The sequence below is a fragment of the Pseudophryne corroboree genome, chromosome 3, assembly GCF_028390025.1.
Source record: "Pseudophryne corroboree isolate aPseCor3 chromosome 3, aPseCor3.hap2, whole genome shotgun sequence".
NCBI lineage: Eukaryota > Metazoa > Chordata > Amphibia > Anura > Myobatrachidae > Pseudophryne > Pseudophryne corroboree.
Window position 1 is genome coordinate 663,931,676 of NC_086446.1, and position 133,317 is coordinate 664,064,992.

General features: G+C 44.3%; 2 long non-coding RNA genes across 2 annotated transcripts; one reads left to right on the forward strand and one right to left on the reverse strand.

The window, feature by feature from the left end:
* Positions 1–41,426: 41,426 nt before the first annotated feature.
* Positions 41,427–83,213, reverse strand: LOC135056548 (uncharacterized). Its single transcript, XR_010244007.1, has 6 exons — positions 82,973–83,213; positions 82,589–82,681; positions 82,440–82,498; positions 45,241–45,435; positions 42,195–42,342; positions 41,427–41,879 (listed from the first exon to the last, which is right to left on the reverse strand). It is a non-coding gene; the product is annotated as an uncharacterized LOC135056548 (long non-coding RNA).
* Positions 70,788–104,113, forward strand: LOC135056549 (uncharacterized). The gene is made up of 4 exons (XR_010244008.1): positions 70,788–70,830; positions 70,962–71,003; positions 75,045–75,071; positions 103,968–104,113. It is a non-coding gene; the product is annotated as an uncharacterized LOC135056549 (long non-coding RNA).
* The last annotated feature ends 29,204 nt before the right edge of the window (positions 104,114–133,317 follow it).

The following is a 133,317-nucleotide window of genomic DNA, read 5'->3' on the forward strand; positions in this document are numbered from 1 at the left end:
TTCCCTTAAAGGGCCGGTGTCCTTTCTACACTTTACCACTCTCCACCGGTATTATTATTTCTCCGCTCTCAAGTTCTACATTTCAGTACATATTTCATCGCTCCCAAGTTCATTTATTATTTAACTGGTTCCAGCCAGTATCCACTCCGTGCTAACAACAGTCTGGTTCCAGCCAGTATCCACAGCAGCTGTTTTATCTTCAGCAACCCAGCTTTTCCTGGAACACCAGCTGGCACAATCCTGGGTTATCTCCATTGCTACAGTCGGGCCTGGTAAGGACTTTCCATCTAGAAGATCATAAGAACTATCTCACACTACCAGTGCCCTGTGGCTCCTGCCATCCTGTAGTACCCAGGAACTGTATTTATTCTTTGCTGACTTTTACGTTTTCTTTTACTGCTGCTGTGTTGCGGAGTTGTCATAATAAACATCATTGACTTTTATCCAAGTTGTCGTGGTCACGCCTTCGGGCAGTTATTATTCATGTTACTTACATGTCCAGGGGTCTGATACAACCTCCCAGGTTCCGGTACATCTCAGCCCCTACAACTGAGGCTGCCTCCCGTCAGCTCAGGCCCTCAGTTGTGACAGTAAGCACTGACCTAATGAATCCAGCCGGAGACCAGGATCAAGCGGCCAGGCCGATGCAAGAACTGGCAGCCCGACTAGAACATCAGGAGGCTGCACAGGACCACATCATCCGCTGTCTCCAGGATCTCTCTACTCGGCTGGATGGGATTCAGACAACTCTCCGTGGATCAGGCGCGTCTGGTGCGTCAACCACAGTGACTCCAGCTATAACCCCACCCACCTTACCCATTTCTGCTCCACGTCTTCATCTTCCAACGCCAGCAAAATTTGACGGATCTCCAAGATTCTGCAGGGGATTTCTCAACCAGTGTGAGATTCAGTTTGAGCTACAACCTGGCAATTTTCCCAGTGACCGTACAAAAATTGCCTACATTATTTCTCTTCTCAGTGGCTCAGCCCTTGATTGGGCATCACCGTTATGGGAGAGGTCCGACACCCTGCTATCTTCCTACACTGCCTTCGTGTCAACATTCAGGCGCATCTTCGACGAGCCAGGCTGGGTAACCTCAGCTTCATCCGAGATTCTCCGTTTACGCCAGGGGTCACGTACTGTAGGAAAATATCTGATACAGTTCCAGATCCTGGCATCCGAACTGGCATGGAACGACGAGGCCCTGTATGCTGCATTCTGGCATGGCTTATCTGAGCGTATTAAAGATGAGTTAGCTACCAGAGACTTACCTTCTAAGTTAGATGAGCTAATCTCACTCTGCACGAAAGTTGATTTACGTTTCAGAGAGAGAGCAACTGAGCGTGGAAGATCATCTGCTCCAAAATCTTCTGCTCCTCCTCCTCGTCAACTGTCACCATCTAAAGATGAGCCCATGCAACTTGGCCGTTCCCGTTTAACTCCTGCTGAGCGCCGAAGACGTCTCTCCGAGTTTCTCTGTCTCTATTGTGCAGCTCCGTCTCACACCATTAATGCCTGTCCCAAACGTCCGGGAAACTCCAAATCCTAGCTCGCCAAGGAGAGGGCCGGCTAGGAGTAATGATCTCCTCTCCATCTCCTCAAGATTGTAATCTCCCAGTCTCGCTTCAAGTTGCTCAACGTTATCGGAACGTCATTGCCCTCCTTGATTCCGGAGCAGCTATGAACTTTATTACCGAAGCCTATGTTAAACGGTGGTCACTACCCACCGAGAGACTTCCTTCGTCCATTTCTTTAACTGCCGTGGATGGCAGCAACATTTTTGATGCAGTTATTTCTTTAAGGACTCTACCAGTTCGTCTGAGAGTGGGAGTTCTTCATTCCGAACTTATTTCTTTTTTAGTGATTCCAAGAGCCACACATCCTGTGGTCCTGGGCCTTCCATGGCTCCGTCTTCACAATCCTACAATTGATTGGACGACTACGCAAATCCTGGCATGGGGTTCCTCCTGTGCTGAGACATGTTTGTTTAAAGTATTGCCTGTCTGTTCTTCCTCCCCCAGGTCGTCTGATGTTCCACCTCCTCCATATTAAGATTTCACGGATGTGTTCAGTAAAGCTTCTGCTGATATCCTTCCTCCTCATAGAGAATGGGACTGTCCGATTGATCTCGTTCCAGGGAAGGATCCACCTCGAGGCCGAACTTATCCGTTGTCTCTGCCTGAGACGCATTCTATGGAGGAATATATTAAAGAGAACCTAGCAAAGGGGTTCATTCGACCTTCTTCTTCTCCAGCCGGCGCAGGCTTCTTTTTTGTAAAAAAGAAAGATGGTGGTCTGCGGCCGTGCATCGACTACAGAGGTTTGAACGACATTACCATCAAGAACCGTTATCCTTTACCCCTGATTACTGAGCTCTTTGACAGAGTTAGCGGAGCTACCATCTTTACAAAGCTGGACTTGCGAGGTGCATACAATCTCATCCGGATCCGTGAGGGTGACGAGTGGAAGACCGCCTTTAACACCCGTGACGGACATTATGAGTACCTCGTCATGCCCTTCGGATTGAGCAATGCTCCAGCTGTCTTCCAGCATTTTGTCAATGAGATCTTCAGAGACATTCTATACCGTCATGTCGTGGTCTATCTAGACGATATCCTCATTTTTGCCAACGATTTAGAGGAACATCGTTTTTGGGTTAAAGAGGTTCTGTCCCGTCTCCGTGTCAATCATCTCTATTGCAAATTAGAAAAATGCGTCTTTGAAGTCAAGTCCATTCCGTTTCTAGGGTACATTGTGTCCGGTTCCGGACTAGAGATGGATCCTGAGAAACTACAAGCAATCCAAAATTGGCCGGTACCCTTAACCCTCAAAGGGGTCCAGAGGTTCTTAGGGTTCGCCAACTATTACCGAAAGTTTATACGAGACTTTTCCACCATTGTGGCGCCTATTACTGCTTTCACTAAGAAGGGTGCTAACCCGTCCAAGTGGTCTGAAGAAGCCATGCAAGCATTTCATCTTTTAAAACAAAGGTTCATCTCTGCGCCTGTTCTGAAACAGCCTGACATCGACTCTCCTTTCATCTTAGAGGTGGATGCCTCCTCCGTTGGAGTAGGAGCGGTGTTATCTCAGAGGGCTAAAGATGGCCATTTACACCCTTGCAGTTTCTTCTCCCGGAAGTTCTCCCCAGCTGAGCGCAACTATGCCATTGGCGACCAGGAGTTGCTAGCCATCAAGCTCGCTCTAGAAGAGTGGAGGTATCTGTTGGAGGGAGCTTCTCATTCAATCACCATACTTACAGACTACAAGAACCTTTTATACCTGAAGGGCGCACAATGTCTCAACCCTCGTCAGGCCAGATGGGCACTTTTCTTTTCCAGGTTCGACTTTAAACTCCAGTTCTGTCCGGGCTCTCAGAATCGCAAGGCCGATGCCCTTTCCCGCTCATGGGAGCAAGAAAATGAGTCAGAGTCTTCAGACAAGCATCCTATTATAAATCCGTTGGCATTCTCCACGGTAGGGATGGACTCTACGCCCCCATCAGGGAAAAGTTTTGTGAAGCCGATGCTAAGGAAGAAGCTCATGCATTGGGCCCATGCTTCCCGTTTTGCCGGACATACAGGTATCCAAAAAACCCTGGAGTTTATCTCTAGGTCCTATTGGTGGCCAACTCTGAAAAAGGACGTCTTGGAGTTTATTGCATCTTGCCCAAAGTGTGCCCAACATAAAGTATCCCGCCAGTCGCCTGCGGGGCAACTGGTTCCACTATCCGTTCCCCGTCGACCATGGACCCACTTGTCGATGGATTTCATTACAGACTTACCCATGTGCAACAAGTTCAATACCATCTGGGTGGTAGTTGACCGGTTCACCAAGATGGCACACTTCATTCCTCTCACCGGTCTTCCGTCAGCTTCCAAGTTGGCTCAAGTATTCATACAAGAGATCTTCCGACTCCACGGTCTTCCTGAAGAAATTATCTCAGATCGAGGAGTTCAATTCACAGCCAAATTCTGGCGAAGTTTATGTCAAGTCCTCCAAGTCAAGCTAAAGTTTTCCACGGCTTACCATCCTCAGACCAATGGTCAAACCGAGAGGGTGAATTAGGACTTGGAGGCCTTCCTCCGCATCTATGTGTCCTCCTCTCAAGATGACTGGGTTCAATTACTTCCCTGGGCCGAGTTCTGTCATAACAACCAGTATCATTCTTCATCTGCTTCAACACCATTCTTCACTAACTTTGGATTCCACCCTAAAGTCCCTGAGTTCCAACCGCTTCCAGCAACTTCTGTTCCCGCAGTGGATATCACCTTGCATCAGTTTGCCAATATCTGGAAGAGCGTACGATCAGCTCTGCTCAAGGCATCGTTCAGGTACAAGAAGTTTGCGGATAAGAAGCGTCGAGCAGTTCCTGCTCTCAAGGTGGGTGATCGGGTATGGTTATCCACGAAGAATTTGAGGTTAAGAGTTCCCAGTATGAAGTTTGCACCTCGCTATATCGGTCCTTTCAAGATTGAACAAGTCATCAATCCTGTTGCTTACAGACTCCAGTTGCCTCCCTTCTTAAAAATACCCAGGACATTCCATGTTTCCCTGTTGAAACCGCTGATCTTGAATCGGTTTCATTCCTCACTTCCTCCAACTCCGAAAGTCCAAACTCAACGAGGCGTTGAGTATGAAGTGGCCAAGATCCTGGACTCACGTCACCGTTACGGTCAACTACAGTATCTTATTGACTGGAAGGGTTATGGCCCTGAGGAACGTTCATGGACCAATGCTTCTGATGTCCATGCTCCTGCCTTGGTCCGGAGATTCCATTCCAAGTTTCCTCAAAAGCCAAAGAAGTGTCCTGGGGCCACTCCTAAAGGGGGGGGGGGGTGCTGTCACGATCCGGGTATCTGGACGCCACTTCTTACCCATCAGATGCCTCCTAAGGCTGGCTCAGCGCTCCAGGACCGGATCCCATCTGTTATCCTAATGTTCACATCCCTGCATCCTCTCCTGTCTCTCTGAGACGCTGTCACAGTAACGCCATAATACATCTGGCATGGCGTCTCCCGCGGCCTCCGCCGCCGTCCCTGAGCTTCTGCATGCAGAGTGTCAGAGTGGCGATTACGTCAGCCGCGGCCTCCGCTGTGTCCGCGTGGTTGGATGTGCACTTGTCAGCCTGGCGTCTCCTGTCTCCGGTGGCTGGCGCCGCCATTACTGTCTTCATTACCACATGGATTACAAACCAAACTTCCCTCCAAGTGTCTGCATGGGCGCAGCCATCTTGGATGTTGTCAGCTGATCATTTCCACCAATCCATTGTCTGTATTGTTAATCTGCATAATTGCCTAGCCAATCCCTTCCTTGCTGCAGGTATAAATACACTGTGCCTGAGCAAGGAAGGCGTCAGTGCTTTGGTTGTCAAACCTAGTTCCTGTTTGTCTCTCTCCTGTGATTGTCTTCCAGGTTCCAGCTCCTGTCTCAAGACTTCCACCATAGAGACCCGCACCAGCATTCCACCTGCGGTGTAGCCTGACTCTCCAATCCATTGTGGATTCATCTGTTTCCAGCTACAACATTACCTGCTTCCAGCTCAGCTTCCAGCAGAGTACAGCTTCCCTTAAAGGGCCGGTGTCCTTTCTACACTTTACCACTCCCCACCGGTATTATTATTTCTCCGCTCTCAAGTTCTACATTTCAGTTCATATTTCATCGCTCACAAGTTCATTTATTATTTAACTGGTTCCAGCCAGTATCCACTCCGTGCTAACAACAGTCTGGTTCCAGCCAGTATCCACAGCAGCTGTTTTATCTTCAGCAACCCAGCTTTTCCTGGAACACCAGCTGGCACAATCCTGGGTTATCTCCATTGCTACAGTCGGGCCTGGTAAGGACTTTCCATCTAGAAGATCATAAGAACTATCTCACACTACCAGTGCCCTGTGGCTCCTGCCATCCTGTAGTACCCAGGAACTGTATTTATTCTTTGCTGACTTTTACGTTTTCTTTTACTGCTGCTGTGTTGCGGAGTTGTCATAATAAACATCATTGACTTTTATCCAAGTTGTCGTGGTCACGCCTTCGGGCAGTTATTATTCATGTTACTTACATGTCCAGGGGTCTGATACAACCTCCCAGGTTCCGGTACATCTCAGCCCCTACAACTGAGGCTGCCTCCCGTCAGCTCAGGCCCTCAGTTGTGACAAACCCCCAATATGTCTAAGCCACTGAGAATTCTGTAGTGTGTTAAATCTTCTATCCACATTGAAATCTTAATATAGAAGTAACAAGTTGTATGTAGTCACCGTCTAACCGTAATCGATACTGTTCTCATTTGTAACCATTAGGAGAATGTAACAACTTATTCATATGTTGTTGTAACCTGGAAGCAACATTTGTTGCAATTGTGTCCTCAGACTAGTTGGACATACTATGATGTAATTCCAATGCAAGAGTGTCTCTCCTGCAATTGTCTCTTATTTAATATAAATTGATTGTATTTATTATTGTCACTGGGCTAAATCCATGTAGTTCCCACACAAAATACTTAATCAATTAATTGATAAGAGAAACCATATATATAGAATATGTGTCAATTAAACACTGGGAGGGTAAATATCAGATTGAAATTATCAAATTGGAATTAAATATGTTCTAGTTAGAGGATCAGGGGGATGATATCCCTACCTAACACAATTCTTTCTATTATTATATCCACACTGTGACATACATGTGAATAAATCCACTTGTTTATGTGTGGAATTGTGTGTGTGACTGCCATTGGCCGGCTAGCCACAGTGATGATATAGTGTGTTGTAACACTATTAAAGTGCCAAACAGACTGTAATTGTAGCAATCAATGCACTTATTAAATATGTCCCATGTGTGGGCACCAATACTGATACGGTCTTGAAATTATAATGGCCGCAAAATGCGGTTATTCAGGACAATGCCACACACTATAGATGTTCACATTAACCATTAGTGGAATTCCACCTTAAAATAACACACTTATTCCCCTTATTACTCTCAGGTCTGATTGATAGAGACCGCTAATAACTCTTATTCTTTGCTATGCATAGCGTCAATATTAACAGGTGTTAGTGCAGGTCTAAGAAACTTTCATTGTTATCTATTTATACAACATTGTATTGAACAATAGAGGAGCGTGGCAGGCCGCTGAAACGCCCACATGCACGTTTTGCTGTATGATAGCTTTAATGAGGCCATTAAAGTTTGTTTTGGAGCCAATTAACCTACCAGTATATTTTGGGATTTTAGGAAGAAACTGGAGTACCCAGAGGAAACCCACGCAAGTATGGGTAGAACATACAAATGCCACATAGTTGTGGCCATAGTGGTAATTGAACCCATGACCTCAGTGCTGTGAGGCAGTAATGCTAGCCATTACTGCCTCACATCTGCGCCTTGGATATCTGCACTTGCTGCCAATTTGCAGCCAAATCAGGCCCTGTATTGGTAACTCAGGATATATAATGAATATCTCCTGCTTTCCTTGGAGTATCAAATTGCACCAGACTAGTATGGGGAAGTAAATTTACCAAGCACAGAAATGTACATTTTCTTTGGAGCTTGACTGTGGGAACTAACACCATTTTCATATGGCATTGGCTTGCTGAATCAAGGCACTTCATATTGGAAGGAGATCTGGTCTGCAACATGGATCTATATGGATCGTTCCACCTCTCTTGGACATTACCATGTGCATGCAAGTGCAGTGACACTGTTGGAACGTGTATACTTCTGTTACACCTACTTAGCAGAATAGTAGGGCTCGCAGGGATAGCTACTATTGATAGCAACTCAAGGCGAGTCAAATCCTTCTACTGTGTGGGCCAATCGAAACTAATAATGAATAGGACACTAAAGGAGAAACAGAATACAAGTGATTTCACAAGCAGGGATTACTATTCATGTTGTGAACTGTAATAGTGTAAATCATAAAATGGCACATACTGTAAGAAATAGCATTTCAAACCTATATTGTTTTGTGTTATTTTTCATTTAACATGGAGTATTATGTGGTAAAATAGTACTTTGATAGTGATAAAAAGTATAAACCATCTTTAAAACTCCTAGCTGGAAGTAGTACTCATTTCAATTTCATGTTCTGAACAAACACTACTACACTGAGTCCCACAGTCATATCAGTAGTAGCTATGTGCCAGTTTCCTGGTTCTTCCCAGGGGTTACCAGTAGCTGCCAGGAATCAGTTTCTTATATATGAGTAGCCAGCTACGGGGATGCTCACATACTCTCTAGCCAGCATGGAGTCTGAGGCTCTAGTATTCTGTCTGGTACTTCTTTCACTGCCACTGCCCTCTACAAGCGGTAAGTGTAAAACCATCTCTGTACAGCCATTTATTTCTTTCTTTCTTTCTTTCTTTCTTTCTTTCTTTCTTTCTTTCTTTCTTTCTTTCTTTCTTTCTTTCTTTCTTTCTTTCTTTCTTTCCCTCCCATCTCTGTACAGCCATTTTCTTTCTTTCTTTCGTTCTTTCCCTCCCATCTCTGTACAGTCATTTTCTTTCTTTCTTTCTTTCTTTCTTTCTTTCTTTCTTTCTTTCTTTCTTTCTTTCTTTCTTTCTTTCTTTCTTTCTTTCTTTCTTTCTTTCTCTCCCATCTCTGTACAGCCATTTTCTTTCTTTCTTTCGTTCTTTCCCTTCCATCTCTGTACAGTCATTTTCTTTCTTTCTTTCTTTCTTTCTTTCTTTCTTTCTTTCTTTCTTTCTTTCTTTCTTTCTTTCTTTCTTTCTTTCTTTCTTTCTCTTTCTTTTTCATCCTTTCAAAATCATCTCTGTACAGCCGTTTCCTTTTCTTTCTTTCTTTCTTTCTTTCTTTCTTTCTTTCTTTCTTTCTTTCTTTCTTTCTTTCTTTCTTTCTTTCTATGCAACTTTGTCTTGTCTCCGGTGGCTGGCGCCGCCATTACTGTCTTCATTACCACATGGATTACAAACCAAACTTCCCTCCAAGTGTCTGCATAGGCGCAGCCATCTTGGATGTTGTCAGCTGATCATTTCCACCAATCCATTGTCTGTATTGTTAATCTGCATAATTGCCTAGCCAATCCCTTCCTTGCTGCAGGTATAAATACACTGTGCCTGAGCAAGGAAGGCGTCAGTGCTTTGGTTGTCAAACCTAGTTCCTGTTTGTCTCTCTCCTGTGATTGTCTTCCAGGTTCCAGCTCCTGTCTCAAGACTTCCACCATAGAGACCCGCACCAGCATTCCACCTGCGGTGTAGCCTGACTCTCCAATCCATTGTGGATTCCTCTGTTTCCAGCTACAACATTACCTGCTTCCAGCTCAGCTTCCAGCAGAGTACAGCTTCCCTTAAAGGGCCGGTGTCCTTTCTACACTTTACCACTCTCCACCGGTATTATTATTTCTCCGCTCTCAAGTTCTACATTTCAGTTCATATTTCATCGCTCCCAAGTTCATTTATTATTTAACTGGTTCCAGCCAGTATCCACTCCGTGCTAACAACAGTCTGGTTCCAGCCAGTATCCACAGCAGCTGTTTTATCTTCAGCAACCCAGCTTTTCCTGGAACACCAGCTGGCACAATCCTGGGTTATCTCCATTGCTACAGTCGGGCCTGGTAAGGACTCTCCATCTAGAAGATCATAAGAACTATCTCACACTACCAGTGCCCTGTGGCTCCTGCCATCCTGTAGTACCCAGGAACTGTATTTATTCTTTGCTGACTTTTACGTTTTCTTTTACTGCTGCTGTGTTGCGGAGTTGTCATAATAAACATCATTGACTTTTATCCAAGTTGTCGTGGTCACGCCTTCGGGCAGTTATTATTCATGTTACTTACATGTCCAGGGGTCTGATACAACCTCCCAGGTTCCGGTACCCCTACAACTGAGGCTGCCTCCCGTCAGCTCAGGCCCTCAGTTGTGACAGTAAGCACTGACCTAATGAATCCAGCCGGAGACCAGGATCAAGCGGCCAGGCCGATGCAAGAACTGGCAGCCCGACTAGAACATCAGGAGGCTGCACAGGGCCACATCATCCGCTGTCTCCAGGATCTCTCTACTCGGCTGGATGGGATTCAGACAACTCTCCGTGGATCAGGCGCGTCTGGTGCGTCAACCACAGTGACTCCAGCTATAACCCCACCCACCTTACCCATTTCTGCTCCACGTCTTCATCTTCCAACGCCAGCAAAATTTGACGGATCTCCAAGATTCTGCAGGGGATTTCTCAACCAGTGTGAGATTCAGTTTGAGCTACAACCTGGCAATTTTCCCAGTGACCGTACAAAAATTGCCTACATTATTTCTCTTCTCAGTGGCTCAGCCCTTGATTGGGCATCACCGTTATGGGAGAGGTCCGACACCCTGCTATCTTCCTACACTGCCTTCGTGTCAACATTCAGGCGCATCTTCGACGAGCCAGGCTGGGTAACCTCAGCTTCATCCGAGATTCTCCGTTTACGCCAGGGGTCACGTACTGTAGGAAAATATCTGATACAGTTCCAGATCCTGGCATCCGAACTGGCATGGAACGACGAGGCCCTGTATGCTGCATTCTGGCATGGCTTATCTGAGCGTATTAAAGATGAGTTAGCTACCAGAGACTTACCTTCTAAGTTAGATGAGCTAATCTCACTCTGCACGAAAGTTGATTTACGTTTCAGAGAGAGAGCAACTGAGCGTGGAAGATCATCTGCTCCAAAATCTTCTGCTCCTCCTCCTCGTCAACTGTCACCATCTAAAGATGAGCCCATGCAACTTGGCCGTTCCCGTTTAACTCCTGCTGAGCGCCGAAGACGTCTCTCCGAGTTTCTCTGTCTCTATTGTGCAGCTCCGTCTCACACCATTAATGCCTGTCCCAAACGTCCGGGAAACTCCAAATCCTAGCTCGCCAAGGAGAGGGCCGGCTAGGAGTAATGATCTCCTCTCCATCTCCTCAGGATTGTAATCTCCCAGTCTCGCTTCAAGTTGCTCAACGTTATCGGAACGTCATTGCCCTCCTTGATTCCGGAGCAGCTATGAACTTTATTACCGAAGCCTATGTTAAACGGTGGTCCCTACCCACCGAGAGACTTCCTTCGTCCATTTCTTTAACTGCCGTGGATGGCAGCAAAATTTTTGATGCAGTTATTTCTTTAAGGACTCTACCAGTTCGTCTGAGAGTGGGAGTTCTTCATTCCGAACTTATTTCTTTTTTAGTGATTCCAAGAGCCACACATCCTGTGGTCCTGGGCCTTCCATGGCTCCGTCTTCACAATCCTACAATTGATTGGACGACTACGCAAATCCTGGCATGGGGTTCCTCCTGTGCTGAGACATGTTTGTTTAAAGTATTGCCTGTCTGTTCTTCCTCCCCCAGGTCGTCTGATGTTCCACCTCCTCCATATCAAGATTTCACGGATGTGTTCAGTAAAGCTTCTGCTGATATCCTTCCTCCTCATAGAGAATGGGACTGTCCGATTGATCTCGTTCCAGGGAAGGTTCCACCTCGAGGCCGAACTTATCCGTTGTCTCTGCCTGAGACGCATTCTATGGAGGAATATATTAAAGAGAACCTAGCAAAGGGGTTCATTCGACCTTCTTCTTCTCCAGCCGGCGCAGGCTTCTTTTTTGTAAAAAAGAAAGATGGTGGTCTGCGGCCGTGCATCGACTACAGAGGTTTGAACGACATTACCATCAAGAACCGTTATCCTTTACCCCTGATTACTGAGCTCTTTGACAGAGTTAGCGGAGCTACCATCTTTACAAAGCTGGACTTGCGAGGTGCATACAATCTCATCCGGATCCGTGAGGGTGACGAGTGGAAGACCGCCTTTAACACCCGTGACGGACATTATGAGTACCTCGTCATGCCCTTCGGATTGAGCAATGCTCCAGCTGTCTTCCAGCATTTTGTCAATGAGATCTTCAGAGACATTCTATACCGTCATGTCGTGGTCTATCTAGACGATATCCTCATTTTTGCCAACGATTTAGAGGAACATCGTTTTTGGGTTAAAGAGGTTCTGTCCCGTCTCCGTGTCAATCATCTCTATTGCAAATTAGAAAAATGCGTCTTTGAAGTCAAGTCCATTCCGTTTCTAGGGTACATTGTGTCCGGTTCCGGACTAGAGATGGATCCTGAGAAACTACAAGCAATCCAAAATTGGCCGGTACCCTTAACCCTCAAAGGGGTCCAGAGGTTCTTAGGGTTCGCCAACTATTACCGAAAGTTTATACGAGACTTTTCCACCATTGTGGCGCCTATTACTGCTTTCACTAAGAAGGGTGCTAACCCGTCCAAGTGGTCTGAAGAAGCCATGCAAGCATTTCATCTTTTAAAACAAAGGTTCATCTCTGCGCCTGTTCTGAAACAGCCTGACATCGACTCTCCTTTCATCTTAGAGGTGGATGCCTCCTCCGTTGGAGTAGGAGCGGTGTTATCTCAGAGGGCTAAAGATGGCCATTTACACCCTTGCAGTTTCTTCTCCCGGAAGTTCTCCCCAGCTGAGCGCAACTATGCCATTGGCGACCAGGAGTTGCTAGCCATCAAGCTCGCTCTAGAAGAGTGGAGGTATCTGTTGGAGGGAGCTTCTCATTCAATCACCATACTTACAGACCACGAGAACCTTTTATACCTGAAGGGCGCACAATGTCTCAACCCTCGTCAGGCCAGATGGGCACTTTTCTTTTCCAGGTTCGACTTTAAACTCCAGTTCTGTCCGGGCTCTCAGAATCGCAAGGCCGATGCCCTTTCCCGCTCATGGGAGCAAGAAAATGAGTCAGAGTCTTCAGACAAGCATCCTATTATAAATCCGTTGGCATTCTCCACGGTAGGGATGGACTCTACGCCCCCATCAGGGAAAAGTTTTGTGAAGCCGATGCTAAGGAAGAAGCTCATGCATTGGGCCCATGCTTCCCGTTTTGCCGGACATACAGGTATCCAAAAAACCCTGGAGTTTATCTCTAGGTCCTATTGGTGGCCAACTCTGAAAAAGGACGTCTTGGAGTTTATTGCATCTTGCCCAAAGTGTGCCCAACATAAAGTATCCCGCCAGTCGCCTGCGGGGCAACTGGTTCCACTATCCGTTCCCCGTCGACCATGGACCCACTTGTCGATGGATTTCATTACAGACTTACCCATGTGCAACAAGTTCAATACCATCTGGGTGGTAGTTGACCGGTTCACCAAGATGGCACACTTCATTCCTCTCACCGGTCTTCCGTCAGCTTCCAAGTTGGCTCAAGTATTCATACAAGAGATCTTCCGACTCCACGGTCTTCCTGAAGAAATTATCTCAGATCGAGGAGTTCAATTCACAGCCAAATTCTGGCGAAGTTTATGTCAAGTCCTCCAAGTCAAGCTAAAGTTTTCCACGGCTTACCATCCTCAGACCAATGGTCAAACCGAGAGGGTGAATCAGGACTTGGAGGCCTTCCTCTGCATCTATGTGTCCTCCTCTCAAGATGACTGGGTTCAATTACTTCCCTGGGCCGAGTTCTGTCATAACAACCAGTATCATTCTTCATCTGCTTCAACACCATTCTTCACTAACTTTGGATTCCACCCTAAAGTCCCTGAGTTCCAACCGCTTCCAGCAACTTCTGTTCCCGCAGTGGATATCACCTTGCATCAGTTTGCCAATATCTGGAAGAGCGTACGATCAGCTCTGCTCAAGGCATCGTTCAGGTACAAGAAGTTTGCGGATAAGAAGCGTCGAGCAGTTCCTGCTCTCAAGGTGGGTGATCGGGTATGGTTATCCACGAAGAATTTGAGGTTAAGAGTTCCCAGTATGAAGTTTGCACCTCGCTATATCGGTCCTTTCAAGATTGAACAAGTCATCAATCCTGTTGCTTACAGACTCCAGTTGCCTCCCTTCTTAAAAATACCCAGGACATTCCATGTTTCCCTGTTAAAACCGCTGATCTTGAATCGGTTTCATTCCTCACTTCCTCCAACTCCGAAAGTCCAAACTCAACGAGGCGTTGAGTATGAAGTGGCCAAGATCCTGGACTCACGTCACCGTTACGGTCAACTACAGTATCTTATTGACTGGAAGGGTTATGGCCCTGAGGAACGTTCATGGACCAATGCTTCTGATGTCCATGCTCCTGCCTTGGTCCGGAGATTCCATTCCAAGTTTCCTCAAAAGCCAAAGAAGTGTCCTGGGGCCACTCCTAAAGGGGGGGGGGGGTGCTGTCACGATCCGGGTATCTGGACGCCACTTCTTACCCATCAGATGCCTCCTAAGGCAGGCTCAGCGCTCCAGGACCGGATCCCATCTGTTATCCTAATGTTCACATCCCTGCATCCTCTCCTGTCTCTCTGAGACGCTGTCACAGTAACGCCATAATACATCTGGCATGGCGTCTCCCGCGGCCTCCGCCGCCGTCCCTGAGCTTCTGCATGCAGAGTGTCAGAGTGGCGATTACGTCAGCCGCGGCCTCCGCTGTGTCCGCGTGGTTGGATGTGCACTTGTCAGCCTGGCGTCTCCTGTCTCCGGTGGCTGGCGCCGCCATTACTGTCTTCATTACCACATGGATTACAAACCAAACTTCCCTCCAAGTGTCTGCATGGGCGCAGCCATCTTGGATGTTGTCAGCTGATCATTTCCACCAATCCATTGTCTGTATTGTTAATCTGCATAATTGCCTAGCCAATCCCTTCCTTGCTGCAGGTATAAATACACTGTGCCTGAGCAAGGAAGGCGTCAGTGCTTTGGTTGTCAAACCTAGTTCCTGTTTGTCTCTCTCCTGTGATTGTCTTCCAGGTTCCAGCTCCTGTCTCAAGACTTCCACCATAGAGACCCGCACCAGCATTCCACCTGCGGTGTAGCCTGACTCTCCAATCCATTGTGGATTCATCTGTTTCCAGCTACAACATTACCTGCTTCCAGCTCAGCTTCCAGCAGAGTACAGCTTCCCTTAAAGGGCCGGTGTCCTTTCTACACTTTACCACTCTCCACCGGTATTATTATTTCTCCGCTCTCAAGTTCTACATTTCAGTTCATATTTCATCGCTCCCAAGTTCATTTATTATTTAACTGGTTCCAGCCAGTATCCACTCCGTGCTAACAACAGTCTGGTTCCAGCCAGTATCCACAGCAGCTGTTTTATCTTCAGCAACCCAGCTTTTCCTGGAACACCAGCTGGCACAATCCTGGGTTATCTCCATTGCTACAGTCGGGCCTGGTAAGGACTTTCCATCTAGAAGATCATAAGAACTATCTCACACTACCAGTGCCCTGTGGCTCCTGCCATCCTGTAGTACCCAGGAACTGTATTTATTCTTTGCTGACTTTTACGTTTTCTTTTACTGCTGCTGTGTTGCGGAGTTGTCATAATAAACATCATTGACTTTTATCCAAGTTGTCGTGGTCACGCCTTCGGGCAGTTATTATTCATGTTACTTACATGTCCAGGGGTCTGATACAACCTCCCAGGTTCCGGTACATCTCAGCCCCTACAACTGAGGCTGCCTCCCGTCAGCTCAGGCCCTCAGTTGTGACAAACCCCCAATATGTCTAAGCCACTGAGAATTCTGTAGTGTGTTAAATCTTCTATCCACATTGAAATCTTAATATAGAAGTAACAAGTTGTATGTAGTCACCGTCTAACCGTAATCGATACTGTTCTCATTTGTAACCATTAGGAGAATGTAACAACTTATTCATATGTTGTTGTAACCTGGAAGCAACATTTGTTGCAATTGTGTCCTCAGACTAGTTGGACATACTATGATGTAATTCCAATGCAAGAGTGTCTCTCCTGCAATTGTCTCTTATTTAATATAAATTGATTGTATTTATTATTGTCACTGGGCTAAATCCATGTAGTTCCCACACAAAATACTTAATCAATTAATTGATAAGAGAAACCATATATATAGAATATGTGTAAATTAAACACTGGGAGGGTAAATATCAGATTGAAATTATCAAATTGGAATTAAATATGTTCTAGTTAGAGGATCAGGGGGATGATATCCCTACCTAACACAATTCTTTCTATTATTATATCCACACTGTGACATACATGTGAATAAATCCACTTGTTTATGTGTGGAATTGTGTGTGTGACTGCCATTGGCCGGCTAGCCACAGTGATGATATAGTGTGTTCTAACTAGAGATGAGCGCCTGAAATTTTTCGGGTTTTGTGTTTTGGTTTTGGGTTCGGTTCCGCGGCCGTGTTTTGGGTTCGAACGCGTTTTGGCAAAACCTCACCGAATTTTTTTTGTCGGATTCGGGTGTGTTTTGGATTCGGGTGTTTTTTTCCAAAAACACTAAAAAACAGCTTAAATCATAGAATTTGGGGGTCATTTTGATCCCAAAGTATTATTAACCTCAAAAACCATAATTTACACTCATTTTCAGTCTATTCTGAATACCTCACACCTCACAATATTATTTTTAGTCCTAAAATTTGCACCGAGGTCGCTGTGTGAGTAAGATAAGCGACCCTAGTGGCCGACACAAACACCGGGCCCATCTAGGAGTGGCACTGCAGTGTCACGCAGGATGTCCCTTCCAAAAAACCCTCCCCAAACAGCACATGACGCAAAGAAAAAAAGAGGCGCAATGAGGTAGCTGTGTGAGTAAGATTAGCGACCCTAGTGGCCGACACAAACACCGGGCCCATCTAGGAGTGGCACTGCAGTGTCACGCAGGATGGCCCTTCCAAAAAACCCTCCCCAAACAGCACATGACGCAAAGAAAAAAAGAGGCGCAATGAGGTAGCTGTGTGAGTAAGATTAGCGACCCTAGTGGCCGACACAAACACCGGGCCCATCTAGGAGTGGCACTGCAGTGTCACGCAGGATGGCCCTTCCAAAAAACCCTCCCCAAACAGCACATGACGCAAAGAAAAAAAGAGGCGCAATGAGGTAGCTGACTGTGTGAGTAAGATTAGCGACCCTAGTGGCCGACACAAACACCGGGCCCATCTAGGAGTGGCACTGCAGTGTCACGCAGGATGTCCCTTCCAAAAAACCCTCCCCAAACAGCACATGACGCAAAGAAAAAAAGAGGCGCAATGAGGTAGCTGTGTGAGTAAGATTAGCGACCCTAGTGGCCGACACAAACACCGGGCCCATCTAGGAGTGGCACTGCAGTGTCACGCAGGATGGCCCTTCCAAAAAACCCTCCCCAAACAGCACATGACGCAAAGAAAAAAAGAGGCGCAATGAGGTAGCTGACTGTGTGAGTAAGATTAGCGACCCTAGTGGCCGACACAAACACCGGGCCCATCTAGGAGTGGCACTGCAGTGTCACGCAGGATGTCCCTTCCAAAAAACCCTCCCCAAACAGCACATGACGCAAAGAAAAAAAGAGGCGCAATGAGGTAGCTGACTGTGTGAGTAAGATTAGCGACCCTAGTGGCCGACACAAACACCGGGCCCATCTAGGAGTGGCACTGCAGTGTCACGCAGGATGTCCCTTCCAAAAAACCCTCCCCAATCAGCACATGATGCAAAGAAAAAGAAAAGAAAAAAGAGGTGCAAGATGGAATTGTCCTTGGGCCCTCCCACCCACCCTTATGTTGTATAAACAAAACAGGACATGCACACTTTAACCAACCCATCATTTCAGTGACAGGGTCTGCCACACGACTGTGACTGATATGACTGGTTGGTTTGGACCCCCCCCAAAAAAGAAGCAATTAATCTCTCCTTGCACAAACTGGCTCTACAGAGGCAAGATGTCCACCTCATCTTCACCCTCCGATATATCACCGTGTACATCCCCCTCCTCACAGATTATCAATTCGTCCCCACTGGAATCCACCATCTCAGCTCCCTGTGTACTTTGTGGAGGCAATTGCTGCTGGTCAATGTCTCCGCGGAGGAATTGATTATAATTCATTTTAATGAACATCATCTTCTCCACATTTTCTGGATGTAACCTCGTACGCCGATTGCTGACAAGGTGAGCGGCGGCACTAAACACTCTTTCGGAGTACACACTTGTGGGAGGGCAACTTAGGTAGAATAAAGCCAGTTTGTGCAAGGGCCTCCAAATTGCCTCTTTTTCCTGCCAGTATAAGTACGGACTGTGTGACGTGCCTACTTGGATGCGGTCACTCATATAATCCTCCACCATTCTATCAATGTTGAGAGAATCATATGCAGTGACAGTAGACGACATGTCCGTAATCGTTGTCAGGTCCTTCAGTCCGGACCAGATGTCAGCATCAGCAGTCGCTCCAGACTGCCCTGCATCACCGCCAGCGGGTGGGCTCGGAATTCTGAGCCTTTTCCTCGCACCCCCAGTTGCGGGAGAATGTGAAGGAGGAGATGTTGACAGGTCGCGTTCCGCTTGACTTGACAATTTTGTCACCAGCAGGTCTTTCAACCCCAGCAGACCTGTGTCTGCCGGAAAGAGAGATCCAAGGTAGGCTTTAAATCTAGGATCGAGCACGGTGGCCAAAATGTAGTGCTCTGATTTCAACAGATTGACCACCCGTGAATCCTTGTTAAGCGAACTAAGGGCTGCATCCACAAGTCCCACATGCCTAGCGGAATCGCTCCCTTTTAGCTCCTTCTTCAATGCCTCCAGCTTCTTCTGCAAAAGCCTGATGAGGGGAATGACCTGACTCAGGCTGGCAGTGTCTGAACTGACTTCACGTGTGGCAAGTTCAAAGGGCATCAGAACCTTGCACAACGTTGAAATCATTCTCCACTGCACTTGAGACAGGTGCATTCCATCTCCTATATCGTGCTCAATTGTATAGGCTTGAATGGCCTTTTGCTGCTCCTCCAACCTCTGAAGCATATAGAGGGTTGAATTCCACCTCGTTACCACTTCTTGCTTCAGATGATGGCAGGGCAGGTTCAGTAGTTTTTGGTGGTGCTCCAGTCTTCTGTACGTGGTGCCTGTACGCCGAAAGTGTCCCGCAATTTTTCTGGCCACCGACAGCATCTCTTGCACGCCCCTGTCGTTTTTTAAAAAATTCTGCACCACCAAATTCAAGGTATGTGCAAAACATGGGACGTGCTGGAATTTGCCCATATTTAATGCACACACAATATTGCTGGCGTTGTCCGATGCCACAAATCCACAGGAGAGTCCAATTGGGGTAAGCCATTCCGCGATGATCTTCCTCAGTTGCCGTAAGAGGTTTTCAGCTGTGTGCGTATTCTGGAAAGCGGTGATACAAAGCGTAGCCTGCCTAGGAAAGAGTTGGCGTTTGCGAGATGCTGCTACTGGTGCCGCCGCTGCTGTTCTTGCGGCGGGAGTCCATACATCTACCCAGTGGGCTGTCACAGTCATATAGTCCTGACCCTGCCCTGCTCCACTTGTCCACATGTCCGTGGTTAAGTGGACATTGGGTACAACTGCATTTTTTAGGACACTGGTGAGTCTTTTTCTGACGTCCGTGTACATTCTCGGTATCGCCTGCCTAGAGAAGTGGAACCTAGATGGTATTTGGTAACGGGGGCACACTGCCTCAATAAATTGTCTAGTTCCCTGTGAACTAACGGCGGATACCGGACGCACGTCTAACACCAACATAGTTGTCAAGGACTCAGTTATCCGCTTTGCAGTAGGATGACTGCTGTGATATTTCATCTTCCTCGCAAAGGACTGTTGAACAGTCAATTGCTTACTGGAAGTAGTACAAGTGGGCTTACGACTTCCCCTCTGGGATGACCATCGACTCCCAGCGGCAACAACAGCAGCGCCAGCAGCAGTAGGCGTTACACGCAAGGATGCATCGGAGGAATCCCAGGCAGGAGAGGACTCGTCAGAATTGCCAGTGACATGGCCTGCAGGACTATTGGCATTCCTGGGGAAGGAGGAAATTGACACTGAGGGAGTTGGTGGGGTGGTTTGCGTGAGCTTGGTTACAAGAGGAAGGGATTTACTGGTCAGTGGACTGCTTCCGCTGTCGCCCAAAGTTTTTGAACTTGTCACTGACTTATTATGAATGCGCTGCAGGTGACGTATAAGGGAGGATGTTCCGAGGTGGTTAACGTCCTTACCCCTACTTATTACAGCTTGACAAAGGGAACACACGGCTTGACACCTGTTGTCCGCATTTCTGGTGAAATACCTCCACACCGAAGAGCTGATTTTTTTGGTATTTTCACCTGGCATGTCAACGGCCATATTCCTCCCACGGACAACAGGTGTCTCCCCGGGTGCCTGACTTAAACAAACCACCTCACCATCAGAATCCTCCTGGTCAATTTCCTCCCCAGCGCCAGCAACACCCATATCCTCCTCATCCTGGTGTACTTCAACACTGACATCTTCAATCTGACTATCAGGAACTGGACTGCGGGTGCTCCTTCCAGCACTTGCAGGGGGCGTGCAAATGGTGGAAGGCGCATGCTCTTCACGTCCAGTGTTGGAAGGTCAGGCATCGCAACCGACACAATTGGACTCTCCTTGTGGATTTGGGATTTCAAAGAACGCACAGTTCTTTGCGGTGCTTTTGCCAGCTTGAGTCTTTTCAGTTTTCTAGCGAGAGGCTGAGTGCTTCCATCCTCATGTGAAGCTGAACCACTAGCCATGAACATAGGCCAGGGCCTCAGCCGTTCCTTGCCACTCCGTGTGGTAAATGGCATATTGGCAAGTTTACGCTTCTCCTCCGACAATTTTATTTTAGGTTTTGGAGTCCTTTTTTTACTGATATTTGGTGTTTTGGTTTTGACATGCTCTGTACTATGCCATTGGGCATCGGCCTTGGCAGACGACGTTGCTGGCATTTCATCGTCTCGGCCATGACTAGTGGCAGCAGCTTCAGCACGAGGTGGAAGTGGATCTTGATCTTTCCCTAATTTTGGAACCTCAACATTTTTGTTCTCCATATTTTAATAGGCACAACTAAAAGGCACCTCAGGTAAACAATGGAGATGGATGGATTGGATACTAGTATACAATTATGGACGGGCTGCCGAGTGCCGACACAGAGGTAGCCACAGCCGTGAACTACCGCACTGTACTGTGTCTGCTGCTAATATATAGACTGGTTGATAAAGAGATAGTATACTCGTAACTAGTATGTATGTATAAAGAAAGAAAAAAAACCACGGTTAGGTGGTATATACAATTATGGACGGGCTGCCGAGTGCCGACACAGAGGTAGCCACAGCCGTGAACTACCGCACTGTACTGTGTCTGCTGCTAATATATAGACTGGTTGATAAAGAGATAGTATACTCGTAACTAGTATGTATGTATAAAGAAAGAAAAAAAAACCACGGTTAGGTGGTATATACAATTATGGACGGGCTGCCGAGTGCCGACACAGAGGTAGCCACAGCCGTGAACTACCGCACTGTACTGTGTCTGCTGCTAATATATAGACTGGTTGATAAAGAGATAGTATACTCGTAACTAGTATGTATGTATAAAGAAAGAAAAAAAAACCACGGTTAGGTGGTATATACAATTATGGACGGGCTGCCGAGTGCCGACACAGAGGTAGCCACAGCCGTGAACTACCGCACTGTACTGTGTCTGCTGCTAATATATAGACTGGTTGATAAAGAGATAGTATACTCGTAACTAGTATGTATGTATAAAGAAAGAAAAAAAAACCACGGTTAGGTGGTATATACAATTATGGACGGGCTGCCGAGTGCCGACACAGAGGTAGCCACAGCCGTGAACTACCGCACTGTACTGTGTCTGCTGCTAATATATAGACTGGTTGATAAAGAGATAGTATACTCGTAACTAGTATGTATGTATAAAGAAAGAAAAAAAAACCACGGTTAGGTCACTGGTATATACAATTATGGACGGGCTGCCGAGTGCCGACACAGAGGTAGCCACAGCCGTGAACTACCGCACTGTACTGTGTCTGCTGCTAATATATAGACTGGTTGATAAAGAGATAGTATACTCGTAACTAGTATGTATGTATAAAGAAAGAAAAAAAAACCACGGTTAGGTGGTATATACAATTATGGACGGGCTGCCGAGTGCCGACACAGAGGTAGCCACAGCCGTGAACTACCGCACTGTACTGTGTCTGCTGCTAATATATAGACTGGTTGATAAAGAGATAGTATACTCGTAACTAGTATGTATGTATAAAGAAAGAAAAAAAACCCACGGTTAGGTCACTGGTATATACAATTATGGACGGGCTGCCGAGTGCCGACACAGAGGTAGCCACAGCCGTGAACTACCGCACTGTACTGTGTCTGCTGCTAATATAGACTGGTTGATAAAGAGATAGTATACTACTAATATTATATACTGGTGGTCAGGTCACTGGTCACTAGTCACACTGGCAGTGGCACTCCTGCAGCAAAAGTGTGCACTGTTTAATTTTAATATAATATTATGTACTCCTGGCTCCTGCTATAACCTATAACTGGCACTGCAGTAGTGCTCCCCAGTCTCCCCCACAATTATAAGCTGTGTGAGCTGAGCAGTCAGACAGATATATAATATATATAGATGATGCAGCACACTGGCCTGAGCCTGAGCAGTGCACACAGATATGGTATGTGACTGAGTCACTGTGTGCTGTGTATCGCTTTTTTCAGGCAGAGAACGGATTATAAATAAAAGTGGTGGTCACTGGTCACTATCAGCAAAACTCTGCACTGTACACTACTGAGTACTCCTAATGCTCCCCAAAATTAGTAAATCAAGTGTCTCTCTAATCTATTCTAATTCTAAACAGAGAGGACGCCAGCCACGTCCTCTCCCTATCAATCTCAATGCACGTGTGAAAATGGCGGCGACGCGCGGCTCCTTATATAGAATCCGAGTCTCGCGATAGAATCCGAGCCTCGCGAGAATCCGACAGCGTCATGATGACGTTCGGGCGCGCTCGGGTTAACCGAGCAAGGCGGGAAGATCCGAGTCGCTCGGACCCGTGAAAAAAAACATGAAGTTCTGGCGGGTTCGGATTCAGAGAAACCGAACCCGCTCATCTCTAGAACTTGTAACACTATTAAAGTGCCAAACAGACTGTAATTGTAGCAATCAATGCACTTATTAAATATGTCCCATGTGTGGGCACCAATACTGATACGGTCTTGAAATTATAATGGCCGCAAAATGCGGTTATTCAGGACAATGCCACACACTATAGATGTTCACATTAACCATTAGTGGAATTCCACCTTAAAATAACACACTTATTCCCCTTATTACTCTCAGGTCTGATTGATAGAGACCGCTAATAACTCTTATTCTTTGCTATGCATAGCGTCAATATTAACAGGTGTTAGTGCAGGTCTAAGAAACTTTCATTGTTATCTATTTATACAACATTGTATTGAACAATAGAGGAGCGTGGCAGGCCGCTGAAATGCCCACATGCACGTTTTGCTGTATGATAGCTTTAATGAGGCCATTAAAGTTTGTTTTGGAGCCAATTAACCTACCAGTATATTTTGGGATTTTAGGAAGAAACTGGAGTACCCAGAGGAAACCCACGCAAGTATGGGTAGAACATACAAATGCCACATAGTTGTGGCCATAGTGGTAATTGAACCCATGACCTCAGTGCTGTGAGGCAGTAATGCTAGCCATTACTGCCTCACATCTGCGCCTTGGATATCTGCACTTGCTGCCAATTTGCAGCCAAATCAGGCCCTGTATTGGTAACTCAGGATATATAATGAATATCTCCTGCTTTCCTTGGAGTATCAAATTGCACCAGACTAGTATGGGGAAGTAAATTTACCAAGCACAGAAATGTACATTTTCTTTGGAGCTTGACTGTGGGAACTAACACCATTTTCATATGGCATTGGCTTGCTGAATCAAGGCACTTCATATTGGAAGGAGATCTGGTCTGCAACATGGATCTATATGGATCGTTCCACCTCTCTTGGACATTACCATGTGCATGCAAGTGCAGTGACACTGTTGGAACGTGTATACTTCTGTTACACCTACTTAGCAGAATAGTAGGGCTCGCAGGGATAGCTACTATTGATAGCAACTCAAGGCGAGTCAAATCCTTCTACTGTGTGGGCCAATCGAAACTAATAATGAATAGGACACTAAAGGAGAAACAGAATACAAGTGATTTCACAAGCAGGGATTACTATTCATGTTGTGAACTGTAATAGTGTAAATCATAAAATGGCACATACTGTAAGAAATAGCATTTCAAACCTATATTGTTTTGTGTTATTTTTCATTTAACATGGAGTATTATGTGGTAAAATAGTACTTTGATAGTGATAAAAAGTATAAACCATCTTTAAAACTCCTAGCTGGAAGTAGTACTCATTTCAATTTCATGTTCTGAACAAACACTACTACACTGAGTCCCACAGTCATATCAGTAGTAGCTATGTGCCAGTTTCCTGGTTCTTCCCAGGGGTTACCAGTAGCTGCCAGGAATCAGTTTCTTATATATGAGTAGCCAGCTACGGGGATGCTCACATACTCTCTAGCCAGCATGGAGTCTGAGGCTCTAGTATTCTGTCTGGTACTTCTTTCACTGCCACTGCCCTCTACAAGCGGTAAGTGTAAAACCATCTCTGTACAGCCATTTATTTTCTTTCTTTCTTTCTTTCTTTCTTTCTTTCTTTCTTTCTTTCTTTCTTTCTTTCTTTCTTTCTTTCTTTCTTTCTTTCTTTCTTTCCCTCCCATCTCTGTACAGCCATTTTCTTTCTTTCTTTCGTTCTTTCCCTCCCATCTCTGTACAGTCATTTTCTTTCTTTCTTTCTTTCTTTCTTTCTTTCTTTCTTTCTTTCTTTCTTTCTTTCTTTCTTTCTTTCTTTCTCATCCTTTCAAAATCATCTCTGTACAGCCGTTTCCTTTTCTTTCCTTCTTTCTTTTTCTTTCTTTCTTTCTTTCTTTCTTTCTTTCTTTCTTTCTTTCTTTCTTTCTTTCTTTCTTTCTTTCTATGCAACTTTGTCTTGTCTCCGGTGGCTGGCGCCGCCATTACTGTCTTCATTACCACATGGATTACAAACCAAACTTCCCTCCAAGTGTCTGCATGGGCGCAGCCATCTTGGATGTTGTCAGCTGATCATTTCCACCAATCCATTGTCTGTATTGTTAATCTGCATAATTGCCTAGCCAATCCCTTCCTTGCTGCAGGTATAAATACACTGTGCCTGAGCAAGGAAGGCGTCAGTGCTTTGGTTGTCAAACCTAGTTCCTGTTTGTCTCTCTCCTGTGATTGTCTTCCAGGTTCCAGCTCCTGTCTCAAGACTTCCACCATAGAGACCCGCACCAGCATTCCACCTGCGGTGTAGCCTGACTCTCCAATCCGTTGTGGATTCATCTGTTTCCAGCTACAACATTACCTGCTTCCAGCTCAGCTTCCAGCAGAGTACAGCTTCCCTTAAAGGGCCGGTGTCCTTTCTACACTTTACCACTCTCCACCGGTATTATTATTTCTCCGCTCTCAAGTTCTACATTTCAGTTCATATTTCATCGCTCCCAAGTTCATTTATTATTTAACTGGTTCCAGCCAGTATCCACTCCGTGCTAACAACAGTCTGGTTCCAGCCAGTATCCACAGCAGCTGTTTTATCTTCAGCAACCCAGCTTTTCCTGGAACACCAGCTGGCACAATCCTGGGTTATCTCCATTGCTACAGTCGGGCCTGGTAAGGACTTTCCATCTAGAAGATCATAAGAACTATCTCACACTACCAGTGCCCTGTGGCTCCTGCCATCCTGTAGTACCCAGGAACTGTATTTATTCTTTGCTGACTTTTACGTTTTCTTTTACTGCTGCTGTGTTGCGGAGTTGTCATAATAAACATCATTGACTTTTATCCAAGTTGTCGTGGTCACGCCTTCGGGCAGTTATTATTCATGTTACTTACATGTCCAGGGGTCTGATACAACCTCCCAGGTTCCGGTACATCTCAGCCCCTACAACTGAGGCTGCCTCCCGTCAGCTCAGGCCCTCAGTTGTGACAGTAAGCACTGACCTAATGAATCCAGCCGGAGACCAGGATCAAGCGGCCAGGCCGATGCAAGAACTGGCAGCCCGACTAGAACATCAGGAGGCTGCACAGGGCCACATCATCCGCTGTCTCCATGATCTCTCTACTCGGCTGGATGGGATTCAGACAACTCTCCGTGGATCAGGCGCGTCTGGTGCGTCAACCACAGTGACTCCAGCTATAACCCCACCCACCTTACCCATTTCTGCTCCACGTCTTCATCTTCCAACGCCAGCAAAATTTGATGGATCTCCAAGATTCTGCAGGGGATTTCTCAACCAGTGTGAGATTCAGTTTGAGCTACAACCTGGCAATTTTCCCAGTGACCGTACAAAAATTGCCTACATTATTTCTCTTCTCAGTGGCTCAGCCCTTGATTGGGCATCACCGTTATGGGAGAGGTCCGACACCCTGCTATCTTCCTACACTGCCTTCGTGTCAACATTCAGGCGCATCTTCGACGAGCCAGGCTGGGTAACCTCAGCTTCATCCGAGATTCTCCGTTTACGCCAGGGGTCACGTACTGTAGGAAAATATCTGATACAGTTCCAGATCCTGGCATCCGAACTGGCATGGAACGACGAGGCCCTGTATGCTGCATTCTGGCATGGCTTATCTGAGCGTATTAAAGATGAGTTAGCTACCAGAGACTTACCTTCTAAGTTAGATGAGCTAATCTCACTCTGCACGAAAGTTGATTTACGTTTCAGAGAGAGAGCAACTGAGCGTGGAAGATCATCTGCTCCAAAATCTTCTGCTCCTCCTCCTCGTCAACTGTCACCATCTAAAGATGAGCCCATGCAACTTGGCCGTTCCCGTTTAACTCCTGCTGAGCGCCGAAGACGTCTCTCCGAGTTTCTCTGTCTCTATTGTGCAGCTCCGTCTCACACCATTAATGCCTGTCCCAAACGTCCGGGAAACTCCAAATCCTAGCTCGCCAAGGAGAGGGCCGGCTAGGAGTAATGATCTCCTCTCCATCTCCTCAAGATTGTAATCTCCCAGTCTCGCTTCAAGTTGCTCAACGTTATCGGAACGTCATTGCCCTCCTTGATTCCGGAGCAGCTATGAACTTTATTACCGAAGCCTATGTTAAACGGTGGTCCCTACCCACCGAGAGACTTCCTTCGTCCATTTCTTTAACTGCCGTGGATGGCAGCAAAATTTTTGATGCAGTTATTTCTTTAAGGACTCTACCAGTTCGTCTGAGAGTGGGAGTTCTTCATTCCGAACTTATTTCTTTTTTAGTGATTCCAAGAGCCACACATCCTGTGGTCCTGGGCCTTCCATGGCTCCGTCTTCACAATCCTACAATTGATTGGACGACTACGCAAATCCTGGCATGGGGTTCCTCCTGTGCTGAGACATGTTTGTTTAAAGTATTGCCTGTCTGTTCTTCCTCCCCCAGGTCGTCTGATGTTCCACCTCCTCCATATCAAGATTTCACGGATGTGTTCAGTAAAGCTTCTGCTGATATCCTTCCTCCTCATAGAGAATGGGACTGTCCGATTGATCTCGTTCCAGGGAAGGTTCCACCTCGAGGCCGAACTTATCCGTTGTCTCTGCCTGAGACGCATTCTATGGAGGAATATATTAAAGAGAACCTAGCAAAGGGGTTCATTCGACCTTCTTCTTCTCCAGCCGGCGCAGGCTTCTTTTTTGTAAAAAAGAAAGATGGTGGTCTGCGGCCGTGCATCGACTACAGAGGTTTGAACGACATTACCATCAAGAACCGTTATCCTTTACCCCTGATTACTGAGCTCTTTGACAGAGTTAGCGGAGCTACCATCTTTACAAAGCTGGACTTGCGAGGTGCATACAATCTCATCCGGATCCGTGAGGGTGACGAGTGGAAGACCGCCTTTAACACCCGTGACGGACATTATGAGTACCTCGTCATGCCCTTCGGATTGAGCAATGCTCCAGCTGTCTTCCAGCATTTTGTCAATGAGATCTTCAGAGACATTCTATACCGTCATGTCGTGGTCTATCTAGACGATATCCTCATTTTTGCCAACGATTTAGAGGAACATCGTTTTTGGGTTAAAGAGGTTCTGTCCCGTCTCCGTGTCAATCATCTCTATTGCAAATTAGAAAAATGCGTCTTTGAAGTCAAGTCCATTCCGTTTCTAGGGTACATTGTGTCCGGTTCCGGACTAGAGATGGATCCTGAGAAACTACAAGCAATCCAAAATTGGCCGGTACCCTTAACCCTCAAAGGGGTCCAGAGGTTCTTAGGGTTCGCCAACTATTACCGAAAGTTTATACGAGACTTTTCCACCATTGTGGCGCCTATTACTGCTTTCACTAAGAAGGGTGCTAACCCGTCCAAGTGGTCTGAAGAAGCCATGCAAGCATTTCATCTTTTAAAACAAAGGTTCATCTCTGCGCCTGTTCTGAAACAGCCTGACATCGACTCTCCTTTCATCTTAGAGGTGGATGCCTCCTCCGTTGGAGTAGGAGCGGTGTTATCTCAGAGGGCTAAAGATGGCCATTTACACCCTTGCAGTTTCTTCTCCCGGAAGTTCTCCCCAGCTGAGCGCAACTATGCCATTGGCGACCAGGAGTTGCTAGCCATCAAGCTCGCTCTAGAAGAGTGGAGGTATCTGTTGGAGGGAGCTTCTCATTCAATCACCATACTTACAGACCACAAGAACCTTTTATACCTGAAGGGCGCACAATGTCTCAACCCTCGTCAGGCCAGATGGGCACTTTTCTTTTCCAGGTTCGACTTTAAACTCCAGTTCTGTCCGGGCTCTCAGAATCGCAAGGCCGATGCCCTTTCCCGCTCATGGGAGCAAGAAAATGAGTCAGAGTCTTCAGACAAGCATCCTATTATAAATCCGTTGGCATTCTCCACGGTAGGGATGGACTCTACGCCCCCATCAGGGAAAAGTTTTGTGAAGCCGATGCTAAGGAAGAAGCTCATGCATTGGGCCCATGCTTCCCGTTTTGCCGGACATACAGGTATCCAAAAAACCCTGGAGTTTATCTCTAGGTCCTATTGGTGGCCAACTCTGAAAAAGGACGTCTTGGAGTTTATTGCATCTTGCCCAAAGTGTGCCCAACATAAAGTATCCCGCCAGTCGCCTGCGGGGCAACTGGTTCCACTATCCGTTCCCCGTTGACCATGGACCCACTTGTCGATGGATTTCATTACAGACTTACCCATGTGCAACAAGTTCAATACCATCTGGGTGGTAGTTGACCGGTTCACCAAGATGGCACACTTCATTCCTCTCACCGGTCTTCCGTCAGCTTCCAAGTTGGCTCAAGTATTCATACAAGAGATCTTCCGACTCCACGGTCTTCCTGAAGAAATTATCTCAGATCGAGGAGTTCAATTCACAGCCAAATTCTGGCGAAGTTTATGTCAAGTCCTCCAAGTCAAGCTAAAGTTTTCCACGGCTTACCATCCTCAGACCAATGGTCAAACCGAGAGGGTGAATCAGGACTTGGAGGCCTTCCTCTGCATCTATGTGTCCTCCTCTCAAGATGACTGGGTTCAATTACTTCCCTGGGCCGAGTTCTGTCATAACAACCAGTATCATTCTTCATCTGCTTCAACACCATTCTTCACTAACTTTGGATTCCACCCTAAAGTCCCTGAGTTCCAACCGCTTCCAGCAACTTCTGTTCCCGCAGTGGATATCACCTTGCATCAGTTTGCCAATATCTGGAAGAGCGTACGATCAGCTCTGCTCAAGGCATCGTTCAGGTACAAGAAGTTTGCGGATAAGAAGCGTCGAGCAGTTCCTGCTCTCAAGGTGGGTGATCGGGTATGGTTATCCACGAAGAATTTGAGGTTAAGAGTTCCCAGTATGAAGTTTGCACCTCGCTATATCGGTCCTTTCAAGATTGAACAAGTCATCAATCCTGTTGCTTACAGACTCCAGTTGCCTCCCTTCTTAAAAATACCCAGGACATTCCATGTTTCCCTGTTGAAACCGCTGATCTTGAATCGGTTTCATTCCTCACTTCCTCCAACTCCGAAAGTCCAAACTCAACGAGGCGTTGAGTATGAAGTGGCCAAGATCCTGGACTCACGTCACCGTTACGGTCAACTACAGTATCTTATTGACTGGAAGGGTTATGGCCCTGAGGAACGTTCATGGACCAATGCTTCTGATGTCCATGCTCCTGCCTTGGTCCGGAGATTCCATTCCAAGTTTCCTCAAAAGCCAAAGAAGTGTCCTGGGGCCACTCCTAAAGGGGGGGGGGGTGCTGTCACGATCCGGGTATCTGGACGCCACTTCTTACCCATCAGATGCCTCCTAAGGCTGGCTCAGCGCTCCAGGACCGGATCCCATCTGTTATCCTAATGTTCACATCCCTGCATCCTCTCCTGTCTCTCTGAGACGCTGTCACAGTAACGCCATAATACATCTGGCATGGCGTCTCCCGCGGCCTCCGCCGCCGTCCCTGAGCTTCTGCATGCAGAGTGTCAGAGTGGCGATTACGTCAGCCGCGGCCTCCGCTGTGTCCGCGTGGTTGGATGTGCACTTGTCAGCCTGGCGTCTCCTGTCTCCGGTGGCTGGCGCCGCCATTACTGTCTTCATTACCACATGGATTACAAACCAAACTTCCCTCCAAGTGTCTGCATGGGCGCAGCCATCTTGGATGTTGTCAGCTGATCATTTCCACCAATCCATTGTCTGTATTGTTAATCTGCATAATTGCCTAGCCAATCCCTTCCTTGCTGCAGGTATAAATACACTGTGCCTGAGCAAGGAAGGCGTCAGTGCTTTGGTTGTCAAACCTAGTTCCTGTTTGTCTCTCTCCTGTGATTGTCTTCCAGGTTCCAGCTCCTGTCTCAAGACTTCCACCATAGAGACCCGCACCAGCATTCCACCTGCGGTGTAGCCTGACTCTCCAATCCATTGTGGATTCATCTGTTTCCAGCTACAACATTACCTGCTTCCAGCTCAGCTTCCAGCAGAGTACAGCTTCCCTTAAAGGGCCGGTGTCCTTTCTACACTTTACCACTCTCCACCGGTATTATTATTTATCCGCTCTCAAGTTCTACATTTCAGTTCATATTTCATCGCTCCCAAGTTCATTTATTATTTAACTGGTTCCAGCCAGTATCCACTCCGTGCTAACAACAGTCTGGTTCCAGCCAGTATCCACAGCAGCTGTTTTATCTTCAGCAACCCAGCTTTTCCTGGAACACCAGCTGGCACAATCCTGGGTTATCTCCATTGCTACAGTCGGGCCTGGTAAGGACTTTCCATCTAGAAGATCATAAGAACTATCTCACACTACCAGTGCCCTGTGGCTCCTGCCATCCTGTAGTACCCAGGAACTGTATTTATTCTTTGCTGACTTTTACGTTTTCTTTTACTGCTGCTGTGTTGCGGAGTTGTCATAATAAACATCATTGACTTTTATCCAAGTTGTCGTGGTCACGCCTTCGGGCAGTTATTATTCATGTTACTTACATGTCCAGGGGTCTGATACAACCTCCCAGGTTCTGGTACATCTCAGCCCCTACAACTGAGGCTGCCTCCCGTCAGCTCAGGCCCTCAGTTGTGACAAACCCCCAATATGTCTAAGCCACTGAGAATTCTGTAGTGTGTTAAATCTTCTATCCACATTGAAATCTTAATATAGAAGTAACAAGTTGTATGTAGTCACCGTCTAACCGTAATCGATACTGTTCTCATTTGTAACCATTAGGAGAATGTAACAACTTATTCATATGTTGTTGTAACCTGGAAGCAACATTTGTTGCAATTGTGTCCTCAGACTAGTTGGACATACTATGATGTAATTCCAATGCAAGAGTGTCTCTCCTGCAATTGTCTCTTATTTAATATAAATTGATTGTATTTATTATTGTCACTGGGCTAAATCCATGTAGTTCCCACACAAAATACTTAATCAATTAATTGATAAGAGAAACCATATATATAGAATATGTGTAAATTAAACACTGGGAGGGTAAATATCAGATTGAAATTATCAAATTGGAATTAAATATGTTCTAGTTAGAGGATCAGGGGGATGATATCCCTACCTAACACAATTCTTTCTATTATTATATCCACACTGTGACATACATGTGAATAAATCCACTTGTTTATGTGTGGAATTGTGTGTGTGACTGCCATTGGCCGGCTAGCCACAGTGATGATATAGTGTGTTGTAACACTATTAAAGTGCCAAACAGACTGTAATTGTAGCAATCAATGCACTTATTAAATATGTCCCATGTGTGGGCACCAATACTGATACGGTCTTGAAATTATAATGGCCGCAAAATGCGGTTATTCAGGACAATGCCACACACTATAGATGTTCACATTAACCATTAGTGGAATTCCACCTTAAAATAACACACTTATTCCCCTTATTACTCTCAGGTCTGATTGATAGAGACCGCTAATAACTCTTATTCTTTGCTATGCATAGCGTCAATATTAACAGGTGTTAGTGCAGGTCTAAGAAACTTTCATTGTTATCTATTTATACAACATTGTATTGAACAATAGAGGAGCGTGGCAGGCCGCTGAAACGCCCACATGCACGTTTTGCTGTATGATAGCTTTAATGAGGCCATTAAAGTTTGTTTTGGAGCCAATTAACCTACCAGTATATTTTGGGATTTTAGGAAGAAACTGGAGTACCCAGAGGAAACCCACGCAAGTATGGGTAGAACATACAAATGCCACATAGTTGTGGCCATAGTGGTAATTGAACCCATGACCTCAGTGCTGTGAGGCAGTAATGCTAGCCATTACTGCCTCACATCTGCGCCTTGGATATCTGCACTTGCTGCCAATTTGCAGCCAAATCAGGCCCTGTATTGGTAACTCAGGATATATAATGAATATCTCCTGCTTTCCTTGGAGTATCAAATTGCACCAGACTAGTATGGGGAAGTAAATTTACCAAGCACAGAAATGTACATTTTCTTTGGAGCTTGACTGTGGGAACTAACACCATTTTCATATGGCATTGGCTTGCTGAATCAAGGCACTTCATATTGGAAGGAGATCTGGTCTGCAACATGGATCTATATGGATCGTTCCACCTCTCTTGGACATTACCATGTGCATGCAAGTGCAGTGACACTGTTGGAACGTGTATACTTCTGTTACACCTACTTAGCAGAATAGTAGGGCTCGCAGGGATAGCTACTATTGATAGCAACTCAAGGCGAGTCAAATCCTTCTACTGTGTGGGCCAATCGAAACTAATAATGAATAGGACACTAAAGGAGAAACAGAATACAAGTGATTTCACAAGCAGGGATTACTATTCATGTTGTGAACTGTAATAGTGTAAATCATAAAATGGCACATACTGTAAGAAATAGCATTTCAAACCTATATTGTTTTGTGTTATTTTTCATTTAACATGGAGTATTATGTGGTAAAATAGTACTTTGATAGTGATAAAAAGTATAAACCATCTTTAAAACTCCTAGCTGGAAGTAGTACTCATTTCAATTTCATGTTCTGAACAAACACTACTACACTGAGTCCCACAGTCATATCAGTAGTAGCTATGTGCCAGTTTCCTGGTTCTTCCCAGGGGTTACCAGTAGCTGCCAGGAATCAGTTTCTTATATATGAGTAGCCAGCTACGGGGATGCTCACATACTCTCTAGCCAGCATGGAGTCTGAGGCTCTAGTATTCTGTCTGGTACTTCTTTCACTGCCACTGCCCTCTACAAGCGGTAAGTGTAAAACCATCTCTGTACAGCCATTTATTTTCTTTCTTTCTTTCTTTCTTTCTTTTTCTTTCTTTCTTTCTTTCTTTTTCATCCTTTCAAAATCATCTCTGTACAGCCGTTTCCCTTTCTTTCTTTCTTTCTTTCTTTCTTTTTCATCCTTTCAAAATCATCTCTGTACAGCCGTTTCCCTTTCTTTCTTTCTTTCTTTCTTTCTTTTTCATCCTTTCAAAATCATCTCTGTACAGCCGTTTCCCTTTCTTTCTTTCTTTCTTTCTTTCTTTCTTTCTTTCTTTCTTTCTTTCTTTCTTTCTTTCTTTCTTTCTTTCTATGCAACTTTGTCTTGAGGTTAAAATGTTTTTTTTGTAACATTTTATTAACTATGTATTATTTTAACATATAATGCTTGATGCGATCGTAGCTCACCACCTGACCTGAGGGGGCTTGCTGCCTTGCTGCTGGTATACTGGCAGACGGGATGCCACTGTCGGTATACTGACAACCGGCATCCCGTCAGCCGGTATATTATCCCCATTCCCACAGTGCCTTTAACCAGTGAACTGGAGGGCCCCTTTAAATAAACCTATGTGCAGAACTGACAGGTAGCAGGATCACACTTAAAACATTCACATTAGAAGTGTTTGAATAGTTCATATTTGCATTGGTCCCACAAAGATAGAACTATATGAGGCCTGCAGTGACACTGTATTCTCCTATACCATCAGTATGAACATATTGCAAACACTGAGTGACAAGACACAACTGCCTGACCTGTTCCAGGCACCCCAATGTCTGTCCTTATCTCATAAGTGTGCTGAGGTATGTTACTATGGTAACTGAAAGCAGAGAGGTCTTTATACACCAGTGGGCATTCAGTGTAACCCTCATTACCCACAGGGAAGTGTGTACCTGTGGACACTAATGGACAGAGGAGACACCATTTCACTAGTGATGTACAGCATAAGCTACACTGATATGTCACTGGGGATGTAGATGATTGGTTGCTATAGGCAACTTCTTCATTGGTCCACATCTCCACTCTTTACACTGTATGATACATTCCCCCAAGGTATACTATTAAGGAAATACCCTCATATAATGAATTGTAAGCGCATGAGCTCATATGTACCAGCAATGAAGGAGGGGGCGCCTCTGAGTTGCTTACAAACAAAGTGGCTGTAGTTGCAGGCAGCAGTGGAAGCCAGATTTGCTAATATGAGTATCTGTGCAATTAATCTGGGGGTTTGTGTGTGTGCCACCCACTGGTTTTACACTGGCCTCATTATCTGTAACCATACCTCCCAACGTGACCCCCTCCAGGAGGGACAGAATGCTCGGCTCCTGGACTTCCCACTTAATTTATGATTGCCATCACCTGTGCTGAAACATCTTTCTTTATTCATTTACCTGTTCAACACAGGTGCCGACAATCACAAATTAAGAAAAAAGTCCAGAAGCAGAGCATTGTGTCCCTCCTGGAGAGGGTCATGTTGGGAGGTATGCTGTAACTACACCAGGCCCATGCTAGGTGTAAGAGATCTATCAGAGACGAGCTTCCCTTCCCCATATGCATGACCCAGAATCAGATGGAGCTTTTGATACACAACACAACCTAGGCATGCACACAAGTCAAAGTGGTTAAGTGCAATTACATTGTCGCTGCCCCGAAATGTTCTATTCCACGGAAAGACAAACCTAGCCAAGTTCCATTTGACTCGGAGTAGAACAAACATATGCAAAAGTGTATATTTGCTTCTGCATATGCGCTATTTGCATAAACCCGCCTCTTGCGCCTGTGCCGATGTGATGTGTTTGATGTAGAGTCAGACCCACAGTGTCTAGCCTTAAAGAAAAGGTGGATTGTAATTTTTTCCCCTTCTTATCTTAATCCCTAGCCCTGTATAGTGGAGGAACATGTTCTGCAATAATGGGTATGTGGGAGGAGATGTATCAAACCTTTTAAAGAGGACAAGTGAAGTTGCCTATAGCTTCTAGTTAACATTCATCTAGGGCAGCGGTGACCAACCTGTGGCTCTTGAGCCGCATGTGGCTCTTTCTTTTTTCAAATGTGGCTCCCAACACTCTAAATCAATTGACCACAACAGATACAGAAACCGCTGTACTCCAGCCAGACACGCAGCAGCACTACAGGGACTGAAAACTGAAGGAGCCAGATACTAGAGGTGAGACACCCACAAGCAAACAGAGGGACATTAGGGACTGCTGCAATGGGATGAGTTGATGGGGGGGCTGTAGTGATACATGAGGGTGGGCTAGAGTGACACACGGCAGAGCTGGCTGGAGAGACACAGGAGGGTCCTAGCAGGAGTGACGCCGGAGGGTGCTGGAAGTAGTGATACATGGGAGAGCTGGCTGGAGTTACATAGGAGGGTGGTAGCAGGAGTTACACATGGGAGAGCTGCCTGTAGTTACATAGGAGGGTGGTAGTAGGAGTGACACATGGGAGAGCTGGCTGGAGAGACACAGGAGGGTCCTAGCAGGAGTGACGCAGGAAGGGTGCTGGAAGTAGTGATACATGGGAGAGCTGGCTGGAGTTACATAGGAGGGTGGTAGCAGGAGTGACACATGGAAGAGCTGGCTGGAGTGACATAGGAGGGTGGGAGCAGGAGTGACACATGGGTGAGCTGGCTGGAGAGACACAGGTGGGTCCTGGCAGGAGTGACGCTGGAGGGTGCTGGAAGTAGTGATACATGGGAGAGCTGGCTGGAGTTACATAGGAGGGTGGTAGCAGGAGTGACACATGGAAGAGCTGGCTGGAGTGACAGAAGGGTGTTGGCAAGAATGACACATGGGAGAGCTGGTTGGAGTGACATAGGTGGGTGGTAGCAGGAGTGACACATGGGAGAGCTGGCTAGAGTGACACGGGGGAGCTGGCTGGAGTGACATAGGAGGGTGCTAGCAGGAGTGACACATGGAAAAGCTGGCTGGAGTGACAGGAGGGTGTTGGCAGGAGTGACACATGGGAGAGCTAGCTGGAGTGACATAGGAGGGTGGTAGCAGTAGTGACACATGGGAGAGCTGGCTGGAGTGACATAGGAGGGTGGTAGCAGGAGTGACACATGGGAGAGCTGGCTGGAGTGACACGGGGGAGCTGGCTGGAGTGACATAGGAGGGTGCTAGCAGGAGTGACACATGGAAAAGCTGGCTGGAGTGACAGGAGGGTGTTGGCAGGAGTGACACATGGGGGAGCTGGCTGGAGTGACACAGCAGGGTCTTGGCAGTAGTGACACATGAGAGAGCTGGCTGGAGTGACACAGCAGGGTCTTGGCAGTAGTGACACATGGGAGACCTGGCTGAAGTGACACAGCACGGTCTTGGCTGGAGTGACACATGGGAGAGCTGGCTGGAGTGACAGGAGGGTGTTGGCTGGAGTGACACATGGGAGACCTGGCTGGAGCGACACAGCAGGGTCTTGGCAGTAGTGACACATAGGAGAGCTGGCTGGAGTGACACAGGGGAGCTGGCTGGAGTGACATAGGAGGGTGCTAGCAGGAGTGACACATGGGGGAGCTGGCTGGAGTGACAGAAGGGTGTTGGCAAGAGTGACACATGGGAGAGCTGGCTGGAGTGACATAGGTAGGTGGTAGCAGGAGTGACACATGGAAGAGCTGGTTGGAGTGACAGGAGGGTGTTGGCAGGAGTGACACATGGGAGAGCTAGCTGGAGTGACATAGGAGGGTGGTAGCAGGAGTGACACATGGGAGAGCTGGCTGGAGTGACATAGGAGGGTGGTAGCAGGAGTGACACATGGGAGAGCTGGCAGGAGTGACGCTGGAGGGTGCTGGAAGTAGTGATACATGGGAGAGCTGGCTGGAGTTACATAGGAGGGTGGTAGCAGGAGTGACACATGGAAGAGCTGGCTGGAGTGACAGAAGGGTGTTGGCAAGAATGACACATGGGAGAGCTGGTTGGAGTGACATAGGTGGGTGGTAGCAGGAGTGACACATGGGAGAGCTGGCTAGAGTGACACGGGGGAGCTGGCTGGAGTGACATAGGAGGGTGCTAGCAGGAGTGACACATGGAAAAGCTGGCTGGAGTGACAGGAGGGTGTTGGCAGGAGTGACACATGGGAGAGCTAGCTGGAGTGACATAGGAGGGTGGTAGCAGTAGTGACACATGGGAGAGCTGGCTGGAGTGACATAGGAGGGTGGTAGCAGGAGTGACACATGGGAGAGCTGGCTGGAGTGACATAGGAGGGTGCTAGCAGGAGTGACACATGGAAAAGCTGGCTGGAGCGACAGGAGGGTGTTGGCAGGAGTGACACATGGGGGAGCTGGCTGGAGTGACACAGCAGGGTCTTGGCAGTAGTGACACATGAGAGAGCTGGCTGGAGTGACACAGCAGGGTCTTGGCAGTAGTGACACATGGGAGACCTGGCTGAAGTGACACAGCAGGGTCTTGGCTGGAGTGACACATGGGAGAGCTGGCTGGAGTGACAGGAGGGTGTTGGCTGGAGTGACACATGGGAGACCTGGCTGGAGGGACACAGCAGGGTCTTGGCAGTAGTGACACATAGGAGAGTTGGCTGGAGTGACACAGGGGAGCTGGCTGGAGTGACAGAAGGGTGTTGGCAAGAGTGACACATGGGAGAGCTGGCTGGAGTGACATAGGTAGGTGGTAGCAGGAGTGACACATGGAAGAGCTGGTTGGAGTGACAGGAGGGTGTTGGCAAGAGTGACACATGGCAGAGCTAGCTGGAGTGACATAGGAGGGTGGTAGCAGGAGTGACACATGGGAGAGCTGGCTGGAGTGACATAGGAGGGTGGTAGCAGGAGTGACACATGGGAGAGCTGGCTGGAGTGACACGGGGGAGCTGGCTGGAGTGACATAGGAGGGTGCTAGCAGGAGTGACACATGGAAAAGCTGGCTGGAGTGACAGGAGGGTGTTGGCAGGAGTGACACATGGGGGAGCTGGCTGGAGTGACACAGCAGGGTCTTGGCAGTAGTGACACATGAGAGAGCTGGCTGGAGTGACACAGCAGGGTCTTGGCAGTAGTGACACATGGGAGACCTGGCTGAAGTGACACAGCAGGGTCTTGGCTGGAGTGACACATGGGAGAGCTCGCTGGAGTGACAGGAGGGTGTTGGCTGGAGTGACACATGGGAGACCTGGCTGGAGCGACACAGCAGGGTCTTGGCAGTAGTGACACATAGGAGAGCTGGCTGGAGTGACACAGGGGAGCTGGCTGGAGTGACATAGGAGGGTGCTAGCAGGAGTGACACATGAAAGAGCTGGCTGGAGTGACAGGAGGGTGTTGGCTGGAGTGACACATGGGGGAGCTGGCTGGAGTGAAACAGCAGGGTCTTGGCAGTAGTGACACATGGGAGACCTGGCTGGAGTGACATAGGAGGGTGCTAGCAGTAGTGACACATGGGAGAGCTGGCTGGAGTGACATAGGAGGGTGCTAGCAGGAGTGACACATGGGGGAGCTGAAGTTTATTATGTGAAAGTGGCTTTTTCAATGGATTTGGCTTAAAAAAATTATTTTATGTCGTTCTGGCTTTTTCAATGAATTTTATACCAGGGGTGTGGTCTAGCAGGCACAAGGCCACATTCCATTTTTGTATGCGTGCCATCGGCTCAATGTCGGCTCTTTGATGTACCTAACAAGGTTTTTTGTCTCTTTGTCACTGACTGGTTGGCCACCCCTGATCTAGGGCATAGGTCTGCAAACTCGGTCCTCATTACCCCACACAGTACATGTTGTGCAGGTAACCCAGCAGGTGCACAGGTGTATTAATTACTTACAGACACATTTTAAAAGGTCTGTGAGATCTGCAAAACATGCACTGTGTGGGTTAATGAGGACCGAGTTTGCAGACCTATGATGATGATCTAGGACATTCTATATAATGACAGTTTAAAGCTGATTGGTTGTTATAGGTAACTTTACTTCTATAATTTACAAGGTTTGAAACATCTCCCTCATCATCTCCAGGAGCAAATGTAGAGTTTTTAGATGGGGGAGTCGCAAAGTGATCATGTGACTTCTCCCCTGGGAGCTGGGGCAGCTCTGGGCATGCTTGGTCTGCTGACCACACATTATCCGTTTAATTTTTTAGGTGCTCTTATTTTCTCCTTTAATGTGCTGTTGTTTGTGACATTTTAGTATATAGATTTCACACTTATTTTCCCCTTAATTCTAGTTTTATTTTGTTCCTTTTAGAATATTCGACATTTTCAAATGGTAGCAGTGATGGTAAGTGATATTATTATGCGCTTATAACAGATTGTGAGATGTAACTAAGATCAAAGAGAAGATTCTGCCTCAGAAGTGAAACGTTATGCCATATTTTGAAAATGATAAGTATTGATGCCAACTAACACTGATCTCGCAATCTCTGTAAATGTCAAATAAACATTCAGAGTATACAGTGGTGTCAGCTGGATCCATAGACCCAAAATAGGAAGGGTGTGTGGCTTCAGGACATGCACCAATTTTCATCACTCTGGGAGCATGCCCAGAATTCCCAGAGATACTGGGCTGACCCCAGTCATTCTATCAGCTCATCCTCCGTGACAGGAGCCAGACTCATTTGCAGTTGCTTACACATTCAACGCCTATATGCAAAAATGAGGAACATCAGAGCTAATGGTTGATCTATGGCATGGGTCTTCAACCTGTGGCCCTCCAGCTGCTGTGGAACTACACATCCCAGCATGCCCTGCCACAGTTTTGCTATTAATGCATGCTAAAAACTGAGGCAGGGCATGCTGGGATGTGTAGTTCCACAGCAGCTGGAGGGCCACAGGTTGAAGACCCATGATCTATGGCATAGGTTTGCAAACTCGGTCCTCAGGACCCCACACAGTGCATGTTTTGCAGGTAACCCAGCAGGTGCACAGGTGTATTAATTACTCACTGACACATTTTAAAAGATCAACAGGTGGAACCAATTATTTCACTTGTGATTCTATGAGGAGACCTGCAAAACATGCACCATGTGGGGTCCTGAGGACCGAGTTTGAGAACTTGTGGTCTATGGCTACGCAGGCTGGACACAGCAGTAAAGACTCAGATGCCATGTTTTTGCACATACAGTATGAGCTAGCAGCCGTTGGCAGATACGCACCCTGAAAGCGACCATGATGAGCCTGTGTTTTTCCAACCACTCTCCATAAACTCCACATTAACAACTCCAAATAGGCACTTCCTGTCAATCACTTCTCCATGAAATCCTCATTGCGAGTAAGATTGTAGCCCCTTTGCACATGCGCATTATGATCACAGCACGGGCCTGATTCAGGTTGGTAAGCACAGCATGTGCAGAGAGATCTAGATATGGGCTGGTTATATTGTTTCTCTTCAGGGTAAATCTGACTGCTTTTGCATGTAGCCCACAAGTGTTAGCTTTATTTTTACACTGCAATTTAGATTCCAGTTTGAACCAGACTTGCCTACTCTCCCGGAATGGCCGGGAGGCTCCCGAAAATCTGTGACCCTCTCAGCCCCCCGGAAGAACAGGCAAGTCTCCCGATTCCAGGGGTTCCCCACTGCCCGACCGACCCACTTAACGAGTAAAGGGGGTGGTCCGGGCAGGCGATGACGCGATTCTTGTTGAATCGCGTCATCATAGCCACGCCCCCTGCTGTATAATGCCGGTAATAGCGGCATTACACAACGGGGGGTGTGGCTTACGTGACACGATCCCGCAACCACCCCCCTGTCCCGCCTCCGCCACACCTCTGGCCCACCCCCCTCTACACGCCCCATCACTGCCCACCCCCCCTTGAGCCGACCTGGCTGCTCTCTCCCGGAGAGAGCAGCCAGAAAGTCGGCAAGTATGGTTTGAACACACCCCAGCCAAATCCAATAAAAGCAGATGTTCTGTATGATGGGCGCTATCAGTCTGTGTGTGCGCTGTCATTGCTCAGTGGCCTTTTTATGGATATAAAAAATAGAAAGAAGAGCTGGTTGTCAGAAATTATTCATTTATTAATATACAAAATTATGATAACAATAATCAACACATGTCGGTGTATTAAAAACAATAAACCTGTAACTGGATTCTATACATCTTAAAATAGTTCCTAATCACTGCAACTGAGTCTGTAATGAAAACAGTTATCCATGCACAGAGTGTTGTTCAGCTTAGTAGTAACCCATATGGTTAATCAGCATGCTGTTAGTCTGTAAACTGGAACTTGGTAACACTGTTTCTAATAAATTTCAATCCAGTTCTGGCCACAACAACTTTAGAATTGCAGGGTGGTTTAGGGATTAGTTACGCCGTTACTTGTGACAGTTATCCTTAGGACCCACTTACTGTCAGGTAGAGTTGTAGAAGAGATGTGTTTCTCCTCCCTGGTACAATTATTTAGAGCAGCTTGAAAGAAGGAAGCTGTATTACTGGTACTGTGCCCGGACCTGTACAGGAAGGAAAACATATGAAATCCCGGTGGACGGGGTGCCGGCAGTCATAAAACCAACACCGGCATCCTGATGGAGAGAATCCCGAAAGGGATTAGGAAAGTATGTCTAATCTCCCCCCTTCCCGCAGCCTAACCCTTTCCGGTGTGCATAACCCCCCCCCCACCCCCCATCCCCGTAGCATGTCCTTAACCCTCCCTTCTGCACAGTCTGACCCCAACCCTCCCCTACAGCCGAAACCTACCCCCCCCCCACCACCACCACCACCACCACCACCGGTGACTAACATGTAGGAGACCTCTGCATACTTACGCTTGGGATGCTGACGGTCGGGATTCCGGTGTCGCTATTCCAATTGATGACGGAGTTCTTGCGCCCAGGATTTTGCTGTGTGTCAGGATTCTGTCACCAGTATTTCGGACACTGGCATCCTGACCGCTGCCACTCTGACCAGATTTCCCTAAACAGACAGAACACCTGGCTTGTTGTTTGAAGTATGATACTCCATGTGTTTCCCCATCTCTCTGATTCATCATATTTCAAACTGTCTTCACTGATAGTAAGTGAATCCTAAGGACCATTGTCAAAAGTATCGACTTAACACATCTTACTGGGACAAGTCCCTACCCCCCCCCCCCCCCCCCCTTCCTCCCCACCAGCTATTTTAAAGTTGTTGTGGCCAGAACTGGATTAAACTTTTAATACACAATGTTACCAAGTTCCAATTTACAAACTATAGTATAAATCCCACCTTAGTAAATTTAACCCACTGTGTGTGGAGCAATGCACACAGTGTGTTTCCAATTCTTGTGTATGCGCAATCAGCCCGAAAACGGGAGATGCAGCTATATGCACAGGTGCGTCCAAATCAGAATGTAAGTAGGACACTTTTTTTTTTTTCCTCCCAAAATTCTTTTTTTAGATTTGGTTGCTGTTATTCCTCTTGTTATTCCTCTTGTTAAATAGTGGATTTTATAGTCTGATCATAAAGAAGTTACGAGTACTGTCAGGCAGGCTTATCAATCATTATGAGAATTATTACCATTGTTTTCTTTTAAATATGTGAAAAGCTAAAATAATGAACACATAACATTTATACTATGATACAACATCACTTTGATTACAGGGACGCCGCTCTCCAGCGTAAACAGCACTGGTAAGCCATGCCGTGCACGTATTTCCATTTTTAGTATCCGGAATTTCTAGTTTGCAAAACATTTACAGGATACGTTTTTCACAAATATCATCTATAACTGTTGTTGATAAATGGGTTTAGTTTTAGGCGACAGGTTTTATTTTTATCTGCAAAACTTCTTTGTACTTTGTAGCATAGCAGTTCCCAGAGGGATGATACAAATGTAATAATAATGTTATACCAGCTGTTTGCTACGGGTGTGGTATCATAGATCTACAGTAATTAGATAGACAGTCAATAGGTGGCCCCCCTATGGTCAACGTGCGTTAGGGTGACGGGGTCAAAAGGCAGACATGGAAATGATCGACGGTAGAAAAGGTCAACATACAGAAGGAGCCCTCCTCATCTATCCCTTTAATAAGATTAACTGAGCCAGAGCAGTCGGACTTAATCCCCTGGTGTAATGACTTAATCCCCTGCTATTGTTCTCTCTGTATTGTATTGCAGCTGAGATCAATAGATGAAAGGCTTATGCTAATAAGACTTGGTGCACCTAGGTGCAGCAGAGAAGCCTAGATGAGGGAGGCTTCATCTGTACATTTTTTTTAAGTCTTTTTGAGTATCATTTTGTATGTTTCATCATGTGTGACCACAATTAGTGCAAACATATACCCTGGCAGGCTTGCTTCACTCGCCACACTTCAGGAAAGGTTCCTTGCTCCGCTGCCGCTACACTTGGCACAGGTTACTATTCTCAATTGTAGTCCACATGGATGGTAAATCAAGCAAAAATTTCAATTTGTGTGAAAACTCCCTAAAAACGTCAACCATATGTGTGTCGACCATTGTCACATTGACTTTTGTACCTGTCGACCTCAAGCACTGTCTACCTTTTACCTGTCGACTCTATGACCCTGTCGACCGTTTGACTCTATCAATCCAATGCATGTTGACCATATGGTGTTGACCGACTGACTATCTAGACACTGTTTATCTATCATCTAGATACCATTTGCTACTGGTGAACAGACTGTTTTCACAAAGCAGTGAAAAGAGTGGAGAAGTGGGTGAGTGGAGAAGTTGCCTATAGCAACCAATCAGCACTGAGGAAGCATTTAGTACATTCTATAAAATAATAGGTAGATGCTGATTAGTTGCTATCGGCAACTTCTCCACTGCTCCACTTCTCCACTCTTTTTCACTACTTGATACATCAACACCATCATTTTGTAAATATTTTCTGCAGACAACAAAACTTTGTTCAAAAGGAAAACTTGTTGGCTTCATTATATATCTCAAAAGGGAAGCTTTGGTGAGAGTAAATAAGTAGAGAAGAAGATGAATGATGGCGGTGGATGGCTCAGTCAGACATTTCAGAAATGAAGGCTTTATGAATGTTTCATTAAGTAAGCACAAGAAACATTGAGTTTAGGGTCAATTTAAAAGACCAGCCTTTAGTCTTTGATAATAATATTAATGAAAAATTAGGTGAAAAGGTATTAATAGAATACGGACTGGCAATATTTCTTACAATTCAAATAATGTGAAACCTGAACATTTAATGAACATATTGTTCTTTCTGCGTTGTACCAGATATGGCCCTGAGACTGGTTAATGGAAGAAACCGCTGTGTTGGACGGGTGGAGATCTTCTATAATGGAGAATGGGGAACAGTGTGTGATGATCTGTGGGATATGAGTGAAGCAGAAGTGGTATGCCGGCAATTGGGTTGTGGAAAGCCAATTTCATTTCATATCGGTGCATTTTTTGGCCAAGGAAAAGGGTCGATTATTTTAGACGATATGAACTGTCGAGGTAATGAAACACTTTTGTGGGACTGTGCCCACCGTGGTAAGGGCACACACAACTGCGGTCATTCTGAAGATGCCGGAGTCACCTGCTCAGGTACTGTATGCTGTGAGGATGAGATTCATGTCCCAATAGTGTATCGCATGGAGTTGTAGGCTGGAAAGATGTTCATGGTTCTAAACATATAATAAATTATAATAAATACATTACAAACACTAACAACATTTTAGGAAATGTTGTCATCTGTATATTGTTTTTTAATGTATAAAATCTGATCTATTATACTTCTTTATTTTCACCTAACATACAAGTAGTCTGGTTCTTCTTATCATCAGTAACCAGCCATTACTGACCAATACTACTGGTGCTATTAAGCCACCATTTACTTACTAACCATAAGTGTCAGCAACTTACCATTGTGGTTTTCCCAGTTGTAATAGTTTAGTTCTTGCCATCGTCAGGTTCTATAATTGTGAGGAGTCCGTTCTAGTTTCTCCTGAAGGCTTATTCTGGATCAGGACTATAGGGAAGCAGGCAGATATGGTAGTTGACTAAGAACTCTCAAATAACCCAGGCAACAGGGGGACGAATTAGAGTGTTAGCGCTTATCTGTAAGTAAGACATAGGATGTCAGCGGACACACAGTAAGGGACTGTCAGAAATAGAGTAAGAACTTTAGGATTAATATCAATATGGACCACTTACACACCTTTAATGTAGCACTCATTAACTATGGAGAATGATCTGCTACTATCCATGCACACACTAATAGGGGTAAGGGAGCTTGGTACTCTCTCCACCCTGTCACCACTAAACCTGGGCTGGTATAGTACCTCGAGGACTTAGGAACCTGAATTATGATGCACCATTCCACCTGAATATGGTGAAGAAGCTGAATGTGGCACCTCAGCCAGGGCTTGACTTTTCTGATTCACTCCCATGTCCATCCAGTGATGGACTTAGGCATGAAGGGCCCACCAGGGGAATTTATTGGTAGAGGACTGTGTGACCAGCCATCATAGAGGCTTGGCTAACCATTAGAAAGTACAGAAGGCTGGGTCCTGTGATAAATATATACAGTAAATGCTGCTAGTCCATGCATGATAATGTACCAGATTAATAACAGCAAAGCACTGTTGAAAATACACTGTAGTCCTGTGCAGTATAATGTAACATATGTATAATGTATAATTAAAGTGCACCTGATACCTAGAGAAGGGGATGAGTCTTCAGGTAGTGGGACTCACTGGGCGTATCTCCTGTACCCCATGGGCCAGTCTGACCCTGTATGCATCTAGTGAACCCTGTCAGATTTAATAGAAGTAGGTCCAGCACCTCTGTTCATAACTCTTGGGAGTAAGGAAGGCAGCCTGACACTGCCGGGACCAGTCCGGTTCACACTGGCTCTCCAGGGATAGGTGGGCACTGCAGCAACACCAGCAGTCAAGTTGTGGAAAGTGGGACATCTGTGACATAACGTTGCTGAATACACCCATATCCCCACTGGACTAATATGGTAAGTTGTTTTTTTTTTTTTAAAATAAAAAAAAACAATTTGCATTGCATTTTATCTAAATGCTAAATGTTCTGCATCATATTTTACATATCACCCCAAGGTGTAAAGGCTTTAAATTACACAATAGGCCTAATTCAAGGTTGATTGCAAAACAAAATTTTCCTCTAATGGGAAAAACCATGTGCACTGCAGGTGGGGCAGATATAACATGTGCAGAGAGTTAGATTTGGGTTGGTTATATTGTTTCTGTGCAGGGTAAATACTGGCTGCTTTATTTTTACACTACAATTAAGATTTCAGTTTGAAAACACCCACCCAAATCTAACTCTCTCTGCACATATTATATCTGCCCCACCTGCAGTGCACATGGTTTTGCCCATTAGAGGAAAATTTTGTTTTACAATCAACCTTGAATTAGGCCCTATGTGTCTAATTCAGAGATTTATGCAAACCAAATGGTTAAATATATCTCCAATGGTGTGAGCTCTGCACGAGTGGATGACACACTGACATATTGTATGCAGATCTCGTTCTGCGAGATCGCATGCAGTGCCACCTAAGCTGCAGCATGATTGACATGCGGCCATTTGGGGGCAGCGAGAGGCAGCATTCTTGAAAATGGGGGGTTCTCTGTCCCGTTTTCGAGGTGTGCAGAGAGGCCATTGTCTGCATCTTCCGACACAGCTTCACTGGCCCAGGCACCATGTGTATCCAGATAATAGATCTACATTGTCTAATCAGGCAATCAATAGGTTGACACCACATGGATGCAGGTACAAAACGTTGACAGGTACAAAGGGTCAACAGGTACTAAGGGTCGACAGGTTTGAAAGGATGACATGACAATGGTTGACACACAAATGGTCATGTCAACCTTGTAGACCTCTTGTACCTGTCGACCTTTCACCTGTTGACCTAATGCATGTTGGCCAGTTGGTGTTGACCTATTGCCTGTCTGTCTAGATAGTGTAGATCCTCTATTCCACACCCGCAGTGTGAACACCGGCCATCCTGAGAAATCTGAGGGTGACGCAGATGACCGATGTTCATGCACGGGGATCTGATGATGCGTCACTGGATGCAGCAGCATATGAAAAGAGCATATACAGTAGTGGGCTCCTATCTGCTCAAGATGACTGCTGCTGCTTTTACATATTTTAGCACAGCTGCTGCATACACAGGCTCTGCTACTGCATCCATCTCTGAATCAGCTCCCATGTCCCTCAGCATGTGAGAGGGGAGACCTGGCTACAAGTACTAAATGTAATCTTGAAATACATTTAAAATTGTTTATGTTTCCTTACTAGGGCTACCCACATCTATCCCAGGAACTACCACCAGTACGTATATATACACAGTATATTCATAGCTTTTGTTACCTAATACCCATATTTCCTTTCTTAAATATTTTACTAATAATTCCTTCCTTTATTTGCAGAACAACTCCCAGTTACTTCTAAGGCACCAGGTAAAACCATTAGCATTCCTACAAACATGATTCATCTATTATCATTTAAACTTTGACACTTTACTAAGGTGGTGGTTTTTTTTAGAACTGGCAAAGGTCATAGCAACCAGTCAGATTCTTCTTAACATTTAGCTGCTTCTAGAAGATAATAGATAGAATCTGATTGGTTGCTATGGGCAACATCACTAGCTCAAAAAAACCTCCCATCTTAAATTTACCCCTATGGGGCTGATTCTGACATGGGAGCAAAACAAGAAAGAGCAAGTTACTGTGAACACCTGGGCAAAACCATGCTGCATTGTAGGTACACGATTTGCAGACGATTGTGTAAATAAATCTGCACTGTATCAGGTTTACAGGTTTTAGATTCCAACCAAAAATTTATTGGGATTGTTAAATCAGGTTGTCCAACATTTTTGATTTCTCAGATCAACTGGGGCTGTAGATTGCTAGTGATTTGCAGACTGTTTCTACTAAATTGAAGATTATCAGATCTGTAATTGCTGAAAATTATCTACAAATCACTGTAGAATGTCTGTAATGTATGGGAGGGACAGATTGGTGGACTGGGGAATCTTTAAATCTGCAAATTGTTTTTTTTTTGTGTGTGTGGGGGGGGGTTGGTTAGGGTTAGGCACTAGGCGGAGGATTAGTCTGGGGAAAGGGGGGCGGAAGGGGGTTGGGGGGGGGGGGGTTCAGGGTTAGGCTCCCGAGAGGGAGTGTTAGGGTTAGGAACTAAAAAGTTAGGGTTAGGATTAGACACACAGGGAGGAGGGTTAGGGTTAATTGCGGGCAGGGAGGCTTAGGGTTAAGCACAAAAGGGGGAGGGAGTGTTAGGGTTAGTCTCTAAGCAGGGATGCTTAGGGTTAGGCTGCAGGTTGGGGAGGATTAGGCTGCAGGCAGGGAAGGTTAAGGTTAGAGAGGGGAGAGGGTTACCTAGCAGGTGTCAGGAATCTGCGCATTGGTATGCCACTGTCTGTCTTCTGTCCGCCAGCATCCTGTTATGCACACCAGTGCCTGCAGGAATGTACTGGTGTCTGAACTGTTATGCACACCAGTGCCTGCAGGAATGCACTGGTGTCTGAACAGAGAGGGATGCAAAACAAATGAACTCACAGACAGACTGGGGAATATGACATTACATACACAGAAGGTGATAGGGTAACAAAATAAACACAAAGTGAACAGAGAAGCCCAGAGGCTAAGAAACTGGGTGTCTCCCTAGTATTAGGAATGCTCAGATGGAAAAAGCAAGATGTTGTGCACAGAGCCTGTAACCACTGCACAGCAAAAGACCCGAACCGGAGTATCAGCTGCGCTCAGGTTACTCCGCTAGCACTTGTCTCCCGGTTGCCATGACGACGTGGCAGCACAGGGCAGAAGACCCTAACAGTACCCCCCCTCTGTCGAGGGGTCAAAGAACCCCTACCACCGGGTTTATTGGGGAACTGCGAGAAGAAAGAGCGTATCAGTCTGGGGGCATGAAGATCACAACTGCGCACCCATGACCGCTCCGCCGGGCCATACCCCTTCCAGTGCACCAAAAATGACAGCCGACCCCGAACCATCTTGGAGTCAAGAATCCTTTCAACAACAAACTCCCTCTGGCCACATTTCAGAAGAGGGGAAGGTCTTCCACTGGAAGAAGGATTACTAATCGCCCCTTTTAAAAGGGAACAATGAAATGTTTTATTGATACCCAAAGAACGGGGCAGATCTAACTGAAATGCCACCGGATTGATAACCCTGGTGATCTTATAAGGGCCAATGAACCGGGGGCCTAACTTATGAGATTGCTGTCTCAACTTCAAATTCTTGGTAGACAACCAGACGAAGTCTCCTAATTTGAAGCTGCAGGGTCTTTTCCGCTTATCAAAAACCCTTTTGGTCACTAATGTCACTTTCCTCCAAATACCTCTAAGGACCGAAACCACAGAGGAACCACCAGGCGTGGAGTCCAGGGGGTCAAAAGAATTGGCCTTAGGATGATGCCCATACACACAAAGGAAGGGAGAGATCCCTGTAGCAGAGTGAGCCGCGTTGTTATAGGCAAACTCCGCCATGGACAGATGAGCAACCCAGTCAGTCTGACACTTGGAGACATAACACCTGAGGAACTGCTCCAAGGACTGGTTCACCCTTTCAGTCTGCCCAATAGACTGCGGATGGTAGCCTGACGACAAGCTGACAGAAATCTGGAAATCGGAACAAAATGCCCTCCAGAATTTGGCCACAAACTGGGATCCGCGGTCAGAGACCACATCAAGTGGCAACCCGTGGAGACGCACAACATGCAGCATAAATAATTCAGACAGGCGTCTGGCCGATGGCAGCCCAACCAGTGGAACGAAGTGCGCCATCTTCGAAACCTGTCAACGACAACCCAGATGGCTGTCATCCCCGAGGATTTGGGCAAGTCCACCACAAAATCCATTGAAATGTGGGTCCATGGCTTAGATGGGATAGAGAGTGGATGTAATGGGCCAACAGGAACCCCTCTAGGAGTCTTATTTCGGGCACAGATGTCACATGCCCGAACCCACTGATCCACATCCTTAGCCACCGAGGGCCACCACACCGCCCTAGATAGCAACTCCCGAGTTCTGGCAATACCCGGGTGACCTGCCGACTTCTTGGCGTGGAATTCCAGGAACACTCGCTGTCTTAACCTAGGAGGCACAAACAAAAGACCTACCGGAAGGTCTGGAGGAGCCTGCTCCTGTGCTCTAAGGACTAATGACAAGAGGTCCTGAGTAATGCCCTCTTTAATACATGATGGGGACACAATGGGCAACGGCTCCTCGGTGGTCTCCTGGATTGGAGCAAAACTCAGCGAGAGCGCATCAGCCTTGATGTTTTTTGACCCAGGGCGATATGTTATCAAAAAATTAAAGCGAGCAAAAAACATAGCCCATCGTGCCTGCCTGGCATTGAGACGCTTCGCTGACTCTAAATATGCCAGATTCTTATGGTCGGTGAGAATTGAGACCACAAACTTAGCCCCCTCAAGCCAGTGTCTCCACTCCTCGAGTGCATCCTTAATAGCCAACAATTCCCGGTTACCCACGTCATAATTCATCTCGGCAGGCGAAAACTTACGGGAAAAGTAAGCACAGGGATGAAGGCGATTATCAGACACTCCCATCTAAGAGAGCACTGCCCCAATACCCATCTCAGAGGCATCCACCTCCACCACAAAAGGACGCTCTGGATCTGGGTGTCGCAGCACCTTGGCCGAGACAAATGCCCTTTTGAGACGGGCAAAAGCCGCTTTGGCTTCACAAGACAAGTGAGCAACATCCGCCCCTTTCTTAGTGAGTGCCACCAAGGGCGCCACTATAGATGAAAATCCAGCGATAAATCGTCTATAAAAATACGCAAAGCCCAGGAAACGCTGAAGTGTCTTCAAACTAGTGGGCTGCACCCAATCCAGGACTGCCTGTACCTTGGAACCCTCCATTTGGAAACCTTCTGGGGAGATAATATATCCTAGAAATGCGATTTGCTGAACTTCAAATTCGCACTTTTCCAGCTTCGCCCCAAGCCGGTGGTCTCTGAGTTTCTGGAGGACTAAGCGTACATGCTTCCGATGTTCCTCCAGGGAATGGGAGAAGATTAGGATGTCATATAAGTATACAACTAAGAATCTATCCAAATATTCCCTGAGCTCATCGTTCATGAAATCCTGGAAGACTGCCGGGGCATTACAGAGCCCAAAAGGCATCACCAAATATTCATAATGCCCTGAGTGGGTATTAAAGGCAGTCTTCCATTCATCCCCCTCTCTTATTCGGATTAGATTGTACGCACCGCGTAGGTCAATCTTAGAAAAAATGGTGGCAGTACGAAGCTGGTCAAACAAGACCGAAATGAGAGGCAGTGGATATGAGTTTTTAATCGTGATACGGTTCAATTCCCTGAAGTCGATGCAGGGTCGCAACGAGCCGTCCTTTTGACCCACGAAGAAGAACCCCGACCCAACTGGAGACTGTGAAGGTCTGATAAATCCCTTAGCCAGGTTCTCCTGAATGTACTCTGTCATAGCCTGAGTCTCAGGACGTGACAGGGAGTACAACCTGCGCTTGGGAAGCTTAGCATTCGGCAACAAATCAATGGCACAGTCATAGGGGCGATGGGGAGGTAGTACCTCTGCAACTTTTTTGGAGAACACGTCCGCAAAATCTGCATAACACCCTGGCAACCCTGGCAAACTTAGCTGCGAGAGCCTGACTGGAAGGCTCAAGCAACTCCTGAAACAATCAGTACTCCAACTAAGAATCTCCCCAGAGACACAGTCAAATTGAGGATTGTGGGCCCTTAACCAGGGTAACCCCAACACCAATGGGGCAAAAGTACAGACAGTCACATAAAAGGACAATGCTTCAGAGTGTGTGGCTCCAATAAACAAAGAAATCTGGCTAGTGCAAGAGGTAATTTTACCCTGGGATAATGGTTCCCCGTTTAACCCACAAATCTCAATTTCCGATGCCAAGGGTACTAAGGGAACAGAGTGTTTCAGGGCGAATTGGCGGTCCATAAAAACCCCGTCGGCCCCACTGTCCACAAAGGCCTCAATCTTGACAGTTTGACCAAGGATCTTCAAGGTCACCGGAATGATAAAAGTCTTCTTGGGAAATTCTGACTTCTGGCCTGACGGGATATTTCCCATCACCCTCAGGCCCTGAAGTTTTCCGGCTTTTCTGGGCATGATACTACCACATGACCCTTATTCCCACAGTACAAACACAACCCCTGCTGTCTCCTCCGCGTCTTCTCACGCGAGGAGAGGCGGGTAGCCCCAATCTGCATAGGCTCCTCGGAAAATTCCTCAGAGTCCGAGGTTCCCTTGGGAAAGAAGGAAACCTTGGTTTCCCTTTCAAGCCTACGCTCTCTCAGCCGTCTATCCACCCGGATGGATAACTGCATGAGCTGATCCAAGCTCTCAGGCAAGGGTTATTGTACCAGTTGGTCTTTTATCTGGTTAGAAAGACCTCTTCGGTACTGGTGTCTCAGGGCTGGGTCATTCCACTGGGTGTCATGGGCCAACCTCCGAAACTCCGTACGGTAAACCTCAACTGGCCTTCGCCCTTGCTTAAGGATCGAAATCTGAGCCTCGGCTGAGGCCGTCTTGTCAGGGTCATCATACAACATGCCCAGTGCCGTAAAAAAAGCATCAACACTTTTAAGCGACGGACAGTCAGGCTGCAACCCATATGCCCAGACCTGTGGGTCTCCTTGTAGCAAGGAAATCACTATGCCCACCCGCTGAATCTCCGACCCAGAAGACTGAGGCCTAAGCTGGAAATATAGCTTGCAGCTCTCCTTGAAACAAAACAACTGCGAGCGATCTCCAGAAAAATGATCCGGAAGATTTACTTTCGGCTCCTTAACCCCTGAAGGTGCTGCTACTGCGGGAGCTCCGCCAGCGGCCTGGGAGGTGTGCATTTTAATGGACAAATCATTAAATTGTCGAGTCAGGACCTGCACCTGGTCGACCACCTGTTGCAACGTATTTTGAGGGGTATGCTCCATATTCCCACAAAATTTCAACAGGAGTATTAGGCTGCTGAATATGTTATGCACACCAGTGCCTGCAGGAATGTACTGGTGTCTGAACTGTTATGCACACCAGTGCCTGCAGGAATGCACTGGTGTCTAAACTGTTATGCACACCAGTGCCTGCAGGAATGCACTGGTGTCTGAACGGAGAGGGATGCAAAACAAATGAACTCACAGACAGACTGGGGAATATGACATTACATACACAGAAGGTGATAGGGTAACAAAATAAACACAAAGTGAACAGAGAAGCCCAGAGGCTAAGAAACTGGGTGTCTCCCTAGTATTAGGAATGCTCAGATGGAAAAAGCAAGATGTTGTGTTTTAATACGCAGAGAACCCGAAATGCTGTTGCTAAGGGCAACAGCAAAACCCTAAAGGGTTACCAACGGGTGTGGCAGTAAACTCCTTGGTCAGAGATGGAATAATAGACACAAGGAGAGTCTCCACAATCCTAATCCTCACTTGCAGTGCACAGGTTCAGTTTACTGCCACTAAACTGACACCTGAACACCTTGCACAGTGAGAAAGGATTTAGGCAGGCAAGTCTGAGAATACAGCCGCAAACTTGCTGAGTTCACAGAGTAGCAAAAGAACCCCAGCAAGTTAAACGACTGACTCCAGTCTTACTGCTAGGTCTGGATTGGCAGAGTGTAGTACCAAATCCCCAGGCCTATTTGCAGTAAGCAACAACAAATACAAAGCTACACAGTACTGGCTAACTTTCAGGAACTGACTAACCAACAAAGATTCAGCAGCATCTGCTTAACCTGAGAAGAGGGTTTATAAAGTAGGTGCTGTCCACGCCCCACTCAGACCTCACAGACTGTGAGCACAAAAACCAGCACCGGATCCCCTGCCGTGCACAGAGCCTGTAACCACTGCACAGCAAAAGACCCGAACCGGAGTATCAGCTGCGCTCAGGTTACTCCGCTAGCACTTGTCTCCCGGTTGCCATGACGACGTGGCAGCACAGGGCAGGAGACCCTAACACATCCCAAGTGCCGGGATCCCGATACAATCCCGTCACCTGCTATGTTTGAAAATGACAGTTAAGCTGGATACACGCGATAAGATTATCTGTCCAATCTTTCTGGTTGTAACAAAAATCTGGTAATGTACGGTATGGGAGCATATGACAATTGACCATTGCTCCCAAACACTGGAAAATAAACAAACAAAAATGGACGTTTAGACAAATTGAGTAAATCCATTTAATTTAACCAATTTATCAAAACAACCATTTTTGCCCATTTTCCTGCTTTCAGGAACAAATGGTTGTCATGTGCTCCCATACATTACCAGATTTTCATTCCAACCAGAAAGATTGCACAGATAATCTTAAAGTGTGTATCCAGCTTAATTTTCTTATAGGTTCTGATTCATAGTTGGTTTGCATATACCTACAATGGGTGAACTGCATTGCTCATGCGCCAGATGCGCTCTGCACATGTACAGGGGGTCATGTATCTTCGCATGCTGTGCCGTAAGCCACATCAGGCCCATAGTGTACTAGGTGCTTACAATTAGTACCCAATTTTTTTGGGACAAAAATAAAGTAGCAGATTAAGCATAATCATCTTGGCACAAGGCATGGTCTGGGACAGTTATATTGGACATCTGTCTTTTTACCCAAATTAGCTACTAAGTCGCACTCAGAAGCTACTGTACATGAAATGTCCTCTTCAGTATTCAGGGTACTGTATTTTTGTCACATTAATGCGGAAAAGATGCATATTTTTAAATCGTGAGGTAATGCAGGGAAAAAAAGACGTAAACTCTATTATGAAACCCCATTGGCTCAACCAGTCTTCCATAGGTGTTTTGAGTCCCCCTGGTATTTTTGTGTCTCAGAAATGTTTGTAAGACCAAGATAGTTCCTAAACTAGGCGATATTTCGGCCATTGGGCTGATATACAGTGTCATGAGTATGCTGGCTTGTGTGTACAACTGATTTGTCGGAACATTTGGCTGTGTGCACGGAAGGCCCACCAACTACCCTTACACTGCGGGGACCGATGTCACAGATGGGTGGGCACATTCAAATGCTTACCCAGCTGGTTGAGAGGACCGACACAACGAGCACTGAGTGGTATGTGTGTATACTTGGTGATACAAGTAAGACTAATGATTGTAGGGTAAATCTCTTAATGGTTCTAGAACTTTTAGTTGGTGTGGCACCCAGGAGTCATGTATCCCAAAACACCCACACGTAAACTCTGACTGTTCCTAGCAACACATGAGTGGGCAGTAGAAGTGGAGAGGGGACTCACTGAGTCTATCATAAATTGAATAATCTAAGGACTTCTCCCGTTTAGCAGGGCACCTTACATACATCATATTTCAGACAGTTTTTACTAAACATTTATTGTAATTTAATAACAATATTATAACAGAGTTTACGTGTGCATATTTTGGGATTCTTTATTGCTGAACCTATTTACTGCTGTTTAGTACATATGACAAGATTTCCAAATTAACCTAGTACCATATTGTTTGTCTTATATGTTCACTGCATATTTTTTCTTCATGACCAATAAACACAGCCATTAGCCATATACTGTACGAAATGATTAACATCCACCATTGAAAATCACCCATTATACTGGCTGTTACAAAACTTGTACAGTATTATCTGCATTTTCTGTATTTTCCTTAAAAATATATTTTGCACATTTTGTATTGCTCACTGAAATGTACTTACACCCTGTTGCTTAACTTTATAATATTAATCTGCATACTACTGTGAATACTGTGATACCCTTTTATAAGTATTGTTGTTTTGTTTTGGTGGATGAAAAAAATAATCCAGTTTTAATGTATATCAAAAAAATAATAATGTCTTAATTAATTTACTATTTAAAAAGAGTGCCCCTGGGAAAAGAGTCTGGATCAGCCATTCGGTCGACTCGTTGGCAGGCAGTGGTGCTGAGAGGGGGCATGGGGGGTGGGGGGCGTAGGTACCCGGGCCCAGGCTGCTAGAGGGTCTGCTTCTTCCCCTCTCCAGATATACTTACTCCTGGCTGGTGCTGGGCGGAGCCATCTTCCCAGTGACAACTTCAGGAAGATGGCCACCACACATTCACAGCAAAGACTCTGGCATGTGCTAGTGTCTTTGCTCTCTAGTACACATGTGCCATCTTCCTAGATGTCACTGGGAAGATGGCGCCACCGGCCAAGGAGGAGAGACCTGCTTTTGATCAAGCAAGGTAGGAAGCGGGTGCCCTCTCCCCCACCCTACCTGCCCTCCCTTTGAATAAATGGCATTCCCTGTGGAGCATGCGGGGCAGCTTCAACCAGCAATTAATAATTTCATATATTCATTATTTCACGGGTGTAGACATGCCCCCTATTTAGGCCACGCTCCTCGTTATATTCATGGGGCCCCACGTGGCTTTCTATGTCCCTGATGGCAGGTCCACCAATATATTTGTTGGGTGTATATTCCAAGACTCAGAAAGCTGAAGACTACACAAGTATATCCAGTTCAAGAGGCAGTATAGGAAGTGAAGTATATTTAATGTTGCTTGCAGATTACTAGTAGTGAGACAATGTCAAGAAAATAATGATGCTGCTTTAGCACACACTTATTGCAGAGACTTTGGGGGTCAACACGAGTTGATCGATCGCTAGCTACTTTTAGCAGCCATGCAAATGCATTGTTGCCGCCCACGGGGGAGTGTATTTTCACTTTGCAAGTGTGCGAACGCATATGCAGCCGAGTGGGACGAATTTTTTTTTTGCAGTTTCTGAGTAGCTCTGGACTTACTCAGCCCTTGCGATAACTTCAGTTTTTTTGGTCCCGGAATTGATGTCAGACACCCGCCCTGCAAACGCCTGGACACGCCTGCGCTTTTCCAAACAATCCCAGAAAACGGTCAGTTGACACCCATAAACGCCCTCTTCCTGTCAGTCTCCTTGCGATTGGCTGTGCGAATGGATTCTTCGTAAAACCCATCACCGAGCAATGATCCGCTTTGTAACCATATGACGCGTCTGCATATTGCGGTGCATGCGCAGTAATAACCTGTTCGCTGTGCCGCGAAAAACTGCAGCAAGCAATCAACTCGGAATGACCCCCTTTAGTTCAATAGACTTGCCAGTAACAAGGATTCTATAGGTTACGGAGCTAGTTCCTGCAAATAGCTGTTAACACAGGTAAATAGGTTCCGGTCAGCATTCGAGCTGCCAGCAGTTGGAATACCGACACTGGATTCTCAACACTAGTCAGACGACAGTCACTGGGATCTCGACATCAATCACAATGCCGGTGCCAGAATCCCAACTGTAGCCATCTAGCATGTTAGTATGCAGGGGATGGTTAGAGTTAGGCTGGGCGTGGGTGGGGGTGTGTGAGGGGGGTAGCGAGCTGAAATTATGTTATCGCGCCTTTTGGCAGAAACAATTACTGTAAATAGCTGCTGGCGGTCGCGAACTGGGGGGTGGGGGACAATTGAATTACGCCCTTTGCATTTCTTTGGAGATTCTTTGCACCAAGGGCAATAGTGTATATTGTTTGTCTCTGTACTATGGGCCTAATTCTGATCAGGTCTGAACTGTGTATGCGCCGGCGGCTGTCTCAGCCCTGCGATCGCCTCTGCCCGATTGACAGGCATGGGCGGTTGCTGGGCAAGAAGGGGCGGGCCGGCAGTGTTTGGCTGCCGCTTAGGGGGCGCGGTCCAAGTAACATAGGCGTGCCCGGACTGTTGGGGAAGGGGGGGCGGGCTGCGGCAAATGCGTGATGTCACACGCAGCTGCTGTGACCCTCACAGCGATGAGTAGCTCCTGCCAGTGTGCAGCAATTACGCTGGTGGGGAGCTACTCCTACAGTACAAAAGCATACGCTGTGTGTTGCTTTTGTACTTATGCAAGGGAGGGTCGGGCATGACATGCAGGGAAGACAAGCCTTGTGCTGGGCGTCCCCCCGTACGTCTGTGTGACTGATCGTAGATGTGCAAAATTTAGCACATCTATGATAAGGTCTGAATTAGGCCCTATAAGCCTCGCTGATATTACAGTCTAATTCAATAATAATAATAATTAAATTTATATAATATATCATCTGTGTCTATTTTTTTTTTTTTTTTGTTACACATCAATATATTACATATCTTCCTATTTAAACTACAGAAATAAAAATGATGTCTATTTAACACATGATTTTCCTTATTAGGGTCCACAGCTTCCAAAACTTCCACTGCAAGAACCACTGGTAAATTTATGATACTTTGTTGTCTAACCTATGGGTTCTATTACACACAATAAAAGCCAGGGGTGTAACCAGAAATGTCCGGGTTCCAGTGCAGCACCTTAAATCCACACCCACTACAATGTTTGCTCCATGGATAGATGCATCAATAGGGATGTATTCAATTATTGTTGGTAACTGCTGTCTTGTCTGAAAGACTGCAGTTTCCAACAGGTTTAGGTCAGGAGGGGTTCCGACCTATTCAATAGTGGATATTTTTTTGCAACAAGTCGGGAATTCCCGACTTGTCTGAAACCACGTGGATTGTCGGAATCCACGTTTGCTGTCGGAAGCGCGACCAAACCTAACAGGATTTAGCCCCCTTTCCGACAATGTCAATCCAACTTTAAAGAAAGTCGGTTTGGCATTGTCGGGAATGGGCCTAACCTGCCAGGTTTGGCCGCGGCATTGAATACTGACCTACGGAAAGGATGTGACAGGAATTGATCATACCCCATAGCAGGCATTCCCAACTGTGGTCAAGGCACACCAACAGTGCTGGTTTTAGCGATATCCAGGCTTCAGCACAGATGGTTAAATCAAAATAACTGAGGTTCTAATTAAGTCACCTGTGTTCAATCCTGGAGATCACTAAAACCAGGACTGTTAGTGTGCCTTGAGGACAGAGGTTGGAAATGACTGCCCTTTCTTGTGATTTGGCTTAGTACAAGCTCCAAACAGTCAGTTTCCAAATAATATAACTACAGGGATACATTTTGTAATTAAGCCAATCGTAAGGTACATTTTCTGATCCAGTACTGGACCCTCTGTGCTGGAGTGCCCGTTAGTAAATCATTGTAGTTATGGCCTGGACTGAAGTCTGTAGATTTGTAGATTTTTGGCCATTTATGGTAAAATGATAATTTCACCCAAATCTGAAAATTTATTTTTGGTGAAGTACAAAAAGCTTAAAACATAAACGAATGACCTGTCGGATACACTTTTTACGGGCTCTGGCCACAGTTCCACGCTGTACTGCAGCCTCCACTTCCCAATTAGTTACTTTTTACTGGGATCAGTTCTCCGTTCCCGAGAATTCAGTAGATGGAGCATAGCCTGTGGTTTTTCGTTTTCCTTTTTTATTGTACTGTAAGTCCTTGCACATTTTTTCTTTTCTGTTTGGGTGGAGTTTTCCTTTAAGCTATGCTATGTATTTGTAGGAAATTATTACAGAACCCCCCCCCAAGATATAATATGTTTGGGTTCTGCATAAATAATTTACTGATATTGATGTTGGAAAGTAGCCAACTAAAAGTGTCAAAAAAAGACTCTGCAGTGTAAGAGTTAATTTACTGTATAATCCAGGCATGTCCAAACTGCGGCCCTCCAGCTGTTGTGAAACTACATATCCCAGCATGCCCTGACACAGTTTTGATGTCAGAGAATGCTAAAGCTGTGTCAGGGCATGCTGGGATGTGTAGTTTCTCAACAGCTGGAGGGCCGCAGTTTGGACATGCCTGGTATAATCACTTAATGCAATAAATAGTTTTGTATTAACTCTGTTGGATTATGGATTGTATCAATGATATACAGAGTCCCTCTGACATTTCAGTCTCGGTTGTTACTCTGAATCATTTTATGTATCCTCTATATTCCTTTAGTTGCATATCAATATGTTACATGTTTCCTATTTAAACTAAAGAAATAAGTGAATGTAATGTCTATTTAACACATTATGTGGCTGATGATTTTCCTCAGTAAGGACAACACCTGTTATAGAGGAATCCACTACAGTAACTACTAGTAAGTCCCGTTATATTTTTGTCTGATCTTTGAGACGTATTACACATCCATATGTTGCATATTTTCCTATTTAAACAACAGAAATAAAAGTTAGTATTTTTGACAAATTCTGTGGCTGATTATTTTCCTCATTAGGATCCATGTCTATTGCTGAACCTACTACTACAGGAACTACTGGTAAGTTTATGATTTTGTTATTTATTTGATGCTTTGGTTATATTACACAAAATAATAGCCAAGGACTTAAGCAGAAATGACCAGGTCTCTGTGCAGCACCATAAATCCATGCTAAGAGTCACCGCCATTCCCAATCAGCATCAAATAAGGCAGAGAACAATAACCTGAATTATATAAACACTCAGTTTACAAATCATATAATTACTGTACCTGGATAAACTTGTTATGAAGTTGAAATAAGTTGATACCCTTAGGTACATTGTCTGTTCTGGTACGGGGCCCTCTGTGTTGGAGTGCCCTATATAAGCTAATTGTAGTTATGCCCTTGATTAAAATATTATTGTGTGAATATTTATAAAGTTTTTGCCTATTTATACTAAAATTATAATTCCACTCAAATCTAAAAATTTATTTTGGGTGGAGTACAAAAAGTTTCATACTTAAACTGAATGCTGACTTACCAGATCCACTCTGCTTACAGTACCAAGCGTTTTTATTTTAAACGGGATTCAGTGTTCCTTTACCAAGAACTTTTATTTAGGTGAATTGTGCTGGGAACTATTGGTCGACAGTGATCATGTCGACGTTCATCATAACTTCACAGATGATATTTTGACACGATGAACTGTCGACAGTTGGTCACTAGTGTCTTACCTTGTCCCGGTAGTTGCAATGGCTCCAGCATCTTCTTCCGGGTCCTTGTGGTTAAGTGCAGAGCAGGTTCTGGTGGTGATGTATCAGAAACAGTGCAAAGGTCTGGTAAGTATTTTCCCCACGATCCCTAACATTAATCCATAACCCTTCCCCTAGTACCTAAACCTAACTTCCTCTCCTGCAGCCTAAGCCTAACCCTAACCCTCCCGGTGGTACCTAACCCTGATCGGAGTAGTTTCCGCGGGCAATGTATCATCAATTGCATATTGGTGAGTATTTTACCCATGATCCCTAACCCTTACCCTAGTGCCTAACCCTAACTTCCTCCCCAGAAGCCTAACCCTAACCCTCCTGGCGGTGTCTAACCCAAACTGTCAGCATCCTCAAACTTTTGACATTTCACATGGCAAAAGTTCAGATGTTGACTTTGTGAATGTGTTGACATGCTGAGAATGTCAACATGGTGCCTGTCAACAGCTTGAACCATCTTGACATTCTAATGTAAACATATAGGTGTCGCCATTATGAATGCTGACATGGTTACTGTCGACCTTCGGACCGGATACCAAGTGAATCCAGTAAATAGAGCATAGCTTGGTTCTTAGTTTTTCATTTCAGATTAACGGAATTATACAATCTTTCTTTTCTGTTTTGGGTGGAGTTTTCCTTTAAGACACGCATGATGCTGCTAGGTATTTGTAGGACATTTGAAGCACTGCATAAATAATTTACTGATATTGATGTTGGAAATTGACTGGCTCAGTGGTTCTCAAACTTAATCCTCAGGTTTCCCTCCACACACACAGTTCATGTTTTCCAGATCACCCAGCAGGTGCACAGGTGTATTCATTACTCACTGACACATTTTAAAAGATCCACAGGTGGAGCTAAGTATTTTACTTGCAATTCTGTGAGGAGGCCTGGAAAATCTGAACTGTTTGGGGTCCTGAGGACCGAGCTTGAGAACCTGTAGACAAGCCTAAACAATGGCAATAAGTGCTCAGCAGTGAAGTATTATCACTTAATGCAAGAAGTATTTACTGGACCTGATTGAGATGTGGTTATAGTAGCTATCGCTGCTGCTTACATGTGTCCTTTTCTGTTGTTGCCACAATGAATATGTATGGGTACATGCATCGCAGCAACGTTGTTCCCCACTAAGCTGCATACACTTGCACCTGCAGTTTTCCCATATACTGTGTATGGATTGTGGGTGTGAGCATATGCATGCCCCCAGAATCCTGTGACAGGCATGCCAGAATGCAACAACTTTAATGGATACATCTGTAGCTCTAATATGGTAATGCAACAGGAGATGTCACACCTCCTGATGTATTACTGATCTGAGCTGTGTCCTAAGATGCAAAATGGAATCAACTGTGACACCATAGGCCAGCTGCATGACCTACTGTATGGGGTTGAACAAGCTGGCTGCTGCAGGTCCGAGCAAGAGGCCAGGAAATCTCCACCCTGGCCTTGTTTCTCCCTAACAGCTGTGGCACGCCTCCATTTAAAGAAATGGAGGCCTTTGCCATCCCCTTTCTTCTCCAAAATGGCACTGACAATCTGATGCTGCACAGCGTACGACATCACAGATTCACACTGCACATGTGCAGGATGAGCCGAAGATCGGTACTTTACACAATGCGCTGCAAGAACATCGGTATCTGATTGAGGCCCTTTGTCTCTTCCTGGATTGTATCTGGCTAGAGATATGCAATAAGTCCCTCCATATTTCAGTCTCAGTCACTACTTCAAATCGTTAGATGTGCCCAAATATTCCCTCAGTTACACATCACTATTATACATGTTTTCCTATTTTAACTATAGAATTAAAGAAATGTCTATTTAACACATTCTGTGGCTACTGATTTTTTATCTTTAGGGTCCACACCTGTTACAGAGGAATCCACCACAGTAACTACAGGTAAGTTCTGCTATATTGTTGTCTGATCTTTGAGTTCTTTTACACATAAATATATTTATGTTTTCCTATTTAAACTATAGAAATAAAAGTAATGTCTATTTAGTACATTCTGTGACTAATTTTCCTCACTAGGGTCCACACCTGTTACAGAGGAATCCACTACAGTAACTACAGGTAAGTCCTGTTATATTTTTACAGTGGTAAAATACAGCAATATTAAAGTGGGTTTATAGAAGCTTTCTACACATCGACCCTTGAAGACTTTAGAAAATTATGTGAATCCAATAAACACCAATCTGGTAAAGGTAAAAGAGATTATAAGAATACACACCAACAGAGTAGCAGAAAAACATACAATATAGATAATTTATATCTGAATGAAAGAAGAGTAGTATCCAAGAGTGAATATGCTTTTTTGTTCACTATGCACTCGGTGGTCCCCACATATTATTATTTGCCCAAGATTCACAAGTCCTTGCACTCAGCTCAGAGGCATCCTATTATTTCTGGTGTTGGGTCTATCACTACCAATTTATCTGCCTTTGTGGATTTCTTCTTACAACCATACATTATCACATTAAAGTCATACATCAGACACTCAACCCATTTTCTTAATCTTATTAAAGATGTAAAATGGAAGGAAATTGTTTTTCTGTTAACTTGTGATCTAGAGTTGCTATACACAAACATTCCTCATGAGAAGGGTATAGGTGCCTTGAGACAATATCTAGTCTCTGATGTTGACCTTAGCCAAGAAAAAGGCATATTTATTTATGCGGTAAGAGTTATACTTTCACATAATTACTTCATGTTTAATGATAAATTTTATTTGCACGGCACAGCCATGGGTACCAGCTTCACACCAAGCTTAGCCAATCTTTGTATGGGACAATATAAGGAACAGAAAATCTGGGATGGCCCATATGGGGCAAACCTGGTGCTGTATAGGCATTATATTCATGATATTTTTTATAATTTGGGACAGGGATTTTGATTCAGTCACAGGTTTCATTAGTTATATGAACACCAACATATTTGGTTTGAATTCTACACATTCACTACATGCATCTGAAATCATCTTCTTGGATATCTCCCTGCAGATTAGCAATCAAAACATTATCACCTCTACCTTCAAAAAAAGAGATGGATTGTAATAAGTTCCTCAATTATGCAAGCCTTCATTACTGCCCATGGCTGAACACCATCCCCAAAAGAAAATATTATAGACTCAGGAGAAATTATACAGAAAGAGAAACTTTTGTTAAACAAGCAAATGATCTAACTATCTCCCTGAGGGACAAGGTTATCCGGATAATATTTTATAACAAGCATTTGAAGAAACATGTAAATTTAATAGGGACTAATTACTGATAGGCTAAAAAAAACAGATAGATCTAATACAGCTTGTGGAGAGGACACAATTGATACCCATGTTTATATCAGAATTTAATGCTGAATCAAATAAATTCAAGCAAATCATAGATAAAAACCATGCAATTCTATTGTTAGTTAACACGCTCTCAGTAGGACTAAAGAAACAACCCATAATTATTTTCAAAAAAACAAGAAACCTGAAAAGCCATCTAGCACAAAGTAATTTCAGGTCAGATACACATAACTGGATGCATCACCTGTGGTTTTATAATGAATAGGAGTTGCCAGTTTAAAACTACAAATTTGTGCCCTGTTTTTGATATCAAGAGCTTCATAAACTGTCACTCCACTTATGTGATCTATCTTATTTCATGCAGCATTGGAACACAATATGTTGGTAGGATGACCCATACGTTAAATGTCAGATTTCTAGAACACAGAAGAAACTTAATAGAAGGACATTTTAAACATAGTTTGTCCTGACATGTACACATGAAACACAATGGAAACACCAGTGTCCTTCAAGTACACAGTATTAAACATATAAAAAATACAAAAAGAGGTGTAGACAGATTTAATTATCTTTGTAAACGAGAAGCCTTTTGGATTTTCTTGTTATGGACACTGTTTATCAAATGATAAAAGAATCTCTATCTCAAAGCAGAAGCTCTTTAACACTCCACAATCTTCACAACAAATTTTGTTGCCAATATTTGTATGAATTATGTTCAAGTGATGATACATGCAACAGAAGAATTAGAACAAAATCTAGTGCAATAAGTTCACAAAGTTTGTCTCATTAGCAATGAGATATTGGTGACAAAATGTTGCCGCCTTCAACATGTGTTGAATATCAGTCAGACAAGCAATTAAAAACAATATTCTTTTAATGTTAAAAAAAATCTAATTTTAAAAAAAGTTCATCATATCATGGAAAGAAGGCACACATCCACTTGATATTACATCCAAAACTTATGAGGGTGGCCTCCTACCAGATTCCGGAATTCCGAAGTGCACATGTGCAAGCTGTATAGATATTCTACATCCCCGGGGAAGAATCAGCTCCAACAATAGGCATCCCATCCTTTCCTCGTCTGGTCAGTCTGCCACTGATCCTCTCTGTCATCCAACGCGTTTCGATCAATATGTTGATCTTTATCAAGGCATGTTCACAATATCCCACTTACCAGTTATTTATACCCACCAAAATTTGTATTCCTAATTACTGGGAGGAGCCACTCTCATTTACAATTAAGTCCATTCCTTTACAAAATATCCCATAAAGCTTCGTTTTTACATCCACATATTAGACAGTTCAGTATATTGCATCACAGTAATTAAGAATCGTTGTCAACAAGCATCATGTAAATATATAGAAATGTAAAAAACTAGAAAACACGGGGGCTGGAAGTGACCTGCTTGCTCCGTTCCATCCTCCGTTTTTCCTCACATATGAGTTCCACTTCCCGGATGTAGATCATTTTACCTGGTCGGAACATCTGATCATGTGACCATTATCTTCCGGGCAAATACTCCCCGCACAGTTTGATCAAGTGATCCAGTCCGGAAGTTCTTCCGCGGCCATTTTTTGTAATAACAGCAGAGGATAGATGACGTATTTCCCTACCATTGTAACAATTGTTATACGTAATACATAACATCAATAGAAGTGGATGGAAATACAAAAGCGGTCATATTTTATACTGGCTATTACAATTTTCATATTCTTTTTCCATCCAACACACATAACAATTATATAAAGATATGTATATAATAAGGTCATTTCAACATCATATACTGTCAGTGTCTTGAAATACTTTCCAGATGGTATCCAATATAATACGTCGGAAATTAATATTTTTCTGACAAATATGGAAAAAAAAAAAAAAAAAAAAAAGAAGAACGAACAAGAGTAAACATCCCATTCTATTCAGTTGGTTATGACCTACAACAGTCCTATATAATGTCAAATTACTGAGTGGCAGGAGACATCCTATTCCAGAACAATTTCACTTCAAAATCCTTGTTCAAATTCCCCGGAATTAAAGTCTTTACGGAGTATATATATTGCATCTCAATTTTTGCTAAAGTTGTAGCTATATTATTGCACCTCCAATTACCCTTCACTTGTTTTAAAGCCCCACATTTTGTCACGTATTTGCTCTCTTTGTTATGCACATCCTTGAAGTGGGATGAAAGTGCATGTGTCTCAACTCCATTTTTTATATTCTGTAAGTGTTCCGCAAATCTTATTTTCAGATTCCTGCTGGTCCTACTTATATAGAACAGTCCATAACTGCACCGCAGGTAGTAAACTACATTCCTTGAGGTGCCAGTTTGGCTTTTCTATATATAAATTGAGGTTTATCTGGAAGCAGGTTTTCTAACAAAGGGTCACCTTTTAAGACTGCCCAATGGTTTCTGAATATGTTTTCTATTTGTTTATGTTGAGTATTAAAACTTGTGATGAATGCCACAGAGTAATCTTTCTTATCATTACTAGATGTACTTGACTTCTCTGCTGGAACTAACGGTCTTTTCTGTTAATACCCTCACATTTAGTTCTGGCTTTCTCAATACTTATGTCACTATATCCACTTTCCTTAAATTTATTCAGCAATATTCCTGCTTGTTCCTCATACACCTCATTGTTTGTGCAGTTCCTCTTCAATCTCTGTAGCTGACTATTGGGTATGGAGTCCAACCAGTTGCCATGATGGCAACTGGTCGTATGGATATACGTTCCTGAGTCAGTTGGTTTTGTAAAATTATGAGTTTTTAAGCAGCCATTCTCTGTGTAAAAATATTTAAATCTAAAAAAATTTATACTACTGTTGCTGATTTCAAATGTCAATATAATATTGTAATAATTCTGATTCAGCTGGTCACAGAAAGTGGACAGAATCTCCCTATCACCTCTCCAGATAAAGACTATATCACCGATATATCTCGACCAGGATACCAGGTTCACCCCAAACTGATTGTTTTGCCACACATGCTGGGTCTCCCACATACCCATAAACATGTTGGCATAGCTTGGGGCGAACCTGGTACCCATGGCTGTTCCAACTTTCTGCATATAAAAATGGTCCTTAAAATGGAAGTAGTTGTTACATAAAATGAAGTTTACTCCCTTCACCAAAAAAATCACATAACTCTGATTCATATTCACTATCCTCCAAGTATGTGATGACCGCCTCTATTCCCAAATCATGGTTGATGACTGTATACAGTGTATTTGCGCCTACTGTAACAATTCTGATCATTGTATGTCATTTTCCTGTTGCCCATAAGCGCAATTTCATGAAGGTGTAAATTCTATTATCTTTTGTATATAAATATTATGTTATTATTTTTCTTTGTCTAAACCTTTACTCTTGGGTTTCTTGGTTTTGTTTGTTTTATAAGGAATATTAATGTCTTTCCTTGTTGTCTTTTACTAATAAAATATAAGCTAATATGGAAAGAAATATACAAGGTAATTAGAACTGAGAATTCTGTTGGTGCTGCACTGGAAATGGAAACCTTAAGTGCTGAGCCATAGGAGCACTCTGTAAAACAAAAGATGTAGATTATGTTATAGCTAGATGCAATGGGGCTAGAATAAATATTTAGCGCTATGGAAAGTAAAGCGTTGTCCGCCCTCCTTTTGTTCTAGTTTAAATTAATAATTTTACTTTTGCTTAGTTTCTGGTTTTTGTAATAACCTTGGAACTGATAATAATTAATATTTATAATATTGTTTATCTGTAAGATCAAAATGATCTGAAACTGAGAATGCTGTGGTTGTTTTGAAATTTAAACCTGGGTCCAGAGATGGGTGCTATCTTTGGACGGGTGCTGTGCGCAGAACGGGAGACCTATCTGTTGAGCAACAGAAGCTCTTTGTGAAGTAACAGAGACAAATATATGATGTTATGATTATTTCCATATTCCGGAATATTGTCGAACAAGGCTATATAAGCAGGGCAGTCGAGAGCCGGGCTGGGCCCAGGTACTTTTCAAGGGACCTGGCCTAATCAAGGGAGTTGTGGTCATGTACCCTAATAAAAAAATACTGAAACAAATAGTATTTTAAGCACCTCCATGGACACACTACAGCCCAGTACACAGTAGTGTGTGCTGGGCTGATGAGAAGAGCTGCAGCTGCTACTGCCAGGTAAGGGGGAGGGGAACTGGGCCCCTACTGGACCCTCACTGAGCCTCTCCATCAGACCTGGGCCTGGTAATTTGTACTCTCTCCCCACCTCTCTCGACACCACTGTATATAAGATAAAACAGAACAATTGTTTTGTAATTAGCTATCTGTGGTCACTTGATTGGAATGATGCGGACAGTGAGCGCTAAAGGTAAAAAATATAGGGGCATGGCTTCATGGGAAGGGGTGGTACCAATTCATATACTGCACAGTAGTGCCCTTTATTGAAATTACACAGCACAGTAGTGCCCCTTATACATATTACGCCAGCTAGAGACTCTCATACACATTATATCATGGTAGTGGTAATTAGTTATTTGTAGTGGACATTGCTTATTCAGCAATATACATTTACCTGCACAAGTGTTTGAAATAATTATAGCCTTCAGATGATTGGACGGAGCACCTTTTAAATATCTGAATTCAACTATACCTGGTACTAACCTTCTGAGGAAACTGCCAACACTTAATGGCAGAGAAACGTGCCAAGGATTATGCTACGCTGCTGATTACAGTATCCGTATGGAGCACTTTAAGTCTGCATTATATAGTAGGCCTCAATACTCCTGCTTCCAACAATCTGAGTCCCAGCCGCGTTTTCCCTCCTCTACACGGACTTCTATACAGTGTAAATACACAAAGCTACCACAAGCGCCAATCCCCGGCTGGGGATGAGTGAGTAGTAACTAGCGCAAAACCGGGACCCTGTCTGCATGTATCTATACTGCTGTGTGCTGTGAGGGGAGGTCGAGCATAGCACAGCTTGGGACACTGTTCTGTGCAGCACTAAAGGTGCATACAAACTGGGTGTGTATGCAGAGTGATGATGTGAAAATCGCTGGCCGGAAAATCGCACAGTGCATACACAATGAGGGATTTTCATGGGGGTGAACCACAATCCACAGTAGGAGACTGTGAAAAGTTGTTCACTTGGCTGGTAAAACAGGCTGGCGGCAGCCGGCAATGATGCAGGAGCGCGCATCAGCGCTCACTGCCCAGCCATACACACTAGGTGATTTTGAGCTCAAAACACCAAGTGAGCTACTTTGAGCTCAAAATCGCCTTGTGTGTATTCACGTAAACAGTGACTGCCAGACTGTGGCGCTGCTAAGTTGCACTGCTAACAGGAGCATATGGGAATATACTTCATACCCCTTTCACACTGACAAATATTTCCCGGGTTCTTGCAAATGAACGCGCATCAATGCGGGAATTTGCTCAGTGTGAAAGGGTCCTGAAAGAAAATCCTGGGTCGAGCATCCCGGCATTTGAAGCCGGAATTGACCTGGGATGCGCACAGTGTGAACGGATAAGCCGAGTCAAGGCGACCCGGCACCTGTTCTCTGCATAGGAGGAGGCGTTGCTTGGAGATGATTATCTCCAAGCACAACCTCCGGTAGCGTCAGCGGTGACGTCACCAACCCAGCAATATGCCGCGTCGGGCTGCAAGTCTGAAGGGGCCTCAAGGTGGGTCGCACCTGGGAAGCACCAGTGTACACATTCCCCGAGTGCGACCCGCCTATTGTCAGTCTGAAAGGGGTATCATTTGGCTCATTGCAGAGTTCTAAAGTTCCAAAAGGACTACGCTCTGTCAGGATATATAACTTTTTTATGACCGTATGTATTATGTATTTGATTTTTATACATGATTGTAGTTTACTAAATTTTATTAAATATTTAAACTGCCCTCTCTGATACCTAGTGATAGGTTTATTTCTTGTTATTTCTGTTAGAGCTATATCTGGCTAGAGATATGCAATAAGTCCCTCCATATTTCAATCTCAGTCACTACTTCAAATCATTTGATGTGTCCTCTATATTCCTTTAGTTACACATCACTATTATACATGTTTTCCTATTTTAACTATAGAATTAAAGAAATGTCTATTTAACACATTCTGTGGCTAATGATTTTTATCTTTAGGGTCCACACCTGTTACAGAGGAATCCACTACAGTAACTACTGGTAAGTTCTGCTATATTGTTGTCTGATCTTTCACTTCTATTACACATAAATATATTTATGTTTTCCTATTTAAACTATAGAAATAAAAGTAATGTCTATTTAACACATTCTATGACTGATTTTCCTCATTAGGGTCCACACCTGTTACAGAGGAATCCACTACAGTAACTACTGGTAAGTTCTGCTATATTGTTGTCTGATCTTTTACTTCTATTACACATAAATATATTATGTTTTCCTATTTAAACTATAGAAATAAAAGTAATGTCTATTTAGTACATTCTATGACTGATTTTCCTCATTAGGGTCCACCCCTGTTACAGAGGAATTCACTACAGTAACTACTGGTAAGTACTTATATTCCAATATATTACACTTTCATGACCACCTCCTATATTTAACGTTGGCAGTGCGTAGCCCATGAAATACGTCACGTGTCGTGCGCTGCCTTGGTGGGTATAGAAGGTGTGCAATAGGACATCTGCACACACGTCACTTGTTGCTGTCATCATACCTCCCAACATGACCCTCTCCAGGAGGAACACAATGCTTTGCTCCTGGACTTTTCTCTTAATTTATGATTGCCCTGACCTGTGCTGAAACACCTTTATTATCCATTCACCTGTTCAACACAGGTGATAGCAAGCATAAATTAAGGAAAAGTCCAAAAAGCAGAGCATTGTGTTCCTCCTGGAGAGGGTCATGTTGGGAGGTGTGTCATGGGTAAATAGGGCGATTTATATGATTTGTAAAAAGGAATAATTATCGGCTTTTGGGCCAAGGGTGGCAGTATTTCTGAAACAGTGCAGTATGTGAACTGTTTGCGTACTCCTGTAGTGGAGGTGTACAAATGGCATCACTGCGAATAACCGTTGTTCAAACTGCAGCGTACCAGGTGCCATTGATGTGAGAGGTGATTATCGGCTACAAAGGTGCGTGAGGGCCAACTGACATGCTACAGTAGAGCAGGTCACCATCAAAATGAACCTGGGGTCTACCAGACGTATCTAAAATGGCAGTTCAGCAAACCCTCCTGCATTTAGGGCTATTGGCAAGTGGGCATAATAATTTGACTCGACCATGTGTGTGAATATATATATATATATATATATATATATATATATATATATATATATATATATATATATATATATATATATACACATACATATACATAATGTAACAGGGTAAGGGAACAGTTACCATCTCGTGGGATAGATGCTTTGGCGTTTCTATAGTGGGTCCAATGAGTGCAGTCCAGGGTGCCCACTCCGGACACGCTGCATCCAAGTTTTATTAACTTTATGGAGTCTCACGCCGTGCTCTGCAGAAAAAATGTCCGCCACGCAATCGCAGTAGTGAAATTAGTCTCCGGAACATAGCAGATGCCATGTGCCTTCATGGATGGAGCCCATCCTCTCTCTCCATCCAAACCCCAGGACCCCTTAATCGGCTTTTACCAAAAACCATTCAGCACAACATATTGTTACGATGGGAATGTAAAGATGGGATGAACTCCTTCCTTGGAGGCTTTGTGTCTTCTGGCAGTGACCCCTGTACACCAAAGGTTGAGACTCATAGGGGGTCATTCTGAGTTGATTGCTCGATAGCTACTTTTTGCAGCCGTGCAGACGCATAGTTGCCGCCTACTGGGGAGTGTATATTTGCTGTGCAAGGGGGCGATCGCATGTGCAGCCGAGCGGTACAAAAATAGTTTGTGCAGTTTCTGAGTAGCTCTGGACTTTCTCAGCTGTTGTGATCAGTTCAGCCTGTCTGGTCCTGGAATTGACGTCAGACACCCACCCTGCAAACGCTTGGATACGCCTGCGTTTTTCCAAACACTCCCAGAAAACGGTCCGTTGACACCCATAAACGCCTACTTCCTGTCAATCTCCTTGCGATTGGCTGTGCAAATGGATTCTTCTTAAATCCATCGCACATCAACGATCCGCTTTGTACCCATATGATGCGCCTGCGCATTGCGGTGCATACGTATGCGCAGTAGTGATCTGATCGCTGCACTGTGAAAAATGGCAGTGCACGATCTGGTCGGAATCACCCCCATAGAACGCACTCAGCAGGTCTTCATGCCTATAAGATCTGCTTTTCCCATAAGACTTTATACGTCTACCGGTACTGGGAAGCCCACCAGGACTTACTGTATGCCACTGGCGGTAGTATGAGCTCAACCCCTGAGTGACCTGAATAAAAGCCAATGGAACGAAGAACTGAAAGAGTATAGCAGCTACTCTAAGACAAGAGACTTGAGAACTAGCAATAGACACAACACAGAACTCTCCCAAACTCTGGTCAGCTTTCAGGCAAGGAAAGAACATAAAGTACGTACACAGACAATACACTATAGAAAGAAGTTAGACTAAAACAATGCAGAGAAAGAGCCACTGGCATAGGGAGTACTGAGGGTATGTAATTGAGGTAGATTACTAAGGAAACAGTAGACAGTATTGCAAGAAGACGAGACATACTATAGCAGAGATAACTAAAGCAGTCAAGACAGATAATACGACTGACACAAAGTAACATGCTGAAGATTTATTATAACACTGGGCTGGACACAGGAATACAGAGTTGGATGCTGGTAACTATATAACCGACACAGAACTAGACACCGGTATAACTGTGTAGGATGCAGATGATTACATAAGTTGACGCAGAAATGAACACAGGTATAACTGGTTTGGAAGCTGATGACTACATACACAGGTATAACTGGGTACAGAAACAGAAAACCAGACAAAAATTTCCACAACTGGAAACAGGACCTAGAGACAAAGGCTCCCACGACAACCAGGATCTATGAGCAGCAGGTAGTAATGGGCTGACTGGGAATATAAAGGGAGCACCAACCAATGAAAGAGTTCAATGCAGGCGGCCCCCTTTAATTAGTGATCCTATGCAGCCGTGCACTGCATGTCCACTAGACTCCTAAAATAGGTACACACTATACAATTATCTGGCAGATTATCTGACAGATTTAGCTGGTTGGAATGAAAATTTGGTAATGATTGAGAGTAAATGTCAGTTGACCATTTTCTCCCAAATACTGGAAAATGTTGAAAAACAGTCAGTCATCCAAGTTGTTTAATATTGTGTTTAACCAATTTGTATGAACGATAGGTTTTATCTATTTTCCAGTGTTTGGAGCAAATGGTAGATTGTAATTTGTTCTCATCCATTACCAGGTTTTCATTCCAACCAGCTAGATCTGGTGGATTATCTGCCAGATAATTGTATAGTGTGTACCTAGCTGACTTTCACAAGAAACAGGGTAGAGTCAAGTAACATTCCCCAGCAGGTGTGCTTCTACAGCAATTAAGCTGACAGTATAGAGCTGCAATTAAACTAACAGAACAAATCTGCTGCTGCGATTAGTTGCAAATTGCGCATGCGCAAGGCACACAGGGCGCATGCGCTTAGTTATTTAACACAAAATTTAGCAGTTTTGCTGTGGTTTCTGCGGCGCTTTTCAGTCGCACTGCTGTTCGGTAAATGATTGACAGGAAAGGGGCATTTCTGGGCGGCAACTCAGTGTTTTCCCGGCTTTTGCAAAAAAACGCAGGCGTGTCAGGGAAAAACGCGGGAGTGTCTGAAGAAATGGGGGAGTGGCTGGCCGAACGCAGGGCGTGTTTGTGACATCAAACCAGGAACTAAACGGACTGAGCTGATCGCAATCTAGGAGTAGGTCTGGAGGTACTCAGAAACTGCTAAGAATTGTTTAGTAGCAGATTTGCTAATCTTTCGTTCGCTATTCTGCTAAACTAAGATACACTCCCAGAGGGCGGCGGCCTAGCGTGTGCACTGCTGCTAAAAGCAGCTAGCGAGCGAAAACTCGGAATGAGGGTCGCAGTCAATTTACCTCCAATCAAAATCCCGACTGTAGAAATCCCGACAGCAATTGACCGATGGTCAAAATCCCGACATGGACAAAATACCGACATTTAAAAAACTGACAAGGTCAAAATACCGACATGTAAAATGCCGACAGGTCAAAATGCCAACATGAGTTTTTCATGATTTTTTCATTGAAACCGACATGTTCATACTTAACCATCCCAGTGGACCTGGAGGGGAATATAATAGTGTGCCAAGCGCAGCAAGGCACTGTGCCCAAAGCATGGCGAGCGCGGTACACTTATATGGTGTCCATGTTGACCTATGTCGACATACACACAAAAAACAATGAAAACCGCATGTCGGTATTTTGACCTGTCGGGCATTTTACATGTCAGTATTTTAAATGTCGGTATTTTGTCCATGTCAGGATTTTGACCGTGTCGGGATTTTGATTGGAGGTATTTCATACCGATCCAGGCTAGAAACCTTGGGCAAATACGGAGACTGACTAATTTATTATATATTTGTTGCAGATCCTACTTGGACTACACCGTTTTATGGTATGTTGTGATATATAACAGCTTAGTTATAAATAAAAATGTGTTACTTGTGACATGCACTCCATTTAAGCATGTAATTCTTTGGTACTTAGTATTATTTGCTCCCTGTTGCGGTGAGTTGACATGATGTCTACACTTTTTTATTTTTACAGTCAGTTCACGGTACAGTATTTATTGCTTATGTTGTGTGGAGAGTAACCACATAAGGAAACAAATGACTACTTTTAGAATTTATGTGAATGCTGTGTCTTCATAGCATTATCCACGGATAGTAGGGGAGGCCAATAAACAACCGGGATTTAATCCTGGGATTGTGAGCTCCAGTCCCAGTGATTGCTGGATTTAGCTGCCCCATTAAAAAACGGATCTAGAAACAATAACAGTTCTTTAGATACAAGATAATAGTCCATCTATTCAAGTGACACTTATACAAAAGATCCTTGTATGGAAAAATATCCAGATATGTCATCACTGGATAACACCTAATTTAGCCACACTAGTGGAAACAAAAGGAGTTCAAAATATATTTCTCTTACATCCTAGAGGATGCTGGGGACTCCAAAAGGACCATGGGCGTATACACGGGATCCGCAGGAGCTTGGGCACACTAAAAAGACTTAAGACTGGGTGTGAACTGGCTCCTCCCTCTATGCCCCTCCTCCAGACCTCAGTTAGACTTTGTGCGCAGGAGTGACTGGATGCACAATAGGGGAGCTCTCCTGAGTTTCTCTAGGAAAATACTTTTTGTTAGGTTTTTTATTTTCAGGGAGCCCTGCTGCCTACAGGCTCCCTGCAGCGTGGGAGTGAGGGGAGAGAAGCAGACCTACTTCTGTGAGTTTCAAGGCTCTGCTTCTCGGCTACTGGACACCATTAGCTCCAGAGGGTTTGATCACTTGGTGCGCCTAGCTGCTTGTTCCCGGAGCCACGCCGTCACCCCCTCACAGAAGCCAGAAGTCAGAAGTCGGGTGAGTATGAGAAGAACAGAAGACTTCAGGACGGCAGAAGACTTCAGTGATGGAAGGTAATCCATGCTCCCACACACATCACCAACGCTTGTCACTGGGTGCAGGGCGCTGGGGGGGGCGCCCTGGGGGGCATGTTACTGAGGTTACTGAGCCGGCAAAAGATCGTAGGTGCTGAGGCACTTTATTACAGACCCCCGCCGGGCATTTTTTGTATGTTTAAATTTGGTGGGCCAAAGCCGCCGGGAAGGGGTCGGAGCTTCGGTCCGCGACTCACTTGCGCACCATTTTCTCCCTACACAGCACCGAGGGAGAGACGCTGCCGGGACCTCCACGTTTTCTGCGAGTATAGGGGGCATCTCCAGTGGGGAGCCGCTGTGGGATACCAGTTGTGAATTATAAGGCAGCGCTGGGTACACTTAACCTTCTGTGTCCCAATACAGGCGCTGGGGTGTGAGCTGGCATACTCCCTCTGTCTCCTCTTCTGGGCTGAATTGTGGGACTGTCACCTTGCTGGGACGGTCCTGGGTGTTGTGGGTGTCGGCACTGCGTGTCAACATGTCGGAACTGAATGTTATTCACCAGAGGAGGTTATAGGAGGTGGGGATGCGGGGCTAGAGCTAGCACTGTCGACGCAGCCGACTCCTGATTTACTAGCACTCCTTACTACAATAAATTCCAATGTAGCTTCTTTATCTAAGAGGTTAGATAAGTCTGAGTCACAGACCCAGGTGTGGAAGAAATCTATGGAGGAGGCTTTATCTCAGGTACAGACCCCATCTGGGGTCCCATAAGAGTCCTTTTACTCAGGTGGGAGATACGGATACCAACACGGACTCTGATTCCGAGGTCGATTTCACTGAGGCGGCGTTACATCCACGTTTGGTTAAGAGTATTCAGTACATGATTGTGGCTATAAAGTATGTGTTGCAGATTTCTGATGAACCTGCGGTGCAGGAAACAAGGATTTGCTTATTCAAGGGGGAGAAACCCCCTCTCATGAAATGAATACTCTTTGTGAAAAGGCTTGGTAATCGCTGTATAAGAAAAGGCAGATTCCCAAGAGGATTCTTATGGCGTATCCTTTTCCCTCTGATGACAGAGAAAAATGGGAGACATCTCCAACCGTTGATAAAGCTCTATCCCGTTTGTCTAAGAAGGTGGCGCTTCCGTCTCCTGACACGGCAGCTCTCAAGGATCCGGCGGATCGCAAGTTGGAGACGTGTCTGAAGTCCATTTTCGCTAATACGGTTGCATTGCTCAGACCTGCTGTGGCGTCGGTATGTGTGAGTAGTGCTATTGCTAAATGGGCGGAGAATTTAGCTAGTGACATGGATACACTTGATAAAGCTAATGTCCTTCTAACTCTTGGTTATATTAAGGACGCTGCAGATTACCTGAAGGACGCGGCAAGGGACGTCTGTCTCTTGGGATCAAGGACCAATGCCATGTCGATATCTGCCAGACGGGCCTTGTGGATCCATCAATGGAATGCTGATGCCGACTCCAAGAGGTCTATGGAAGCTCTACCCTTTAAAGGTACGGTCTTGTTTGGGGACGGACTGGCGGACCTAGTTTCGACCGCGACTGCGGGTAAGTCCTCTTTTCTACCTTATGTTCCCACACAACAGAAGAAGGCACCACATCAGCAAATGCAGTCCTTTCGTCACAATAAATACAGGCGTGGAAAGGGTTCGTCTTTCCTCGCCTCAAAGGGTAGAGGACGGGGAAGAAAAATTCCTGCAACCTCAGGTGCACAGGACCAGAAGTCCTTCCCGGCAGCTACCAAGTCCACCGCATGACGCTGGGGCTTCCCTGGGGGAGTCCGGACCGGTGGAGGGCCGTCTTCAGGTATTCAACCAGGTCTGGATTCAATCAGACCTGGATCCTTGGGTGTTAGAAATAGTGTCTCAAGGATACAAACTGGAGTTTCGGGAGATGCCCCCTCACCGGTTCTTCATTTCGGCATTACCAGTGGTTCTTCCGGACAGGGAGGTGGTCCGGGCGGCCATTCAAAAATTGTGTCTACAGAGGGTCATTGTTCACGTCCCTCCGTCCCAGCGGGGGGAGGGGTTCTACTCGATCCTCTTTGTGGTACCGAAACCAGACGGTTCGGTCAGACCAATTCTAAATCTAAAATCCCTCAATCCATACTTGAAAGTCTTCAGGTTCAAGATGGAATCCCTTCGAGCGGTGATTGCCAGCCGGGAGGGGGAGGATTTTATGGCGTCAGTCGACATAAAGGATGCCTACTTACATGTGCTGATTTATCCTCCGCATCAGGCTTTCCTCAGGTTTGCTATACAGGATTCTCATTACCAATTTCAGACGTTGCCGTTTGGGCTTTCCACGGCTCCAAGGATTTTCACCAAGGTCATGGCGGAAATGATGGTTCTTCTTCACAAACAAGGGGTTCCAATTATCCCGTACTTGGACGATCTCCTGATAAAGGTGAGGTCCAAGGAACGATTGCTGACAAGTGTAGAGTTGTCTCTATCGGTTCTGCGACAACACGGATGGGTCCTCAATTTGCCGAAATCCCAGTTGATTCCGACCACTCGGCTTCCTTTTCTGGGCATGATTCTGGACACGGAGTTACAGAAGGTATTGCTTCCAAAAGAAAAGGCTCTGGAATTGCAGACGATGGTCAGAGAACTTCTGAAGCCGACGAGTGTGTCGATCCATCATTGTACTCGGGTTCTGGGGAAGATGGTTGCGGCATACGAAGCCATTCCATATGGCAGATTTCACGCCCGCGTGTTTCAGTGGGACTTGCTGAGCAAATGGTCCGGGTCTCACCTACACATTCACCGGTAGATAAGTCTATCTCCCAGAGCCAGAATTTCTCTCCTGTGGTGGCTACAAGCTCATCACCTCCTGGGGGGACGCAGATTCGGTATCCAGGATTGGGTACTTCTGACAACAGATGCAAGTCTCCGGGGCTGGGGCACAGTCACCCAAGGAAGAAATTTCCAGGGAAAATGGTTGCTCCAGGAAGCCTGTCTCCACATAGATGTTCTAGAGTTAAGCGCCATTTACAACGGCCTGCTCCAAGCAAGAAGTCTTCTTCAGGGTCGACCGGTCCTTGTACAGTCAGACAACATCACAGCGGTGGCCCATATAAACCGGCAAGGCGGAACGAGGAGCAGAGCAGAAATGACGGAGACCACAAAGATACTTCGCTGGGCGGAACAACACGTCAGCGCACTGTCAGCAGTTTTCCTACCGAGGGTGGACAACTGGGAAGCGGATTTCCTCAGCAGACACGACCTCCATCCGGGAGAGTGGACTCTGCACCAAGAGGTATTTGCAGAAGTGACAAGACGCTGGGGAATTCCGTTGATAGACATGATGGCGTCTCGGCTCAACAAGAAGCTCCCGAGGTATTGTTCCAGGTCAAGGTACCCACAAGCCACAGCGGTGGACGCCCTGGTGTCTCCGTGGGTCTTCCAGTCGGTGTATGTGTTCCCTACTGTTCCTCTCATTCCAAAGGTGCTGGGGATCATTCGTCCAGCAAGGGTTCAGGCGATTCTCATCGTCCCAGACTGGCCAAGAAGGGCCTGGTACCCGGATCTTCAGGACTTACTGGTGGAAGATCCTTGGCCACTTCCTCTAAGAGAGGATCTGTTGTTACAGGGTCCATGCGTGTTTCCGGACTTGCCGCGGCTGCGTTTGACGGCATGGAGGTTGAGCACCAAATCTTAGCTCGTAAGGGTATACCCAGGGAGGTCATTCCAACTCTCATTAAGGCTAGGAAAGAGGATACGGCGAATCACTATCACCGTATCTGGAGGAAATAGGTTTCCTGGTGTGAGGTTAAAAAGGCTCCTGCGGAGGATTTTCACTTGGGTCGTTTTCTCCACTTTTTACAGGCGGGTGTAGATGCAGGCCTGAAATTGGGTTCCATCAAAGTGCAAATTTCGGCTTTGTCTATTTTCTTTCAAAAAGAGTAAGCTGCCCTCCCAGAGGTTCAGACTTTTGTAAAGGGTGTAATGCATATCAATCCACCGTTTGTACCGCCTGTAGCGCCATGGGACCTTGATGTCGTCTTACGGTTCCTCATGTCTTCCTGGTTTGAACCTTTGCGGACGGTTGAATTAAAATTTCTCACTTGGGAGGTAGTTATGCTTTTGGTGCTGGCATCTGCCAGGCGAGTATCGGAATTTATCTCATAAGAGTCTGTACTTGATTTTTCATGTGGATAGGGCAGAATTGAGGACTCGTCAACAATTTCTACCGAAGGTTGTTTCGTCATTTCACATTAACCAACCTATTGTGGTTCCGGTAGCTATGGAAGAAGTGGCGATTCCAAAATATCTGGATGTTGTAAGAGCGTTAAAAGTTTACGTTTCTAGGACAGCTGTTACTAGGAAAACTGAAGCGTTGTTTGTTTTGTATGCGGCCAACAAGGTTGGTCATCCCGCGTCAAAACAGACTATTGCACGCTGGATTTGTAGTACGATCCAGCAAGCTCATTTTTCGGTGGGGTTGCCGGTGCAGAAGTCGGTTAAAGTCCTTTCTACCAGAAAGGTGGGCTCATCTTTGGCGGCTGCCCGAGGTGTTTCGGCACTACAGCTTTGCCGAGAGGCTACTTGGTCGGGTTCGAACACTTTTGCTAAATTCGATACCCTGGCCGATGAGGTCCTGGCGTTTGCTCAGTCAGGGCTGCAGAGTCGTCCGCACTCTCCCGCCCGTTCTGGAGCTTTGGTATAATCCCCATGGCCCTTTTGAAGTCCCCAGCATCCTCTAGGATGTAAGAGAAAATAGGATTTTGGTACTCACCATTAAATCCTTTTCTCCTAGTCCGTAGAGGATGCTGGGCGCCCGTCCCAGTGCGGACTATTACTTGCATTATATATTTTTTTACTGGTTAAGTTAGTTTATACATGACTTGTGTATTGGTTTGTTGCAGCTGGCTGCTGGAGTTTTATGCATACTGTTATCTGGTTTGGCGTTATTCCGGTTGTACGGTATGTTTATGGTGTGGGCTGGTAATTTGGTAACCCTTAGTTAAGACAAAAATCTTTCCTTGAAATGTCCGTCTCTCCTGGGCACAGTTCCTATAACTGAGGTCTGGAGGAGGGGCATAGAGGGAGGAGCCAGTTCACACCCAGTCTTAAGTCTTTTTAGTGTTCCCAAGCTCCTGCGGATCCAGTCTATACCCCCATGGTCCTTTTGGAGTCCCCAGCATCCTCTACAGACTAGGAGAAAAGGATTTAACGGTGAATACCAAAATCCTATTTTATCCACTAAGCAGCAGCTGTCTACAGATGGAAAGTAAGGACTGCTAAGTGCTTATGAAAGGCCAATTCATCTGTAGTTACAGAATTATAATTTACACTGCAGTGTTTCAAAATAGCTCTTTGGTGTTTTTATGCAATTGTATGATTAATTGATCAAAGAAACGTTCTTTGTTTTTTATTGTGTAATAAATGGTTTAAAACTTAATGTGCTCTCTGATACATTGATATATATATATATATATATATATATATATATATATATATATCAAACAAATATATAACCAAATTACGCTATTAATCTGCCTTAGATCTAATAGTCCTTGTGGAGGATTGGCTGCTAATCTCCAAATAGGTCCTCCTGCCAATCGAGAACCAGGTGGTTGAACACTGTAAATGGTTGTATGGTTGAACACTGTAAATGGTTGTATGGAGAGCGCTCTTATCATGTAGTTATATCTCTTTAGCTGTTCTTTCCCTCTAGGACAGTCCTTCAACTTTTAGCTTTGATCACAAGAAGATGGATATTTCTGCAAAAATACCCTCACACCAGATTCACCCAGATAATAACATCACTCGTTAGTTAAAACTTCCATGAAATTTATTATTGATAAAATCCTCTTATTTTAAATGAATGACTCTTACATTAAATGTAACATTTGTGGGATAAGATCTCAATGGCACTGCTGTCTACCCCAGCTGGGGAGGAGCTCCTATGACAGCCCGTCCAACCCACAAACGTTAATTCACCCAACGCGTTTCGTCTAACAGACTTCCTCAGGGGTGTCTTTAACAAAATTCAATAAGAAACATAGTAAAAAATACAGTAAAAATTCAGTAAAAAATATATACAATAGAAATTATCAGTTAATCACATATATCACCATTTAGGTAGATGGACAATACAATTTGTCTTATACTTCCATAAAATGGCCTAATTATGGGTACTGGTGCAGGGTAAACAATACATTATAATATTGACTAATATAGAACTTCAGAATAACCTCATAGGATCAAAATTAATTTATAGATTCAAAAACAATTGTCTCACGTAAAATGTTGCATACATGAAACAGTATTAATTTCTAACAAAAGAAGTTTGTTTCTTAACAATGTTTATTTGTTAACAATGATTAATTGTAACATCCATATCCAATAAGACTTACTTTTTATATGTAAGAGCGATGTCTTATGTGAAAATAGAGGGAGACATTCCTATATAGTTCTGTGGACACAGGATTAGTATGTATTAGCCCCAAAACAATATTGGATCAGTATTATATTAGTTTTTGCTCAATGTTGGTCCAATACTTACTATCCCACTTTTAAATCCGTAGGGACCAATGTAGAATAATTTCAGCTTCCTATTGGCTAATTTCCAGAACTGTTATACACAGCTCCTATCTTTCTAAAGGTGACAGTATAAACCCATTAGTGAAATAAATTTTAATATTAATATAACACTCAATTCAGACTAAAATAGTCAGCCTATTTACTTATCCGTAAAAAATTTAACCTTATTTAAAGTTCTTACTAAAATTAATTTTTATCTTATTCTATAAATTTAGTGAACAATTATAAACACTAAATGCATAAGCAGTGTGATAACTACCTAATTATATTTTTAAAGAGTGAAATCCTTTATAACATTTCTTCCAGTGTGCATAAGTGCTGAGATTGACTGCTGAGATTGACTTACTATTAGCTGCAATCCTGGAGCTTGTGTCCTCTGTGCTGTCCTCACTGTGAATGAGCCATTAGAGCTTGGTCTGGGTTTATATTCTCCCCTGGGATTACATCACTTCCTATGAACTGGTTAATTGATCCCTTCTATAAACTCTCCTTTTGTTAATTATTATAAGCCTTACCTATATAGATGTAAACCTATTAAGTACTCTTTTCCTGTGTTCCTCCTAAATATCCTGTAGTTGTAACTTAAAAGTAACACAATGAAGGTTAATTGCTTTAATTGATGGTATAATTAATTAATTATATACAGGGTATAGGCAGATTGTGGTAAAAGCTACTTGTGTAATGATACGAATAAATGCATCATTATCAGAGTCTGTGAGAGCCGTCCAGACGGAGCTGATGAGGCCAGCTCCATCAGCCTTGGGACAGTCAGGGTCTCAACCCGTGCCTGATCCTATGTAGCAGAGGCCGTCATGGTCTCAGAAGGGCCCACTATCCCATATTGTTGACACAGATACCGACATGGATTCTGCCTCCAGTGTCGATTACGATGATGCAAAGTTACAGCCAAAATTGGCTAAATCCATCCGTTATATGATTATAGCAATTAAGGATGTGTTGCACATCACAGAGGATACCCCAGTCCCTGACAAGAGGGTGCATATGTATGGGGGAAAGAAGCCGGAGGTAACCTTTCCCCCCTCAGACGAGCTGAAGGAGATATGTGAAAAGGCTTGGGAATCGCCAGATAAAAAAACTGCAGATTTCCAAAAGGATTCTTATGGCGTATCCTTTCCCGCCAACGGACAGGTTACGCTGGGAATCCTCCCCTAGGGTGGACAAAGCTTTAACACGCTTATCCAAGTAGGTAGCCCTGCCATCACAGGATACGGCTACCCTCAAAGATGCTGCGGATCGCAAACAGGAGGTTACCCTGAAGTCCATTTATACACATTCAGGTACCTTACTGAGGCCGGCGATCGCGTCGGCCTGGGTGTGTAGTGCTGTAGCAGCATGGACGGATACCTTATCTGAGGAAAGTAATACCTTAGACAAGGATACTATATTGTTGACCCTGGGACATATTAAAGACGCTGTCCTATATATGAGAGATGCTCAAAGAGACATTAGTCTACTGGGTTATAGAATAAATGCTATGTCGATTTCTGCCAGAAGGGTCCTGTGGACTCGGCAATGGACAGGTGATGCCGACTCAAAAAGGCATATGGAGGTTTTACCTTACAAGGGTGAGGAATTGTTTGGGGAGGGTCTCTCGAACCTGGTCACAGCTACAGCTGGAAAGTCAATTTTTTTGCCTTATATTCCCTCACAGCCTAAGAGAGCACCGTTTTATCAAATGCAGTCCTTTCGATCACATAGAAACAAGAAAGTCTGAGGTGCGTCCTTTCTTGCCAGAGGCAGGGGCAGAGGAAAGAGGCTGCACAACACAGCTAGTTCCCAGGAACAGAAGTCCTCCCCGGCCTCTACAAAATCCACCGCATGACGCTGGGGTTCCACAGGCGGAGCTAGGCCCGGTGGGGGCACGTCTTCGAAATTTCAGCCACAAGTGGGTTCACTCCCAGGTGGATCCCTGGGCAATAGAAATTGTGTCTCAGGGATACAAGCTGGAATTCGAAGAGATGCCCCCTCACCGATACCTCAAATCGTCCCTACCAGCTTCCCCCCACGAGAGGGAAATAGTGTTAACTGCAATTCACAAATTGTATCTTCAACTATCCCCTCCTTCAACAGGGAAGGGGTTATTATTCGACCATGTTTGTAGTCCTGGACATAAAGGATGCATACCTTCATGTCCCCATTTATCCACCTCATCAGGCGTACCTCAGATTTGTGGTACAGGATTGTCATTACCAATTTCAGACGTTGCCGTTTGGTCTCTCCACGGCACGGAGAATATTTACCAAGGTAATGGCGGAAATGATGGTACTCCTGCGGAAGCAAGGGGTCACAATTATCCCGTACTTGGACGATCTCCTCATAAAAGCGAGATCATGAGAGCAGTTGCTGAACAGCGTATCACTTTCTCTGGAAGTGTTACAGCAACACGGCTGGATTCTAAATATTCCAAAGTCGCAGTTGGATCCTACGACTCGTCTGCCTTTCCTGGGCATGATTCTGGACACAGACCAGAAAAGGGTTTATCTCCCGATAGAGAAAGCTCAGGAACTCAGGACCCTGATCAGGAACCTATTAAAACCAAAACAGGTGTCAGTGCATCACTGCACTCGAGTCCTGGGAAAGATGGTGGCATCATACGAGGCCCTTCGCTTCGGCAGGTTCCATGCGAGGACCTTTCAATGGGACTTACTGGACAAGTGATCCGGATCACATCTTCAGATGCATCGGTTAATCACCCTATCCCCCAGGGCCAGGGTGTCACTCCTGTGGTGGCTGCAGAGTGCTCACCTTCTCGAGGGCCGCAGATTCGGCATTCAGGACTGGGTCCTGGTGACCACGGACACAAGCCTCCGAGGTTGGGGAGCAGTCACACAGAGAATAAATTTCCAAGGTCTGTGGTCAAGTCAAGAGACTTGCCTTCACATCAACATCCTGGAACTAAGGGACATATACAACGCCCTGCGTCAAGTGGAGAACTTGCTTCACGACCAACCGGTTCTGATTCAGTCAGACAACATCACCGCAGTGGATCATGTAAACCGACAAGGCGGCACAAGGAGCAGAGTGGCGATGGCGGAAGCCACCAGAATTCTTCGCTGAGCGGAGAATCACGTAAGTGCACTGCCAGCAGTGTTCATCCCGGGAGTGGACAACTGGGAAGCAGACTTCCTCAGCAGACATGACCTCCACCCGGGAGAGTGGGGACTTCATCAGGAAGTCTTTGCACAGATTACAAGTCGGTGGGAACTTCCACAGGTGGACATGATGGCATCCCGCCTCAACAAAAAGCTACAGAGGTATTGCGCCAGGTCAAGAGACCCTCAGGCAGTAGCTGTGGACGCCCTCGTGACACCATGGGTGTTCCGGTCGGTCTATGTATTTCCTCCTCTTCCTCTCATACCCAAGGTGCTGAGGATAATAAGAAAAAGAGGAGTGAGAACAATCCTCATTGTTCCAGATTGGCCACGAAGGACTTGGTATCCAGATCTGCAAGAAATGCTCACAGATGAACCGTGGCCTCTTCCTCTAAGACAGGACCTGTTGCAACAGGGGCCCTGTCTGTTCCAAGACTTACTGCGGCTGCGTTTGATGGCATGGTGGTTGAACGCCGGATCCTAGCAGAGAAGGGCATTCCTATGAGGTCATTCCTACGCTGATAAAGGCTAGGAAGGACGTGACAGCTAAACTTTATCACCGTATATGGCGAAAATATGTTTCTTGGTGTGAGGCGAGGAATGCTCCTATGGAGGAATTCCAGCTGGGCCGTTTCCTTCACTTCCTACAGTCCGGAGTGAATTTGGGCCTAAAATTAGGCTCCATTAAGGTCCAGATTTCGGCCCTATCCATTTTCTTTCAAAAGGAGTTGGCTTCTCTACCAGAAGTTCAGACGTTTGTAAAGGGAGTGCTGCATATTCAGCCTCCTTTTGTGCCTCCAGTGGCACCTTGGGATCTTAACGTGGTTTTAAGTTTCCTGAAATCCCACTGGTTTGAACCACTTAAAACAGTGGAGTAGAAATATCTCACGTGGAAGGTGGTCATGCTATTAGCCTTGGCTTTGGCTAGGCGTGTGTCAGAGTTGGCGGCTTTGTCACATAAAAGCCCCTATCTGGTTTTCCATATGGATAGAGCAGAATTGCGGACCCGTCCACAATTTCTGCCGAAAAGTGGTTTCATCTTTTCATATGAACCAACCTATTGTGGTGCCTGTGGCTACTCGTGACTTGGAGGATTCCGAGTTGCTTGATGTGGTCAGGGTTTTGAAGGTTTATGTAGCCAGAACGGCTAGGGTCAGGAAAAGAGAGTCGTTGTTTATCCTGTATGCATCCAAAAAGCTTGGTGCTCCTGCTTCAAAGCAAACTATTGCTCGCTGGATCTGTAACACGATTCAGCAGGCTCATTCTGCGGCTGGATTACCGCTGCCAAAATCAGTTAAGGCCCATTCCACTAGGAAGGTGGGCTCTTCTTGGGCGGCTGCCTGAGGGGTCTCGGTATTACAACTTTGCCGAGCTGCTACTTGGTCAGGTTCAAATACTTTTGCAAAATTCTACAAGTTTGACACCCTGGCTGAGGAGGACCTCTTGTTTGCTCAATCGGTGCTGCAGAGTAACCCGCACTCTCCCGCCCGTTTGGGAGCTTTGGTATAATCCCCATGGTCCTTACGGAGGCCCCTGCATCCACTAGGACGTTAGAGAAAATAAGATTTTACTTACCGGTAAATCTATTTCTCGTAGCCCGTAGTGGATGCTGGGCGCCCGTCCGAAGTGCGGACTTCTTCTGCAGTACTTGTATATAGTTATTGCTTCAATAAGGGTTAAGTTATGGTTGCATAAGGGTTTGACCTGATGCTCTGTTGTTGTTCATACTGTTAACTGGTTGTTATCACATGTTATACGGTGTGATTGGTGTGGCTGGTATGAATCTTGCCCTGGATTACCAAAATCCTTTCCTTGTACTGTCAGCTCTTCTGGGCACAGTTTCTCTAACTGAGGTCTGGAGGAGGGGCATAGAGGGAGGAGCCAGTGCACACCAGAACCTAAATTCTTTCTTAAAGTGCCCATGTCTCCTGCGGAGCCTGTCTATCCCCATGGTCCTTACGGAGTCCCCAGCATCCACTACGGACTACGAGAAATAGATTTACCGGTAAGTAAAATCTTATTTTTGTGCAAATGATCTATCTGGCTTCTTAGTACAGAACAAGGGTGGTCATTCCGAGTTGTTCGCTCGCAAGGCGATTTTAGCAGAGTTGCTCACGCTAAGCCGCCGCCTACTGGGAGTGAATCTTTGCATCTTAAAATTGCGAACAAAGTATTCGCAATATTGCGATTACAAACTTCTTAGCAGTTTCAGAGTAGCTTCAGACTTACTCGGCATCTGCGATCAGTTCAGTGCTAGTCGTTCCTGGTTTGACGTCACAAACACACCCAGCGTTCGCCCAGACACTCCCCCGTTTCTCCAGCCACTCCCGCGTTTTTCCCGGAAACGGTAGCGTTTTTTCCCACACGCCCATAAAACGGCCTGTTTCCGCCCAGTAACACCCATTTCCTGTCAATCACACTGCGATCGCCTGAGCGATGAAAAAGCCGTGAGTAAAATTCCTAACTTCATAGTAAAATTACTTGGCGCAGTCGCAGTGCGGACATTGCGCATGCGCACTAAGCGGAAAATCGCTGCGATGCGATGAAATTTACAGAGCGAACAACTCGGAATGACCACCAAGGAGCATGATCACTTAATGCTTCAGGAAATGTCTTGTGCAAATGCTCTGCACAACTAAAGGCAAACTGGAAATGTATCAAATACCTGCTTGCTGTTTCCTGTACATCACACATTTTTATATTGATGATTGTGCAAATTGAGGAAAATAAGTAAAAATAAGTAAAAATTTCTGCTGATGGTATAAGGGGCTGCGGAAAAATACATGTACATTTTAGGAAAACACAAAAGGGCATTGAAGCTCCCCTTTTTCTTGTGCTGCCTCATTACTACTCGTGGAGGTTTATGTAATAAGCGTTGGATTCTAAAACCCTGCACTTCCGATTGTGTTTATGCCCAAAATTTAAAAGAGTAGCACCCTGCAGCCACCTGTGCCACTGTGGTGCTCTTTGTGCGTGTACCTATGTATGCATACCTCCCAACATTAGGAGAAGAGAAAGAGGGACACTATGGCACAGTGAAGCCGCCCCCGTCCACAAGGGGACGTGGTCTATAAAAAAGGGGGGGTGACTTTACGGGAGTGCCACAACCACGAGCCACGCCCCAATTTTTCATCACTATGGGGGCATGACCAGCCCTCCGTGAGCTGCTCTCATGCCCCCTGTCCCTCCCTCTCTAGTGAATAGACTCTGTGCGCATATGCACAGTGTCTATTCACCACTGCTCTATTAAGCAGAGCAGTGACTGACAGGAGCCTCCCAACACTGCGGCCTGTGGGTGGGACAGTCCCAAAAAAATGGGACTGTCCCAAGAAAATCGGGACAGTTAGGAGGTATGTGTATGACACAGCAAATGGTGCAGGGAAATGTACAGCTTCCTTGTGACTTGCAGCTGCTAAACTCGGGCAGAGGGCATGGGAACAGCACGGTTAGAATGAATTAGGAGAAGGACTTAACGGTCTGGACTACAGATGCCGGATAGGCTCCCTACAGAGACTTTTACTGCTCTGGAGCTCTCTGTACCAGTGGCGGAACTTGTGAGATGTGGGCCCAGGTGCAAAAATTTCATTTGCCCACCATCCCTCACACCTTCCAACCCAAACCAAGTTCACATTATGCCACATGGCAGAAATTAAAAGGGAGAGGCAGGGGGTGACAGCGTAATTCAGTGGGTGACAGCGGAATGCATGGAGAGACAGTGGGTGACAGGGAGAGACAGTGGGTGACAGGGGTACAAGCACAATGTCCTGTGCGGTGTGAAGAACAGAATACAAGCACAAACGGGTTCACTACGATATGTCAGCGGTCGGGCTCCCAGCGACCAGCATACTGGCGCCGGGAGCCCGACCGCCGGCTTACCGACAGTGTGGCGAGCGCAAATGAGCCCCACGCTACGGGCACGGTGGCGCACTACGCGCCACACTATTTTATTCTCCCTCCAGGGGCGTCGTGGACCCCCACGAGGGAGAATAAGTGTCAGTATGCCGGCTGTTGGGATCCCGGCGCCGGTATACTGTGTGCCGGGATCCCATCAGTCGGCATACTGAAGACCACCCAGCACAAATAGAGAGGAGTCCTGTAATAGGTAGTGAAGTGCCAGCTGGTGTTTATACTTATAATCATTACACCCACGTTATAGGGGTCTACTCATGTGGTTCTGTGTTTATGTATTGTTACTTTTCACTATACAGTATTTTGCGTCAGTTTGATGCGATATGTAACTTTGGGGTAGATGTATTAAAGTGCTTTTTTCGATCCTTATATGGCGTGTCCCACTTCAGCGCATAATCTTGGTGAAATGAGCACACATATCCGAAAAATGTATTATTAATCCAGGATCTGATATGGGAGAGTGTTATGTCACCTTACCAGTGAAACACTTCCTCCATGTTCAGCACCCCTTTTCGGCAACCACAGTAGTACTGCCCATTCGTCAGCTGTCACTCCCAGCGTACCCTACTTATTATTTGTATTAACATTGGCAGCTCAGCACAGCATAGCAATCCAGAGTCAACACACAACTTTAATAAAAATTAAACAAGAAACAAAATGGCCACTGGAAGAGAAAATCTATGAGAGGGCAGCAGCAACACCAGTCTGTCCTGGTGTAAATTACAAGCCGGGCAGTGGATGGGACCCTTCATACATAGGTTTGGTCACATCGCCACCATCAGCTTAACGATGACGTTGAAACGGGGGAGGGGCGCTACGAGCGCCTGTCATGACGCACAAACTGGGTCAATGATACATGCAGTGAAATGGTAACTGCCTCACTTAACCACTTGAATGGTATGGCCGGAAAATTTCTGGGGCCAGCTGCGCTGTGCAGGCTGGCTACCCCGGAAATTTTCCAGGGCATGCCACTGCTCCCCCTCCCACCTCCTTGCACTCCACTCGGCTGGTGGACTTTGAAGAATGACTCAATCGCGTCATGACGCGAAGCTATCGTGATGTCATGATGCGATCGTGTCATTACGCAACACTACATCAGCCAAGTGGAGTACAAGGGAGGGGGGGGGGATTTCAGTGCAAATGCTACCCGGAGGACGGCCATCGGTGGGCTGTCCATCGATGGTCACCATCAATGGATAATCTTGATGGTGTAAAAGCATCTGGAATGGATCCATTGATGGTTTTACCCATCAATGGTCATCCCTGCTTTATAGTACAAATGTGAATCAGGGGGCTGTTTTGTTCATATGTTTGTAAATCCAGTTATTTAGACAAAGAGACATGTGAGTTCACTGCTGTGCTATTTTATTCCTTCAACAACTCCAGACACACTGCACACTGGACCACCCACTTCCCAGCATCCCCCTGGTCCCAGGGACCATCACTGAAGATTCAGGCTTACACAGATTAGTAGGGGAGTGTCTATAAATATTATGCATTCTAATACACTAACATCACATTCTCTTTTCTTTAAAAGATAAGCCCTATACACTTCAATGCAACAATTAACAACGTCATATTAAGAAAATCATCTAACACGTTTCAATGAGTCTCCCAGGTCTGCATATTTCCCTTTTGGGTCTTTCATATACAGTCTGTGATTCATCTACCATGTTGGACCTTTCAAGAATCGTGGTTGGTTCACCATTATCAGGATCATCATACATGTAAGATGAAGGGTATCCTTCAGTCATGCTGTCTTCATTATGGTTAGGTTGAGATCTTAAATCCACCAGATTTCTTCTTACTTCCTTTCATGTTCTGTACGTATAGTATAAGATCTTGGTGCTACTTGTGCTTGCACAATACCTTTCTGCACCCAAATACCTTTCTCGTGATCTCTGAGATGGACTTGGTCACCCGATTTTAGATCAGATAAGCTTTTTGTTCGTCTGTCATGGAACAGTTTCTGTTTCGCCTGTTGATGTTCCTTTCTCGGTATGTCCAACGCTGAGTTATGTGTATTAAGCAGTTCATCATGTATCGGGAGATTTGCTCTAATCCTCCTTACATCAGCATTTGTGCAGGAGAAAGTCCATTCTGTAAAGGTGTACTGCGGTAGATTAAAAGACTTTTGTAGAAATCTTCTTTACCTTCTTGAGCTTTTTTCATGAGACTCTTTACAGTTTTTACTGAACTTTCCACAAACCCATTTGAGCGTGGATAATGGGGACTTGACGTAGTATGGACAAATTCCTACTCATCAGAAAATTGTCTAAATTCAGCACTGGAAAACTGAGGACCATTGTCAGTGAACACTTCCATAGGAACACCATGCCTTGCAAAGATTGACTTCATGCAATTGATTACGGGTATACTAGTAGTTGTATGTAGTGTCTTTACTTCAGGGTAGTTAGAGTAATAATCAGTCACGACAATGTACGTTTTCCTATTACAATCAAACAAATCTGCGCCAACTTTCTGGTACGGTCTCTCTGGCACTGCGTGAGGACTCAGTGGCTCAAATTGTTGTTTCAGTCTATACGTAAGACATAATTCACATGTAGCTGTAGTCTGTGCTATGTCTTGGTTCATTCTTGGCCAATACATAACTTCACGCGCTCTCCGCTTACATTTTTCTTCTCCTAAGTGGCCTTCATGTATCTTGCATAGCATAGTTTTTCTTAGTCATGCGGCTATGACAAACCTATTGCCTTTGTAAATAATACCATCGATAACTGTAAGGTCACTGCGGTACATCCAACAATCATGGATAGACAGCGGGCATGCACGTTTTTCTGCTGGCCAACCTTTCAGAATGATATCTTTCAACACTTTCATTGTGTCATCTGTCTCAGTTTCTTTCCTAACCTGTTCTTGTCTTGCAAGAGACACTGGTAGAGAAGCTACAATCAGATTAACATAGGCTTCTATCTCTTCATCCATCAGACTTTTGAAACCTTCACTTTTGTCCACAGCACGAGAAAGTGTATCAGCAATGTACATGTATTTGCCGGGACAGTACAGCAAGTGTACATCATATTTCTGTAGTCTGATAAGCATTCATTGAATTCTCATGGGACAGTCATGTAATGATTTAGTCATGATAGCTACCAATGGCTTGTGGTCAGTTTCCACTGTAAATGTTTGATCATACACAATCTAATGAAATCGCTCACATGCATATGTGATCGCTAGAAGTTCTTTTTCTATCTGAACATACCTTGTTTCAGCACTTGTCAGTGCTCTTGATGCATAGATTACTGGTTGCCATGTATCCTCATGTTCTTGTAACAGCACTGAGCCTAGGCCAAAATGCGAAGCATCTGCTGAAATTCTTATTCTTTTTGCAGGATCAAAGAATTTTAGCACTGGTTGCTCTGTAATGATCTGTTTCAAGTTTTGCCAACTTTCTTCTTGTTCATTCACTCATTATCTTTGTCCAAGAACCATCTAAGAGAGGCTGTTCATTCAGAGAGTTGAGAACTAAACTTTCCTAAGTAAGTAATCATTCCTAGGAATCTTCTGACGTCATCTTTGTTGCAAGGACGTTCCATGTTCACCATGGCTGATATTTTCCTTGGGTCTGGTTTTACACCATGATCCGAGACCACGTCGTCCATAAAGGTAAGTGTATTCACGCCAAATTCACATTTGTCCTTGTTTAGCTTTAGATTCACTTTTGGGACAAGTTCCACTACTTGTCTCAATCTAGAATCATGTTCTTCCTTTGTAGATATCCAGACAGCAATGTCATCCATCATTGTTTCAACACCTGGAATATGTTCAAAAATCATGTGTATCTTTTTGTGATATACTTCTGGAGCAGACAATATTCCATATGGTAGTCGAAGAAATCTGTATCTACCTTTTGGTGTATTAAATGTACAAAGCTTTGAGCTGGCCTCATCTTGCCTTATTTGCCAGAATCCTGATCATGCGTCCAGTTTACTGAACTATTTTGCTCCAGCAAATTGCGACATGATTTCATCTCTGGTTGGTAGTTTGAAATGTTCTCGTTTAATAGCTTTGTTTAAATCTCTGGGGTCTAGACATATTCTGAGTTGTCCATTTTTCTTTTCAACAATTACTAAGGAGCTTACCCATTCAGTAGGCTCATCAGCTTTCTGCATCAAACCCAAGGCTTCCATACGATTTAACTCTTGTTTCAGTTTTTCTCTCAGCGCAAACGGCACTTTTCTACAGGGGTGTATCACTGAAGAAACTTGCGTGTCTTTATTTATTTTATGCTCTCCAGGCAAACAACAAAGCCCTTTAAACAAGTCTCTGTATTCTGTAAACATCAATTTGCAATCATCTTCTACTTGTGATGTCACCATAAAAACTTTCTTTAGCAAGCTTAGTTTCTCACAGGAATTTAATCCTAGAATCGGCTGCACATTTTTATCCACAATCAGAAGAGATATTTTAAACTGTTGTCCCTTAGATTTCAGTGTCACTAAGCATGTACCTTTCACAGGAATTTCCTCCCCAGTGCACCCTCTAAGTTTCACTTTGGCTGGATGAATTTTAGGTTTTATGCTAAAAGTCTTATAGTCTTGAAACGATATTAAATTCACCTGCGCACCTGTATCAAGCATAAAGGGAATGACAATCTCGTTCACAGTTAAAGGGACAATCCATTCTTTCTTATCTGCACTGCAAAGTTCAATGCAATCCATAAAGAATTCTTCTGTTTGTTTAATAGCATGTACTTTGGTTTCACTTTTCATTTTACAGCATTTGGCAAAGTGATTAAGTCTACCACATTTCATGCAGGTTTTACCATAAGCAGGGCACATTTTAGGATTGTGAGCATTTCCACATCTACTACACATTTCCTTGTTAGACTGTGGCTTAGACTGCTTTATTCTTGAGAATGGAGGTTTGCTTGGCTCTGTTTTCTGCACTATCTGCACTACAGGTTTGCTTGGCTCTGTTTTCAGCACTATATCAGCTTCCTTGTGTAACTTTTTGGCTTGAAATCTAGTTTTTTCTGCAGATCTGCACATAGTCACTGCCTTTTCTAGTGTTAGATCTTGCTCTCTCAGCAATCTCTCTCTGAGTCCATTATCAGGTATTCAACAGACAATACAATCTCTAATCAGTGAATCCTTTAAATCACCAAACTCACAGGTTTTACTGAGTGATTGCAGCTCTGTAACATACTGATCAAATCCATCTACAGACTTCTGATCACATGTGAAAAACATATCTTTCTTATGTCACATTTTTCCTTGGAACGAAGTAATCTTCAAACTTTTGCATTACAGAAGATAGCACCATATTATGCCTCTCATCAAATTGAAAACTTTTATAAATGTCCAGCACATCCTCTCCTATCACATGGAGGAAAATGGATGCCTTAGTTTTGTCACCCTCTGTATCAGCTCCACATGCAGCAAGATATATATTAAACCTTTGCTTAAATCTTTTCCAGTTTTCAGTCAAGTTACAAGACATCAGTATGCCGGTTGGAGGAGCTAGTTTATCCATGGTTACTCACTGTTTGAAGAGAGGAGCACATGGCAGGCTTTGCAGACACTGAGTATCACAGCCTTGCAGACTGCTGCAGGATTCTTTCGCACTCTGAGAGCACTAGCAGTCCAAGTTAAACTTCTTCTGACACCATGTTTTGTTCATATGTTTGTAAATCCAGTCATCTAGACACAGAGACCTGTGAGTTCACTGCTGTGCTATTTTATTCCATCAACAACTCCAGGCACACTGCACACTGGACCACCCACTTCCCAGCATCCCCCTGGTCCCAGGGACCATTACCGAAGATTTAGGCTTACACAGATTAGTAAGGGAGTGTCTACAAATATTATGCATTCTAATACACTAACATCACAGGGGCGTGGCTTAGTGTGTGTCTCAGAGGGCGGAGATATGCTCTGTGCCCTGACACTTTCATTAAAAAAAATATTCGGTAGCACTGAGCCATTGATGGCGGGAAAACATCTGGTTCTCCCCCATCATTGGTAAAAGTATTCGACATCGGTCATAGACCATCAATGATTTTGAATCATCGATGGTCGATGGCCATCCCTAGCTACCCCCAGGCAATGAGCATTCCCTAAGGCAATGAGCATTCCCTGTGGCAAGGAGCATGGATCTGAGCATAAAACCCCTGGCAAAAAGCATGACACTGCATGTAAAACCCCTGGCAAAATGCAGGTAAAAAAATTTCAAACCTGCCCTGGGAGGTGTGGCCAATTTAAAAAAAGTCACCACTGAAGGAGATAAAGGGTGCAGTAACTGTTTTCACAGATAGTGAACAATCATGCATCAACCCCAGAGTTACATTTCATGCATGCTCACTGTGATGTTTTGTGTATTAGAATGCTTAATATTTGTAGACACTCCCTTACTAATCTGTGTAAGCCTGAATCTTCAGTGATGGTCCCTGGGACCAGGGGGATGCTGGGAAGTGGGTGGTGCAGTGTGCAGTGTGCCTGGAGTTGGTAATGGAATAAAAACAACACAGCAGTGAACTCACATGTCTCTGTGTCCTTATGATTGGATTTACAAACATATGAACCAAACATGGTGTCCAGAAGAAGTTTAACTTGGACTGCTAGTGCTCTCAGAGTGTGAAAGAATCCTGATGAAGTCTGTAAGGCTGTGATTCTCAGTGTCTGCAAAGCCTGCCGTGTGCTCCTCTCTTCAAACAGTGAGTAACCATGGATAAACTCGCTTCTCCAACCGGCATGCTGATGTCTGGTAACTTGTCTGAAAACTGGAAAAGATTTAAGCAAAGTTTTAATATATATCTTGCTGCATGTGGAGCTGATACAGAGGCTGACAAAACTAAGGCAGCCATTTTCCTCCATGTAATAGGAGAGGATGTGCTGGACATTTATAATAGTTTTCAGTTTGATGAGGGGCATAATATGGTGCTATCTTCTATAATGCAAAAGTTTGAAGATTACTTTGTGCCAAGGAAAAATGTGACATATGAAAGATATAAGTTTTTCACATGTGATCAGAAGTCTGTAGATGGATTTGATCAGTATGTTACAGAGCTGCAATCACTCAGTAAAACCTGTGAGTTTGGTGATTTAAAGGATTCACTGATTAGAGATCGTATTGTCTGTGGAATACCTGATAATGGACTCAGAGAGAGATTGCTGAGAGAGCAAGACCTAACACTAGAAAAGGCAGTGACTATGTGCAGATCTGCAGAAATAACTAGATTTCAAGCCAAAAAGTTACACAAGGAAGCAGATATAGTGCAGGAAACAGAGCCAAGCAAATCTGTAGTGCAGGTAGTGCAGAAAACAGAGCCAAGCAAAATTCCATTCTCAAGAATTAAGCAGTCTAAGCCACAGTCTAACAAGGAAATGTGTAGTAGATGTGGAAATGCTCACAATCCTAAAATGTGCCCTGCTTAAACCTGAATGAAATGTGGTAGACTTAATCACTTTGCCAAATGCTGTAAAATGAAAAGTTAAACAACCAAAGTGCATGCTGTTAAACAAACAGAGGAATTCTTTGTGGATTGCATTGAACTTTGCAGTGTAGATACGAAAGAATGGATTGTCCCTTTAACTGTTAACAAGATTGTCATTCCCTTTAAGCTTGATACTGGCGCATAGGTGAATGTAATATTGTTTCAAGACTATAAGACTTTTAAAGTAAAACCTACAATTCATCCAGCCAAAGTAAAAGTTACAGGGTACACTGGGGAGGAAATTCCTGTGAAAGGTACATGCTTAGTGACACTGAAATATAAGGGACAACAGTTTAAAACATCTCTACTGATTGTGGATAAAAATGTGCAGCCGATTCTAGGATTAAATTCCTGTGAGAAACTAAGCTTGCTAAAGAAAGTTTTTATGGTGACATCACAAGTAGAAGATGACTGCAAATCGATGTTTACAGAATACAGAGACTTGTTTGAAGGTCTAGGTTGTTTGCCTGGAGAGCATAAAATATATATAGACACGCAAGTTTCTTCAGTGATACACCCCTGTAGAAAAGTGCAGTTTGCGCTGAGAGAAAAACTGACATAAGAGTTAAATCGTATGGAAGCCTTGGGTGTGATACAGAAAGTTGATGAGCCTACTGAATGGGTAAGCTCCTTAGTAATTGTTGAAAAGAAAAATGGACAACTCAGAATATGTCTAGACCCCAGAGATTTAAACAAAGCTATTAAACGAGAACATTTCAAACTACCAACCAGAGATGAAATCATGTCGCAATTTGCAGGAGCAAAATGGTTCAGTAAATTGGACGCATCTTCAGGATTCTGGCAAATGAAGCTAGATGAGGCCAGCTCAAAGCTTTGTACATTTAATACACCAGAAGGTAGATACAGATTTCTTCGACTACCATATGGAATATTGTCTGCTCCAGAAGTATATCACAAAAAGATACACATGATTTTTGAACATATTCCAGGTGTTGAAACAATGATGGATGACTTTATTGTCTGGGGAGCTACAAAGGAAGAACATGATTCTAGATTGAGACAAGTAATGGAACTTGTCCCGAAAGTGAATCTAAAGCTAAACAAGAACAAATGTGAATTTAGGGTGAATACACTTACCTTTATGGGAGAAGTGGTCTCGGATCAAGGTGTAAAACCAGACCCAAGGAAAATATCAGCCATAGTGAACATGGAACGTCCTAACAACAAAGACGACAACAGAAGATTCCTAGGAATGATTACTTACTTAGAAAAGTTTATTTCTCAACTCTCTGAATGAACAGCCTCTCTTAGATGGTTCTTGGACAAAGATAATGAGTGGATGTGGTCACATGAACAAGAAGAAAGTTGGCAAAACTTGAAACAGATCATTACAGAGCAACCAGTGCTAAAATTCTTTGATCCTGCGAAAAGAATAAGAATTTCAGCAGATGCTTCGCAATTTGGCCTAGGCTCAGTGCTGTTACAAGAACATGAGGATACATGGCAACCAGTAATCTATGCATCAAGAGCACTGACAAGTGCTGAAACAAGGTATGCTCAGATAGAAAAAGAACTTCTAGCGATCACATATGCATGTGAGAGATTTCATTAGTTTGTGTATGGTCAAACATTTACAGTGGAAACTGACCACAAGCCATTGGTAGCTATCATGACTAAATCATTACATGACTGTCCCATGAGAATTCAATGAATGCTTATCAGACTACAGAAATATGATGTACACTTGCTGTATCGGCCTGGCAAGTGTACATCATATTTCTCATATTTCTGTACATGTACATTGCTGATACACTTTCTCGTGCTGTGGACAAAAGTGAAGGTTCCAAAAGTCTGATGGATGAAGAGATAGAAGCCTATGTTAATTTGATTGTAGCTTCTCTACCAGTGTCTCTTGCAAGACAAGAACAGATTAGGAAAGAAACTGAGATAGATGACATAATGAAAGTGTTGAAAGATATCATTCTGAAAGGTTGACCAGCAGAAAAACATGCATGCCCGCTGTCTATCCATGATTATTGGATGTACCGCAGTGACCTTACAGTTGTCGATGGTATTATTTACAAAGGCAATAGGTTTGTCATACCTTCACGACTAAGAAAAACTATGCTGTGCAAGATACATGAAGGCCACTTAGGAGAAGAAAAATGTAAGCGGAGAGCGCGTGAAGTTATATATTGGCCAAGAATGAACCAAGACATAGCACAGACTACAGCTACATGTGAATTATGTCTTACACATAGATCGAAACAACAAGTCGAGCCACTGAGTCCTCACGCAGTGCCAGAGAGACCGTACCAGAAAGTTGGCGCAGATTTGTTTGATTGTAATGAGAAAACATACATTGTTGTGACTGATTATTACTCTAACTACCCTGAGGTGAAGACACTACATACAACTACTAGTAAAGCCGTAATCAATTGCATGAAGTCAATCCTTGCAAGGCATGGTGTTCCTATGGAAGTGTTCACTGACAATGGTCCTCAGTTTTCCAGTGATGAATTTAGACAATTTTCTGATGAGTAGGAATTTGTCCATACTACATCAAGTCCCCATTATCCACGCTCAAATGGGTTTGTGGAAAGTTCAGTAAAAACTGTAAAGAGTCTCATGAAAAAAGCTCAAGAAGGTAAAGAAGATTTCTACAAAAGACTTTTAATCTACCGCAGTACACCTTTACAGAATGGACTTTCTCCTGCACAAATGCTGATGGGTAGGAGGATTAGAGCAAATCTCCCGATACATGATGAACTGCTTAATACACATAACTCAGCGTTGGTCAGACTGAGTAAGGAACGTCAACAGGCGAAACAGAAACTGTTCCATGACAGGCGAACAAAAAGCTTACCTGATCTAAAATCAGGTGACCAAGTCCGTCTCAGAGATCACGAGAAAGGTATTTGGGTGCAGAAAGGTATTGTGCAAGCACAAGTAGCACCAAGATCTTATACTATACTTACAGAGCGTTGAATGTATGTAAGAAGAAATCTGGTGGATTTAAGATCTCAACCTAACCATAATGAAGACAACATGACTGAAGAATACCCTTCATCTGACATGTATGATGATCCTCATAATGGCGAACAAACCACGATTCTAGAAAGGTCCAACATGGTAGATGAAACACAGACAGTGTATGAAAGACCCAAAAGGGAAATACGCAGACCTGAGAGACTCATTGAAACGTGTTAGATGATGTTCTTAATATGACATTGTTAATTGTTGCATTGAAGCGTACAAGGTTATCTTTAAAGAAAAGAGGATGTGATGTTAGTGTATTAGAACGCTTAATATTTGTAGACACTCCCTTACTAATCTGTGTAAGCCTGAATCTTCAGTGATGGTCCCTGGGACCAGGAGGATGCTGGGAAGTGGGTGGTCCAGTGTGCAGTGTGCCTGGAGTTGGTGATGGAATAAAAACAGCACAGCAGTGAACTCACATGTCTCTGTGTCCTTATGACTGGATTTACAAACATATGAACAAAACACTCACCTTTTCGGTAAAGCGATCTTTTCCTCTGCTGTAGTCCTCTGTTTGAAGTTGGAGTGGAGCTCTTTTCTGATGCATCGCATGTACTGGTGTCTGATTGCTGGTCCTGTGTGCGCAGGCGCATTGAGAGAGCCTGATGGAGCAGAGCCGGTGGTACAGCAATAGTGGGATATGCGGCAGCAGGGAAAATAAAAATACAGCTAAGCTAGTCTGCACTATATGGAGAGAAGCATATGCCCATTAAATTTTGGAGGGTAGACCTGGAAAGCATGCCCTGTGAGTTTGTCGCAAGGATTGGATTTGAGAAGCACTAACACCATTGTAAAAGATAATGGGGCTATGTATTATTCCTTCATATTTAAAACAGATTTTTTTCCCACCTAATCTCACATATAAGGGTGTATTCATGAAGCAGTGAAAAGTGTGGAGAAGTGAGCCCATGCAGAAGTTTCCCATGGCAATTAATCAGCTTTGAAGTAACATTCGTAATTTGCATACTATACAATTGTTCAGAGCAGCTGATTGGTTGCCATGGGAAACTTCTCCACAGGCTCACTTCTCCTCTCTTTTCACTGCTTTATGATCTATTTTTAGCATGACATGTATCAATCAATGCGATATTTAGAGTCAGTTAGAAGAATTACCTTTTTTGCAATGTTGTTTTTTTAAATATTATCACAATGTGATACATTTTTCACATTTGTTTATTGTGCATGCGCCGGCTTTGTTTTTTTTTTTCTATGTCCCATCTCAGTGAAAGACGCTGCAGCCTTGCATGACTGGTTGGAGCCAGAGGCCTGTCCATTCACGCCTCCATGCAGTCCAGGAGTGGTGCAGAGGTGTGGCCCTGTGTCCTGTCCCGGTGAAAGATGCTGCACCCTTGTGTTGGGAGGCAGCCGGTGGTGCAGCCATTTAAGCCTCCGTGCATTGCGCGGGTTAGCAGGGAGGCCTCCCAGGGTGTTGCCCACTGCCCACACTGCACTGGCTGCTGATCCTGGCTAGCTGCGTCCCACTGTCACACCCTGCCCGATGCTTCCTTGTAGTGAAGTGCAGCTTCTAGAATAGATGAGTTGGGGGCCTACTGCTGCATCTGGACAGAGCCGAGTTGGTGAGTGACAACACATAAACATTCACTCACTCACACTCTCTCTCTCTCCCCTACCTGGCACAATGTGTATTAGAAGCTCTACCTGGCGCAACATGTGTAAGGGGTTCTACCTGGCATAACTTATATAAGGGGCTCCACCTGGTGCAGCATGTGTAAGGGGCTCTTCCTGGCGCAACATGTATAAGAGGCTCTACCTGGTGCAATGTGTATAAGGGGCTCTGCCTGGCGCAACATGTGTAAGGGGTTCTACCTGGTGCAACATTTTTGAGGGGCTCTAACATGGCATAATGTGCATAAGGGGTACTACTATGTTGTCTAATGTGACTGACAGACACTACTGTGTGGTATAATTTAAGTTGGTGCTATTATGTGGAAACGCCCCTTCCCTATGAAGCCATACCCTTATATTTTTGCTGTGCGCCTTATTGCTGTGTGCCTTTTTTATTTTTTTATATACATTTTTATTATTTTTATTAATAATAAAACTGCTAAAACAAATAGACCCATACATAACAGACAAGAAGACATTTATTTTAAGCTATATTAAAGTCATTTTACGCCTTGTATAGCTACTGTTAAATATGTATCACATTTTGTGATAAAAACCAGCCTGGATTAATTGATACATGATATTCTTCTCATAATCATTAGACTTCAACAGAACTGGAAAGCTTTTTGCGATAAGAGAAAACCAGATTTTTATCTAAAAAAAAAAATAGATAAAAATCTGCTTTATACCTTATTACTTAACACTGAAAAACAAATATTGGGATAAGCATGCTTATCGCAGAAAAGAAATGCGGAAACAGCTTGATACATCAGCCCCTAAGAACTACATAGTGCTAATGTAATATCACAAATTTTTCTAATATTACATCAGACGGGTTTGGATGGATATCCCGGCTGACGGGAACCTGGCGGTCAGAATACCGACCACGACATCCCGATGATCAAAATCTCTATAGGGGAAGGTAAGTATACTTACCTTCCCACAATGGCTTCCTAACCCTCCTTGTTGTTTGCAAGCCTAACCCTAACCCCCCCCCCCCCCGACAGTCTAACCTTTACCCTCCCCGGGGGTGCCTAACCCTACCCCCCCTCTCCACATTCTAACCCAAACCTCCCTGGGATGCAGCCTAATCCTATCCCTCCCCCCACAGCCTAAATTTAACCCCCCCCCCCGTTGCTTACTTCTCTGGCGGCCTCGCAGTGTAGGGATCGGGTCCCAGGTGTCCTGATGCTGGCACTGGGATTATGATCTTTGTTGGGATTTTGGCACCGGCATTCCGTTATGTGTTGATATTCTGGCATCAGTATTTTGACAGCCTGGATCCCGATCACCGGGATCCTAACCGGATCCCCATCAGATAATGCTACAGTGGGAAAAGGACATTGAGGCTACCCGCTAACGTACAATATCTGCAATTAGAGCTGATCCTCTATTTAAATTATTATATGCATTTAAATGACAGATATATGGGCATATTCATCATGAAAAAATTGTGCAATCAAAATTTTTAGTTTTCAATTCTCATTGTATTCCATCACAATTTTTTCAGTATTCCTTATGCCCCCATGAGAAAATGATCACTTCCAAAAAACTGAAAAGTGATAATTTTCTCCTCTCCAGCACTCTTGTCTCACTCTCTCTCTCTCTCTCTATATATATATATATATATCTGACTGGCCTGCTGAGCGGTGGCCGCTCTGCACCCCCTCCCACCCGCAGTATGTAAGTCTGGCTGACGGGGCTGGCCGACTCAGCAGCGACCGCCCCACACCCCCTCCCACCTGTGGCATTGGCTTCCAGGGCTGGCCGGCTTGTCAGTGCAGCGGCGGACCCCCCCACTCACCCCCCTCCTGTGCTTCACAAGGTGTAAACTGCATCTTGTGAAGAGATTCGGAAGCTGTTGGCCATCTCAGGATGGCGAACAGTTTCACAATCAAACTTTGGAAAAAATACTTTTCTGGAGTTTGACGGATGTCACAATTTCTACATCTCCTGCGGAGTGTAGAAATTGTGACATTTAAAGGATAATGAATATGCCCCTTATACTTTTACATGGCAACATGATAACTAATTGTTGGAGTTTCTCAATAGTGATCTTAGTTCTATGGAAATACTTTATGGCTGTAAATAATGATTATGGGGCACTACTTTAAAGTTATGCTGTAATTACTTTGTTTAAAATCATACCAGGTGTTAGGAAGAACGAGATTTTTCTTTAGAGACTCATGTACTGCAATGTGAAATGTAAATGTTCTAAGATACTTTTGCTGTTACAGAATGGAATTACAGTTGTGGCGGTCTACGGACTCAAAGCTTTGGTGTAATATCGAGCCCTTTCTATCCCAGCAATTACCCTCCCTACAGCCAATGTGTATGGGAAATCCGGACAGCACCAAATACTTCAGTAGAACTCACCTTTCAAAATATAAAGTGAGTATTTGTGTTTATGTATTCATCTACTGTATAGGCGACTATGCATACTCTTTTGGCAGCTGATAGACTAAGTTAGACATTGCAGTTAGGGTGTAGCAAGGGCGGCTCCAGTGGAGCACAAGCTGTGGGTGTCAAAAATGTTAGCGGACGCATTGTCGTTAGCTTTCCCCCCTGCTGCACCACGGGCTACTGTACAGGCAGCTGCAGAACAGGAGGAGCTCGGACTAGGTTGGGTATAGGGCCAGCCAGAAGAGACAGCAGGTGACACCGATTATTTTCATTTAGGCATTAGGGGATTTTCAGTCATTGCGTCAGCTTTGGTGCATTATTTTTATTAAGAGCCTGGGGGAGTTTCAAGTCTGTGGGGGTCACATTTGGGACAATGGCCCTCATTCCGAGTTGTTCGCTCGCAAGCTGCTTTTAGCAGCTTTGCACACGCTAAGCCGCCGCCTACTGGGAGTGAATCTTAGCTTATCAAAATTGCGAACGAAAGATTAGCAAAATTTCGAATAGACACTTCTTAGCAGTTTCTGAGTAGCTCGACACTTACTCGGCATCTGCGATCAGTTCAGTGCTTGTCGTTCCTGGTTTGACGTCACAAACACACCCAGCGTTCGCCCAGACACTCCTCTGTTTCTCCAGCCACTCCCGCGTTTTTCCCAGAAACGGTAGCGTTTTTCGCACACACCCATAAAACGGCCAGTTTCCGCCCAGAAACACCCACTTCCTGTCAATCACACTACGATCCCCAGAACGAACAAAAAACCTCGTAATGCCGTGAGTAAAATACCTAACTGCATAGCAAATTTACTTGGCGCAGTCTCAGTGCGAACATTGCGCATGCACAATTAGCTGAAAATCGCTGCGATGCGAAGAAAATTACCGAGCGAACAACTCGGAATGAGGGCCATAATTTTTTCTGAGGCATTGGGAGATTATCAGATCTGCAGAGGGCAGTTATGCCTACAACCAGTCCCTATGGCGAGCCTACAACCAGTCCCTGCAGTCCCTATGGCGAGCCTACAACCAGTCCCTGCAGTCCCTATGGCGAGCCTACAACCAGTCCCTGCAGTCCCTATGGCGAGCCTACAACCAGTCCCTGCAGTCCCTATGGCGAGCCTACAACCAGTCCCTGCAGTCCCTATGGTGGGCCTACAACCAGTCCCTGCAATCCCTATGGTGGGCTTACAACCAGTCCCTGCAGCCCCTATGGCGAGCCTACAACCAGTCCCTGCAGTCCCTATGTCGAGCCTACAACCAGTCCCTGCAGCCCCTATGGCGGGTCGCTCGTACACAGAACCAAATGTGCCAATATATCTGCAGCTATATTGTACAGGGCCGATGTGATATGTCTGTGAATGACATGGTTCACAGACATATTGGGTGTACACACCCACTGACCTGCTCACTATCTGTTGGCTGTCCTGACGAATACTCAATATATAGCCCAGTGTGCACCCAGCCTTAATCATGTGCCTCCATTAAAATCCAATAATTTATTTGAACAGTATTGTAAGAAAGTGATGTAAGAAAGCAAAGCTCTTGTCTCTGCTCCCCTCATTTTATTTTTCCCGCATATCTGTTGTCATTTTTGCCACTACCCAGGTCCTATGTTTGTCCATTGTGGGGGAGAAGTATTAATCCTTCTAAAGAGGATGGGTAGACAAGTTGCCCATCGTAACCAATTAGCTTCTAGCTATCATGTTTTAGAAGGCACTTAATAAATGATAGGTAGAAGTTGATATGGTATGGGCAACTTTTCCTCTTTAGAGAGTTTGATACATCTCACCATCCAGGGCCGGATTAAGGGTGGTGGAGGCCCAGGTACAACAAAGTTGTGGGTACCTCCACTACTACAATTGCTGCCAAACACTCCTGAGCACCCGCCTCCCCATGTGGATAACAGTTAAAACACACACACACACACACACACACACACACACACACACACACATATATTACCTGGACGCTACGGAGCAGCATCCTGGGCAGAGTCAGCATCTCACGGGATTTCACTTCACTATCCCATGAGACTGAGTGTAGACAGAGGAGCGACTTAGCGGTTGCTGTTTTTGAAGAGCTGAGCCAATGGAGGGGCACTGCTTCAGTTGAAATGGCAGAGTGTGGGGACCCTAATGTGTGGGGACCCTGGGAGAGCTGCCCCATTGCACCTCCTTTAATCCGACCCTGTCCCCATCTATCTCTTGTCTTTCCTTACTCCTTTTTGTCTCCTTGAGCCTCCTACTTGGACTCACACATTCAAGAAGTTCTAGCTCTCAATTCTCTGGCAAAACAAAGCCACACAGTTTATGGTTTAGAATCCAATATCTACTAAAGATATTTTACAGTACTGTGGTTTGAACAGTCACAAGCAGGCTTGGGCATCACTGCTGAGTCTCCGGGCCTCATTAGTATGGCTGCAGTTGCTGTTGCTGGTACCTTTGTTACTTCACCACTGCATCTGAAATAATGTACATTGTGGAGAGGTGGAACAAGTGAGTTTTGAGGCATATTTATGAATGAGTTTTAACTATTTAAAATTTGTTGCGTATGATAAATGGTGCTGTAGCCAATCAGTTCCTAACTGTCATGTTTCAAACACATGACAGGAGCTGATTGGCTGGAGAACCATTTATCATATGCAACAAATTTTACATAGCTGAAACTCATTCAGAAATGGATCCCTTAGATTTAAATGGCCAATAGTAGTAGAACCTATTGCCACCATACTATATAATCAGAAAATACATACCTTTCTGTTTGCATTCTCTGGTAATACCTGTTTTATCTTTTGTCTTCTTTCTTTTAACAGCTTGGAAAATCACCCAAGTTGTATATATGACTCAGTTACAATATATGACGGACCTCTTGGAAGTTCTGTGCTGGGAAACATTTGTCAGCCAGTAAACACCACCTACCATTCATCAGCTAATGTAATGAGCATTGAGTTCCGAAGTGATGGAAAAAGACAATATATTGGCTTTGAAGCTTGGTATAACACATCAGCAGCACCAAATACAAATTCAGGTAAAGAAGATTATAACAATATAGCACTATAGTTGTACAGGCATTGGGCCTAATTCATGATTCTAATTAAAGCAAAAAAAGCACGTAACTTTGTGTCTGGAACAAACCATGTTGCCATGCAAATGGAGGAAATACCTTTATATTTTTTTGTGCAGGGTAAATACTGGCTGCTTTTGAATGTAGCCCACAAATGTTAGACAGCTTTATTTTTAAACTGCAGTTTAGAGTTCAGTTTTAAACACACCCTACCCAAATCTAAAGATCTCTGCACATGTTACACCCGCACCACATGCAGTGCAACATTGTTTTGCCTAGTTGCTTGTTTTTTTGCTTTACTTACAAACATAATGTGAAAGAAAAATGTTTCATTATAGGATGCCTGTCTGTTCCAGTCATATTCTCCTATTTCAGTGGTTTCCAAACTCCGCCCTCATAGCACCCTTACAGTAGAGGCTTTCAGGATGTTCATGGATGAGCACAGATGGTCAAATCAAATTTACTGTGGTACTAATTAAGTCACCTGTGCCCAAGTATGGTTATCCATAAAAACAGAACATCAGGGTACCTTGAAGAGTGAGTTTTGGACCCTCTTATGATTCCCTAAAGGGTTCTTTTGTCGGAGATGTATAAAAAGTTTTAAAAACCTTCTAAAGAGTGGACAAATGGAGAAGGTTTCCATAGAAACCAATTAGCTCCTACTGTACCTAGCATTTTATAGAATGTACTATAGAACTCTAGTTAAAAGTTGATGGGTTGCTATGGGCAACGTATCCACTTCCCAACTCTTTAGATGCATGTCCCCCTCTGTAACTATTTTTTTGTTGCTGTAGTAGACATGTATAATTAATAGAATTGATGAGGATACCACATATTAAGTACAGACCCTTTGTTTTCTTATTGCTGGATGTTACTACTTAGGGGGGTATTCAATAAGTGCCGTTTTTTGACCAGTCTGTTTTATGTAACTTTGACCTATTCAATGCTAGTGCTGTTTTTTCGCCTGGTCGAAAATCCGGCACTGGCGAAAACCACTACTGCGCATCCGTGGTGGCCATTTTTGCGGTGATTTTTGCTGCGACTGCAGCACCCGACGCTAGACGCCAGAAAGGTAAGTATTAAAAATGGGTGCAGTGTGTGTGGTGTGGGCCCCTCCTGGATCCAGAGGCCCATGTGCACCGCACATATTGCACCCATTATAGAAATGCTCATGTTTAGGAGCTGATTGGCTGGTGCACCATGTATCATTCCCATTATATTGTATTAAAATTATATTTCTATTTTCCTCACACAATGATGCAATTTTTCTACATTTATGACTTTAGGGAGATATTGGTGCTGATAGTGTATACAGTACATGTCCACATGGCACTAGTCACAGCCACACAGCACTGGTCATATCCACATGGCACTGGCCACATCCACACAGCACTGGCCACACCCACATGGCACTGGCCACACATAGCACTGGTCACACCCACATGGCACTGGCCACACATAGCACTAGTCACAGCCACACAGCACTGGTCATATCCACATGGCACTAGTCACTGCCACACAGCACTGGTCATATCCACATGGCACTGGCCACATCCACACAGCACTGGTCACACCCACATGGCACTGGCCACACATAGCACTGGTCACACCCACAAGGCACTGGCAAGACACACACACAGCACTCGTCACAACTACATGGCACTGGCAAGACCCACACAGCACTCGTCACAACTACATGGCACTGTCAAGACCCACACAGCACTTGTCACACCAATGTGGTACCCCCCAGGGCTCACTGGACCTATATTAGCCCATATTAAGTACTATATAGGTAACATCCTGCAATCTGGCAGAACTGTAACAGACAGTGTGCTACTGGACTACCAGCTATAGGTGCAGTAACCTGCAGTCTTGTTCCCTCCTACAAGAAACATGAGCTACAATGAGGAGGGGAGTACGGTCAGCCTTACTACCTGATTGGTCAGCCCTGGGAGGAGAGACAGAGTGGGAAACATCCGGGACACAAGGAACCAAGGGGTTTAATCAGAGTGTGCCCGGCGGGAAGGTGGAAAGTTACAGGACCATGTATGAGGAGCGTGGATCGGCTCCATAGAAGTCGCGGCAGCAGCATCCTAGGCAGCCCTGTGGGAGCGCAACACGGCCAGTAGAGGTAGCCCGGTACCTCTAGCAGGTGTAGTATGGTATGCCGGCGGCCGGGCTCCCGGCGACCAGCATACCGGCGCCGGGAGCCCGACCGCCGGCATATCGACAGCATGGCAAGCGCAAAGGAGCCCCTACGCGTGACACGCTATTTATTCTCCCTCCAGGGGGGTCATGGACCCCCACGCGGGAGAATATCTGTCGGTATGCCGGGTGTCGGGATTCCGGCGCCGGTATACTGTGCGCCGGGATCCCGACATTCGGCATACTGAAGACCACCCCCTCTAGCCAGTGATGCAGAGAGGGAGGAGGAGAGGGTACAAATTGCCTGGGCCCAGGTCTGACGGAGGGTCCCAGTGAGGGCCCAGGTTCCCCCTCCTTACATGGCAGCAGCAGCTGAAGCTCTTCTCCTCAGCCCAGCACACATTGCTGTGTGCTGGACTGCAGTGTGGCCAAGGATGCTCTTAAAATATAATTTTTTTTAGTATTTTTTTTCTAAGGGATTATATGAGTACTTTTGCCCTACACATTACAGCCAAAACTGTCCAGTGACAGCTAACCACACAGAGCACCTTCCCTACATAATAACTTTCCAAATGGTGGGAAGGAAAAGGGAACATATAATTTACATACTCTCTGTACAGTATACATATCCTCACATATTTTGTCTTTCTTTACTCTCACACGCTCCTGACCCTTGGCCAACATTGCTGGGTGATCATATCATAAAACCCATTAAGAACCTATAAATCTGGTGGACCATTACGCAATAGGTAGCATATATCCTTGTGTATCAATGCGCAATTCTGAATAGATTGTAAGCTTGCGAGCAGGGCCTTCCGACCTCAATGTCTGTGTTTTGCCCAGTTTTGTTGTATTACTGTTGCTCTAATTGTAAAGCGCAACAGAATATTCTGTGCTATATAAGAAACGGTTATTAAATAAATCTTTTGTCAGTGGGGCCCCAACTACTACCAGCCTCGGCCACTGAGTATCTTTCTCCCTTCAGCATACGGCCATTCAGTCCTCAATAACAAGAAGAGCCCTACACTAGTGTTGCCCATACTTGCTCATCAGCCCTCATTGACTAGTGACGCCTGACCCTAGCTTGCAAAGCAAGGACAGCTACAGTTCAGAGAACATTTGGAGGGAAGGTAGTCCAAGTGCTTTCCCCTTACTAACATCTGCCAGCCTTATCTAAGGAGGATTATCAACTATAGCAGCGAGGGTGATCTCAGTGCAGGAGTGAGACAGTGACAGGACAGCATCCTAATATTAAGCCAGACATTATTATGCAAGGAAAGCTTAGAGGATAGCACCACCTACTGTCCAAAAGCAGAATTGCTCCCCTGCCTATTTTATTCCGCCTCATGCAGTGAACTGCTGCCAGGCTAGAGCTGAACTTCTGTATACAGAGGAGCAGGAGTAATTAACACGTATATTACTTGTCAAAGTCGAAAAATATTGTAATGCATATACCTTGTACTAATCCCATGCACATGCCCGCTGCGCGTGCACTCAGTCTGCCGTGCGTGCACATATATGCAATTTGCGTAAAGTAGCTCCCCACGGCCATGCGCCTTAGCGCGTGATATGGGTATTTACGGCGGAGTTTGTGAGCGCGTAGAGGGTTATTAGAACATTACATATTTAACCCAAATAGTGCATTTTGTACCCATAGTTCCCTTGCACCACATCAGCGAGTATTAATAGTTTAAACAGTTCCTGGACTAAGAGATTCGCCTTTGCATGATAGGAAGGGTCAGATAAAGGTTGGAAGGTGATGTCTAGTATTCAGCTGTAAGGTATTTTGAGGGTAACATTCCGGTGTTGGTTAGAGAAAGATCGCATGTTCCAGCGTATAGTTATGTGCAGAAGCAGAATATAGATATTAACTGTATTTACTGTATATTATGTATGCGGCGGGAATCCAGAGGATACCACCCACATAAGCAGTTGGGGAAAGACTCTAGGGAAACAAATTTCCAGATATCCCTTCCCCTGCGCTCTTTAAATGATAAATAGTAAGGAAATAAACCCGACTTATCTTAAAGCAGAGAGATCTCCTCACGTACTGAACTACATATATATGTATATGTATATCGGCTGTTCCTCTGTGTTCACATGATCCAGTGTGATAGTCAAATTGATGTGTAATATATAAGCATTTCAATAGTACATGTTTGTGAAAATACATTTATTGTTACTTATACATTGGTTAAAAGCAACCCATCCAGGCCAGGTTATGTGAAATAGTACCTATTTTTGAAAATACATTTATTGCTGCTTATATATTGGTTGACAGTAACCTATCCAGGTCAGGTTGTACGACTGCTGAGACGGATGACAGAGGGACCTACAGGTCCTGAAAAAGAAAACAATTTATAATGTTGCGGAGTCTACATTGTAGGAGCCGAATTGTTTAGTCTCTGAAATAGTGACTTACGGGTGTATTTACTAAGCCTTGGATGGAGCTATAGGGGTCTGTTTACTGTGAGGGTGGCGGTGTGGTGTAGTTCCTGCTGCCGTGCAGGTGTAGACTTACTACTTAACAGGCGCCGCACCATCTCCTTCAGGTCGCGGAACCTTCAACGGACCTGGAAACTGCACTTGAACCCAGACACGGCGATCCCCTTCCAGGAGCTAACGACAGACGAGCTAGGAAGATAAGTGAACCAATTAAGGGGTATCAACTCTTCTTCCACCGGAAAAGAGGATACCCCAGGGGTTGCGGTGACCTTCACCGGTTGGGTAAAAGGTCATCACAGGCACAAAGCCTCAGCCACCCAATTTTCACCTACCAGCGCTCTCACGCTGAGGTGTACCCTGGACCTCGCACGGCCGTGCATGATCCACCGAACCGGCGCTCAGGGAACTAGCAGACAGTGGGACAGACGGACACAGATGATGCTCACCATTGCTAATCCTGTACTGCGATCTTGCTCTTCACTTACAGGTCCCTGTAAGGAGGCAAACAAACAGCCGTGCAGGGCCTAACTCTATCCTAGTGTAACACCACTACACTAACTACAACAGCAGTGCCCTCAAACTAACTCTGTGTGTGTGGTGCAATAATACTAAACACAAACTATAAGCAAACTTTGGCCCTGCACGGAAACAACAATCCAATAACACAGTACAGCACAAGTATCTACAACGGTGCTGTCCCTTTAAGTTCCTATCTGCTTTAGATTACTGGGGAGTTGGCGCCGTACAGCCTTCCCACCTCCCATACACTGTGGGCCTGCCTGCATGTACACGTGGGAGTGGCCTGGGCTTAGTGTCGAGTACCACCCTTATTCACCTTGGGAGCACTCCTTTTACACTGGGCCTAGTGCCCCCTAACTATCCTCCCAGGCCTGAGGCCTGCAGTTACCCACGGGCCTAGTGCCCGCCTAACATGTGGCCGGTTGGAGGAATCTGGGCCTAATGCCCAGATCACTTTTATTGGGGTGTCCTTACTAAATTCATGACCTAATGCCCACCATGCGCCCTCAGGCATAATGCCCGCCTCTCAGGCCCAACCCAGTGGCGTGGGCCTACTGCCTAGACCACCAAACACTGTTTGCTGCTGATGCTCCTAGCTGCGCACAGGCCTAGTTCCTGAACTTACCCCTCAGGTCTAATACCTGCGCCCTGGTGGTCTGGGGAGGTGAGGGGCAGGGATGAGCCTCACTGAGGTCTCACCTGATCCTGAAGTCCTCCAGTGCCCCCTTCTGCCACAGACCTATTCTTGCCAGTGGCGCCGCCAGCGCCGTTCTGTGTCCAGTTGCCGCTGGACATCCTTCTCCTGGTTGTTGGCATCTTCCGGCCTCTTCAGCAGCCACCTGAGCTCTTCTCCCCACGGCCGCCATCTTCTCCCGCCGCAATGCTGCTGGTCTCCGTCGGCTCTCTGCCGCTCTTCCGCGCGGCCTTCTCTCTCTTCTCCCTCCCTCCCGGCGGCTTCTGCCATATCACAGGCTCAGTTTGAAAATGTCAGTTAGGAGCTGATTAGCTGGGACTTTATCTCCATCCACTTTATCTCCGTCCAAGTCTTATTAAACAGACCTTTATCTCTATCCACTTTATCTGAGTCCAAGACTTCGTAAATAGATCCCTTACTTTGATGTGTGATTATCGCGTGAATTGTTCCTATTCCTACGTGTTCAATAAAACGTTAAAGCTGCGGCTGCTCCTTTCACATTCATCAGTGTCAAGCTGCTCACTTACCTCTTTGAACGCTTGAGCCAAACCTTCTGCGAAGACTAAGACCTAGATAATCAGGTAATAGGGCACTTACTCACCTGAACAAGTAACTGGCCCATACGCTCACCCAAACACACTTACCTTTATTGACCTGGGTATTACACCCACATGTCACTGGTCATACCCATATAGTACTGGCCACATTCACACAGCACTGGTCATATCCACATGGCACTGGCCACATCCACACAACACTGGTCACATCTCCTCCACTTCTCACAACAGGCCCTTGATCATTTCAGTTCCCAGCTCATATGGCCCTTAAGATGGCCCTGCACACTTGTGTCACATTTTTTACCTCTTTATGAAACCGAAATGCACTTTCACATGCCGGGGTCCCAGTTCCATGTCCAATGGTGTCTGAAGTTGACCCCGAACCCCCATCTTTACCTACTGGATGCTCAGTGGATGAGGGGTTAACATACTCCAGCCCAGTTTCCATGGCTACGATTCCTGGGCACTCACATCTTGAAGTCACATGGCTGGCCAGCCACGTAGAAGGACTGGGGTCCTTGTCACAGGATCTGCTGAGCCAATCAGCGGCAAAGGCGCTCTATTTAAAGCAGTCAGTACTGGTAATAGTTGCCAATTCTCTCCCTTGTAAATTGAATGCTTGTCTCCAGGTTGATGTGTGCTCTGAGGATTTCTGTACGTTGTGATTTCCAAGTCTCCAGAGTTGTTCCAGCTCACTGTGATTTCCAAGTCCCCAGTGTTATTCCAGCTATGACTTGCAAATCCCCAGTGTAATTCCATCTACTGTATGATTTGCAAGTCCTCAGTGTTAAACCATCTCACTGTGTAATCAGTCATCAGTGCTTACCACCGCCCTGTGAGTTCTAGCTACCAGCGGAATTACTCCTCACTGCATATTCTTCAGCTGTCATCACCTCCTGACACCTCCGGGCAACCCGTAGTATTACCGCCACTGATACTGTACATCAGTCCGCTCTGCAGTCATCTGCTACATTATCTTAGAGGAATTTCATCCAGTTGTCCCAGTTGCCATGGGCAACTTCTCCACAGACTCACTTCTCTACTCTTTTCACTGCTTCATGAATAGACCCCACTATGTCTTTCAGATATGCGGTGGGATGTATTGGAGTCCAAAATCGTCAGAGGTGCAGGATGCCGGACGATCTCGGACGTTTGTTTTTTAAGGGGCAAACACTTACAAAGCAAACCATGCCTTGTAAGTGATTGCTCCTTTAAAAAAACGTCCAAGATTGGCTGGCATCCTGCACCTCTGGCACTCTTGGACTCCATTACATCTCGATTCCTTCCAAGCACAGAAAATATTGAATGACCTTCGTAAGGCTATTAATTGTATCGAACTAGCTTTTATAATCAAGGCTTCGTATATAACTTATTTCAAGCTTTTCTTTGCAGATGCTGTCTGGAACACACCATCACATGGTAAGATGTGTCTCTTAAAATAATCCACCTGGCAAATTATTTTTGCATTGCCTTAATTTACTTTTTAATATACTGAATCATTTCGAACTAATTAATTATATTAAACGATTTTAAAATCAGCATATTTCATTTAAATTAAATGATCATTTATATTCATTCTAAATTATCAAGACTATGGGGGGAATTCAACTGGGCAAGGATTTTTGCCCCCCAAAATTTGTGACCATTGAGCCCAATTTTGCATTAAAGTGGGTATGAGCGCCCCCGATACCTGTGGTATCCAATTAAAAAAAAGGTTGCATGTTTTTTTTAGCTCTACAAACCCTGAGGCACATGAAAAAATAAATCCCTCCAGTGGTCTCCGTGGCTCCCGGGCAGTCTCCGCTCCATCTTTGTACTGTGGAAAGGGCATCTGGGAGGCGGGACTTACTCTGGAGGTGCATAGAAATTACGGGGTCTCATTTTCTCTCCTGCTATTGAATAGCAATACCCTGCTGCTGAGGGAAACCCCCCTCGCTTAATTGAATTCCCCTATATATGTCAATACAGGTCCATAAAACCTAAAATGGTTACAGGCTTTATAGTTCTCAGTATCCTGAACAGACATATGAAGCAAAAGATATCAAACTTTTTGGTTGATGTTTGAAGTAGTGATCAGAGTGACAAAGTGACCAGTTTAGAAGTTGTCCATAGCAACCATTCAGCTTATATCATTTTATAAAATGTACTTGATAAAAGTCAAATCTGATTGGTTGCCATGGGCAACTTCTCCACTCTTTTTGCTGCTTGATACATCGACCCCATAGTAATAAATTAAAATGTCCATCTAACCCCCACCTGCTTCTTTCACTGTGATCCTCCATTCAACCGCTGACTCCTGTCACCGTGCCGCTCTCATACCCCTTAAGCTTCTGTTATTGTGTCTCTCTGATTTTTCATGGCACTTACCTACAAATCCACATGGGTTGGTTGTATTGCAAACGGTATCCGGACTCCAGGTCGACAACAAAAAGGTCGACACAACTTAGGTCGACGCCAATTGGTCGACACACCTTAGGTCGACATGGACAAAAGGTCGACATGGACAAAAGGTCGACAGGAACAAGGTCGACATGGAAAAAGGTCGACATGAGTTTTTCACAATTTTTTTCTTTTTTGGAACTTTTTCATACTTAACGATCCATGTGGACTACGATTGGAACGGTAAAGTGTGCCGAGCGAAGCGAAGGCACCATGCCCGAAGCATGGCGAGCGAAGCGAGCCATGCGAGGGGACGCGGTGCACTAATTGGGGTTCCCGGTCACTCTACGAAGAAAACGACACAAAAAAAAACAAAAAAACTCATGTCGACCTTTTTCCATGTCGACCTTGTTCCTGTCGAGCTTTTGTCCATGTCGACCTTTTGTCCATGTCGACATAAGGTGTGTCGACCAATTGGCGTCGACATAAGGTGTGTCGACCTTTTTGTTGTCGACCTGGAGTCCCAGACCCATTGCAAACACTAGATACATCTCAAGTAACAACAGCATATATTGTAGGAGGGTATCCGTTTGGATGTCGACCATGTTATGGTCGACAGTCATTAGGTCGACCACTATTGGTCGTCATTGACATGGTCGACATGGACACATGGTCGACACATGAAAAGGTCGACATGAGTTTTTCAAAAAAAAATTCTTTTGGGGAACTTTTCCATACTTTACGATCCACGTGGACTACGATTGGGAATGGTAATCTGTGGCGAGCATAGCGAGCCACCTTACCCGAAGCATGGCGAGCGAAGCGGTGCACTAATTGGGGTTCCCCGACACCAAAAAAACTAAAAAAAAAAAACTCATGTCGACATTTTCATGTGTCAACCTTTTATGTGGCGACCATTTCATGTGTCGACCATGTGTCCATGTCGACCATGCCAATGTCGACCAATAGTGGTCGACCTAATGACTGTCGACCATAACATGGTCGACCATTCATACCAGAACCTTGTAGGAGTAAATCTCTGTGGGAATTACTAACCCTGAAAACAAAAGACAAAATAAAATTGTAGAAGATAATCCAGGACCTAAAGGGCTAAGGGACCTAAAATAAATGACCATAATATAAAAGTGCTACTGGGCACACAATAACCTTTAAGAAAAAAAGAATCTTATACAGCCTGAAACAAATAAAGGGGTGTGGGCTTTAAAATAAAGACATTGAATACATTGGTTACACTACAAGCTTAACCATGACCCGCACAAAGGGGCAGATGTATTAACCTGGAGAAGGCATAAAGAAGTGATAAACCAGTGATATGTGCAAGGTGATAAAGGCAGCAGCCAATCAGATCCTACCTGTTAATTTACATATTGGAGCTGATTGGCTGGTGCCTTTATCACCTTGCACATATCACTGGTTTATCACTTCCTTATACCTTCTCCATGTTAATACATCTGCCCCAGAATGTTGGAGCAGAAATCCTGATGTAGCTGGAGCAATTTAACAGAGAACATACCCTGAGATAAGGAGGAGGAGAAGGGGGGCAAAAATAAGCACCAGAGAGCACAATCCCAATCTGAACCCACTTGCCCATGAAGGGTGGAATGGGACGAAGCAAGGGCATCAACAACATTGGCCACAAAAAACAAGTGCTTGTGGGCAAGTGCACTATTCTGCACATTTAGTACATTTACAGATGTCTGCCAAAATCACAGACTTGAGGGCATGTGAATCTACCCCAGTTTGTGGCCGTCTAGATGAAACAACCAGCTGCACTTTTCCAGTTATAAATGCACCTACTAGAAGAAATGCAACTGGAAGATATAAAATGAACCATTAAAAATAAAGGATATGCCCTGAGCCCTGACCGACTTGGAGTGATAGAAAACAAAAACTCCTTCTGCTAAAGAAAAAATAGGGAAGATTATGCTTGTCAATAAATACAATCTTATAAAAACTAGGTTATGCCTGTTAGAGGTAAAGCAATGCTTATGTGTCATTGATATTGATGACGTTTACTGTCACAGACGGAGCGCTTGTGGCGATGCAATCACACAGTTGTGTACTACTCAGGATATTGGCAGATAATCACATTAGTCTTGCTGTAGTCATACAGAATTCAGCTGCCTTGACCACGACTCACAATCATTCCCAAGAAATATACCTATAGTAGACATACAACAATCTGAGATGAGAAGACGAAAACTTAGCACTATACACTTATATAATAGTTCACCTGGGAAAGCAGAATGAATAGTGTATTATAAACGGTGCTTAGCTGCTGTAAAAGAAACATTAAAAATAAAACACAGCAGGGTGATGTATCCATCTACAGTTCAAATCACCCCTATGTCAACTACACCTAATGTGACAAGGAGGCATTGTGATAATCTTCCACAGGAGGACCAGTGGAAATGGTCTCTCTATCAGCCCATCTGCTATGTACAGCAATGTACAATACCAGGCCCATACTGTGCCAATTGCAGCAGATGAGGAGGCACCTCGCCAGGGATTCCACACAGAGCAGGCTCCATGGTCACTGGCAAAACTTGATATCACGCTCAACTTAATGGTGGCCTAACAATTCCCAATGATGCATGTAAAAATCAAGCAATAACTCAAACCCAGATGGGAGCCAGCCCATGATGCCAAAGAGACTTACAAAAGGGCCCTGTCAGGAGCAAGAAACTCAGCTGGGATCCCTATCTAGCAAGGACCAAGGAATACTATTCAAGGCCATATGATGGCACCTGGGTGAGGGACATTCTGAGGCAGGATGAAAGGAATGACAGAGTAACGGATACTACAAGGTCAAGGGAGAGCTGTATCAAATCTTCTAACGAGGACAAGTTGCCCATAGCAAACAATCAGATCTAACTATCATTTAGTATATTCTATAAATTAACAGCTAAAATGTAATTGGTTACCATGGGTAATTTCCCCACTTTTCCTCTTTAAAAGGTTTCATACTGCACGTTTCCCCCTAAGAATGAAAATATGAAGAAAGTCAAGAAGGGAAAGATAGATAAATGAAGTATAAGGAAAGGCAAAAAGAAGGAAATAGGTGAAAAACAATAAAGAGGAAAGCAAAGAAAGACAGGGGCCAATATTTACTAAGAATTCGAGTTTGTCCGTTTTGTGGTTTTTTTTCTAAGTCCCAATCCGGGAATTCACTAAGCACCAATCTCGGCAGTGTTTGGACTATTCGTAATGGTTTGATTTGCAAAGTTCCGAAATACGAATGAATAGACCATCGGTCAAACGCGGCTGTTATTTCATACAATACGGGAATTCACTATTCATTCGTATTTGGGTGTTAGTTTCTGAGTGCTCAATTGCGGTCGTATGTTTTTGCGAATCGGTAAAAAAAGCGGCAAAAAAATATACCTGCTTTTTTCAATCGCGTTTACATGTGTTGCAACTCAAAAATCAATCACACCTGAATTAGGATGCCTATAAAAGGATGTTAGGCCCATTTCAATACACCTACACTCAGAAATGGCAGCAGGACTTTGGGCCAGTGATCTTTTGTGTGCTGTGGGATTCCTCAGACTCAGACATCAGCCTGTAAGTACCCAGGGCCAAGAAACTGAACATGGTCAGCAGGTTGTACAGTTTCCGCGGAGGCTGCACAGGCCTCGGTTTTTTAGGGGGCGTTTAAACTTGAACGCATTGTCCGATGATAAGGTCATACAGATGTTCCGTCTAAATCGTAACAACATTTTCCGTCTGTATGACCTTGTCAAACTGGGCCTAGACCCTGAGACAGCACTCTCTCGCTCTGTCTCAGGCCTGCACAAACTCCTGGCTGTGTTGCACTTTCTGGCTACTGGCAGCTTTCAGGCTGTGTCTGGGGATGTCATAGGAATCTCACAGCCCTCATTTTCCAGAATCTTAACACAGGTGATGTATACCTAACTACCTCTTCTGTTTTTTGTTTGTTTTAATTTCTCGGTGGCCAGTTCTGTCCTAAAATCTCATGTTTATTGTTCTTTAAAATATACACACAGGTGTTGGCTGTTTTGCAGCCCCACATCGAGGCCTCAATCTGCTTCCCTACCAAGGAGTCTCAGTGGCATGCCATCAGGGTAGATTTCTATGAGCTGGCTGGCATGCCCAATGTGCTTGGAGCCATAGATTGCACACACATTCAGCTGAGACCACCTAGGGGCACACAGCACATATATACTAATCGCCATTTCGAACACTCCACAAATGTGCAGGTGGTTTGTGATGCAATCTCAAAATAATGAGTGTTGTTGCTGGTTACCCTGGGGGTTGCCATGACTCCTTCATCCTCAGTCAGTCATCCCTCTTTGATAAGTTTGAGGACGGACAAATGCCAGATGGATGGCTGCTGGGTATGTAATTTGATATGTGTAGGCCTGCGTATACTTTGTCCAAATACAGGTGCAGATGTATTAACCTGTAGAAGGCATAAGGAAGTGAGAAACCAGTGATCTGTGCAAGGTGATAAAGGCACCAGCCAATCAGCTCCAATATGTAAATGAACATTTAGGAACAGATTGTCTGCTGCCTTTATTACCTTGCACATATCACTGGTTTATCACTTCCTTATGCCTTCTACAGGTTAATACATCTGCCCCACAATGTGTTACGTATGTGTTGCTGTATCTTAACATGAATCACGTTACTATATCTGTCTTTTAGGTGATGGAGGATATGGCTGTTTCTCTTGGCTTCTAACTCCATTGTCCCGACCTGATACCCCTGCTGAACACAATTACAATCATGCACATAAGTCCACGCGGAATGTGATAGAAAGATGTTTTGGTGTGCTGAAATCTAGGTTTCGGTGTCTGGATAAGTCTGGTGGCCTTTTGTTGTATAGTCCCTCCAAGGTGACTCAAATTGTGTTCTGCTGCTGCTTTCTTCATAACATGTGTTTGCAACAACATCTGCCACATGTTGAGGAGGAAGAGGAGGAGGAGGAAGAAAGCAGCCAGCAAGCAGAGGAATTAGAGACATCTGGTGATACTTGGAGTACAGATGTAGGGAGGCAGGTTAGGCAAGAGCTCATCACTCGCTATTTCTAAGGTAAGTTTGGTTTGCTTATTTCATTTGTTGTGTAATCATAAATAGATATTTTGCCATTTTTATTTGCAAAACCATTACTCAGAATGTGTCTGTCTCCTTGACATATACAAACATACCCTCGCTTTATGCAAAACAAATGTCGCATGTGTATTGTGTGTATTTTTAAACTCAAAACAACAGATTATGAGTGGCATGCATTAAGTCTGGATAAGTGATCGTAAACTTGCAGTGCTAATTTCTTACAAGCCCACATAATCCATTTAGTATTTCACTTTATCATTGTGTGTAACGTCCTAATGCACAGGTTCACAAACTCGGCCCTCAGGACTACACACAGTGCATGTTTTTCACGTAACCCAGTAGAAGCACAGGTGTATGAATTACTCACAGACATATGTTAAAAGGTTCACAGGTGGAGCTAATTATGTCACTTGTGATTCTGTGAGTAGACCTGCAAAACATGCACTGTGTGGGGTCCTGAGGGCCGAGTTTGAGAACCTGTGTTCCCAAAAAACACTCCTCAACATATAATATGTTAGCCTTGAGGAGTACATGTGTCCTATGTGTGATGCTCCATCATATTTAAGAGACACAAACTTACTGTAATCAGGAATAATTTATTTCCTAATGTTTGATGCAGAAAACTTGATGATGTGTAAGTAAATACACAGTTTGGCACATATATACATTATTATACACATTCTTTGTTTTTTGGTTAAAAAGTTCTTATTTGTTGGTTTCTGCATCATGTGTAATAACATTCTTACTAATTTTTAACACACACAAACATGTCCCAACAATATTGACATTCATTTTGTCAATATTTTTAAAAAAATTCAATGCCAACATATTAAAAGCTTTTTATGCAACTCAATTGTGTTCTTCTTGTAATGTTGTATAGAGAAGAAAGGTAAAATAGTTATCAATAACATTGTAATTTGGATTGTCTGCAGGAAAAGAGAATGATTGGAATCTAGAAAGAGTAATGATTAGAAAAAAATCAAGTGGTCAGTTTACTTCCTGCTAAAGTCATTCTGCCTGGCTGCCAATTATTGTGTCTGCAGGAAAAGAGAATGATTGGAATCTAGAAAGAGTAATGATTAGAATAAAATCAAGTGGTCAGTTTACTTCCTGCTAACATGTATATGTGGCTCCATCAACATTTCCCTCCTCCAATACCAAAAAAAATGGTAAAGAATAAATGTGCATACAAATTTTATTTTGTTGTTTGTACCACTTATAATTAATGATGTTGTAAAAATTGTCAAGGAGCAAAGTGTTATATATTTTTTGCCAAACATACACTTACTAACTATTTTGAGTTACTTATAACAAATGTCTAACTTGTATTAATTTCACGTTTTTTTTGGTGGCTGATTGTCCTGTTGTCGTGCTCTGGTGGAGCGTCTTGGTGGTGATGAGACTGGCGTGATATTTGGAGTAGTCGTACTAGAACTGCTGCTTGTTTGCTGTTGGTGCATGCATCTGAGTGTTTCATTCAGGTTAGTGAGGGTGGCATTGAGTTCACGTGTAGCAGCATTTTGATTGTCTACAATTCGGAATAAACTTTCTTTAATCTTGATTGCTTTGAAAAATGTTCATATAACTTTGCTGTTGTCTGTGCTGTTCTTCCATTAGTCTGTGCAGTTCTTCTATTAGTCTGTGCTGTTCTTCCATTATGTGCTGTAAGTTGCCCATGACCTGTGTAATGTCTGTACGCATGAGTTCCATGGTATTGCCTATTCTGGTTGTTTGTTCATTTTGTCTACTCAGATTTCTTGATATTCTTCTGAGGTGAGATGGTAGGCTTGCAAACATTTGTGTCTGCCTACGCAGGCAATCTTCATTAGTGGCCTGCTGTCTAGCCCAAATGGACCAAAACACCTGATCAGGGCCTTGTGTTACTGGTGTTGTTGGGCTGTGTTGTGGTGGTGGTGTGCTTTGCTGTGGTGGTGTACTCACAGGTGCTGGGGGGCTCATTCCTTGCCTTAATGGCTGCATTTCTAAGATGTTTGTCTCCTCCATGTCACTGTGTTGCTGTTGTTGCGGAGGGATGCTGTTCCCAGGACTAGAAGCTGAAATGTTAAACAAATCTCCGTTAGCTATCCATATGTTTGAGAAATGTAAACAAATCACTACACATGGAACACATGTCATTCACTGTTGCTTTCAACTATTCTGCCTAGCAACATCATCACTCATAACTTAAATACATACATATGTCTGTTTGTGGCAAATGTGTCTGGTTACTTAATTGTGAAAGCAAACACTTTAGTTTTATTGTAGCTCACACATACTCCACCATAAAAACACATTGGAATCCATAATGTGTTACCTTATAGCTTTGATCAAACAAACATAGTAATGTTTTTATATGTATTTTGCAATGTTACCTCAAACACACATGTGAAATTTGGAAAAACAACCTTACTTTTTTCATTAAAAAAAACATGCTTTTTTGTTGCAGCATCTTACACACAATGTCATACTGTATGGCTCAAGTGGACATACATATCTTTACTGGATGTGGACAAGGCCATTTAGCTTGGATTCCATTTCAGCTTTTACTTACTGCGGTAAGTATCTAAGTTTTTGATGTGTTTTGCCTTAATGCGGTTCTGAAAAATTTTGATTACGTTCTGAAATTTTTAACATTTATTTCAGTTTGATACTCACAATCAAGATGAGGGGAGTGTGGATTACGTCTTGGAGGTGTGTCCAAAATTTGGAGTGGGGGGACAGAACATACGGACGATAATCTTCGTGGCGGGGTAGCCTGCTGTGGTTGGCCCGGGACATACGACCTTGCTTTCTTTTCGGCCACAGGTTTTTTGTGGTGATGTCTTACAAAAGTCCCACTTCTGCTGCTCCATACTTCTTTTGATGGACCTTTTAATGAAAGTGCAATTTTGTTATGGCCATTCCTTTACAAACATACCCTATACTACAATGAACACTTTACCTGCTTCCGCAGCGTCATCATCATCAGATGTGATAGGAGTTACTGGCCGACGAGTAGTACTGCTTTTTTCAAACACTGTATAAAATAAAAAAAAATAAACAATTATTCATGCTATTGTGGATACATCCACCCATTATGCTTATAAACATTTATTCTTTAAGAAATGCTTTTTTTTTTTTTAAACATAAGGACCGGAAACAAAAGAAAAACAAAAAAACAATAATCAGTGTCCAATAGACATATGCACTATGGCAAAATCAACACAGGAAAACATGTACAGGACACTGACATAGGCCACAAGTAAAAAAAAAAAACATTACCAGCCAAAAACACACACATCTTCATTTTGTATTGAAAGGATAAATATTACAGATGCAATATATAAATTGCTCTGTGATGTGGCACTCCAAACACACATTACCACTATATGAGCCAAACCAAAATGTAGCAATATTTTAAAAATTACACTGCAGTGTGGTGTCACGGTACAAATACAAGCTAAAAATTATCAATGAAATAGTGTTATTTTGTTTTAAAATTTTACATTATCTAATAATGACATTACACATGTAAGTGGTTTCCAAACCACTTTCCACTACTCCAGCCTCTAACATGACAACCACTGTTTTTTAAACATTGCACATGGATCACATAAATATAAAACATAGTCACAATTTTAAAATAAAAAACGCCCAAAAGGAAAACATTATTGCAGGACAATTCATAGACACACCAAGTCCAAACTACACATGCAAAATATCTGTCAGAAAAACACATGACATACAATAAAGTAAGATGTTACATTGGCTTTTGTATAAAACATTAACCAAAACAATGTATTTGCTGACACACACTTGAAGATGGGAGTAATATGCAACGTCACATGACACACATTTAAAAAAACCAATAACAAAAAAAAAAAAGGTCATAGATGGTAAATGCAAATACACATGCTCACCATTCTTCCTGGGCCTATCTGAATCCCGGACATGGGTTGCAGAGACAACTTCTGGAGGTATTACACTCCGCATGGGCTCCTCATACTCCAGATATCTTGCAATATAGGGCTGCCCACCACCGGTTTTCCGAGCCGACTTGGCCTCCTTAGCCATTTTGGACTTGACACGTCGCTTTATGTCATAGTACCGTTGGCGGCACGTGTCCTCCGTTCGCTTGACCACCCCCTCACTATTGACAGCAGCAACAACTTTCGCCCACAACACCGTCTTCCTCCGTGTTGGCACCTTGGCGGACTCAGAGCCAAATAGCTGCCTCTGATACTTCATCAGCTCACGCACCAATGCCACATTTTCAGCAAAACTAAACTTTACATTCCGCCCAGTCTTCGTAGTGGTGCGTGGCTGCGGAGCACTCTGACTGTCACTATCACTTGAGGCTGCTGCAGCAACCTCACCTACCTCCTCCACCTCACTAACCTCACTAACACACACCTCCTCAACCAGACCAACCTCCTCCCCCTCACTCACACCCTCCACCTCACCCACCTCTGAGTCACACATCATTGTGTGTTTAAACAGTTAACACAGAAAAAAAAGACAAACAACACACTCCTCCACTACCACTACACAACTCACACACACACACACACACACACACACACACACACACACACACACTGACAAGGGACTATAAATAAAAATAACTTGGACTAAAAATGAAACAAAACCACAAAATACAAGACAACAAGAATGACAAGACGACTTTCAAACACAATACCACACTCAGAAATCGCTACCAACACTCCTCACCAAACCACAAATTCACGTACCTCCACAGCACAACCTCCCTCCTCCTCACCACTAACTAAACCCACAACGTGCGGACGGTTTGGGGCGTATTTATATGGTTGCGCACAGACACTCCTACCATCTGAAACACAACCAATCACGAACGGGGATGAAAATCGAAACTGAAAGTGAAAATGCGGCCGCTGGAAAAAAAAACCCCTGCCACGTTTAACTTAGGAAAAAAAACAGCAAATACAACAAAAACACGTACGCAAGCGACAATGACGGCCGTAAATGTGCCAAAAAAAAAACGATTGGCATCGACATCGGAAAACACGAAAACCATAAAGTCGACTGCTTCGTAACTTTGCGTATATGGATTCAAAAAGTTGCATGAAAATGCACCCGATACAAAACGAGTTTAAACACTACACAAACCGACTCAAACACGAATATTAGTAAATATTGCCCAGGGTAAATAAAAGAGGAATGAGAAAGGGAATGTGAGGAAGCAAAATACGAAATGCAACGGAAATGCAAAGTATAACAAGAGACCATGCTAAGTGGGTTTGCAAGGGCAAAGTGGACTGTCAGTTTATCTGGGACACACTTGTATATTTGCATTTATTTAATGTTTGTTAGAAATAATTAGAAAATAACTTTTATTAATATACACTTAAAAAGACAAGGCAATATAGATACATTTATACAAAGCTATTAAAGTAGTGACCGCCAAAATGGTCAATTATTTTTCCCTCCTTGCCCCAAATATCCACAATAAAGTGACGCTATAGCCTTCTTTATAGTGTGCACCTATAACGGAGGAGGTGGTCACTATTATTTTTGCAGTGATGAAATTAGAAATTTATTTAATATCTTTTTATAAATATATCTATGTCGCCTCGTCTTTCTAAGTGTATATTAAAAAAAGTTGTGTTATTTCTAACAAACATTAAATGAATACAAATATACTAGTGTGCCCCAGATAGTCTGATAGTCTACTTAGCAAACCTACAGTAGTAGTCTACCTAGCAAACCCCCTCAACATAGTTTCCTGAACGATTATCTGGGAGCACCACCAAGCCAGGGCTATTCAAACTTATTAACCATATGCCGCATGTTGGTAATATATCTATTTATACAGTACATTTATAGAGATATACAATAACAACCTTAATCCATTCTTATGCATACTTTAAACCCCATCTAGATAATAACCAGAGACCGCGAACAATACACAGGTATCATAGTGAATATATCAATAAAAAAATACAGCAACTACTGGGCCTTATTCAGGTTTGTTAGCAAACCAACAAAGCACACTAATGGGCAAAACCATGTTGCACTGCAAGTAGGACAGATGTAACATGTGCAGAGAGATTTAGATTTGGGTGGGGTGTGTTCAAACTGAAATGTAAATTGCAGCCAGTATTTACCATTTATAGAAACAATATAACCCACTCAAATCTAAGTCTCTCTGCACATGTTACATCTGTCCCACTGCAGTGTAACATGGATTTGCCCATTAGTGTGCTTTTTTTGGTTTGCTAATACACCTGAATAAGTCCCACAATGTTAAAATGTAATTTAGCATACCACATGTCACAACTTTAAAGGTTGTTAGGCTTACTTTAGCCTTCTGTTATTCTTTGATAAATTATACGTATTTATGATAAAAAATGAAGTTAACAGATGTTGATTTTTTATTGCAGAGAAATGTGGAGGCATTTTAACTAATTTAAATGGAGCAATTCCTTCATCCAGCACCTATTCTCCTGATTCTGATAACTGTGTCTGGTACATCACAGTAAACAATAATTACAAAATTAATCTGAATTTTTCACAGTTCTTGTAAGTATAGTAATAGAAACCTGTTTAGTGGGTGCATAATCTATTTCCTTAGATGTACTGAGAGAAATAACAATAACTAAATGTCACATATAATCTTTGGAGGTCATTTCTGAAACAATTTAAGAAATAATTCATAGACATGTCAAATAGCCCTTCTTGGTTTACAGACGCACTGTATTGATGTCAATTTAAAATGTTTAGGTTTGCCTACATTTAGGTCCTTATATTGGCCCAAATGTAACAACTGGCTAGTTACAGGTTTCTGTGCAATTTCATCGATTTAGTTGATAGATTTAAAGCAGGAAAGGCAAAATCAACCTGTTTAGTGACTAGGGGTTTACGTCCTAAGCCTTGTGGGGTATCCAATTAGCCTCAATGCCATTTCGGCAGATCAGAACTGCTGGATATTGTTATTACTGACCGATGGCTGAATTTTAGACCCGCGATCTCATATGTTATCCCGGCTCCGGCAGGCCACTTATCGTGGATTATACTTTGGTGCCTCAGGCATAATCCCTGATAAATTCTGGCATCGGGGTGAGGAGCGCACCATATCCAAGCTAATTTGATAGCCGCCGGCAATACAGTTACCCGTGGTCATTGACCGTTGGTAATTGGATGGGAGGCATTTGATATGCCGGCTGTCCGGATCCCGGTGCTCAGCATACCAGCTCCGGGATCCTGAGAGCCGGCATACCGACAACTATTTTCCCTCTTGTGAGGTCCACTAAACCCCTGGAGGGAGAATAAATAGCCTGGCATGTGTAGCGTGACACCATGCGCGCAGCGTGGCGAGTGCAGCGAGCCACAAGGGGCCCTTTTGTGCTCACCCCGCTGTTGGCATGTCGGCAGCCGGGATCCAGGCGCAAGTATGCTGGGATCCTGATAGTCGGCATAACGTAGTGAACCAGTGGCGGAAGTTCGTCCCAGTTGCCCGGAGGCAAGATGAATATTGGTGCTTCCCCTATTTCCTATATTAAGATAAATAAATGTATGTATGTGTGCGCGCGCGTGTGTGTGTGTGTGGAGTGCTCTGAAAAAATGTATATACTGTATTTATACATTTAATTGTCTTTTATTTTAAATCACATAATTCTTAGCAGTCATTCCGAGGATTAGAACCCATGACCTGTTACACTGACAGCAGACACTTTACTGATGGAGCTATTTGCTCCTGTACAGGAAGCATGAGAATTCTAACTATATGAATTTATGTGTAATTGTCAGAGAAGTATCTACATATAGTTAAAATTCTCATATTTCCTACACAGGAGCAAATAGCTCCACTAGTAAGGTGTCTGCTTCCAGTGTAATAGGTCGTGGTTTCTAATCTTGGGTGTGACCCTTGTAAAATGTGTACCTACAGTATAATGAAAAGGATGTGATTCGTAAGGTGCAGGGACCAGTGAATAGGTTGGCCACTGAAAAGACAGCAACAGATATCAATTAACTTAATTCAATGGTGTCACAGAATGGGAGGAGAGGTGCCCCCTTCAGAGCAGGAGCCCGGCGGCAGATGACTCCGTTGCCTCCCAGAGTTCTACCCCTGTAGTGAACCCAATTGGATACCCCCTTGGAGAGAGATAAAGTACTCCAAGCACATTTTGAGGTATATGTCCACTTCAAAGGCTAGGAACACTCCTACTAAACATGTTCCTAGTTATGATGGTTTTTGCATTCTTTACAAAATGTGCATCTTAGTAACAATAAACATGTCCCATAAAGTATAACATGTTCCAGCCCATTCCAGTAATCTTGTCCTACAAAAATTAAAACTTGGTTTTCTGCAATCTGCATTTGGGCTCCTAATTCATACTTCCTAATATTATCATCATCAATTATTTATTAAGCATCACAGTATTCTGTATAAGAATATTTGCCAATCACGTCATTCATATGTTATATATTTTTGTTAGGATAACACTTTGTTTTTATAGAGCTATTTCCATATTATAGCAATTTTTTCCTTTTTTCATAACTCTGTTCACCAGGATGAAAACTGCCCTGTCCTGCCACTCCTTCTCGCTGTCAGTCTACGATGGTACTCCGCATGGGTCACCTTTACTTGGACAACTCTGTGATAAAACTGCCCGAGATTTCACCTCTTCATCAAATAGCATGAGCATTGTGTACTCCAGGCTGAATGATGATACTTTTTCTGGTTTAGAATTCTCTGCCTCTTATTACTCTGTCTTCAACAACAATCCAAATGGTACTTTAAAGTTACCTTAAATGAGATTACAGATCATAGAATTTGATTATATCACATTAAATTAGATTGAGTATTTAATAGATTTTTATGGAGTATGATATGGGATGAGATGTATTAAGCTTTGGAGAGAGATGAAGTGGAGAAAGATGTAGTACCAACCAATCAGCTCATAGCTGTCTCTTCTTAAACACAACCTGTAAAATATCAGTTAGAAGCTGATTTGTTAGTACTGTATTTCTCTCCATTATATCTCTCTCCAAGGCTTGATACATATCTCCCTTTATCTTGGCATTATAGTAAGATCTAAAGTAATAGTTAAGTAAAGGTGCATACCATACTTGTCTACTGCCCCGGAATGGCCGGGAGGTTCCTGAAAACCAGGTGACCCTCCTGCCCCCCACCTCTCTGGAAGAGCAGGCAAGTCTCCCAATTTTTCTGGTCCCTCCTGCCCGGCGCCCACTTAGTGAGTAAAGTGGTCAGTCCGTGCAATCGATGACGTGATTCTTATTTATTTATTAACAGTTTCTTATATAGCGCAGCAAATTCCATTGCAATTTACAATTGGAAATAATGATATAACAAAACAATGATATGACAAAACTGGGTAATAACAAACAGTCATAGAGGTAGGAAGGCCCTGCTCGCAAGCTTACAATCTATAGGGAAATAGGCATGGATACACAAGGATAGGTGATATCGTTTGCATAGTTGTCCACCAGATTGCAAAGGGTCTTAGTGGGCTGTATGTTATGGTCATACAGCAATGATGAACCGGGGTCGAGAGGAAGAATGAGAAGACATGTGAGGATATGTGTGGATTGTGCAGACTGGATGCAATTTGATAGGAAGGTTTATGAAAGTTATGTGGGCGGTTCTGGAATTTGATACGCTTGCCTGAAGATGTGAGTTTTCAGGGAACGCTTGAAGGTTTGGAGACTAGAGGAGAGTCTTACTGTATGTGGTAGGGCATTCCACAGAGTGGATGCAGCCCGATGAAAGTCCTGCAATCGTGAGTGGGAGCGAGTAATGAGTGTGGATGAGAGATGCAGATCTTGTGAAGAGCGAAGAGGTCAGGTTGGGAGATATTTTGAGATAAGTGAAGTGATGTACATTGGTGTAGTTTGGTTAATGGCCTTGTGTGTGAGTAAAAGTATTTTATATTGAATACGGTAGAATACAGGTAACCAATGGAGGGACTGTGATAGTCAATCAATCGAGGAGATATGCCAGGATCAGATGAAAAAGCATATACTTTTGCATCTAGGCCCAGATGCCTCTCCTTGTCCTGTAAAATACTTCTCTATAATCAATATTACGTGGAACCCCATGTAATTTTCTTGTGATTCTTAACATAGGGGCTACTTTGGCAAGGATACATTTACCTGTTCCCCTACTGCCAAGTGCCAACCATGAGTAAGCATTCTTCCCACAGAACCAGTAAAATCCTCTAGGGAGTGCAATGCCTCCTACCTTTATATTTGTGAGTAAGGCTGAGAGAAATGAGTGGGTGTTGTTACCTAATGTAATATAGGGGTTTTGTCCATGAATGCCCACTCTTTCTTCCCAAGTTCTAAACATGGAGTTATTGATATTGCCATAAATATCCCTAAACATATATCTTCCCCCATCCTTTCCATTCAGTACCAGGACTCCTTTGGGACATTCAGTATCCCCCATCTTCTGTCTATTAACTATACATATGGACCTTGTCCCACCATCCTCTAGTATTCCTTGAGCCAAATCATTATGAACCACACAAATGGCAGGCTGTCCCACTCTGGCTACTATTGCTAAAGGGGGGGGGGAGTTTAATCTCCTTAGAGGACTAATTCTGGTGCTATAATTGGTTCCGGAAAAATTATCTTCCCAGTACACCCAATCAAATCTCATGGCTTCTTCCCAAGTTACCAGAATGGCTATTAAGGGTATCCCTGACTCAGCTGTCATTGGCAAATGTGTACACACCCAACAGTCAGTCTCATTGTTAACTCTTGAAATGGCCTTATGAATGGCAAGTATAGCATTCTTTACTTTTATCTCATGTCCATAGTCAGTGATGTGAGTCTCCAGCATGACAGGAGTTAAGACAGAGAACAGGATCCAAAGTATCTTCATTTTCTTCACGGGTAGAGAAGCTTTGCTTCTTTCCTGCTTAGGTGGCAACTCACCAGGGGCTTTATTGTATCCTTTCTGGTGGTCACGGTCCTGTGAGCAACACAGGTGAGGTGGTCTGCAGGATGTCCTCGGGTTCACTCCAGGGTGGGTCGGTTCGGACCTTTTGCAATGCGATGCGTGCGTCCAGGTGGATCTCTCTCCGACCTTCACCGCCATGGGGGTCGTTAGCAGCACCTGAAATGGTCCCTCCCACCGGTCGGACAAAGAACTGCAACGTAAAAAGCTTTTTATCATCACAAAGTCACCAGGCATAAGATCATGGCAGGCCGCAGGGCTGCTTGGTTGTTGAGAAATGACAGCATCGTGAATTGTCTTGATCTGTCTACTCATATTAATCAAATATTTAACAGTCACATCTTGGGCGATAGAGAGGTCTGGAGCTGAGACCATCATAAGATTAGGCAACTTTCCAAATAGAATTTCATATGGGGAAAGATGTAATGGCCCAATGGGCGTGGTTCGGATAGAATGCAAAGCAAGAGGCAAGGCCTCAGGCCACAAGAGTCCAGTTTGTTTGGTACATTTTTGCTATTTATTTTTCACAGTTTGATTTAATCGTTCAATCTTTGCACTTGACTGGGGGTGGTAGGGCACATGTAATTGTTGCTTTATGCCCATCATTTCACATATTTCTCTGAATACCCTTCCGGTAAAATGCGTACCTTGGTCAGAAGAGATAACCTGGGGGAGTCCATACCTTGGCAGGTATACTAGCTGTTGCTGAAGCTACTGGCCAAGCCTCCACCCACCCGCTAAACAAATCAGTTAGCTTCAGAACATACTGCAATTGCCTTACCTTTGGGAGCTGAATGTAATCAATTTGTACCACCTGAAATGGTCCCTCTGTAGCAGGAAGGTGTGATGATATTGTAGGCACTTTTCTACCTGAATTGTTTTGGAGACAAATTAGACATCCTTGACAAAATTTAGAAGCCAATGCAGAGAATCCAGGGGCGTACCAGTAGGTCCTGACTAAATTAGTCATTGCAGTTTTAGATGCATGGGTCAGACCATGAGTGACCTGAGCTAATGCAGGTAAAAGTGATCTGGGAGCCACTGGCTTGCCTTCTCTGTTGCGCCACAAACCATCAGCGTCTGGCTGGCATCCTTCCCGCTCCCAGGTGGAGATTTCCTGTGGACCGGAGGTTAATTGCATAGAAATCAATGCTTGTGTATCAGGTATACATATTTCAGACATTACATACACTTGTTCTTTTAACATAGCCGTGGACTTTGCTATTCGATCCACTCTGGCATTTCCTTTTGACACCTCATTCCTGCCAGAAGTGTGGGCCTGGTACTTTATGACAGCAATTTGTTCAGGTTCCATCACTGCTTCTAAAAGCTCTCGCACCTTGTCTGCATGT